A 121,896-nucleotide genomic window follows, 5' to 3' on the forward strand; every position below is an offset into this window, starting at 1 on the left:
ATGCCTCGGATTTTCGTATGCATTGATAAATGTATTGTATATGTATTAAAAGTGTATTTTCTAACCCGTAGTCTACATGACAAATCTAAATATGTACACATCTCTTCCAAGGTATGAAACTCGGGTGACCTTTTGGTGCATCCGGAACACCTCGGGCCGAGGTGTTCCGGATGCTTTTGGTGTTGGTCTGCGTTCGTCTTCATTTTATCGTCGTGCGTTTACAATTGAACATTTTTAACTTCTTGTTAACTACAAATGCAATTCTTTTTAAATTTGGTATGAAGCATTTTTGGGACAAGACAGACATACACTCCTGGACTCTCAGGAACGGAGCAAACATCTTCTCTAGAACTACACACCTGTAAGAAAAATTAACTGCATAGTGATGAAGAGTAGGCAGTCCTCTACCAAAATTGTAAATTTTGTGATCCCCGGGGTAGAGGTTGTGACTCCAGGTGACCAAAAACGCCCGTGGGCCTCTTGTTATAGAGGTACGAAAGAATTGCGAAATACCATATGATCTTCTGAGAAGTCCAATCTTCATGATATGCTGTGACTACGAATAGTGATTTAAAGTCAATGGACGAGGCCAATGGCGACATATTTATATTGTTCTAAAATGGGAGAAAAGTTAATACGCGGCGTCCTATAATTTGATATTTTCTGAATATAAACGATCTGGAGTATCTGCAAATATCAGCTGAATGTGCAGTCCTTAGCTGAACCCTTTAGTTTGATGAATTACTGTTCGTGTGTGCTATAATGATCAGCAAAGCTCCTAAATAAGATCATTTGTTTAACCAGATGTTGTCCTTGATCCAGAGAGATGGTTTGATTGCTGTTTACATACACCGACTCAAAAAAAAAAAAAAAAAAAAAAAAAAAAACCACAAAAAAAGAAGAAAAAACTGCAGCGGATTACTAAATTACATATTACAAACTTCATACCTTTTATACCGAAAATGATTTAAATATAGTTGTGCTTTTTAGCTCACATCTAGCCGAAAGCGATGATTTGCTGATTTACGAAAAACCTCGTTTCAGATGCGAAAATACAAGATAATTATCTAATGATGTTTAATTTTTCGTGCTTTTGTCGCATCCGCTACCATCAGCCGAAATGGCGTAAAATTATGCACTGTTCTTGTGAGGTCACAAAATATGCAAATTAGCTTTTTCAAAATTTTGTCCAGGAAGCAAAAATTAGTTTGACAGTGGAATACTTTGTTCATTCATTAAAGAAGAAAAGTGTGTGAACATGATAATTGTTTATTGATTGATTAATTGATTGATGTTTTCCGCCACACTCAACAATTTTTCAGTTATCTGTTGGCGCCCAGTTTTTATTGGTGGCAGAGAGAACCCAGATACAATGTATCTGGGAAGAGATCACCGACCTTCCGAAAGTAAACTGAGAAACTTTCTAACAGGTGAGAGGCAGTGTGATTTGAGCTCTGAAACTTCGATATTATGAGCAATTTTATCATGTTTAAGATTTTTTTTAAAAACAAAAACGACGTTTACAAACTTATTATCGCTTTGCCATACTGCTCGGATCACTTTAATTGTTAATTAACTCAGGGAATATATCTATATATAGTAACACTATTATGCGTGATAGTATGTGTGTGTATATATATTTCCCTTTTTTAATCGCTGGGTGCGCACGCGCCAGCGATTAATAGGAGGGTACTCAAAAGTCTTCCAATCAACGACACCTACGGCAAAATTTATCAAGTGTAAGGAACAATAACTCTGGGTAGAGATTGAAAATGGCCTTCTCGTGCAATTGCACTTCTGTCAGGATACCGACGCAGTATTCAATATTTCTTTAAAGTACTTAGAATATTCTTGCTGAAAAAAAGAATAAAACCGTAGTAATGGAGAAGAGGGTGTCATCAAAGTTTGCATACTTGTTCTCCAAGGTGAAGCACTCTATTGAATGCAAATGTCAGGGGTCAAAAGTAAAGGTCACTGGATGAAATTCAAGTAGGAAGGATTCAGAAGAACCCGTAGACCTGGGGCTGGTCAAATTTTGCATACTTGTTCCCCGTGGAGTTCTCGAATCCTATGATTTTCAAGATTCAAATGAAACCATGTACTTGAGTTTCAAGGTCAGGAGAAAAAGGTCAATGTCACCACGAAAGCCAATGATACTATTATGATGGCCACATCATAGCAAACTGCACATTTCGATTCACGATAAGGTGTGGATTGTGTTATAGATATTCCATGTCTGGAATTAAAGGTCGATGGACAGATACTAGTACATTTGATATCTGTGTGGGTCATAACGTCCAATGATTGTGATTGTACGTTGCTGTGAGGGGATTTTCCGCTTGGTGGTGCTCTTGATCTCATATGCCTGTAAATAGAATGAATATATTCAATTCCCACGCGACAACAGTTGACAGTGGTACTCGACACGAAAATGAGTTTTTAAAAAGTGAAATGGATTTTATTTTGTTTCAATGATACAGTGTTTCACAGCCCTGGTTTAATGGTCAAAACTGAAAAATGTCTTACTTACTAATTTCTGACATTAATTTTCCCGTTCAATGCTGTTTATAAGAGTATTGCTAGCAGACAAACCTTTTCACGAGTCTCCACATCTGATATTTTAGTAAATTTAATTTCCTACTTTGGAAATGTAGCCCTTTTAGGAAAAAGGACAATAGAAATGTTAAACCTTTATCACAAAGTACTGGTGTTCTTACTCTACCGTTTCACTCTCTGACGTGTTTATTTTGTGTATGTTGTTTTACGCTCCATTCGAGAATTTTTCATTCGAATATAAAGATGACACCAGCTGTACATGAAGTGCTACCAATACTGACCAATAAATGGAGTTCAAGGTCATAGCATCAACGCGACGGCGGGATTGAAAATTTAAACTCGGACCTCGTAGTAAGCACCATAACCTCTTGGGTACCACCCATCACAGTCTCCGCGGGTAGAGGGTGTGACCTCAAGGTCACTCTCTGGGAGTCATTATAAACCCGCACAGGGCACAACGTTTGCTTCCGATCCTAAATCAAGCATTACTATTTTTTTAAAAGCCAATATCACGTGAAAAAACTTAAGAAAGTTACAGAGACAATGAAAGCTGACTCTTAGCGCCAACTTTGACTGCTTGTGATAGGTGGGGTATCCTGACATTGAAGCAAGGTCATTTGTTCAAGATTAAGGTCAATGGTGAGAACCGGTATGTGAATGAGCCCCGCTGGGCAATCACCCATTCTCTGAGAGGCATGATTTTGTAGTTTCTTCACATCTCTGTTCTTTATCATTATGACGGGATGGCATCAGTATCGATATTCAACATGGATTCCTTTAGATCGGTAAAGTTGGCTACTAGTAACCAGCTACTAGTAACTGGCTACTTAAAAAGAGAAAAGCTACTTGAACCAGGAAAAGTTAGCTACTAGTAGCCAGTTACTAGTAGCCAGCTACTAAAAGTAAGAAAAGTTAGCTACTCGTAGCCAGCTACTACAAAATATAAAAGTTATAATTCCTGATAGCTCGCTACCAGATAAAGGTTAATGAGTTTGAAAATTATTATCTATCAGATTTAATTCTGAAGAGGACGAGGAGTCGTATGAAATTTCATGCTCAATTATCTCCAATTACATAACGTTGCAATGCAAAATACGAATAAACTTTTTCAACTGAGTGTTTACTTTAAAAGTGATACGGATTGAATTCAGACCTTTAATCATTTGATATACCATCCATTTTGAGATCTCTGCTACTTTTACAATTTGATTCGAGTTACCCTGAAATTTCAACATAAGTGTGAATACCGTAAGAAACTTTATGTTTGACTTTATGTTTGTATTAGATATCTGACGAATTTACGACTATACATATGGCAAGAAGTGATAGATGGTGTTTTGGTACGCCACGAATTTTCAGATATCGCTCTTTAGGAAATCAGTTACTTATACATTTTGATTATCGGTACAATGAAATTTCAAGATCCGTGTGAATACCTGAAGGAACTCCGTGTTTATATCATATATTTAACTAACTTACAACGATACGTATGGCGAGTAGTGATATTGGGTATCGTGATATGTCATCAATTTTCAGATATCACGCTTAAGGAAGTCAGCTACTTATACCTTTTGATTGCAGGTAACATGAAATTTCAAGCTTTCTACCAATATTTTAAGGCACTCTGAGTTTGTATTAGATATCTGACTAATTTACAATAATCAAAGTGAAGAAGAGTGATATTAGGTATCTTGACATGCCATAAATTTCCATATATCACGCTTAAGGAAGTCAGCTACTTATACCTTTTGATTCCAGGTAACCTGAAATTTCAAGTTTTTCATAAACATCTTAAAGAACTCCTTGTTTGTATTAGATATCTGACTAATTTACAACTATCCATGTGAAGTGGAATGGTATTAGGTATCTGATATGCCATCAATTTTCAAATATCACTCTTAAAGAAGTCAGCTACTTATACCTTTTGATTCCTGGTATCCTGAAATTTCAAGTTTTTTATAAATATCTCAAGGAACTCTGTGTTTCTACTAGATATCTGACTAATATACAATTAGCCACGTGAAGAAGACTGATATTAGGTGTCTTGATATACCATCAATTTCGAGATATCGTGTTTAAGGAAGTTAGCTACTTATACCTTTTGATTGCAGGTAAACTGAAAAGTGTTTAGTAAATATTTTGAGGATTTCCGTTTTTGTTTTAGATATCTGATTAATTTAGCAATGCACATATGACAAGGAGTTATATAGGTATCTTGATATGCCTTCTTTTTTCAGATATCACGCTTAAGGAAGTCATCTACTTGTACATTTTGATTGCAGGTAATCTGAAATTTCAAGTTTTTAGAAAATATTTTAAGGAGCTCCGTGTTTGTTTTAGATATGATTAATTTACCAATGCACACATGACAAGATGTGATATTAGGTATTTTGATATGCCATCAATTTTCAGATATCACGTTCAAGGAAGTCAGCTACTTATACCATTTGTTTCTAGGTAGCCTGAAATTTCAAGTTTTCCGTACATATCTTAAGGAACTCTGCGTTTGTATTAGATATATCATGATTTACCATCTCGCATATGACAAGGAGTGATATTAAGTATCTTATTATGCCATCAATTTTCAGATATCACGCTTAAGGAAGTTAGCTACTTAGACCTTTAGATTCCTGGTTACCTGAAATTTCAAATATTATGTAGATATCTTTTAAGGAACTGTGTGTTTGTATTAGATATCAGACTAATTATTTACTATCCACCTGAAGAGGAGTGATATTAGGTATCTTAATATGCCATCAATTTTCAAATAGATATGTTAGATATCTGACTAATTTATCTTTGTCGATATTACTGGGCTTTATATGAAGTGTCTTGATATGCAATCAATTTTCAGATATCACGTTCTACGAAGTCAGCTACTTATACCTTTTGATTCCAGACATCCTGAAATTTAAAGTGTTTTGTATATAGCTTAAGGAACTATGTGTTTCTGTTAGATATCTGACTAGTAAATTACTATCCACGTGAAGAGGTATGATAATAGGTATCAAGATACATAATATCACTCCTCTTCACGTGGAGGGTTGTAAGTTATAGTCAAATATCTAATACAAACGCAGAGTTCCTCAAGATATTTACAGAAAACTTCAAATTTCAGGATACTTAGAATCAAAAAGTATAAGTAGCTGACTTCCTTAAGGGTGATATCTGAAAATTAATTGTATATCAAGATACCTAATATCACTCCTCTTCATGTGGATAGTTGTAAGTAAGTCAGATATCTAATACAAAAGCAGAGTTACTTAAGATATTTATGAAAAAGTTGAAATGTTAGGTGTCGAGGAATCAAAATATAAGTAGCTGACTTCCTAAAGGGTGATATCTGAAAATTGATGGCATATCAAGATCCCTAATATCACTCCTCTTCATGTGGATAGTTGGAACTTAGTCAGATATCGAATACAAACGCAGAGTTCTTTAAGATATTTACGGAAAACTTGAAATTTTAGGTTACCTGCAATCAAAAGGTATAAGTAGCCGACTTCCTTAAGCGTGATATCTCAGAATTGATGGCATATCAAGATACCTAATATAACTCCTTGTCATATGTGCACTAGTAAATTAATATGATATCTAATACAAACACATACTTCCTTAGAATATTTGCTAAAAGCTTTAAATTTTAAGCTTCTTGGAATCAAAAGGTATAAGTAGCCGACTTCCTTAAGCGTGATATCTGAAAATTGGTGGCATATTAAGATACTTAATCTCACTCCTTGTCGTATATAAGATGGTAAATTAATGAGATTTATAATACAAAGACAGAGATCCTTAAGATATTTGCGAACAGCCTGAAATTTTAGGTTACTTGGAATCAAAAGGTATTAGTAGCTGACTTCCTTAAACGTGATATCTCAAAATTGATGGCATATCAAGATACCTAATATAACTCCTTGTCATATGTGCATTGGTAAATTAATCATATCTAATACAAACACGGAGCTTCTTAAAATATTTTCTAAAAACTTTAAATTTCAGTTTACCTGCAATCAAAAGGTATAAGTAACTGACTTCCTTAAGCGTGATATCTAAAATTTGATGGCATATCAAGATACCTAATACCATTCCACTTCACATGGATAGTTGTAAACTAGTCAGATATCTAATACAAACACAGAGTTCTTTAAGATATTTATGAAAAACTTGAAATTTCAGGATACCAAGAATCAAAAGGTATTAGTAGCTGACTTCCTTAAGTGTGATATCTAAAGATTGATGACATATCAAGATACATAATATCAGATTTTGTCATATGTACATTGGTAAATTAATCAGATATTTAAAACAAAGACGGAGTTCCTTAAAATATTTTCTAAAACTTTAATTTTCAGGTTACCTGTAATCAAAAGGTATAAGTAGCTGACTTCCTTAAGCGTGATATCTCAAAATTAATGGCATATCAAGATACCTAGTACCACTCCACTTCACATGGATAGTTGTAAACTAGTCAGATATCTAATACAAACACAGAGTTCTTTAAAATATTTATGAAAAACTTGAAATTACAGGATACCAGGAATCAAAAGGTATAAGTAGCTGACTTCCTTAAGCGTGATATCTGGAAATTTATGGCATGTCAAGATACCTAATATCACTCTTCTTCACTTTGATAATTGTAAATTAGTCAGATATCTAATACAAACTCAGAGTGCCTTAAGATATTTGCGAAAAACTTGAAATTTCAGTTTACCTGCCATCAAAAGGTATATGTAGCTGACTTCCTTAAGTGTGATATCTGAAAATTGATGACATATCACGATACCCAATATCACTACTCGCCATACGTATCGTTGTAAATAAGTTAAATATATGATATAAACACGGAGTTCCTTCAGGTATTCACACGGATCTTGAAATTTCATTGTACCGATAATCAAAATGTATAAGTAACTGATTTCCTAAAGAGCGATATCTGAAAATTCGTGGAGTACCAAAACACCATCTATCACTTCTTGCCATATGTATAGTCGTAAATTCGTCAGATATCTAATACAAACATAAGGTCAAACATAAAGTTTCTTACGGTATTCACACTTATGTTGAAATTTCAGGGTCACTCGAATCAAATTGTAAAAGTAGCAGATATCTCAAAATGGATGGTATATCAAATGATTGAAGGTCTGAATTCAATCCGTATCACTTTTAAAGTAAACACTCAGTTGAAAAAGTTTTATTCGTATTTTGCATTGCAACGTTATGTAATTGGAGATAATTGAGCATGAAATTTCATACGACTCCTCGTCCTCTTTAGAAATAAATCTGATAGATAATAATTTTCAAACTCATTAACCTTTATCTGGTAGCGAGCTATCAGTAATTATAACTTTTATATTTTGTAGTAGCTGGCTACGAGTAGCTAACTTTTCTTACTTTTAGTAGCTGGCTACTAGTAACTGGTTACTAGTAGCTAACTTTTCCTGGTTCAAGTAGCTGGCTACTAGTAGCCAACTTTTCTCTTTTTAAGTAGCCAGTTACTAGTGGCCAACTTTACCGATCTAAAGGAATCCATGTTGAATATCTGGTTACTAGTAGCTAAGTTTTCCTGGTTCAAGTAGCTGGCTACGAGTAGCTAACTTTTCTTACTTTTAGTAGCTGGCTACTAGTAGCTAACTTTTCCTGGTTCAAGTAGCTGGCTACTAGTAGCCAACTTTTCTCTTTTTAAGTAGCCAGTTACTAGTAGCTGGTTACTAGTAGCCAACTTTACCGATCTGATTCCTTTTTACTCGTCCCCAGGGCAATACAGCAGTGATGTTTTAAAATGTACATACCTTAACAGTCGACTACGAATGAAATCACGTTAGTTTGAATAATGTAAGTACTGTTAGGTTCAAACGTTTCAAATGTATTAATTAGCATGTCGTTGTAGAATGTATGTACGGCTCAAGTTGTCTAAATGATCAGCAGGTGCCCGTGGACCTCTCGCGCTTGTTTTTATTAAACCATCTGAGGATCAATAATGTCTCACTAATTACCTCTCTGTGATACAGATAAGAGGTGTAGAAATAGAATATTGTTATTTGTAATGTTTTTTTATATAAAGTTGTTTTAGATATGTCAAACGTATCCACTTCCATAATATTTGAAATAAAAAAGGCAAGTTTTGTTTAAATTTACAGCGTTTTGTCATGTTTGATTGTCTAATAAATGTCAGCTGAATAATAATTTTATCATATAGCTGAGTTCATCACAGTTTGAAAACATATTTTTGGCTGTGTACTCCTAATTAATTTTATCATTGACACCAAAGTTCACAGTTTCGGAGTCGACGAACTTTTATGAATGACCTTGGACTTAGAGACTCGTTTTGTTTGTCGCCGATATGCACTAGAATCATGCGCGGCGTGATCGTCCCTCTACCTATGGGAGATTTTCCCCTACATGTTCTGTGCATCATACTTGTATTTTCATTTATCCTTTGGGTTGTTAAAATATTTAAAATATAGAGTGTTTTCGAAAGCCAGTTTGATTAAAACCACTCCCATCAGGAGTGTAAGATTTAATCAGCTTTACGAATGCCTAATTACGGAAGCTTATTAGGGGCATGGGTATAATTTGTTTTATTAAAAAAGTCGTTATTACGAGATAAGAAGTTGTGATAATGGGATATCTTTGCATTAAAATTTAGTAAATGTATGAAATTTCTGGTGCACCTAGAAAGTTTTCAATAAGTAAATCTGATGAATGGTTATCGCCTCTCCATCCCCCACCCCGCGCATCAACGTGAGAAATGCCAGTGACATACATCCTCATTTCTCCTCTGTAACACTTTGGTTTCTGATATAAAGTAAAACTTGACAAGAGGAATCTCTTTGGCTAAAGGTTGACCTCTATTGGTTTATAAAGTCCAAGGTCACATATTGTAAGAACGATTTCAATAACATATCTCGAATACTATTTGAGCTTTATTTCAGGAACGAAGAATATACTTGATTCAAGAATTGTCCTATTTGTTGTTAGACAGAGGGTTAAAGGTCAAATGAAGAAAGTCACTAGGTCACATTGATGGTGTATATTTAGTCTAGTACTGATTTAGCCTTGAAACTTCGCATGAAGTTATAAATAACTTCAGCAGCATTTATGTTTTGTAACAATACTGTGATTGCGTGAAGGCTGTTGTGTAGTACTTTAACATCATGCATTTCTAGTCGAGAATCTGTTTCCCCAGCCAATTTGTCTCTGAATTTATTTTAAAGACTCATTTTTTTCCGTTTTGAATAAATGACAAGTTTTTTTCAATTTTCATAACATGTTGTTTTTGGGGGGGGGGGGGGGAGGGGGGACATAAACAGAACTACAATGTTGCCTTGAATATAACATAGTCACAAGAACACGAATGGTAAACAATTCTTTCTCGATGCTTTAAATTGTATATGAGTTTTAGCAATTCAACTTCACATGAAGAGTAACATGAAGACTTACACAGACGATCCCTTCTGGTCTTAAGTCAAAATGTCAAGGGCACTTGGTAACATGTAAGAAATGAATTGTGAACGATATCCCAAACAGTACTTGTGTTTCAAATTATAATGCGTCTATCACAAATGACCTCTATGAATTATAATGCGTCTATCACAATTGACCTCTATGAATTATAATGCGTCTATCACAATTGACCTCTATAAATTACAATGCGTCTATCACAAATGACCTCTATGAATTATAATGCGTTTATCACAATTGACCTCTATAAATTATAATGCGTTTATCACAAATGACCTCTATAAATTATAATGCGTCTATCATAAAGAGAGGTCCTCTATAAACTTTGAGATCAAAGGTCATTAACTCAAATAATTTATGAAAAACATTCTGGTCATATTTGTCCCATTTTAAAATATACAGATCAAATAGAAACTTTTTAAGAGGGAAGCATGATAACTGAATTTATTCTCCCCACCTTTATATATCTTCACTAATGTGAAATACATTTTACCCAAGATAGGTTTGATATGATCGTTAACTATTAATGGTTGCTCGTGAGAGTAAAATCAACGAAAAGAATCCATGACGGGGGGATTTGGTTGTGCCGCTTTAAGGAACCCATGGAGGAAAATCAAATGGATTTTAAACAATAAATGGCGTTGATGGTAATTTTATTTTTATTCAAAGTATTGATTTAAAATCATATCGTCCTCCATTCAATTTGGGAAAATATTCACCCCAAAATGCCCCGCTCTTGGCTATTCATTTATGCACCCATCTCCCTTAAAATCTGCATCCGGGGCTTTCCTTAGTGCCGTTCCTTCGATTGAGCAGACGTATTCAGCAATCATGCCGTCGGCGATACGCAGTGACAGTTTGCAGAAGACAGTGGCAATCAATTTCCACTACACTCTATGCAAGCCTTGTGCTCTCAGACTAACATGATTTGTACACGCAATCTTTTTGACCATCCAATGTACATGTACTTCATATAAGTATATGCAAAGCTTATTTTAAATTCATCAATTCTTTTTCATTTTACCATAAATGCAGAACTGTAAATATTTTTTTCTGTAGATGTTGTGTTAAACATTCTTGTATTTTTGTTTTTAGTTTCTCCACAGAAGTTTTGATACTTCTTCGTTAGAGTAGCTAAAACCGAAGCCCTTTTTTCTTTCTGATGCACTTAACAAAACAATGTTTGTTCTTCCGCAATTCCCGTACAACAATAGAAATCAAGAGCCGATTAGACAGCTCAATCAATGCTGGTTTTCAAATAAGATTTATACTTTATTTGAACATTTCAAAGTACACTTGGATCACAGAAACTCATTTCATTCAGTTAAAAGTACTGTATTGTCATAAATAAATTGTTTTTGTCGTAGACAAATTGTTTGTTCTCTCTCGCTAGGACAGTTTGTTGTTCGTCTGACTTTCATAAAGATGTCTCTGATTGTACGTGTACTTTAACGTTTTCTTTAGCCTAACTGCAGTTTTTGTATGGAAATTGTTTTGAGTTAGGCATTTCTTTGAAATCACTAACTATAGTATTTTGATTAGTTTTGGTATTTTTTGGTAATCAAGAAGGTTCAAATACCATTATAAATATCCAAAGCAAAATTTACATCATTTCCAAAAGTTGTTAAATTTATCAAATTGGCACACTGTTCTGCGGACTATAAGAAGTTCAGTCTGATTTCTTGAGGCACTAGTTTTATAAAGAATAATGAAAGTCTTACCGAAGTAAAATGGTTCTCCAAGAAACACTACGAATCTAAACAAAATAGAATCTGCTCTAATTTACATAGATATTAAAGTGTACATGGCCGTGATCTTTAGAATCCTGATTCGTCATTCATGTCATCATTTCCAGAAATCCAATTCAACACCATTTTTGTCCAGAATATTCTCCCTTTGTACGTTTTAATATGTACATGAAATTTTGTTTTTAGACAAATTTGCGCAGATTAATTTTCATAATATCAATATATGCAAGTACTGTATAAAAAGTCATACGTAATTTATTTACTAATATTAACCTTTTTTCCTAAAAAAAAAAAAAAAGAAAGAAAAAAATAGGGTGAGAAAAGAAAAAGATTTTGCAAATTACTGTTGGAATTTTTCGCTTTGTGCTATTTTTGCCACGAAGCAGCACTGGGGTACGATTTTGCATGGATTTGAATTAACCACAATTTATTTTGCCTATCATGCCGGATTTATATTAGTAGACAGGAAACAAAGGCAATCAAACGAAATTCCCGATAACCGTATACACATGAAAATGGACGTCTTATTTTTAGTGCACCTGGCCGAATACCACTGTGAACAATTTATTTTACTACATCCGTCTGTCGGTATCCGTAAATACATATTTTCTTCTCTAGGATGCACATCATACTCAGTTACCATGCTTTTTACAACTGTTGTCTTTGTGCTACAAGTGGTGTTACTTTTCGGAGCGATCCGAATTTCTTTATGGTTACCACGGCTTTTGATTGGCTACGATCCGAATTCCTTTACGGTTACCACGGCTTTTGATTGACTGAACCAAAAATAGTCTTCGTTTGCAGTGCAGCTGTATGTCCACTTATTTACTTATCCTCTTCGTCCCGGATGGGATATATGGCTTCAACAAGTAGCTACCATCTACCTCTGTCTTTTGCCACAAACTGTGCTTGTTCCCATGAATAGCACATCTCCTCTAACTCACGGACGTTGTGACCGGTCGACAGGGGATGCTTACCCCCTCCTAGGCACCTGATCCCACCTCTGGTATATCCAGGGGCTCCTGTTTGCCCAACTCTCTATTTTGTATTCCTTATAGGAGTTGTGAGATTGATCACTGTTCCTTATCTTCACCTATCATGTTACAGTTCTTCGTCTGGTGGTGCGTGGTCTACCTCTCTTTCCAGGTGGTGTCCAATAAAAGGCTATCTTGGGTGTTCTGTTCTGGGGCATTCTCATTACATGCCCAGTTATCAAATTTAGTACCAATATTCCTCTAAAGCTCTTTTTCATTTATCTGAATTTCGATTTGGCCCCCATGGCCTTTGGCTGACCAAGACAAAAATCATCCTGTGTTCCCGAACGGAACTATTTCCGGTGTAGCACTTTGTGTTTGTATTGTAACCCTCGTAGAAGTGTTGATATTTTTCGGAGCTATACAAATTTCAATACGTCTGATGTGACTTTAGATTGGCTCAAACAAATCTAATTCTTCCGGAATCTGTTACTAAAAGTTACCTAGCTGCAGAACTGTAGCTCTCTGAAAAAAATATTGTGACGGAACAGAGAGCTACATATACAGATCCACCCCAGATATTGAATTTATGAGACAGCAACACAAGAATACAATTATATGAGGCCTCAACCGTGCGCAGCTTTTAGTGCGCCGTAAATCGAAGGTTTATATAAGGGGTAGATCTGAAGCTCTCTGTTCCGTCACATACAATGTATTTTTTTCCCCCAGAGAGCTACAGTTCTGCAGCTACAAGTTACCGTAATCTTTGTACAAATGCTGCTCTGGTACTTTTGCAAAAGTATTAATACTTATTGAAGCGATCGTAATTTTCAATTCTAGCTAACATAGGGTTTGATATACTGAGATATAATCTCTTTATTTCGTGAATGGCTGCATCCTTATTCATACTATGTACAAACGTTCGTCGAGTGATTTCGAGGAAGTACTTTTTGGCATTTGATTAATAAGGATAAAATCGATATCTCCATAATTGCTACAAACGCATTTACCATACTCACTTACCAACTCATTTTCCAAACTTTCTTACCATACAGCTCGTGGGTATCCGGGTTAGAATATGTCCTCAGTACCCCTTGCTTGTCGTAAGAGGCGACTAAATGGGGTGGTCCTTGGGATGAGACCGCAAAAAAAGAGGTTCCTTGTCACAGCAGGTGTGGCACTATAAAGATCCCTCCCTGCTCAAAGGTCATAAGCGCCGAGCATAGGCCTAAATTGTGCAGCCCTTCACCGGCAATGGTAAAATCTCCAGATGAGTGAAATATTCTCGAGAGGGACGTCAAACAATATACAATCAATCACTTACCAAACTCGCTTACTATGCTCACTTACCATAGATGTCACCTCCTTTAAACGTCGCGTTATTTTATCACTATGACCGCAATGGATTTTGATTGGCTACGACAACTTGCTTTCATATCAAACTTGGGTTCTAACATTCGTATTCCCTGTGGATATAAATAATCTTTATACATACAGATCAAGAAAACGACGACTCTGTTAAAATCAGGATGAAAATATCTCCTAAGTGGATGAAGAGCCAGGGTAACTGCTCGTGATCATGCATACCATTATATATCATACATATGTATAAAACAAAACACAGTGATTCATTTGATGATAAAGATTCAATATTCATTTTCATATCTCCGGTTTTAATTACTAAACATACCAAAGTAGGCGTTGAACTTTGGAGAAAGAAAGAATTTGGAAATTAAAGAAATGTCACCATACTAATTCACGTACTTGAAATAAGTCGGTTAATAATATTACTTTCTGTAATAAAAAACCGCAACAGCTATAAAACAACAGTATTAATAACTGAAATTGCCATTTTATGCCTGCAGTTGGAATACGAAAGATATTAGCATCAGCAATTCAAAATTTTATTCGCTCGAGTGAACAGTAGCATATAGAAAATATGAACAGCTCTGAGCAATTTTATATTTCGTATTGGTTAAGTGCAAGGCCAGACAATTGTGATTGTGTTAATATTGACAGTACGTGATTAATGAATCATGAGGAAGGGGAATATTTTCTAATTAGCAATGATGCCAAAAACCATTGAAATCAGAGTGCAAATCGTACGTTTCCTTCACCTCAGAATATATTTTGATTCGATCGAGATGTGACATTTTTCAGTATGGATGATAACATTTCGGCATTAAATGAGAAATATTCCTCCATTGTGCTCCCAAATACTATTCTGATGTCCTGTGGAATCGTGGCTGGTGTTTTTGGGAACGCAACCATCATCATCATTTACATCGCCCATATTGACGACAAAAAAGGCGACCGGTACTTCATTCCGATCCTCGCTTTTATAGATTGTCTGGGAAGCATCTCTAACGGTTTATTCTACGTCATCGACAATTTCTATATATTTAGCTTCCCCAGTGAAATTCTGTGTCGTGTGTTATTGTTCGTTTTGACCTTTGCCTCTGGTTTCTCTGGTCATGTTCTTGGTGCAATAGCTCTTCAAAGATACCTTCTGATATGTCATCCATATGGAAAACAACTGACTTTATTCCGGAGACGCCTAGCGGTTATTGTGATAACATTTGCTTGTATCATATACGGGACCCCTTTGTTGATTATCAGTGGGGTTGAAACGTCACAAAAGACATTTCAGAACAGGACATTCTCGACCAATATTTGTGTATTTGATGTGAACCCCAGTACACTTACCATTGTATATTTCGGATCCTTCCTTTTACTGACGACTGCCAATATTACTGTAACATCTGTTCTGTATATTCTCATCATGAAAACGATTTACAAAACTCTGTACGAGGATAAAAAACTAAGAAAAAATTTGATGAAAAACCTGCAACATGAAAAAGTAAGCATCAGTGGGAAGGACGACATTTTTAATATCTGCATTGACCATATTGATGCTGACGAAAAAACTAGGAAAATTAGTGTAGGAAGCAATTACAGTCAGACTAAGCGATCCGAACATCGGTTAAATATCCGAACCAAGATCAATGTGATGTTCATGACTATCGTCGCATTCTATGTCCTCTCATACATACCGTCCATTGTAATATTAATTCTGACTTACACCTTAAAGGACTTTTACTACCTCCAATTACCAGAGAGCTTGTTGAACGTTTGGATATTTTTCGCTCGCTTCTTGTTGTTGAACCACGTTGTGAATCCTTTAATTTATGGCTATTTTGACGTCAAACTACGATCAAACGTAAAGCGCATGTGCTGTTTTTGCACGTCAAACAATAGACAGCAGTCGTCTGTCGTGAACTAGGACTGGTTTGTTTTTGTATACCTGTCAGATAACTCTAAGGGCTATTTCAAATAGGTAACACCGTTGTTATAATGTTAAAACATATGATTCGTCACAAATATAGAATGATTAATTTCCTGCAGACGTACAACCAGGTAATACAATACAGTGTAATACAAACAATATACATAGAGTTTAATACAAACAATATACATACAGTTTAATACAAACAATATACATACAATACAATACAATACCGAAGGTCAACAGGATTGATGAAGTAGAGAAAAATTCTTACAATTCTTTAAGTACTTGTCTACCTTTAAAACTTTCTAAATTCTTGTTGGAAGAAAATTTTTGTATTTTATTGTCCTGTGTATGACAAACTTCGATTTCAATATTATGATATTTTTTAGTGACAAATTATACTGTGGTACTGATTCCATTAAAGAAATTGTTAACCCATGTGATTATGATATTACAAAACGTTTGTGTAACTATTTAATCAAATAGATGCTTTATGCAGAGAAAACAAATCGATGGACTTTAAAAGAACCGTATGAATATCTCCTATATGCTATAGTCATTGTGTCATAATTTTTCTCTCTTCTTTTTTTGTTTGTTATCTGTCATTTGTTAGGTTATTTTGACGGTATGCCAACATGGTGATGTCAATAAATAAATTGAAATTATCTAATACCATTTTTACAACCCACTGAAAAATTCTCACGAAGACAAAGACTTAACCTTTTATCAGATACGATCAGTTATATCTTTAATACATAAACGGGAAAAGGCAAAACTGGGTAATTGCTTCATAGTATCTGCTGTAAAGGAGAAACTTCATACGTTTTATGCCATATCATATGCGAGATATGGAGTAAATCGAATGTGAATTCTCAAAATAACTTTTAGTAAATTTGAAATTACAAAACCTTTCTAAAATCAACAGCAACAAAACGTACGGCTTTTCAACACTTTATACGACCATTCCTCAGTTAATAAATTAAAGACTATGTTTTGAACATTATAGACAAATGCTTCTTCCAGTACAAATATCCATATTTTAGGATAATACTTAGTTAAACACCATTCTGATTCTACGGCATCTACTAATAATCTGAAGTTGATATTATGAAGATGCTGGAGTTCGTAATCAGCAGCATGTTATATATGTAGTTTTTAGAGATCAGATCGTCAAACTTGTCTGTCAGAATTTCAATGGGCAAAAAATTGTGCTCCTTTATTAGCTGACTTCTTTTTGTATTTTTATGAGGCAGAATTTATTCAAAAGCTTCTACATGAGAGGAAGTATTTTACTGTGGCCTTCAACTTGACATTTATATATATCGACGACGTTTTTTCCCTATCAACAACACACACGTACATTTAGGTGTCAATTTGATATATCATTGTGAATTCGAAATATAAGAAACCTCAGAGTCTTCCATATCTATTTCATATTTGAATGTTTTACTGAACCTAGACGTTAATGGCCAACTGAAGACTCAATTTTATGACAAACAGGATGTCTTTATATTCTCCATCAAGATGTAACAATATTGCATTATCACATGTTTATATTCTTAACTGATTCATTATGTGTGAGCATGTTCTGCAAATGATTGGTTTTTAAACCATGGCAGGCTCTGACTAATAGGTTCAGGGTTTTCAACAGTCTATGTTAAACTCGACATTTTGCAAAATCCGTGATTAGAATAACCTAGCCATTGGTAAAACCTGTTATTAGGCCGAATGCTGTTTGACATGTTTCATACCAACTATTAGGCCGTTCTTTACATACTGGTTTTTACTGCGGATTACTCTATTTATCTGATAAAGATTCAGTGTTAACAGCGGGTGTAACCGTCAACAGAAATACGGAGAGAGATCATTTATGTTACATAAGGAACATTTAATTTTGAGCTTCAAGCGACTTCCTAATAATCAAGTTTTATTTACTGCACATGAAGTTTTGTTATGGTGAATAACCTTAATTTCATTGTGAAACCTTCTACACATATTAGACTTTAGATTTTGATCATTTAAAGTGAAAAATAAAATTTAGGGGGAAATCGTGAATCAGTCCCTTTGATTGTGATTTCCCGCGCTTGCGCGAGGTTTCATCTAATATCATATTATATTTACGAAAGGCCTATCAGTTTTTGGAAATATACCAGCTTATATACCTCAAACCTATTCACAAGCAAATATTGAATGGGTTGTATTTACATTAATGCATCTTAAACGCGGTGGTTAGTCTTAGATTAATTCAGGTGCATACAGCAGTGGTCAGCCTATTTCAAAAGCTGAAAGTTCATGAGATATATCAAACTTCAGTTTCAGGTAGTAAGAATGTTAAAGGTAAACAAGAGTACCGTAAACGGTACAATATACACCCGTCGGACAGTGAAATTCAACTTGGAAGCATATTGTGCACTCTGAATTGATACAACACACATTCTGAATAGAAAAGTCTTAAAGTGGGTCACGGTGCACCAATCCATCTGACACGTGAACAGATTATGTATTTCTCTGAGAGTGAGGTTGTGACAAAATGTCGGTGCAAAATATGATAAAAAGTCCAGGAAACCATTTGAACTACTCTTAGCCCTAAAGTAGGTCATGGTGCACCAATTAAGTTGAAATGTTTGAAATGTGAACTGATTATGTATTTCTTTAAAAGGTAGGTTGTGACTAAATTTCAGAGCAAGACCTGTGACCATACCAAAAAAAAAAAAAAAAAAAAAATCTGGAAAACTGTTTGACCTACTTCTAACCCTTAAGTACTGTAGGTCATAGTGTGCCAATCCAGCTGAAATGCAAGCTGAACTTGTATTCCTCCAAACGAAAGCCTTTGGCTAAATATCAGGGCAATATCTGTATCCGTAATGAAAAAAATTCGAAAAACTGTCTGACCTACTTTTAGTCTAAAAGCAGGTCAAGGATGGATCAATCCAGCTGAAATGGAAACTGAACTTGTATTCCTCTGAGAAAGCATTTGACTGAATATCAGGGCAATATCCCTATCCATAATGGAAAAAGGCCCGGGAAACTGTTTGACTTATTTTTTCCAAAAAGTAGATCAAGGATATACCAATTCAGCTGAAATGCAACTGAACTTGTATTCCTATGAGAGGAAGCCTTTGACTAAATATCAGGACAATAACTGTATCCGTAATGAAAAAAGTCCGGAAAATTGTCAGACCTATTTCATCTCAAAAGTAGGTCAAGGATGAACCTATCAGGCTGAAATGCAAACTGAACATGTATTCATCTGAGACGAAACCTTTGACTAAATATCAGGGAAATATCTGTATCCATAATGAAAAATTTGACCCAGTTTCAGTTCAAAAGTAGGTCAAGGATGGCCCAATCCAGCTGAAATGCAAACTGAACTTATATTCCTGCAAGAGGAAGCCTTTTTCTAAATTTCAGGGCAATATCTGAATCCGTAATGATAAAAACCCGGAAAACTGTTAGACCTATTTTTAGCTCAAAAGTAGGTCAAGGATGGGCCAGTCCAGCTGAAATGCAAACTGAACTTGTATCTCCAAGAGGAAACCTTTAAGTAAATTTCAGGGCAATATCTGTATCCATAATGGAAAAAAGTCCGGAAACTGTTTGACCTATTTTTAGCTCAAAAGTATGTTACTGCAAGAGGAAGCCTTTGACTAAATTGCAGGACAATATCTGTATCCATAATGAAAAAAAAAAAAAGCCCGAAAAACTGTTTGACCTACTTTTAGTCTTTATATAGGTCATGGACGGACCAATTCAGCTGAAATGCAAACTCACTTTTACAATTCTTGAGGGAGGTATTGTGACCAAATTTCAAAGTTGCACATGCATCCGTTACAGAAAAAAGTCCGGAAAACATGACCCAGGACGGACAGTCAGCCAGCTGGACAGACACACGGACAGCGCCATAACATAATACGTCCCGTCTAATGACGGGCATATAAAAAAACCCGTAGTGAATGTAAAAATGTTTTTCCTGCATCTCAGGTACATACCCACGGTTCACTGAGTCTACTGGGTATTTTAGATGTTGAAACTAAAATCAAAGCTACTATCAAAAGTTTCTAGTGTTTAAAAAAAAATACAGAGAGGGAAAGTAAGTTTACCCATCTACTTAAATGCTTGTGTAAAGCATTATCATATGGATTATAAATATTTGTTAAACTCAAAGATAACCTCTCTTTGTGACCAGAACCTTGAATTCCTTCCAATTGCAAATCGATGACTGCAAATGACCCGCATAATTTCAGTGTGTACTTTGCATCAAGCTGGCTGTAAGTTCATTCCTAAAAAATGTTTTATTGTTTTAAAATCCTTGAAAATGACAAGCAACATTATCCTATCATTACTTACAGAATTAAAGGGCAGTAATTCTTGCATCATTTTTCTATGACGTCGATGCTCAAAGACACAACATATCTTACGCTGGAAAATGGTGGGAAATTACATCTTATTCTTAGGAGTATGCAACACACTGAAATGCTGCTAGTATATCATTTGATCAAGAAAATAATTTGAAGAGTTATAAAACTGAAAACTGATTTTATAACACATGTACTAAAATGATGTATTAATCAGAAACTCTCGGTACACGGAATAGACTCAAGAAATGACGTAGGTTTTGACCCTGTATCTATTTCATCCGTAAGCTAACAAGCGCCAGCATAACATATAGGTAGATAAATCCGGGTTTGTAGTGGTCCATCTGAAGTAGCAAAGAGCTATTAAACGTTGTATTGGTAAATATGCATTCATTCCATCAGATGCTTGAAGTGGTGAAAGTTTTCTTTGTCTGGTAACCTTTCATTTGGTGTTCAATCTCCACACACACACTATATAATGCCTCACTTTGCTACGAATGTATCAATAAAGAGCACGTGGATTTTGCCAACTATTGTGAGCGCAATTAAAACATGTACATGTATCTAATTAATGTATTTCCCACACCATCATTTTTCATAATACGTTATTTTCATGACAGTAAAGCATCATCGGCAAATTGATCTACAGCTTGTTTTGACTTTGGCGGTTGGGCAAATGCCATGACACTGTCAGGTGTAGCTGAGTGTTCAGAACCCACGTTTTGAACATCATTCCAAGGTTCTCTAACGGCCACGGCATCTGTCTATTGTTCACGTATATTTATCATAAGGCGCATAGAAAGAACAGGGGCAAATACTTCAGTGACTGAGTACAAGTCATGGCCGGATTCCAATCATTGCTTCCTCGCCAAACGTAGCGATGTATCCAAAACTCACTCACGATAGCTCAGTTTTGCCTAACAACACTTTGCTAAACTCACAAAGTTCAAACAAGCGGTCCTTTTTAAACTCGTTTAGGTCGCTCATCTATCATGATAACTATGCGTTTCAAAGAAGATTTTGCACGATGATATAATGAAAGTCTTTTGAATTTGTTCACACGACGCTTTGTCAAAAGCACGTGGTTGTCAGAAAACTTGCACATGCCGTCCTTAGTTATGAACTCACAATCATTACATTCATTACTGTTCTGAACTCAGTCATTACATTCATTACTGTTCTGAACTCAGTCATTACATTCATTACTGTTCTGAACTCACAGTCATTACATTCATTACTGTTCTGAACTCAGTCATTACATTCATTACTGTTCTGAACTCACAACATTACATTCATTACTGTTCTGAACTCAGTCATTACATTCATTACTGTTCTGAACTCAGTCATTACATTCATTACTGTTCTGAACTCACAACATTACATTCATTACTGTTCTGAACTCAGTCATTACATTCATTACTGTTCTGAACTCACAACATTACATTCATTACTGTTCTGAACTCAGTCATTACATTCATTACTGTTCTGAACTCACAGTCATTACATTCATTACTGTTCTGAACTCACAATCATTACATTCATTACTGTTCTGAACTCACAACATTACATTCATTACTGTTCTGAACTCACAGTCATTACATTCATTACTGTTCTGAACTCAGTCATTACATTCATTACTGTTCTGAACTCACAACATTACATTCATTACTGTTCTGAACTCACAGTCATTACATTCATTACTGTTCTGAACTCACAACATTACATTCATTACTGTTCTGAACTCACAACATTACATTCATTACTGTTCTGAACTCACAATCATTACATTCACTACTGTTCTGAACTCACAATCATTACATTCATTACTGTTCTGAACTCACAACATTACATTCATTACAATTCTGAACTCAGTCTTTACATTCATTACTGTTCTGAACTCACAATCATTACATTCATTACTGTTCTGAACTCACAACATTACATTCATTACAATTCTGAACTCAGTCTTTACATTCATTACTGTTCTGAACTCACAATCATTACATTCATTACTGTTCTGAACTCACAATCATTACATTCATTACTGTTCTGAACTCAGTCATTACATTCATTACTGTACTGAACTCACAACATTACATTCATTACTGTTCTGAACTCACAATCATTACATTCATTACTGTTCTGAACTCAGTCATTACATTCATTACTGTTCTGAACTCAGTCATTACATTCATTACTGTTCTGAACTCACAACATTACATTCATTACTGTTCTGAACTCAGTCATTACATTCATTACTGTTCTGAACTCACAACATTACATTCATTACTGTTCTGAACTCACAGTCATTACATTCATTACTGTTCTGAACTCAGTCATTACATTCATTACTGTTCTGAACTCACAATCATTACATTCATTACTGTTCTGAACTCACAATCATTACATTCATTACTGTTCTGAACTCAGTCATTACATTCATTACTGTTCTGAACTCACAACATTACATTCATTACTGTTCTGAACTCAGTCATTACTTTCATTACTGTTCTGAACTCACAATCATTACATTCATTACTGTTCTGAACTCACAACATTACATTCATTACTGTTCTGAACTCACAGTCATTACATTCATTACTGTTCTGAACTCACAACATTACATTCATTACTGTTCTGAACTCACAGTCATTACACTAATTACTGTTCTGAACTCACAATCATTACATTCATTACTGTTCTGAACTCACAACATTACATTCATTACTGTTCTGAACTCACAATCATTACTGTTCTGAACTCACAGTCATTACATTCATTACTGTTCTGAACTCAGTCATTACATTCATTACTGTTCTGAACTCACAGTCATTACATTCATTACTGTTCTGAACTCAGTCATTACATTCATTACTGTTCTGAACTCACAACATTACATTCATTACTGTTCTGAACTCACAACATTACATTCATTACTGTTCTGAACTCACAACATTACATTCATTACTGTTCTGAACTCACAACATTACATTCATTACTGTTCTGAACTCAGTCATTACATTCATTACTGTTCTGAACTCAGTCATTACATTCATTACTGTTCTGAACTCACAACATTACATTCATTACTGTTCTGAACTCACAACATTACATTCATTACTGTTCTGAACTCACAACATTACATTCATTACTGTTCTGAACTCAGTCATTACATTCATTACTGTTCTGAACTCACATCATTACATTCATTACTGTTCTGAACTCACATCATTACATTCATTACTGTTCTGAACTCACAACATTACATTCATTACTGTTCTGAACTCAGTCATTACATTCATTACTGTTCTGAACTCAGTCATTACATTCATTACTGTTCTGAACTCAGTCATTACATTCATTACTGTTGTGATAGTACTTTGCGTGTTCAGTGTTTATTCTAGGACACACCCTCATAGAGACTCAGCCTTGCTAGTCACACAGATATTTGCTTTCAATGGAAAGTTAGTCAGAGCAAAAAATCTATATCTTTGTTTATTTAATGAATTACAAATATAAGGAATAAATGTCACGGTTGTTTGTATGAGGGGGGTGTATGGATAATTGAAACATGGCTCTGGCGATTATACAAATTACTCCTCGCCATTGTTATTTAACGCATTCACAACACAGATAACCTAGACATTTTCAATGATTTTGCCTTTGATATCTTTAAGAAAATTTAATGATAGCCATTTTCTTATGAATGTATTGCAGTTATGAAAAGTATGCGTATGAATACATGTATTTACATTTTCAATGATTTTTGTCTTTGCTCTCTTTACAAATTTAAACAACGAGTGTATGAATCTTGATAAATATAATACTTCTATTTGAACGAATTCCGACAGAAATGAAAGTAGAATGTAAATTTAAGGGGAAAATTTTCAAAACATTATACACGAAGGTATGAATTGTGATACTAACGCGCTTCACGAAGTATGCTGGTGTCGCATTCCACACCTTCGTGTAATATGAAAAATAAAATTTATTTCCTAAATGTATATTCAACACTTCACATTCTGGCCAAAAGCGCATGCTCTTCCATGGAGTTAGGCCTCTGAGATATAACCTGAGATAGGTTCCTCCAGCAAGGTGACAGGTACTATTTCTAAGACAATAACTGTGTCAGTACATACATACGGCTATCCAATGGTACATTATGTAAGCCTCAAACATTCTATTCATTGAAATATTCATGCGGACATTGCGGAAGGACACATGCACAGTGTCGCATTAGGTGACGGACATATTGCGTCACGTTTAAGAGCGACCTATTTTCAAGCCCTTACCGGAAGGGACTGCGAGTTTAATTACCGCCGGTGTGTCTGTTCATCTCTAATGGCTCATAAGATTGGTCATACTTCACGTAGATATTGCTTACGACAAAATCTTATGAACAAGGTTATATCTCAGGGCCAAAATCATTCAGAAAAAATATTTCTTACCGAATACACAGTATTTGATAAAACTTTAATAATCACTTGCAGATGAGAATGGCTTTAGTTTACATCATAGTCAAATAAATTTCAAATATAACCTTTATTGCAAGAGATATTTCATATTTTTAGAAATTGCCCCTCGCTGGTGACGCTGCTTCGGAACACGTGACAACGATATTTGTATACATTAAATGGTCTAGATTTTGATAGACAATGTCCCTCTGATATAAATCGATGTATATCTTTAATTTTATTGACATTTGAAAAGGGAATTTTCAATCAGATTGATCTATGGAAGGTCAATAATTTATAGAGAGCATCTGCCAGTTTCCCCCCAGATTTTTTGGTTGAAATAGGGAGATTTATACATATTTTTGTGTAAAAATTGATTTTGATATCATATTGGAATTGTAAATGACTTTTTCCAAACTGATATTTTGAATACTGTATAATCTTAATTCTCAAAAGCGATGATACTTAATAAGTACTTCTATGAGTTGCATGCCTTCTGTAGGCTACCGAAAATTTTGAGGACGAATTCAAAACATTGAGAAGATAGACATACTCTTCTATACATGTACCACATATTATGATCCGCTTTATCCATTAGGTCAATGGAATCACTCAGGTACCAATTATGATCTGTTTTCGTCCGCGGTGCATTTTCAATTTCTTTTGTATCATCGACGAGGAAAGTTGGATACTGTTATCGAATTTCGTGACCCCCCCCCCCCCCCTTGGGGGCTGTGAAGAGAAACCAAAACCTATCTATAAGGAAATTTATACAGTCTATAAAAAATCATATTCACGATAAGTTATAGTAGGTCCTTGCTAAAATTGTGAAATTCCAGACCCCTGGATTATGGAGTTATGGATTGAAGGCGGAGCTCATAGTTACCATGCATATGGGATATGCCGTATATCGGGTAATTTTCGCGTCTGGAATATTTGATGAACATATCTCAAAATGTAGCTTGAAATTTTAACGCTGTATTTTGGTGCAATTTCATTCAATAGATGGATCATTTACATGAAATAGGAATTTTGGCGCTTTTAATCTTGGCGAATGTTCCTCTTCCGCCCAAAAGCGCTAAGATTGCTAGTGTGCCACAGTTACCCGATATAAGGTATAGTGAAAATGCATCACCTATCCTATTCATGTGCCTTATGACAGACAAAGCAAACACTGGGCTTCTCCATTTTTCTCGATCGATGGTAGTTTAGAATTCGAACTAAGCCCCTAGATCTCGCTCATCCTTTTCATTTCTGCAGTGATGATTCATTTGGTCTCCTTCGCCCCGCCCCCTTTTTTTCCTCCAAAATCTGGTGTCCATTATAGAATTATTTTCATCGTGCTGACATGCCGTAACCATCTCCGGACCACGATTTGTTTGATAACAGATATGATGGTAATATTATTATAAAAAGATCAGAATTTAATAAAGTGTGATGCCAGTATAACTTACAGATCTTCCGCAGACAGGAATTCTGTAGGGTAGATAACTTATAGTTGTCTTTATCCTTATTCGTTAGCATTCTGCTCCATAGAGCAACACTGGTGGCGCAAAGCTGTTGTGTATCTTAAGATTGGTCTTTCTTTTAAAGCCCTGCTAAAATGATTGGGTAGCAGAGAAGCCCTTATTGAAATAGTAGTACTCGTGACCTTAAGGGAAGGAGTTAAGGCCCCAAGGCGTGTTAATATGGATCATAGTGGGGGAACATACATTGAAAGATTCAAAATAGATACTCCTGAACATCAAACCCACAAGTTGACCGCATACATGAAGTTATAATGAGTAGGATGCGTCTTTGAAAATTGTGAAATTCACGGTCCTGCGACTGCTTAGAACGTATATTGAAAATGAAATAAGTCTTGAAAAATCTTATTAGAGCGCTCTCATCAAGGTGGCTCACTACAACTTGAAAGGGTTTCGCAAATCAGCACGAAATTATTTGATTATAAAAGATATGATGAGATATGATAAGTATATATGTCAAAATGGCATGAATATACAATTTGGATAAAACCATGATTTTCGATTTATTTCAGTACATATGAACAAAATACTCTGGCGGATTTGAACGTGGGATATACGGTTCACCAGCCCGATGCTTTAACCACTGAGCTACAATTCGATCGATACAAATAATTTCACAAAACATTTTTAAACTTCGCCATTTTGTGACGTAGTCTGAAAAACAGCAGTGAGTTATCTTAAAACGTGCAATTTCATTGGTCGATAAAAATGTCAAGAAATTCGTGGTTGATCAAGAGAGAAATCCCTAATCCCTCCCCCCCCCCCCCTCCAAGTTAATATAGAGGTGCACCTTCTCTGAAGTACACACCAGAAAAGATTGTCTGGACCAATCAGAGAGCATCATCATTTCTGGTCATTTTTTAAATTTCTGATTTCTAATCAACACTCGACTCGGGTGGAAAACTTGTATTTTGTTTACATTAGCCGGTGGTGTACACTCAACTGACCATATCAAGAAGAAATTGTTTGAATTAGGCCGTTAAATTAAATTAGATCTGTAATTCTTTTCCTCTTCCACACGATCGATACTTTCAACATAGAAAGATGGTGAATTTTGAGTTTTGTTTGAGCTATTTTATTCCCAACACTCATGAAATCTACTACATTTGTGTTTCCCTGTAATTCGGGAGGATGCATAGCAGCTCGTAATCATGTATATGTGTACACAAATGTATTTTACGCCTCGTCGTACGTAAGAGTTCAGCAAAGGGAAAGAACTGCAAAATAGAGCAACTCGGAGATTGCGAATTGAGAGACAGCAGAGACTAACACACGAAACAAAAATATCTTATTACAATACAGTGTGTCTCGATTGAATTCCAAGTCATTTAACCGTAAGTTACTGTTAAAGACTTCAAATATTTCTGGGTTATGACATTACAGATAAGGAATCCATAACAGGCACAAAGGTTATAATCAAAATCATGACATTGGATTCATGTTTATATCAGAGAGCAAAATCACAGATAAACAAGAGGCTAATTGGCCTCGACGGTCACCTGAGTCGCATTGATCCTGTTGTTCTTCAAAATATTTTCAAAAGTTTTTTTTTTACCCAGTGTATTCCTATGAAGAATTTTTACTCATATTATGACCCTCCCCTAGCCCCACGGGGTCATGACTTAACCGACCTTGTACCCACACAACATGGGGATGTTTCAACATCAATAGCACTAACATGACCTTACTGTTCTGAAGAGGAAAGTGTTTAAAAGATATTTTCCCTGTATTCATGTATTATGTACAAGTTGATACCAGATTCTGCCCCAATTTAACCCCGTGGTCCATAATTTGAAAAAAAAACTTGAATCCATACAACTTGGGAATGTTTGCATATTGATGTGATTTCGAATGGCCTTCCTATCAATATCCTTAAAGATATTTTTTAAAAATTCCTACATATTATAATTTAGGACTTGAATCCCTATTTTAGCCCCATCCTAGCCCCAGGCGCCATGATTTGATCACATATGAATTTGCACTGCATTGGGATACTTACACATTGATATGACTAATTATGACCGGTAATTGTTTAGAAGAGTTTTAAAGATATTTTTGTATTCCCATGTAAAGCGTTGATCCCGTATTGTGGCCCCCACCCTACCGGCACTATGATTCGGACAAACTTGAGGATAATTACATACTAATCATGACCTTGGTTTTTTTTTTTTTTTTTTTTTTTTTTTTTTTTTTAGAAATTGTCTCCCCTTATCTCATTGACTCACTGATCCCATAACCCGTTGGGATCGTGAGGGATTTACAGGGACAAACACTGCACCAGCTGGTTCCACTTGTAGCGGTTGTGGGCAAGTGCCTGGGTCACGGAGAAGCTCTTATCGGTCCATTCAGTCTGTCGATTTCTTCCTCGGTCTGCCTCGCCTTCTCTTCCCCTGCAGTGTCCCTTGTAATATGGTCATGGAGATCCCATCCAATCTTGTCACGTGTTCATACCATCTGAGCTTCCTCTATTTAACTGTGGTCAGGTCTTCGCAGTGCCCTACTTTTTGGGTGATGGTTTGTCGGACTACTTCGTTGGTGTTGTAGTCTTTGTATGAGATGCCAAGGAGTCTTATGACGTTTCATCTTCACTGCCTTCAGTGTCCAGGATTTGTATGCATACTGGAGAATGGAGATGATCATTGCATGCAGTAGCTTGATCTTGGACCTCGGATCTGAGAAAGATGTTTCAATCTCTCCAGATGGTCTTGAGCTTTCTCATTGCTACTGCTGTTTGTGCAGCTGGTCTTTGAACCTTCTTCACTAATAATGGTTCCAGGGTATTTCACTAATGATGGTTTCAAGGTACTTGAAGTGTTCTGAAACAGTTTCATTCACATGACTGTGATCTTGGTAGTGATTGGCCAATCACTCCCCATATATTTTCCTGTAACACGTTGAATCTGTAGTGTGGCCCCTGTGGCATTGATGTGAACAGACTTGAATCTGCACCACCTGAGGAGCTTGCATATCAATGTGACTAATCCTGTTGCTCTTGAGAATAAGATTTTCTTCTATCCCCTATTGAACCCCCATCCTGCCCCATGGGATAATGATTTGAATTTGCACTACCTGATGATGCTTGCATATTAATATGGTCATTTATGGCCCTGTTGTTCTTGAGAAGATTTATAAAAAGTACAATATATTGCCTTTTGAAAATCTGATCTCTTATTGTGACCCCCAACCTACCCCCTCCCCGGGACCATGTTTTGAATACACTAGAATCTGCACTACCTGCGGTTGCTAGCATTTTAACATCATAGCTGATCATGGCTTTGCTGTTCTTGAAAAGATTATTTATATAATTATATCCTATATATTCACATGAAAACAAAATGACCCTCTAATTTCGCTGTATTCTGTCCTCTGGGATCATGATTTGAACAATTTAGAATCTACATTATGTCAGGAAAGTTTCATATAAGCTTCATCGTTTCTTTTCTAGCCAAGTAGTTCTTCAGATGTTTGAATGACTCATCCTATTCTAAAATTTTCTTGATTATATCCCCGTGGAATCCCGTGGAAGGGGGCAAGACCCTTAATTAATATGAACAATTTTGAATCCCATTTACCCAAGAATACTCTGTACCAAATTTAATTGAAATTGATCCGATGGCTCTAGAGAAGAAGACAACCAAAAAAAAACCCGAAAAAAACCCAACATGCAATGGCTATAGAAGGTCGAACTACGGACAACGGGTGATCAGGCCTGGGGGTTATAAAACTTTATCGTACTCAAACTCAACCATTTTTGTTTTGAGTACAACTCTGAGAGCAAGCTCCAAAGCATACTCGAAAAATCTTGAGCATGTACTCCATTTGAGTATGAGAATGATTTTATAAAAGTTTTATAACCTTCACTTTTGCTTATGAATACGAATTAAAGCAAAGACTTTTGAGTTTGAATATGAAAGCATGCTCATAAACGTTTCATAACCCCCAGGCCAGAAAAGCGCACTAAAGTTAACGATGTTTTGAGGGAGAAACAGAAGAAATGAACATTACTTTCATCACAAAACCTAAAGTAATTTAATATTTTAGTCTGAATTCTAATGCAAGTTTTTTGTTGTGTTCATGTGACTGTTACGGTTCGTGGGCCTCATGTTGTTTACATTTTTCTCGTTGAAATTTTTTACTTTGATGAATGCAGAATTAATTTTATTATACATTGTATTTTGCAAATTGATAATTATATTTTTGTCGTTGAAAATTTTACTTTGATGAATGCAGAATTAATTCTTATTTTGCAAATATGAATTATGGCACTGATCTAACATATACCAATATATATATGCATTTATTTTTTTTTACCGGAAACACCTCAAAAGGTATGTCCAGGTGAATAAGATATAATGGATAGAACTGATTCTAATAAAACGCGTGTAACGTCTTGTGTGTGCAATGTGCTAGTATCGTACATGATTCCCTCTTCTGCACAAGCATTTCATGTTAACATAACTGAAACCATGAGATTTATCGTGTCATTAAGAGTTCCGAATTCATTTCTCAAATGGCATGCGATTCATACAATGACATGATCTAATGTGGCGTTATTTATAGAAGTAATGCGATTTTAAACGACAAGCAACTGGCAAGAATGATAATACCAGTCAGATCTTTCACTGTCTACATTCTATACAGGATACTGACGCTCCTGTGTACATTATTAGCAGACAAAATAATACACCTTACCTGTTACAAAGTTATGCCAACTATGTGTGCGGATTATGCTATCCGGTGTTCACCGACAACAAAAGGTTCACAATATAAAAATATTGTGCGATATTACACTTCACCAGCATACCTACATTTCACTTTGATTTGATTAATCTAGTTAGATTTCAACAGGTAGGGGAATAATTCAATAAAATCTCAAAGGGATATACAAGTACTTGAAACAACAATGTATTTCATTCTTTATTTCTATAAATGTTTAACAACATAAACTATTCTTAACAAGAGTTATCTAAGTGCGAGGTGGGTTCAAGTGAAGAACAGAAAATATATGTAGTCCGAAAGGACCCCCTCAAGAATGACCTTCATCAAAGAATGACCTTCATCAACGTATTGACATGTAAATCAAATTTTGATCGCATAAAGCCTAAAATTATTGAGATTGCAGTTCATACTCCCATGTATATATTTAAAAATGAAGTTTACACTTTATATATACATACATTCTACTTTTACTTCTGTCGGATTTCCCAACCGTTAAAAATAAGCATGCTATTTGAATTTACCCGTATTCATACGCGCATACGTTTACTTGTCGCGGTACTTAGTGGTAGAGTATTCGCTTCATAACCGGGAGGTCGGGAGTTCGAGCCCCGTTCATGCCATGGCCTAGGACGTAAACATTGACCTAGTTCGATCATGAACTGTAGTAGTTGTCTAGTTGACTTCCGAAACTTCATTGCACATGCCTAGCTTGCTTCAGTGCCTTCAGTGCGTATGTCTGGTTACTATTTAAAGTTCAACCACTCCACAAGCATAGGTTATTGTGTGGTAGACCAGATATGCGCAGTGACACCCCTTCCGGTTTCGACCAAAGGCAGTTCGATCGTACTTCGGTTCAACTCTAGTTGATGATCAAACTAGGCCTTTGGTAGCGATTGCTCCTCCGCCAAACGCTTTCGAATATGACCTTTAAAACGGAGGTCCCGTGTCGCGACAAGCGTTGGCACGTTAAAGAACACTTACTGCTAAGCATGAGTCGAAATTGTGGAGCTTCAGCTACACCTGGCCTGGAGGTTATAAAACTTTTACCGTACTTATACTCAAACTCAGCCATATTTGTTTTGAGTACATCTCTGAGCAAGCTTCGAAATATGCTTAAAAAATCTTGAGCATATTCTGCATTTCAGTGTGAGAATGATTTTATAAAGGTTTTACAACCTTCACTTTTGAGTATGAGTACGATTTAGAGCACAGGGTTTGAGTATGAAAACGTGCTTTAAAAGCTTTATAACCCCCAGACCTGGCCTCAATATCATAAACTGAGAATAGACTTAAATCAAAATTTGGATTACTTATACCTGAAGATTTATCTAGCACAGATGTTTAAAAACACCACTGGTTTATGTGGAGACGTCTCGGTATAAGTGAAAATTTATCGACGGGGTGTAAAAAAAAACCAAAAACCCAAACAATCAATCAACAATCTTTCTTAAAACGGAAATATTTAATCTGAATGATGATGCACCCAAGATGGCCATCATAGACCTTATTGGGTGACACATTGTCAGGAATTGACAATAATGCAATGTTCTTTTACTTCTCATAGGCACTCGACGTTTTATACAAAACTGTATATATATGATAAAAGGATTGTCTTCCTGTCAACAAACTAATATAGTTCGTTTACAGGAAGACATTTTTTTTTATTATGTATGTTTAAAACGTCGAGTGTCTGTGTCAATTCCTACAATTTATTTATCACCAGAGTTATTTATTATGCTAGCATGCTTTCAATTTAATGCGTATAAGCTAAATGGTGAATAGTTGTGACTCAATGCCTTTTTATCCCGTGATTTTTTACCCCCTTACATTCGAGTTTCAGTTTCCCCAACAATTAACCCGCGGCCCTATCCTGGATCCATAGCATGCCCACATTAGGTTTTTAGATATCATTTTTGTACACTTGTGACTGTGGAGAATTGAAGAAATTCAGTAAATATATAGTTGTGTCCTACCTCTTCATTAACGAAAGACTTTTAAAAATCCATTCATACAAGGATGCTTTCGGCAATTAAGCTTTGGCTGAAATTGACCCAAAACAAAAATCCAATGGACCACATCGCTTACCTAAGTTACCTTGGCTCATGTTTCGAGATTTTCCCTATATATTCGCTTGTAAATTTTTTATCCTTATTGTGGCCTCAACCTACCTCCAGGGGCCATGGTTTTTACAAACTTGAATATGCACTATGTCAGAAAGTTTCCATGTAAATGTAAACTTGGCCAATGGGTTTTTATAAGAAAATTTTAAAAGATATTCTCAATATATGTATATAAAACGTTAATCCCCTATTGTGTCCCCCGTGGGAAGGTGGGTGGTGGGTGGGTGCTTTCAACAAATTTGAATCTGTACTATGTCAGGAAGCTTTCATGTAAATGTAAACCTTTCTGGCCCGATGATTTTTCAGAAGATTTTTAATGATTTTCCCTATATATTTGTATGTAAAACTTTGACCCCCTATTGTGATACCATCCTACCACCGGGGACCATGATTTTAACAAACTTGAATCTGCACTATATCAGAAAGCTTTCATGTAAATTTGTATTTTCCTGGCCCTGTGGTTCTTGAGAAGAAGATTTTAAAAGAGTTTCCTTATTTATTTGTATGCAAGACTTTGATCCCCTATTGTGGCCCCATCCTAACCCCGGTGGCCATGATTTTAAGAAACTTGAACCTGCACGATATCAGGAAGCTTTTATGTACTTTCCTGGCCCAGTGATTCTGGAGAAGAATTTTTCCAAAGATTTTACTTATATATTCGCATGTAAAACTTTGATCCCCTATTGTGACCCTAACCTACCCCAGGGGTCATGGTTTTAACACACTTAAATTACCACTGTGTCAGGAAACATTTCAGCTCTTCTGGTCCAATGGTTCTTGAGAAGATTTTTAAATAACCCCACCCTATTTCTGCATTTTTGTGATTATCTCCCCTTTAAAAGGGGCATGGTCCTTCATTTGAACAAGCCTGAAAGCCCTTCACCAAAGGAAGCTTGCTGCCAAGTTTGGTTGAAATTGACGCAGTGGTTCTAGAGAAGAAGTCGAAAATATAAAAAGTTTACAAACGGACAGACGATGGACAAAAGGCGATCTCATTTGAGCTTTCAGCTCAGGTGAGCTAAAAAGTTGAAGTAGTTTACAAACAGATGGTGGACTAACTTTGATCATACATAAAGGTCGAGCTTTCAGCTGAAGTGAGCTAAAAATCCAAACACTTACACTTATGATCTAGATTTGATTTACTGGTATAATCAGGTAACGATATTCATAAGATCGCAGAACATTAACATGTAAGATCAGCTGAAGATAGGAAGAATACAGCGTTCGTCGTTGTTATATGTTACAGTGAAAGCATTTGACGTCACAATGAAAAAGGCCAGTACGATTCAGCGAGGACAACCGTGTAAATACGCTTCATAGGGATGGTAAAGATTCAGCGCGGACGATCGTGAAAACATCAGATTGAAATTGTAGTTTCAATCCACTTCTCAATTACAAACTTGTATCATTACTAATATAATGGGTATTAATACCTGTTTTTACCTTTAATTTTTGTCAATGGAATCGTAAGATTAAAAAAATTCATTCTGGTAATCAAATTTTGATCCATTTTTAACCTTCGGGGTAGCTCTTTTTAATTAAAAACATGACGTCATGATAGAGTATCTTAAAGAGGAATGAAACACTGAGATTTTTATCAAATGAAAAAGCAGCAAAATATAATCATGGTTTTCAAAATATGCACAAAAGATTTGAATTTGCGATTTAGAGATCAAAAGCTGACGCTGCAAATGAACTATGTGGATAGGCTGTTGAATATAGATGGAGATAAATAAAAGGCAAACCCATAAACAGTTAGGTATAGACGGGGATAGATAAAAAAAAAACACACCAAAAAAGCTAGTTGGCTAGACAGTTGACCCGGGTTAGAATAAGTCCTCAGTACCCCTTGCTTGTCGTAAGAGGCGGCTAAAGGGGGCGGTCCTTCGGATGAGATTGTTTAATACGAAAGCCCATCGAGATCATTTTTGTAGACGGAGATCGATAAAAAAAAAAAAAAAAGGTTGAAGTTAACCTTCCTTTCTAAAGAATGTGATACTGTGGAGGTTCCCCACTTCATACATAGAGAAAGCAATGATGATCCGATCTCATTTCAAAATATTATCAATAATCTATATGCAACAGAAAACGGAATTCCTGTTGATTGCAAATTTATATCTACGAAAATCATCTTTTTAAAAACTTCCATTTTTTTTTTATTTTTGTGAAGTGACATGCAATCATTCTTTAGCACTATTACAAAATTGATATCTCTGTGATACCTTTAAAGTTCCACTGTGTCAATTATCACACTTGCGTGCAAATGAATGACGTCAGTGGGCGGGGACTATGGATGCTCTGGGTATTTCAATTTCTGTAAGGCAGTATTTTTAAAATTTTAATTCATATTTCTGATATAAAAGAAATCGTTGTCGAATGTGTTGTGTATGTGAGGCGATTAATCACACGTTTTTCTTTGTAGTTAACCATCTCATGTACTCTACAAACTAAACAGTAATGGCAGGATGTCACATGCTATGCCCTGGTTTGTTATGAATTATGTAATTGCAAAGTGGATTATTCACTTAAATAAGAGGCCCAGGGGCCACATAGCTCACCTGAATCACCTTAGCTCACATTTAAAAATGTCCCCATTATGATTGCAATTTGAGTATGTATATAGTCAAAACTAACTGTTACATGTATTTAACGTATTGCCAGGTGGTTTTTTTTTTAGCTCACCAGAGAGCCAAAGGCTGAAGTGAGCTTTTCTGATTTTTCATATATATATATACACACATATATATATATAGTTTGTAAAAAAAGAATTCGGTATTTGATACAGTAAATACATCCAATAATAAAAGTCAAGAAACACAAATCTCGAATAACATTTCACTGTTAGCGCTTTCGGCTTTAATGCCTCTTCAGACAGTTATAACATATTTTTAACAACCTTTAATCTCCACTATGTCTGGAAGCTTTCATGTAAATTTCAGCTCTTCTGGCCTAGTGGTTCTTGAGAAGATTTTTAAATTACCCCACCGTATTTTCGCATTTTGTGATTATCTCCTCTTTGAAGGGTGTATGGCCCTTCGTTTGAATAAACGTGAAAGCCCTTCACCCAAGGCTGTTTTTTGCCAAGTTTGGTTGAAATTGGCCCAGTGGTTCTGGAGAAGTCGAAAATGTGAAAAGTTTACAGACAGACGGACAACGGGTGATCATAAAAGCTCACTTGAGCTTTCAGCTCAGGTGAACTAAAAACTACAATTTCAATCCAATGTTATCACAGTCGTCTGCGCTGAATCGCACCGTTTCTTTTCATGTGTGATGTCAAATGTATGGTGTCCGGATAGAGCCATTTGCAAAAGCGTGAAAGGGCGTTAGTCACAACACGCCGTCACGCCAATAAGCAACTCACCCTCGCGCCGCCAAGTAACACGCCGTCACGCTAACACAGCTCTGCACAACTCGCCTTCGTGCCGTCACGTTAACACAGCTCTACACAACTCGCGCTTGTCTGTGCGATGGCGAGTTGTGTAAAGTTGTTTTAGCGTGACTGCACGTTGCTTGTCGGCGCGTTGCTTGTTGGCGTGACGGTGCGAAGGCGCATTGCTTGTTGGCTTGACGGCGCGAATGCGCGTTGCTTGTTGACGTGACGGTGCGTTGGTTGTTGGCGCGAAGGCGTGTTGCTTGTTGGCGTGACGGCGCGTTGGTTGTTGGCGTGGTGGCGCGTTGTGACTAACGCACCGTCACGTTTCTGCAAATGGCCGTATCCGGTCACCATACAAATGCTTTGAGTATCACTAACGCTGTCATACATTTCCAATCTTGTCAGTTACTTCGAGGTAAGAAATGTATCATTGGCGTTAATTTATATACATCCGTGACGTATTTCCTTTAGAGATAGTGACGAAGTTTGATCCTGCTTCACCTAAGACTCAAGTGAGCTAGAAAACTTGCTCTACAACTTTTAAGCCAGGTGGGTATATTTCTAAACAGCGATGTCAGTACAAAATCTGACCTCGAAATTGGGGGGTGCACATTATCTCTCCTAGCGTCCAAAAATAATATTTTCCACACTATTCAAAATGTTAAAATAAAAACTTTAATCAGTGTCAGTAACGTCAATCAAAAGAGATGAGGATTCATCGACAAAGCACATGTGATTTTTGTTGTTGTTGTTGATATTCATCAGGAAAGGCACATAATTCCGGAGCAAGATGCCGTGACAAATTAGATAATAATGGTAAGATTACATCAAAGTATGTCCAGAAACATAATGAAGTCTATCTAGGTGGAAATGACGTCTTCCTGTGACCTTTTGACTGGAGAGAGTAGTCAGTAACTTCGAGGTCCCACTCGTGGCACAAATCGACTTTTAAAAAGTGACGTTTCCCTCTCATGCTTCCGTTCTATTTTCGTTCCCGGCGTTTACAGTACAAATACACGAATCTATGCACGACAGTTACACATTCATTGATTTCTCCCCCGTGACCTTTCGAACAAACCTTTGTACATGTATCGTAAATCTATTCAAATCGCTTGTTGATATTTGATCTATTTTCCTCGTGGGTGATTCACGTACACACCACGCACTTGCTCGTATTCATGTTTTCCTGAACAAAAATGTACATCATTGATGTAAATAAGTCTATCAATGATATATATGCACACGCGTTAATAGTATCAAGACTGGGTTCAAAAGTCTATAGGCCGACGTCCAATTGATAAGACGTGCAAGCTTCTCTCTCTCTATATATATATGCTTGCAAACTGTATTTACTAAACTCTTACACCGATATTGATTACAATTTTATATGTATTCACTAACATTATCCCCCGTTTCTGAAACTGGCACTGTCCTTAAATGTGTGTTTCATTATGTTAAACCAAATTACGTCTGAAATCAGTATTACATATGTAACACTACGTTAAATGGCTGCAGTGCAAAAATGTGAACTCTGACGGTATAGTAGCACTGCTAAATAATTGTTATATATAGTATTGTTATAATTAATTACTAGTTAAACTGTATCTACCCCCCCCCCCCCCCCGATATTGTTAAATAAACAGGAGAGAGAGAGAGAGAGAGAGAGAGAGAGAGAGAGAGAGAGAGAGAGAGAGAGAGAGAGAGAGAGAAATTGAGAGAGAGGTAATACCAAAACCCAAATACCACACAAGGTAACAAATAATTTATTCATAACAATGAGCATGATGAGCAAATACGATACAAATTAACAATACGCAACACCCGGGGTAGCGTTGTACACATCTCTTCATCACATGCTAATAATGTACGATAGCACACACATATTTCAGTAAATGGAAAACCAATCCTCAATTGTAAAGCATACATATAGCACTAGAATACATATAATATACCTGATCTAGTGGATACCACGCTCTACTTAAAAACATGTGAATTTTAGGTTTCTTCAATAGTATTTTGTATGTAATCCCCCCACCTACGTAAAGGCCTTGTAAGTACTTTAGCTTTTGTTCTGGATAATCCCTCCACCGGAAATTGGGGATTAGGGAAGGGCAAAAATTAAACGAAAACATATTTACTGAGATGAATTATTTCTTTACCAACTTAAAATACCATGTCAACTTCTTGGAGAAAAGTATGAAGCGCACTCATGGTAACTAAACCCCCCCCCCCTTCTCTCCACGATTTTTATAAAGACAAACTAGAAAACTTAACAGAAAACATTTTTAGGTACTTTGCAATCAAATCTTAACACCGGTAAAAATCCACGTGGCAGGCTTTGTTATACTTCCAACAATTTCAAGATCAATATACACACACATTTCATTTAACCACGCGTGTCTTCGTCCCCTTCTACCGACGTAATGCTAACATAAGCTGATACAATTACCAGACAGAGAAAACGGGAATGGGGGGGGGGGGGGGGGTCACATTTGGAGACAACAAAAACTACACTGAGATTTGATATTTCTAACAGATTACAGAAAATGCATATTCTGAAGGACAAAAAATCTTAATGGATTGCCATATGCTTGAGAAAGGTATATATATATATATATATATATATATATATATATCTATCAATCAATCACACAATACTTGTAAAATTAATAAATTATCATACATTTTCCACACAACTATTTCTCAAATAAATGCATTTTAAATTAAGCATCCCGTATATAACACAATTTGTACACTGGTGATTTTCCACCCCATGTTACTTTCGTCCTATTGCAAAGAGGTCAATTTCGCTCCGTGTTCAAATCACCCTATCTCCTTGTAGTTCATCAACAACCACGTTGGGGATTCGCTTTGCCCATTGCCATTAAATTTATTTAGGTCCTTTTAATTTGCCATTACATAAATTTCATATAAATTTCACACTCATCGTTTGTTATATTCCCGTTTTCAATGAACTGTAACAAAGAGACTGAAAAATACCCCAGTATACCATACAGAAACACACAATATTTTCAAACGGTTCACCCATGTTTTCATTGTTAGAAAATCTATAATAAACAACAAAATTAAATGAATATAAGCATTTTATAAAAACAAATATACCCGTAAACTACGCAAATCTTTGGGAGAAATGAATTATATGGAGAAATTGGTCAAAAGATTTTTAAGTTCTGTGTTTTCGTTCAGAGTTTATGGTATAAAATTGAATTGTTTTGGAAAAGAAAAAAAATAATACGCACTTTTTTTTTTTTTTTTTTTAATCTAATTCGAAATCAAATCAGGGCTTTAATAATATGACCATATAGATACAGGTGGGTGTAGAATGTACTCCCAAGATTATTTCTTAATTTTCGTTTTTGGTTCTAAATATATATATATATATCTACTTTGATCTACATATATGTACTAATATCTGATTCTAAATTTCCATCCTACAAGCTACTTTAGCTGTCAACAGAATACCCTTAAGCTTCAACGGATAAAAAAAAAAATCAAAAATCAGGGGGGGGGGGGGGGGGGCACAAAATGCAACATCCGTAAACAAAGATACGGCCCGCATGTACTCCTCGATATGAAGATTTTTCTCTAGATCTCAAAAACAACCCTATCCGTTGCTACAGAGGTCGAGTCTGTTTGAAATTGAGAAGTACTGGATGTTCTCTGACAATCACGTGCTTCCTCTTCTCTGTTGGAGTACAAAACCGAAGCGCTTTGAACATGTCTCGCATCTTGACACAAAAAGTCCGTTTCGTGTACTCTAACATCATTGTCACAGAAACTCCCGCCGAACTTTCTCTTCTCCATGGTTAAGTCGTATAGATTTTCACAGAAGCTGCCATCGTAAAGCTCGTCGTTTAATACGCTGCCTTCAAAGCGATATTCGGTAATGCTGCCCTCGAATTGACACCCATTAATGCTGTCTGAACTTCCGCCCTCGCTTACATCGTCATGGAGCGGAGTTCGCGCAGTGTCTATGGTAACCGTCGTGCACGTGGTATTTTCGGTGTCGTTACGACGTCTGCGCGCTATTATTCTAATGTCACTATTACGATTGTACTTGTTACAGTTTATAACTTTGTCAAAGCTATTACTGAAATAATAAGAAAGTTTGTAATAGATGAATGGCCGAATGGCCAAGTCCAAGAGCGAAACGCATTCCGTAATTCGTCGAACTTCGTCTACTTTCACGAAACTGACAATGTCTTTATGCCCCTGTAATTCGTCCATGGACACTTCGCCATTGTTGAATCTATCAATCAAATCTTTCACTTTCCTGCTCGTATAGAATTCATAAAGTTTCACAACAATATACGGAAACTTGAAAATCGCAAATGTCACGATCAGGATGTTCACCATCATTGACAATCGGCGTTCCTTTCTTGAGTAACTTTCAGTAAAGTACTTTTTGGACAGGAAAAACGTAATGAGGTAGATAGCAAATATCAACAACAACTGGAAAAAGAACGAGAAAGTCACATACAGCCAAAGTTTCACTTCCTCACTTACCCCGATGTCCGAGTTCTCCTCTACGCAATTTTGCGATAGTTCGTCCTTTTTCGATGTAATGATGTTCGGAATATTTGTTAGAAGCGTCACAAGCCAGAGAATTACGCATGTTGCGTAAGTACGATTGACGAATTTACGCGAGTGACCCCTGTCTGTTAGTAGCAACAGTCGCGTGATACTCATGATGGCCAAACTGAACGCAGCAACAAATATGCTCACTTCACTCACATATACGCTAACTTTACAATAGCCTGTGGTCACCAAATCGCCATTGTTTGTCCATTGAATGACGTAAAATGGAACCTCCGACACCATCCGAAAGATGTCCGATAAAGCCAAACAGCCGATGACCACAAACAATGGAATCTTGGGATACTTGACGAAGAAGAGAGTCCCCAACACCATGAAGTTGCCAATAACACAGACTACTGCCGCAGCTACTATGACAACACAGCGAACAATGACTATGATATCGGATGGTTTTTCTTCGTCCTGCATGTTTGTTTCTAGTTAAGGGTCAAGTGATTAATCTGAAAATATGAAAAATAATATTCTATGTTTTTCAAACGAGTTGAAATGGTTTATATTCGCGAGGCTTTCCAGAGCGAATATAACATACAAGCATTTTATCACATGTTTACACCATCACACATTCCATAAATTCTAATTCAACGCTGTTTTCATATGCCGTTTGTGACGTCACAAATAATCGTCAATTTTATGTAGGGTGTTTACAAACTGTCAGGAAGCAAAATTCCCATGTTCAATGCAGTAACGTAAATGAATAACCGAGGGGGTGGGGGGTGGGGGGTGTTAATATGTGATAAAAAGGACTCCCCATGGTTTGTGATTTGATATGATTTATATCCAACTCGTGCGTTTTTTATAGAAAACACACAACTCGTTGAATATAAATCATATCAAACCGCAAACGTGACCATGGGAGATCCTATATATTATACTAACGAAATTGATAAAAACAAACATAGAATCACATCCTCGTACATGCTCCCCCCCCCCCCCTTATACTAAATTACGTTTGAATTCTTACGATGACTTTGTCATAGAGTTAGCTACACGCAAAGTAACGTCGTATTGTTACCTCCGCACAACAACCGGAAGTACCGTTATCCGACAGGTGTCGGATGTATGAAGTAAATACTCATATTTCATTAGAGTCAGATTATGTGTCCAATATTGAACAGCTGTTGAAGTGGGATTTTTTAAAGTTCAATATATGTCCTGAACTTCGCGAAACGCACTCTATGCGTTTTGAGCAAAAGGCCTTTGGGCAATAAATAAATGGCAAGACTGCCTCTAAAATGTCACTTTTGAAACAAATGCCATGTGTAATTTTTTTTTTTTTTAATAAAAACAACTATTCGAAGTAAAAAAAAAATTTTTCTTCTTCATATCCTGCATCACGAGAAAAAAAAAAAAGTAGGAAAAAAATGAAAAACCTGTAAGAACATCGTTTACCTTATTTATGTGCCCAAACTCGTTCAGAAATCATATCTATATGCAACCCCTTTCTTTAAAAAATATATATATTTAAAGCATTATATAGATTTTTGAGAAATTCTTCACATACATTCAAAATTAAGGAAGTGCATAAATGAATACATAAATAGTAGCGATGTTTCATTAACTACCGCTGCTAATTACTACAATCTAATTAAAATCAGACTTCTTAGATCCGCGCCGTATACTTTGCGTATTATAACGATTCTGAGCGAATCCTAGGATCTGATTTTAATTAGATTGCTAATTACTACTGTGTACAGTCAAAACCATGATAGTCCAACCGAGGGAACGGTACCGAATAAAGGTAGGCCTATGGATGCAGATTTTGAGTGGAATAGAAAATATTGATCAATATTCTGTAAAAATATATGTGTGACGCAGCATGCGTTTATTTATTTTTATTTTTTTAGATGCCCTTTGGTTACATGATTTTCCCCCCAACATTTCATGTTTTAATTTTTTCTTCGCATGCATAATTTCATATTCATAGTAATGAATCAAATATATGCTATAATAAATTATATAAACACGCCACGCATGGTATCTGTAAAACATTAATTTAAACCTTAAATTAAAATTCTGAAATTTTTTTTTTCAAGCTGAAAATTATGTTAATAATCATGTCAAATATTATATAAATTAATCGCTGAATAGTATTCTTAAAATCCAGACGCGTACCAGACATATGCGTCACATGCCTGTGTTGCCGCCCAAACATGTGACCTACTTATGACTTGGAACGTTTTCTGGAAATATGCCGAGATTCAGATTGGCGGATTATATTAACTGCGCATTCTTCTTCTGTTGTCTACACGCCTGAAGTTGGACATGGACGGAATATTAATTAAAGTTTGTGTGCATGTATTATTACCTATCTATCTGACATGACCCACATAGATCTAATTATATAGATTTGCGATTTGAAAAACAGCGCGACACAACGTACACCCGATCCTTTTAAAAATCATTCAGAAAAATAGTTTGCAGGCCTGAGTGGTTGATCAAGTCGTGACATTTCGGTATAAAACAAATAAACAAGCTACCCTGGCCATTGTTTACATGCGTTAGCTCGCGGCTAAAAAAAAGTCGGTCACCGTTGTTTACATTTTTTTTTCGCTGGAAATTTTAAAGGATTGCTAAATATGTACATCATTTTGTTGTTTACAAATAACATTTTGCATCCTTTTCATTATTCAGATAGATTTATAAATCGATACCTCTTATCTCCGCTGTGAAAAATCAACAAGACACCAGAGATTAATTCTGAAATACGCAGCTTGTTCAACATGTTCAAATTCGCCCCAATTTTTACAAATACTTCACCAAATGTTAACTTTCTATCCTGAATAATATCTTTTAATTAAATAACGTTATTATGTGAAAAATTCCACAAAACATGGTAATTACAAAACATATCGAGGTCAACACTCGGTCACGACTGTTGTTATTTTCGCCATAATCCACTACACATGACAACAAAACAGAGTTTTCCAAAAATAAGAAAAATGTCGCTATTAAACCAGAATTTTTCACGTTCCTCGTAAAATACAAATCATATTCTACTTACAGGGCTGCATAATATATCCCTAATCCAAGCAGTATTTCCAAAACGTTCAAAAACATGTTTACTCTCCCAGCGAGGGTTTCATCACTACACTGAGCTGAAATAGTGACCTACATGACGATGCGCATGCGCATGTAAATAAATTATTCGTATGACGGAGCGCGTAAAATTTCATGAATGAACGCAGAAAACAAAACATTTCAATGTCCAGGTTTTTTAACTGTTACATTGACACAACACAAAGGGTGTTTCTCCTTTTTGATATATTTTCACATATTTGGATCACATCACGATCTGAGTGTATTGGCATTAACATACGTTTTGGCACTTGTCCAAGTATCACATACTTTTCTTTTTCTTTTTATCGGTGGCGGATCTCAATGTGGTTTTCACACATAAACAAATGTAGGTAAGAGAGATACTTCGGTAGAATGTATGAAAACTTAATGTTTGCAGTTGCTGATTCACTGATTGTTGTCCAGTGTTACAAAGATGTATCACTGAAAGGAGAAACAACCCCCCCCCCCCATTTGTTGTCGAAGCGTAGAAAATCTATTTAAAGAATTCTACATATGATTTTGGCAAATATCATTATGCCTTCAAAAGTCGTGAAATTTGTAAGCATATTTTCATTGTGAAGTACAATTTTACAGCCATGTGCAGCCGTCTTTAATGATCCACCACATTTTAATGTATACACTGAATTGTATATATGTGAGGATTAAATGTGGTTGTGGTAACAAACCCTATATTTGGAAAGATGCCGCTGTGGTATCGTCAATATCTTATTTATATCAACACTAAGTGACACATTTAACGAAATGCAAATCGCCAACGTATCCTCCTTAAAGCATTTGATTAGCATACAAAACTGAGCGAATGCGACCACCTGCAGGAAAGACAATGACCGTATATGGCGATGTTGAAACAAGTTAATAACCAAACGCAAAAATTTGTTTTTAAATCAAAATATTTTTATGATTTCTAAAGTTGATATCGACGACACAGCAATAGCTTGATTAACTCCATTCATTCCATTTCAGAAAATTTATGAACGAATCATTCAATTGTTCATCAGAGGTACTTTTGTAATAGAATAATTTGAACTATACTCTTGAAATACACAAATTCAACAATTTTTCTTCCGACCTCGCTCCCTTTTCCGTTACACATCTCATAGGATATGTGTTTTTAAAAAGACGTTTTCATAACATCTACGATATATTTCGCATGCACAGGAATTCTAAAATGTTACCAAATTAATCCAGAGGGTGAGGAATCCTTTGAGATTGGTTTGCCTATTTTTATGCAGTTTTGGTTGAAAAAAATAGCATTGTTATACTCCTACCATAATTTGGACACCCTCTGAAACATAAAAACTGTCTGGGGTGAATCCCATCCCCGAGCAGACCCAAGGGTTTATATGGGGCCGCGTATGGATAAGACTGATAAGGAGGAGTGTCCCTAATTTTCACAAGTATGTTGCACTAAAATTTGACTTACGAAATTCCGTATTTTATTAGGTTATGCTCTATATTTTCACACTAAAGGTTTAAGATCCGTGTTAATATAATTATTCATGCAGCGAGTGAATGATCGCAAATGTCGGTATGTGCGCCGAATTCGTCTCCATGTATCAACATGCACTATAGCCGCTGTGTGTATATATATACATGTATAATATACTTTCCTCTGCTCCAGGTAAAAAGTGTTGGGGTATGAAGGGCCGTGCCCACTTCCAAATATTTTTGTGAAATAGACACATGTTGAAGCATTAACCGGTGCACCACAAATCACGTCATTTATCTAACTGTCTTTCAAAATATTACGGCAGATCATCAATTTAGACCTACAAATCATCGTCTTCCAGTCGAAACTGAAAGATGATACGGACATGACGGAACTAGGTGGCAGTGAGAGGACCTGCTCTATACATTGTATACTATAAGACTCAACTATAGCCGATGAATAACACTAGTTTATAAAAAGTTTTGCGACAAACCCGAATCTTACAAATTTTCCATATTAATTAATGAAATAGTGTAATTTTATATCTAAAATATTTGAACATATCCTCTATATTAACTCGTATTTCTTTGATGAATTTACACGTGCACCCTGTATCTTGTGTGTTTTTATGCATTACACGTATATATATATATCATGTACGAATTTGTGATTTCAGTGAAATAAATGGTATGGGATTGGATCAGCACTTTTATGACCAATTTCCACTCAGATTGGATGTCGGGCATTCTGTTATTATGAAAACCTACTCCTTAGTGTCATACATGTATACAGTGGTATTGTTTATTATTATGACAATATCACATGTATGTGTCTGACTAATTTTCAATTGCTAACACGGCTTTGGCACGTATATATATATATATATATATATATATATATATATATATATATATATATATATATATATATATATATATATATCTGTGTGTGTGTGTATACTTATGTTTAAGTGCTATACATGTCTTATATACATATCTATTTTAGATCAGACACTTATGAATTATACGAAAGTACAAAAATCGGTTTGATAACCTTGAGATTAAATGTAATATGAATGGGGGAAAAATCTTCTGATCCCGGTTCATATATCAGTAAATCAAATGCATCCCACATTTAAATATTTTAGCCATATAATAGCATTACCTTTATCATACGTTGGTGTGTCGTCACAAGATATTGTCAGTTCTCAAACGTAAGCCACATTTGCGTAGGTTACGAACGGATGACGGATTTTGACATTTCCCATTCATCTTTTTCACTGGACATGGTCTTGACCACAAACACGAGACCACCGTTCGTCAGGCTGGAGAAGTGTCCTCTGCATCATGGTAAATCCCCCAAATGAGATTTTGTGCAGCTTCTAAGTGAATGAGAATGTCGTGAAGTGTGCCTGCACTGGGTAATTTAGTGGCCTATATAAATTTGACGCCCATTTACTTTTATGTTCAAGCCGACGGTTCCCTCCGCGTCAGTTTATCCCACCGAATACTAGGTGTCCATCCCACGGAATACTATTACACTGTCCATGCATCCCATCGAATTTTACCCAAACTGTTTTAATTAATTCCGATTCATCTTTTTGTCCGATATTTGTATACACAGGTATTTTTCAACAATGCCGAAAAGATCGCATTTGCCAAAAATCTAATTTACAATGAAAATTGACGTCACGCAGTGTGTTTATTTACGATGTTCTTCTTATTTGTTATTTTAAAAGTCTACCCTTAGACTCGACCCGAGTAGATGTTTTCATAAAGTCATTTTGTATCTATAACAAATTAAGAGAAAAACATATATATGATAACTTATGCGCAAACACGTATATATGATAAATAATACACGCACGCACGCACCATGCACACGCACACTCACAATGTTGGTTAATCTTTGACGACAATTCAAAGCTGGAACTATTAACATTTACAAACTGAGTTATATATGTGTCACTATTAGAACGAGCAATAATGTAGCTTCATCCTCATGTGGAATTATAGGCTAAATTACAAAATCTTTATTCAGTTGAACTTTTCGCATGATAGAAATATATCTTTTGGAGAAATTTATTCACTGGTTAAAATATTTTTTTCAAAAAGTGAACTATTGGTACTGAAGAAGTTTATATTCTCCATAAATAGTCAATTATTTATGATATAAAAAATTGTGTCAAGGGCATTAACTCTTATGCTGTATGTCTAGTATACGATGACTTCCCTGATGTCCACAGTTAATTCATATATATTTATAAAACAGTAGAATTTTGAAACTGTTGACATTAGAGATTTTGTCATTTTATCAAGTTTTATGTATTTTTTTTATTCTTCTTAATGAAAATGTGCGATTTTCTGATGTGCTAACGTTTAAAAAGGTGGCAACATACGCATTTTATACCTGGCCATTGATTAAATCAAACTATATTAAGTCGAAACGACTGCGGTTTTTCCCCACTTTGAACCCTTAATATTGATAATTCACATGAGGATGAAGCTACCTTAATGGAATCTATAATTATCCTAGTGTTCTCTTCCAAAGTCATAATCTAATGTGACCTCTGTTCTTCTTTCACCATTTTACTGTTCAATTTCTTTATGCCACATATTTATAGAATCATGTCTTATAATTCTTGGAAGGAGTGGAAACTTTGTTTTGATAAATCATTTAGTTTGAAGTCACATTATTCAGCTAACAATGCGTGTATGGATCTACACCATGATAGTACATATTAAGGAGGAAAAGGCTCTCCGAGATTGGATATGCTTCCTGTCGGTAATGTTTCAAGACGGAACGAATAGTTCAACGTATAGCTCGAATAACTTGACATACAAATGTGTATATAGCTTTCATAATTCAACATATTCAATAAATGTATAATTTGATAATATAATGGAAATCTATCAAGTTTGTATAGAACTGCAAAATTAGTGGCTTTTTTCTAAATAACTTAACATTACTGGATTAAATTTTATTTTTGAAAATACACGAGGGTATATGAACTGCGAGGCTTCAGGAAGCTCGGTATTAGTCATTGTACTATCTGTTTTCTTATTTGGAAGACAAAGGATACCCCCATCCCCCACCCCATACAGAGGAAAAGAGCAATGGTGTAATCAAATAAGTGAAGACTGATATTGATATTTTGGCAATTAAACATAAACACCCTCTTGTAATTTGTAGCAAGGCTTTTTGTATAAATTATTTCAAGCAAAGGGTGAAAGGTAATTGGGACGTTGTAGATAGAATGCAAGCTCAATATCATGGTCTAACAGGCAGGACGTATTTCATCTCCGATTATTTTCTGTCTTGTTTCAGTTTAGAAATATTATCTAAGCCCCGTTCATTTATTACATCAGATTAAACCAGATCATAGATCTTTTTATTTGAATGGACGAAGTCTTCTCAAAAGTACAAATAATCGTTGAAACCAATTCGCAGGTTTAAAACCCCCGATAGGCCGGAGGTATGGGTCCAATGGTGTCTTTTAGAATGTCATTTATATAAACTTCAGTTATAGATGTTGTGTTAATTGCATTTCCTCGGAGATCGTTCAATAATGCGCGTGGTTATTCTTTCATATAGATCACAATCACTACAGGCTAACAATGTGCAGTTTTGTTCTTTTCAAAGACGTACATTGGGTTTGTGATAGGCCTAGTTCGCCTTGAGACAGGCTCTGTGATAGGCTAATCAGATGTGCGTTACAAAATGGACGTTTTCTGATGAAGTCTGAATTTCATCAGGCCAATTAAATAAGATGTAAACATTTTGACTTGGAACCGGAGAAAAAGTTCCTTATTTTGTCCAAGATATATATTCTATTTGATATCATAAACTACTTTGCATGATAGACAGGGGCAGATAAATATATTACTGGAAAGATGTACTAGTAATATGCAATCAGTGTAACTAACAATCAACACAAATTGTGGGAATAAAACAATTTTTTTTCCTGCGGCATGCATTGAATCATAGCTATTCTACAGAAATGAAATGCACCGAAAACAAAACTCCCATCCCACACTAGGATTACACGTAGCCAATAACAACCCGACCTGGATGGTTTCCAAAATTACTATATAGTTTACATATCGACAGTGGTCAACATCGTACTAACATTAGAATGTTTCAACATTTCATTGCCCCCTAGTGACATAACCTTGATTCAAGTTTACCTCCATGTAATACGCAAATATTATTGTTTGAACATTCCAAAGTTTAAAGTTATTCAGATTCCAAACAAGCAGAGTAAAACGGACATGACAGTGATTAACTAGTACACACATTCATGTTGAGTATGACACAAGTTCTAAAATTAACACTACTTTCCCTTTTTGTGCTACTTATCTTTAGATGACAGAAAAAGAATGATACACTTCAAGATAGCTTTGATGCATTTGTAAACATCACTGACACGTCATATATATCAACCAAATACATATATGGAAAATGATCATCCACGCGTGCAAATCTAAATCATGAGACATTTTTAACTATATAGGGCAATTCACTTTTTTAAGGCAAAGACCCGACAAGGCTGGGGGCTGTTTCGATTTTACATATTTCGTTCGCGCGCTGTAACATCTTTGTTACTTGGATAGAGTGTCCGAATTCTTCTCGCTCGTTTACAGACCTAATTAGACAACTGCCTGATTGACCTCTGCGACCGGGAGTCAAAATAAGGTCTTCAGAAAAGGACATGAGTCGATTCGGGGGAATTTACAAAGACGAAAATGTCGTCTGCTCAACGACTTGTGACATCTACGTTCCGTCGTCCGTACCAGAATCCTGTGCTTTGGCGCTTAAATGTGAGCTGCATTCGTTTGGACACTGTGACGTGTATCTGATTCAAACTGCCGGAGGTACGGACATGGCATCAGGGTCAATTCTGGACATACCAGGGCAAAATAAGGTCAGTGTATACGTATCTGTTTATTGCTAGAAGTCATGTTTGTTGTACATCATGTACATTAGCCAAATACACGAATATAGGAAGTGCGAATCTAAAATCATGAGACATTTTAAGGCAAAGACTCAATAAAATCTGGGGAATGTTTCAATTTTATACCAGTGTTCCGTGTATATATTCAATATCCTCAGTGTTACTGGTAATTTATCGTTGTTTGCCTCGTATCATGTCAGATAAACGCGGCTATGAAATTTCATACCTGCATGGATTTTCCCTTCCTCCTTAGGAAACCTGGTGAAATACAATACAGGACAGAGTTATATTGCTTAAGATTACATGCGCAGTCCGAGTGACGGGATGGCATCACAATATTGTTGTAAATTAAAACCAATGTGCTGATATGGTGATACGAACTTGTTCTGGTAATGTAACACGGGTCCAAAGTATGTTAGAAAAGATGTCGATTTTGTCCCATACTCTATAGTGAAATGAGGGTATTAATTTGAGCCTGTCGGTCCATCCGTGCGTCTTTCAGTCCTTCAGTCAATAAGTACTTGGGTTTCTTTCATGGGAGGGGCGTGTACATGTAATGGGAGGGGCGTGTACATGTAATGGGAGGGGTGTATACATACAGTGTTACCCTTTCCCCTCATAAATCAGTTTCTGTTCATTGTGCACAGATTCAACTGAAATTTGGTATATACATGTAGATACATCATAAGAATATCCAGGTCAAACTGGTGGAATAATGTTTGACAGACTTTTGTGTCCCATGGACTTAGAAACTTGGAAACAATTCATAGTTTTCGCTAATTATCTCAGTCACATATGGATATTTTGAATTGAAATTCAGGATATAGATACAGGATAAGGATGACTAACAGCCGTGTAAAATATATTGCATATTCCTATACAGATAAGGATGGATTTGGACCTGAACAATATTTTAGAAGACAACCTTCACTACACAACAAAAGACCAGTACTGGCACGAGTTTTCCCGCCGATATGGTTCTATAGAACGGTGTGTGACCGTGCACTTTTGTAAGGAGGACGAGCAATGTGAGAAGTTTTTAGAACTATTGCAGGTCTCGTTCAGAACTCTGGAGGAGTGCAAACGACGTCGTATCTATCCTGAAAACAGTAAGCAAAATATTGAAAACAGTAAGCAAAATATTGAAAACAGTAAGCAAAATATTGAAAACAGTAAGCAAAATAACCTATAAGATTACTGTATGCTTGAAAATTGTACAATCTTTATTCAATTTTCGATAACGTTTCACTGTTCGCTTGAAAATTCTAAATGTTTGCTAGAAAATTCTCAAATCTTCATTAAAATATTTTATCTAGAAGTTTATATACTACCTTGAAAATTTACAATCCTCATTAACTGCTTCCACCGCAGAAAAAACCACCGAACAGAAAAAAAAAACCAAAACAAAAAAAAACCCAACAACCCCCCCCCCCCCAAAAAAAAACACCCCAAACTATCGGACAAGCTTTCCCTATCATCCATCAAAATTTTACAGCATCGAACAAGCATACCGTATTGATGAAATGTAAAACCGGAACAATTGTAAAACCGTACGATTGTAAAACCGTACAATGACGAGAAATAGTACGTTATGCCATTTTGATCAATAACAAACTAAATTGTGATTAAGAAAAGAGAATACTTAAGGAAGGAAATAAAAGTTCGTCAGATTCAAACATATTGCCATGGTATCCAGTCAGTTCTATAACACTGGTATTCTAAGTCTCTGGTTCATGAACCTATTGCCTTGCTATCCAAGTCAGTTCTATAACACTGGTATTCTAAGTATCTGGTTCACGAACCTATTGCCTTGCTATCCAGTCAGTTCTTCTATAACACTGGTATTCTAAGTCTCTGGTTCATGAACCTATTGCCTTGCTATCCAGTCAGTTCTTCTATAACACTGGTATTCTAAGTCTCTGGTTCATGAACCTATTGCCTTGCTATCCAATCAATTCTATAACACTGGTATTCTAAGTATGTGGATCACAAAACCTTTTAAAGCTGTCTGACAATACACTATCTTTTCAAGAACCATTTGAGATCGAACTCAACAAGATAGCTCGCACGCGTTTTTCTATAAGGGCAAATAACTCGTGTTAGTGTTGTTCTTGAATTAGTTTTGCTCTACATTACAGGTGAATACAGTGGTTTAAATGTTAAGAAATTGCTCCATTCTTTGAAAAGTTAGATTATCTTATATAGCTTTTGATATTTTAATAGTTCTTCATGTTCATTTAGGAAATTAACTTATATTTTCAAGCGTATCGTCTCGTTGCATACGAAACTACCAGGGAGATCTGTATTGCTAAAACACCAACCATAAGAGAAAGCAATTTTGAGTTGCCATGGGAACGTGTCGGAGTTCTAGACATTGACTTTGAAAAATTTAAAACACCTTTAGAGGAAGAACAAGCCATTTTTGTCCACATAGTTTCCCAAAACTCAAAACAAAAAGCTATTATTTCTAAAGGTAAGGCCTATTTCTAGTTTTACTATCACATTTGTTAATAAAGTTTATAATTCATAAAATCAAACGATAAACTAGTCTTTAGTCATCTAACACATGCTTCCAGGCATAACGAGGGTTGTTTCCTATTGGTCTGAATTTGAAAAAAAATCTGCGTTGATTTTCAGATAAACCACAGGGCCACTCATCCGCTAATGTACTCGATAAAATACAGTCGTCTGACATGATGAAGCGGTATCTCCATTGCCAGAAATGCTCCGAGTCGTTCGATCTGGAAAATCGGCACCCCAGACTACTGCCATGTCTTCATACTTTGTGTATTCAGTGCTTGAAGCGCACAACTATGAGCAACAAAGTCCATTGTTCAGCTTGTGACGTCAGTTATGACGTATTCAACATGGACAGAGATTGTCCACGAGATGACACGAGATTTGATTTCATTGAGTACTGCCAGCTAATGGACGAAAACTACAATTTGTATTGTAGCGTTTGTCCGGACAAAGTTGCAACACACAGATGCATAAAGTGTGCAGAATGGTTGTGTTTAGACTGTCATGATGCACACAAAAGAGTCACGGCAACAAAAAAGCATACTTTATTATCCATAGATGACATGAAACTTGCAAAAACATTAGAAGGGTTTAAACGAAATGTGAAATGCAAGCGTCATTCAGAAAATTGTGCGACGCTGTACTGCGTAACAGAATCTTGCCAGCAATCGATGTGCTCCACATGTGCTCTGAAGAAATGCAAAGAACAGGACGTGCACAAAACGATACGGATCGAAAACATTGTAGAGGAAAAACGTGAGAAAATCATGGCACTGAAAGACAATGTGGAGAGAGTGGAGCGTGATGTCACGGATGCAATGGAACAAATTCAGTCCGAAAGAAAGACTATCGAAAATACTGCCGATTGTGTGGTGGAAAGTATTGATTCAAAATTTGATAGCTTATTCCAGCTAATTGAAAAGTATAAAGATGAGTTAAAAACCGAGTTAAGAAAATCGGTGAATATGAAGCTGGATATATTAGAAATGCAAAAACAGGAACTGGTTACTTTGAAGAAACATATCGTGGAGGCTGAAGAGCTGGTAGACCTCGTGATAAGTTCTCCAAACTCTTTAGCTCTATTACAGGTACGTGAGGCCTTAGCGGCATGAACACCTACGTGAGAGGTCATGATACATGTAATTATTGCCCAAGCAAACACGCCGCTTATGGGAATCATCACGTGCTCTAGGTTTACTACCCCCCTCGCTCTTAGCCACTTAAGTAATGATATATCATTTTAATTTTAGATGGAACAGACAATAATTAATAGACTTGACAAACTAGCAAATGACGTTTTTGATCATTGTCCACGTGAGCTGTCTACTTTCGGATTTTACGAAGACGATTTGGCACCAAAACTCGAGCAGGTCATCGCAGACAATGCCCAGATCTGGTCCTCTTCAATATTTCCCGACAAATGTATGACGATAGTGGACGAGACTTTTTGGGAAGACGACTCTGTTAAATTCACAGTGTTACCACAAGACTACAGAGGGATTCCGATCAAAACGGACTCTGTTGTGATGAGGGCAACAATAGAAAATTCCGAAGGTACAAATTATTGCATTTAGTTTGTTTCACTCATTACAAAAATATTTTAGATCTTTATGTTGATTATTTAAACATATTTACCAAATATGGAGTTTTTACTTTGACCTTTTTTCCTCTATATTCTTATCTTACAAATTTTCAATTTTTTTTTTCATTTTAATAATTCTAACAGAATTTAATTTTAATGAAAGTTCGACATTCACTATTTTAGGAAACACCACCGATGGAGTTGTCACTCCCAGACCAGACGAGTATTCCATGATTGACGTCACAGCAGAAGTCGTTTGTTTTGGGCGCCACATACTAAAGATTTACATGGCCGATACGCTTGTTGTATCTGTAGTATTTGACAGAACTCGAGGTAATGGTTCTTTATATGTAGTTATTTGTTTCTGAATTACAGAATTGATCTCCATGCGCCAACTTTTGAGTAGCTAAATGTGTGTAGACCGCGAGACATGACCGTACATAGTCCAATAAGATAAACTGATTTACTAGTACTCAAGCTAGTATACTGTGTATACGTTTATTACAATATTTGTTTTGTTGTTCATCTGGTGTGAAAGAATGCCATGCTGGTCATTATCGAATTCTACCAGCGTATATATGATGTCTTACAAAACAATCTGTCGACGGTGCTACCGTTAGGGCGAGCGCAGGTACATCATTCATAATCCAGAACCTGTTTGGAGAGAGTAGTTGTTACCACGTGTCTCCCCCAATCTATACTCGGGGATATTATATATTTTACAACAACTGGGAGTGCATGAGTATAGGCAAATCTATTTTATTTCCTACCAAGCTCAAGTGTGTGTGTGTGTACATGTAATATTTTGTATGCGTGTACATGTACAGCTGTATATGTATGCGTGTGTGTGTGTATGTGTGTGTGTGTACATGTACATATGTATATGTATGCGTGTGTGTGTGTGTGTGTACATGTAATATTTTGTATGCGTGTACATGTACAGCTGTATATGTATGCGTGTGTGTGTCTGACCCTCTTCCTCTTGCATAATTTCTACCAATAAAGATGTTTGGTCGGGGGAAAACCACAGGAAAACTCTGTAGTGTAAAGCACAGGCACTTAAATCGCTTGGGTGCCTAATTATTATATATAAGAGTACTCTTATATATATAGTAATTAGACCCCCAATCGATATAAGTGCCTGTGGGTGAAACTAACTACCTAAATCAACATAATTTTTATAAATTGTCAAACACCTGTGTTAAATTGGTTTGGATAAAAATAGGCAACAATAAGACATTTGAATCGTTATAAAGACCCCATATTTACATTTGCCAATGCACTTCCTTATATGACAGTACTAATGAAATCGATGTTCAATTTCGTGTGACATGAATTTGGTCATGTGATCAGTTTGTTCTTGCGTATGAATACAATCACCGCTTCAAAAGTCAGTTCCTGTACTTTCACCTGGCTTCTTGCTTAAGCAATGCAGTGGGGGATTTAGACCCCAACCACCCCTCTCGCCAGAAATCTAAATAATAGAAATAGTGTGAGTAAAATTCCAGATTGGCACCCAAAATGGCTGAGTATTTTGGCCAATACTTGACTTTCACACACACCCTTTCATAAACTCTGGATCCGCCACTGCAATGACATCATAACAGAAACAAACGCAGCAGGATATTTATACAGAGTTTATTTTGAAAACAAACAAGAATTTCATCAATTTATAAAAGAGAAACATTAAACATACCGTTCTGTTGTTTCATTTTATACAGTTTTAAATACCGTCTGCAACTTCTGCATGGCGAATTCTATGATATTGAAAGCGAAAAAATGTAAGCCTAATTACTTTATGATGATAGGTTAACCTGTTGTTTCCTGACAACTTCCATCACGGCTATGACTCGGCATGATCATAAGCGAGGCTGGTTTCGAGGCTCGAAAAATTTATATGTTCATGTCAGGGTGCCGGTGCGAGTCTTCATTAAAATCCTACAACAGAAATCTCTCAAGTGAACAAAAACTCCTTCAGTTCGTTTTTATTTTATTTTACACACACTGAAGGTAAATAAAAGACGCAACCTACCTGCACTTTGTCTAAATCTATCCTACTGTCTCGAATCGTCTCCTGCATGACTACAACCGCGAGTCCTAAAGATGAACATGCCGTTGTTTCTTTCCAAAAACCTGACTAAGAACTTAACGTTAACTTGACCTATCATATTCACCATCAATTCTCTCAGATCATTTGAATTTCTGTCGAAATCTGTGTTCAACAATTGCGTTTTCAACTTAGTTAGCTAGACCGACGCATGCAGTTTCTCCATCGCTGATCGCGACTAAGTCACATCACAGATGTAGTTTATTCCGCTCTTCTTGTCGTCATTTCAGTTAACTTTACGCTCTAAATTACCTTTATTTTACACATATTTCGTCTTTTTTTTTTTTTTTTTTTTTTTTTAACACTTTCGATTAAATATCTATATCTTATATTCTCTTTGATATTGTTCCTAATTTTTTATTCGATAAAACTAACGAACTATATTTTGTGTTCTACAATCGTTATTTTGGTCATCTGCTACATAATCATGGAAGCTCGGTAAGAACACAAATAAAAATAGAAAATATAAATATTATAAGAAAGAAAATATCATTTTTGAATGTTATTGGGATATGACATGAAGTTGTAAGTGATCAAATCTACTATAACGCCCTTCGGGCGTTATAGGATTTGATCACGTGACCAAATTCATGTCATATCCCAACAACATTAAAAATGATATCTTATTTCTTAATTGATAGCATAATTATGTACTATAAGGGATTAATATTGATAAGAATTAATATTTGAGTCTTTAAATCGTTATGGGTCCTTTAAAGGGACCGATTCACGATTTCCCCGAAAATTTTGTTTTTCACTTTTAATGATCAAAACCTACTGTCTAAAGATTTCACATAAAAATTAAGGCCATACATTATCACAGAAGCTCATTTTAGAGAGTTTGTTATTTGTTTTGTAAACAAAGATTGCCCTATGTTATTGTTTACGAAATTTTAAAAAGAAATTGATATTGATTAAGTTTATCAAAATGTTGCTTTTATTCTTGCATTCAGAAAGTCAAAATTTTGGCTGTCAACATCAATTTTTAATGTTTAACATTCAGAATAGAAAATATTTTTTTTTTCAAAAATCGTGAACCAGTCCCTTTAATCCACCTTTTTTTTTGCATATAGTTACACCGGTCAAAATAGCTGTGGTAAGTGAAAGTGCAGACGGTTTTACAATTTTCAGTCACTTGGAACCATTATGGACTTAAGTTTATGAATTGGAATAAGCAATTCAACTTAGAAATGATATCTAATCCTGCACATTCTATACAATAGCTTGTTGCAATGCTCACACATTTTGTTTAGTCGTATAATGACAGGACCCAGCTAAATGTCGACCAAAAAATAATAGACATTTTTCCTAACTCATTTCTGCAAACTCTTCCTTGTGTGATTATCATGCAAGATGAATGTGATGACCCTGGTTTAAGGTACAATATTTTCAATTAATCCCGATTAAGCATCGTTATTTTAGTTCATACAAGGAATTCACAATTTTTATCATGCACTATTGTAAACACATTTTTTTTCCACTAACGTCCTTAATTTTTTGTTTACTGAATCAACTTTATTTAATCAACCGGGGATTTTTTATTTTATTTTAGAAAGCATCCAGACGTTTGTAGGGTGTATACACTAACTTATGGATGCTCGAGACTACGGTCACTACGATTTTGGAAGTTTTTTTTACCCCAAAAATGCATTGGACGTATGTGTTAGACTCAAATTTTCTCTGCATGTCCTAATGTTTAGAACTTTCAGCGTTCGCCAATGTGTTGACGGTGTTACCTTTAGGCGAGCGCAGCGGGATACCTGGACTATCGATCAGAGATACTTTTATCTCGTATATTATACTTCTCAATCTGTTCGTCTGATACGTAAGTTGAATATTTAGTTATGAGAAAGCGTTGTAGGGATTTGAAATGAAACTATTGTACAACAGCCTGTAGTGGAAATGAAGACAAGCCTTGTTTTTCATTCTCAGTGTCTGATGCTGTTTTGGGATGAATTATGTATTGCGCAGACGCAGGACGCGTATTGCCTGTGGCGACAGAATTGTCATATTGTGTTGGCATTTCAAATTTTCTATATAATTCCTCAATATTCTTTAGTTGTTCGATTGTGCACAACTATACAGATTTCCAATTGGTTTTTTTTTTACGTAATTTAAAAAAAAACCTGATTTGATTTTTAATTTCAAATACGAAGAGAGTTGGTATTTCAAGTTAATAATTTGTAATCTAAAATTCATCCTTCGTAATTACAAATTGCCAATGAAAATTATTAGGGCATGTTAAATATTGTATTTTTGCTTGAAATGGGATGAGAAGGAAATGGAGCCGGCCACACACGGGCATTCAACGTTGGTTTACCTCTGCACTACGTGTATCTGGTAGAATAGTGAATCATTGTACATTTTACTTTCTTTAGTCCTCCAACGAACACGATACTGGGCTGCTTTTGCGGCGTCATGCCAGGTCATGTCCTGTGCTTTTAATTCTACTTCTGAGTCACGGTATTTCTTGGACGTCCCCTCTTTCTCTTGCCCTGCGGGTTCCAGGTCAGGGCCTGGCGTGTGGTGGTTTAAGGTGGCTTCCTTAGGGTGTGTCCAATCCATCCCCACTTCCTACGTCTGATTTGTATGTCTATAGGTTCCTGCCCTGTTCTCTTCCATAGTTCTTCATTTGTGATCTTTTCAGGCCATCGGATGTTGAAAATGCGCCTGAGACAGGTGTTGTAAAATGTCTGGATCTTCTGCAGGGTTGTTTTGGTCATTCTCCATGTCTCTGCTCCATACAGCAAGACGGACTTAACATTGGAGTTGAGGATCCGCAGTTTGGTAGTAATGCGGATGTTCTTTGAGGCCCATATGTTCTTTAGCATGGTAAACGCTGCTCGTGCCTTGCCGATTCTTGACTTGATGTCACGGTCTGTACCACCCTGTCTGTGCATCACACTCCCCAGGTAGATGAAAGACTCGGCTTCTTTGATGGGTTATGTTGGTTTTGGTTTGTCGTTAATGCTTCTGTAACTTGACTTTTTTTATTGGTAGGGTTGTTGGCCCTGCGCAAACCTCTAATAACCTCGAGGAAAGATGGTTTAATTTTAGAGTTTCCTTCCTAGACTGCTTTCCATCCCTGGATATTGAGCACAGTCCGCCCATTGGTTTTATATAAGTGATTTCCTTCACCTAGCCTTTCCCATAAGTGGGTATGGCTGCAAGGCAGCAGAGGTTTGGAATCAGAGTTTTCCTTCTCTTAGATGAGCTGTCCTCCCAGACTGATGAGCCCCATCTACCCAAAGCATTGGTTTTCAGGCGCCAAGTAACTCGCCTTCTCCCCTTCTCCTATCAGTAGTAGCAGTTCCGCCGGGCTTGATGCAAACCACACGAGCAGGCTAGGAGCTGGACTTGGTTGTCAGAGGCTATTAGAGGCGCACGCCATGAGGAGCACTTTATAGACAATGGGAGCTTATCCCCATCACCACCCCTCGGCTATGACAACCTTTGGAACCATTGTACATTTTACCTGTTAATTATATCATCTTGTATGACATATTGTAATATTTTAGGAGAGGGACTTGTAAGAGCAGGCCAATATTATGAGAAATACGGTTTTAGATAGAACAATGTTTTAAGTAAGATACAAGACTCCGTCTTGGATTGGTTCGTATTGTAATACATATTGTAATATTTTAGGAGAGGGACTTGTAAGAGCAGGCCAATATTATGAGAAATACGGTTTTAGATAGAACAATGTTTTAAGTAAGATACAAGACTCCGTCCTGGATTGGTTCGTCACTGTTTACTTAACTAAATAACGTTGTACCAACCAAACGAGTTACCATTGTATGTGTATATACAACTTGACCAAAGGATCGTCGCAATAAATGTTATAAACTTTATAGAATATTATTCTTATACATATGACTATCAAGTGAAGATATTATTTCAAAGTGGACCATCAATTGGTCATCGTTCGTCATATAAATTGTGGTCAACAAACGTAACCATTTCTACCATGACAATTTATATGACGATAAACAGCGGCCCATGATTATGTAACTACCCCGTACCCTCGGTCTCGTTACATGCCACGCGGCTCGTGCCAGTCCCGTGTCTGACGTACACTGTAATATACAATGTAATAGACCTTCTTCGTCAGCGGCATCTTCGCTAGATGAGTCAGCGGAGGCCTTGACAAAGTACGCGAAGGTCACAGCATGCAAAGACTTTGTTTTGAAGGGCTGTGTCCAAGGTAGACTGACAAATAGTTTCGTAATCATACGTCAACTTTCATTGTTTATTTTGCCTTATATTCGATCTAAACATGTGTTAATATAAAAGCTCGCTGCGCTAGTTGTTAACTAATACTGAAAATGGTTGTATTTTTCCTACAGACTACAGCACAATTTTTCCTACAGGCTACAGCACAATTTTCCCTACAGATGACAGCACAATTTTTCTAACAGACTACAGCACAATTTTTCCTACAGACTACAGCACAATTTTTCCTACAGGCTACAGCACAATTTTCCCTACAGATGACAGCACAATTTTTCTAACAGACTACAGCACAATTTTTCCTACAGACTACAGCACAATTTTTCTTACAGACTACAGCACAATTTCCCCTACAGACTACAGCACAGTGTCATAATGAATCAACGTTTGTGTTTTATGCTATATATGTATTTATTTGAAAAATACATTTCGTTGTAAAAAAAAAATCATTTTCAAGTCAATTTTGCTCTAATCACTATGAAATCAAAAGCATTTATTACAAAACATCTGGACATAAATTTTTATAAGGATTTTCAAAGTTTTGATCAACAATTGCAATTATACTAAGAATGACGATTGGATTAATTAATTTTCAGCTCCATTTATTATGCTGTATTCCTTTATATGTGTAGAACAAAAGCCCTCAGTATGGTATTCTTACAGTCATATGATATGTATGGTATTTAGAATGTAAACAATACACTGATACCATGCAGAAATAGGAGATATTTGTGTTGTTAATGGCTTAAAAGTAAAATTTGACCTTGAATAATTTAGTTTAGCTTAAACAATATTTATTTATCTTATCTCAATAACATAAAACAAACAAGCAACTTGAATACACAAGGTAAGGAAACAAGCCAACAGGATTATATAAATCCTGAATAATTTGATTATTTAGAAAAGTGGTTGTTTTCAATGAATTATGTAGTGAAGAAAAGGAAGTTGACTCATTTATGCTGTAATTAAGTACATGTATATTGAATTTTACTGCAAATATGGATCAATTTGTTTCTAAATGAAGCGTACTTCATTTTACGAATTTAATTTTTTTTTAAAAAGAGTGCTAAACTGTACTGTGCCTTTATTTGCAGTGAAACTCCGTTCTACCTTGCCACTGGGATTAGCGCAAAGAGTTATCTCCCTCGACTTGGGCGAGACCAATATCTGACAATTGGAATATTAGCGTCACCAATACAACTGCTTGGGATTAACATTTACTTTTGCCTATATTTTGTCAACGACAGAGCTATGCTTAGATTTTCTCGCCATAAATCTCAGCTTACATGTCACGTTAAGATGGACTATTACACCAAATTTTATATAATGACTCATTATCAAAGCACTTCATATATGATTTCACCAACCTCTTAATCATTTCATATGATTTTTTTATGTTTTCCCAGAATAATAAAAAAAAAGGTGTTTGATTGTTTGCAAATACTGTACGAGATTCTAAAGTCCAAATTTTACTGTGCTTTGATGCTTGATGTAATATCTAATAAAAGAATGCAAGAAGACTCCAGTAGACGTTCTGAATTGTTAAATAAAAATATCTAAAGAAATTAAAATTGTTATCATTTGTTAATATTTTTACAATTACGATTAAAATCTTCAAGGAACACGTCAGTTAGAGAAAAAGAGAGAGAAAGAAGGAAAAAAACATTAGACGAATGTGCTTTTCAAAGATATTGAAATGAAGTGACCAACATTCAGAAATATTGCGATCAGAATTAAATTGAACCCGATAGGAATCATATAAGAAGAATGGTAAAAAATAACATTTTAGTAAGAAAACTACATTCCCTTGTGGTAAAATGGTTTACAGATTAAATAAATTTTAGCAAACTAATTTCTTGATTACTAGTGCATCAAATAAGCATCGATTTAAGAATTCTATTATTCTCTATCAATTTTGATCGGAATCGATACCTTTTCCTCGGATTTGGTTCAAATTTAAAAAAATTGCAATATTTCTTTTTTAAAAATCTGTTCATTTCATTTCAATATCTTTTAAAATATTTTCTTTAATGAAACGATGAAGATAACGAACAGTGATTAATCTCGTAACCCCTAGAAAGAATACAAACCAAGAGTTGGCAAACACGGACCTCTGGATATACCAGAGGCGAGGTTAGGTGCCTAGGAGGAGTAAGCATTCCCTGTTGACCGGTCACACCCGCCGTGAGCCCTATATCTTGATCAGGTAATCGGAGTAATCCGTAGTCAAAATCCTAACAATTGATATGAAACACGTCAGACAGCATTTCATCCAATGACAGGTTGTATTGGCAATTAACTATCTAGATCGTTATAACGACCATAGAATTTGCGAAATGCTGACTTTAAGCGATACTTTCTAAACCCCTGTTCCACCAACTTGTTTGTCAGTAGCCTGCGTCGATTTAAAAACGAACAATACGCAGAACAAACTCTTGCGTATCGAATCATTTGAGAGATATAAACACCATATGCAGGTGATAATGGAATGGAGAAGCTTCAAATCACCACGCTTGTCATTGAGTGGTTAGTTTGCCATTAGCATCTATGTTCAATAAAATATCTAAGTACGAAGCAGATGTGGAAGACTTCTTCCTCATAAGAATATAAAAACAGGTAGGTCAGCTAACAAAGGAGCACATTCGTACCCTCGTGTTTGTTTGTGTTGATGAAATAATATGGTAAAACGATCACAACAGCTGCACACAATGTGGATGATGTTATTTACAATGTACACTTGATACTTATGTAATAAAGAGGTTGATTTCACAATTATATGGTCACGACCATACAAAAGTCCCACTTTAAAGATACATTTATGACTATTAAATGCAGCCAATCATTCTTTTCAAGTTAATGCTTATCATGTAACCTACATTATACTGCCCCGACTGAACGAAACTTACTGCCCCGACTGAAAGAAACGTACGTGATGAGAATAATACAGCATGCAAATTGAGTTCTTTTAAATTTTTCGCAATTTTTTTTTATCGAAATACATTTTCTATCATATAAAATATCAGAGAAGTAGTCAATTTGAGTTTTTCGTTTTGATAATTTTGTAGGGATGGAAAATGAGAAGTGGTGAAGGGTGTTGATAAGGGACCGGTCAATATTTATTGGGGGGGGGGGGGGGGTGCAAAATACATTAGGACACACATTTATTTTGACTTACATACTGATAGGACTCCAATTTTTTTTATTTTCAAAACTGATAAGACAACTACATTTTTTTTTTTTTGCAAATGTATCAATAATCAAAAAATATAAAGTATTTCAAACTTTTAATTCAACTATCTACATGTATCTCTTTCTCTTTGAGAGATATATCTTTTTCAACGATTAAAGAGATATCTCTTATACTTTGAGAGATATCTCTCTAGGAATCTTAGAGAGATATCTCTTTAAGTGAAGGAGATATTTCTCAAAGTAAAAGAGATATCTTTCAGAGTAAAAGAGATATCTATTTAAGTGAAAGAGATATCTCTCTAATTGAAAGAGATATCTCTTAAAGTATAAGAGATATCTTTCTAAGTGAAAGAGGTATCTCTTAAAGTGAAAGAGATATCTCTTTAAGTGTAAGAGATATCTTAAAAAATAAAAGAGATATCTCTCTAAATGAAAGAGATATCTCTCTAAGTGAAAGAGATATCTATTTTTAAGAGAGATATCTCTTAAGATTAAGAGATATCTCTCATTTTAAAGAGATATCTCTTAAAATAAGAGATATCTCTTTAATTTAAAGAGATATCTTATTTTTCGAATAAATAGTAAAAGGGCTTGCCATAGTGGGACCTAAACTAAAGAAATCCTTCGTAACAAATCAAAATAAACAATCCTCGGATGCAATACAAATGAAAGATTTTGCAATGCAAATGGAAATTATACAATGCAAATGAAAAAATTATATGATACAAATGGAAAATATAGAATACAAATGGAGAATTATACAATACAAATGGAAAATATAGAATACAAATGGAAAATTATACAATACACATGGAAATTATACTATGCAAATGGAAAATTATACAATACAAATGGAAAAGATCAAATATTGCAACGTTTGACATGCCATTGTATGTAATCAACCGAGGGTTTCCGACATGATGGAGAGAGGAACGAAACGTAATCAACCGTGGGTTTCCGACGATGACATGTGTATAGTTTTCTTGGACTGTATATTCAAAGCATTCAAGATATATAATTTGTCATCATCAACCCAAATACTTGAAATATTTTTCAAAATATATATAGTATACCCTACTATCTCACCTTTTTCGTCAGCAAAAAACAGATGTAGGCCTAGTCCGTTTCGGAAATTGTCATGAAGTCACGAAGTAACCTAATTCGTAGCTGTGTATTTTTGAGCCTGAGTAGAATATTCTTGTTTTCGTGTATGATGCAGAATAACCTCCGAGGTCGAGAAATATGAAATATAAAAGCCGTGGCGAAAATGCGAAGTTTATTTCATAATTATTGGTAATTTAACCCTTGAGGTACATGTATGTACAATGTTCATCTCGCTCACCGAGCTCGGCGAATATTGAACTGTTTGCAAATACCACCTGTCATCAGACCTGAGGTCAATTATTTTAAAATGTAATGCATTAAATTACATTGGAATTTTCACTATTACAATTACCATTACTTTCATTCATATAAGTAATTAATTAAATTACAATTACTTTGCTAAAGTAATGAATTACATTACACATTGCAATGAGAAAAGAAAAAAAATAGAAAGAAAAAATTATGATCACAACTTATTTGAAGTTAACTTTTAAATTAGATTATAAATAAGTATAAGAATTTCCATTATAAAAAAATCAATTGAATTATTCATAAATGACCATTGAATGAACACATCTTTATTTCAAAGAATGCATCATGTCATTGAAAAAAACAAAAACTTCTATTATTTCATGAAATAAGAAATTTATATGTAATTCAAATGTAATTGAAAAGTAATGGTCACTACTGGCATTTTTATGTAAGTAATGCATTACATAACTTGTTACACATTACATCCCATTACTTAAAAAAAAATGTAATTATTACAATGCATTGCCATTACACATTACCATTACCCCGGGTCTGCCTGTCATTAGATCGAATGCTGTCTGACGCGTTTCACACATTTTTACATGCTGATTTAGACAATATATTGCTCTGTTTATCGTATGAAAAAATAGGACTCAAGGCGGGTACGACCGGTCAACAGAGAATGCTTACTCCTCCTAGGCATCTAATCCCTCCTCTGGTGTGTCCAGTGGTTCGTGTTTGCCCTTCTCTCTAGAGGATTTATGAGATTAATCGCTGTTCGTTACCTTTTTTCATCTACCTCAAAACTGTCAAAAGATATATAATATACTCCCAACTACCATGCTATAAATGTAAAACGCACCATGTTAAATAATTTAAAATTCATACATACCAAAAAAAAAAAAAAAAAAAAAAAAGAAAGAAAAAGTTAGGAGCAGCCCTTTTGCCAACTGTCATGTATGTATCTAGTTTTGTGTTATGTTTGAAATGACTGTATTTTGTGTTGATGAAATAACACGGTAAAACGATCCAAAACAGCTGCACACAATTTACATGATGTTATTTACAATTACAATGTATATTTGATAATTTCATAAGTACCGCGTTAATTACGTTATAAAGAATATTACATGGTCATACAAAGGTTCTACTCCCAAAATACGTTTACAGTATGACAATTAAATGCAGCCAATCATTCATGGCAAGTTAAGGCTACACGTACAACACAGTGTCCTCACCGAGAGAGTATAACGTGGTGTGAAAACTACATTGTACCAGAAGCCTCGGAAGTCTTTCCACAATTGCTTATCGAAATACATTTTTTATATTATATAAATTATGATAGAAATTGTCAATTTGTGTTTTTTGTTTGAAAATTTTGTAGGAATGGAAAATGAAAAGTGGTGAAGGGTGTTAATAACCCCCCTTCCCCCCAACAAACTCTGCTCAAGATTGGTTGGTCCGCTCAAGGAAGATTCACCATTACAATCATGACAGGAGAAATAATGTATAGCATATAGGTCCCAAAGGCGGATCTAGAAATATTTCAAAGGAGGGGTCGCGACCCAAGTCTGTACCCTTTCCGCCTAAAAAGGTAGGGTCGAAGGTCCCAAAATGGATTTTTTGCTAAACATGTTTAACCAAAGGGGGTTGCAACCCCCACAACTCCACTCTAGATCCGCCGCTGGATCCATTAAAGAAAACGAAGTAGGAAAATTGTGTAAGTAGCGAAGTTGTTACAGATCAGATTTGTTGGATTTTTTCAGGATTAAATGCACTAATAGTGAAAGATATGATGATATTGATATGGCGAGTACGGGTCCATTCAACAAAATCAGAAACTAATAAGAAATAAATTTCGAATGTTGCAAATTGCAAGTCATCGGAGTAGTGGGGATGGGTGGGAAGCAAATTAGGTCCAATCCGAAAGTATTGTTTGAAAAGATAACCCTCCACCATCCCCATTGACTTTTACATCAAAGATTTGATATATTCATAGGTTATTATTTATAAAGAATTTTGGCAGAATTCTGTGTACTAGTATGCCCCATTTAAAACACATGTAAAGTAGTTTTAGGCATGAAATGAATTAATTTTGCTGAAAAAATTAAAAAGTTTGAAAACATGCGATGTGTCCTTTTATGGTTTTCATATCACAGGGAGATCCTCTGCCATTGTTGTTGAATATTATGTATATACATCAGTGACGGATTTTCAAAATTAAGGTAAATCGTGGTATCTTGTTTAGAAAAATGTAAACAATAAAAGAAGCAATATTTTCCACTCTCGGAGAAATAAATGACAAAATCTTTCGATTTATTCAATTACTTTTATTGGGAGAACTTACATAAATTCCATCCCAAAACCCTTAATTTGCATCATTTTATTAATCTCACCTTATTAAAAATGAGAGAAAATAATAAAAATGACTACTTGGGAGATATTTCAAGCCCTATAAAATTCAGGAGCTTCCGGGGATTTCGCTCCCTGCCTCATAAACAAGCCCTCCCCCTTAACCGCAATTCCTGGATCCGCCCCTGAACATACCTTAATTTTGAGATGTCCAGTAACATGATTTAATTACTTTAGATAAATTTTAGGAAGACCCCGATGTCGGTGAGATATCAATAAAGTCTTTGTTTGTCTGGGGTCTCCCTATTTATATTGTAGATTATTTGTAATTAGGTTTTTATTTTTGTCATTAATAAATGACCATATTCAACAAAGTTGATCAAATGAGGAGGTAGAAATTAACTAGGTTGTGGACAAAAGATGGAACTGGAAACAACATGTACTTTATTGTACATAATACAAATGTACATGCATTATTGGCCAAGCATACGATAAATGGAGGGCATAAATGAAGTCCTTTCAAAATACAATATAGCCGTTCTTATGCAATGTTCTGTGAATTTTCTTTTGCTCCAAGTATTAAGATTTACAGCTAAAGTCTTCATATGAATGTTAGCCCCTCTCCCGCAAAAAATGCCTTCCTTAATCAAAATTTGTTTGGATTTCTAGATTGTTATTAATTATACAGATGCATACTAAAAGTGTCTGTACCCCCAAGATGCCAAAATAATAGATAGCGGACAAGGGACGTAACTTTGAGATGGCAGACAAAGGACGCAACTTGCACGAATTGTTGTGCAAGAGAAGCTTGCGTAACACGCCCTCTGGTGAGAGAATGACCTATATAGAGGAATACACAGATGACAATTCTAGTAACAGAAAACTAAGGATACATACCCTACACAATCTGTCAAAGCTACAGATCACAAATTTACAGAAATACGATTTTTCACCGGGAGATGGCGGACAAGGGACGTAACTTGCACGAATTGTTGTGTACGTGAAGCTTGCGCAATATGCCCTCTGATGAGAGAATGACCTGTCTAGAGGAATACACGGCAGATGACAATTCTAGTAGCAGAAAAATACTTTGCAGATGTTTTCTTCTCATATTTCATTACATAGGATGTTATTATTATTGTGCGTTTTCTTTAAATGAGAACAGGTTTTGGATTTCCTCATTAACGTTCATCAACAACAGATATATTATGTAACTTCATAGCATGAATAATACTTCAAGTAAATTGCAGATGTCTTTACTTTCTCCCTAAAGGTAAATATCTTCTGGTAAATTATAATAAAAACTAACAATTTTTAATCCACTCTGATGTTTATTTTTTCTGTCAAAATTCAACAAAGATATGCAGTGACAAGGTAATGACATGGTTTCATAGAACAGATCTGTGTTACGGAATTAATCAAAGTCAAATATTATCAAATTAGCTAGCATCCTGCAACTTGTACAAGCAAACGTGCTTACAGGAAAAGGTAGTAGATTAAAAATCCACAAACTATCACGATTCTACCACTTTCCCATCTGACACCGAATTTGATAAAATCCTTTTAATATATAATTCTGATTCAAAAAGTCCTGGCTGCAAAGTAATATCATACAAACCCACTACAAAAAAATAAAAATAAATGTAGGTGAAATGTTGAGATGTTAATGTCACAAGAAAAAGATTCATACAATGTAATGTCCGTCTTTTTCATACTAGGTAAAAATATATTCACGTAAACTGGCTTTCCCTTTTTAGAAATTAAATTTTAAAATAGAATTAAATCCTAGAGCTCAGCTGTTATTATTGAACGTTGAGTTTGCGTTTCAGAGACTCGGGCATCTCCGGCGGTGGTGGGCGGGGCAGACGGAAGTAGACCTTGACCGAGTCGTAGATGAACCATTGCAGGGCGGTCAGCGTACCAATCATGATGATCCTCGGTCCCAATCCCTTCCACATTCCTATTAACAAATCAACATTAGCTCAATGAAATTTTCAAGAATAACTGTAAATACATTTGGCAGAAAATTGGAATACTGTATTAAACAAAAATCTTCACAAGAAAATTTGATAAATGTACAAGGCATCTTACCTCTTAATCCTAATTCTTTGGCAGCACTCATAAAGTTGCTTCCCTTGTCATTGTTCAGTTTTGAGACAATTGTGTCTGCTGGATGGGACACAATGGCACAGAATACTCCAGCTAAAAGAGTAAAAGCGAAGCAACTCTTAAATAGTATTTTTAATGCTCTGGGAAATGACATCTAACAAATATTTGAGGACTTCGTATTCGAGACGGAAAGTAAACATTTTCCCTAGGCAAGGATACCAATGCAGATTTTTGTCCATATTTTGCAGCGATGCAATTATTGGGTGCTTTAAGTGCCAACCCCAAAACAATCTTCTTAAGAACAATATGTTGAAAAACATTCTAGGAGCATGTTAGGTTTGGTTCGGTTAGAGGAAACATAGCTATTTATGTTTTAGGCCAAACCAATCAGTTCCCATCATAATCAGAAGCTATATATCCCAGAAAAGTGTACATTTCCAACATAAATACACGGGAAACTGTCAGTCTTAAAAAATTTCAGCACTTTTAAGACCAATTTTTTAAAATATATAAATACAATAATATATATATAACTTCTGCAAAGGAGGTATTTGTAACACCCCAACACCTCCCCCAGTGGAAATTTGATTGGTCAACAAAGTCATAAGCTCTGGTCATCATAATGTTGTAATATCCTTACAACAAGATCTGAGTGGTTCAAAGTATTTCATTTAAAGCCTATATAAAAAAAATGTATTTATTTGAAATTTTCAGATCCATGAAGACAAGGAAAATGATCTTTTTTGTGTTCTAACTGACTGTTTCCAATAATTTATTGGAGCACTTAAGTATTTGAGTGGGAGGGGGGGGGGGGGGGGGGGGGGGGGGGATACTTGAAAAATGAAAGTTTTTGTGATGTTGTGTTACAATAAAAATTCCCCCCAGTCTATCTTTTTTAGCTTGAAATAGTATACTTTTATCAGAAAGCCTCATTTCTGACAAGTGGGCAACAATGCCAAACAAATATGAATTTCATTTTGGTCTGAATTAGATTGATTTTGTCCTGAGGAGAGTACGCACCAATGTAACCAGCTGAGAAGGTGACCATCAACTGTTCGGACTTGTTGCATTCAGACCGTGGTTTTGGCACGACGTATTTGTACAGAGCCTCCAGTGTTCTTTCAAAGCAGGCAAACTTCATCATTGTGTATGGGATCTGTCGGGCCCATAGTGGAACTAATCCCTTGTATAAACTGCAAGGACACAGAAAAATTTAGACTGCTACAAAACAAAATACATCCCCCATAGAAAACTGTCAGAGCCTGTGCATCTGGCAGGTACTTTTTACTTCTAAAGACTGTAATACCATCTGTTTTTAACTTTCCCCTTGAAGTTCAAATGTTCAATTGTGTTTGCAACAGGGATTTTCCACAGCAAATTGGAAATGGGGGCCTTAGGCTGTCCAGATTGGAAATTTTATGATGTTTTAACCAAAAACTGGACAATTTTCAAGTAAAAAAACACTTACAATACTCTACAAATGACAAGTTTTATTTTATTGCTTTCATGAATTAACCATTCTGTTGCTTCTAGGTTTTGAAAATTAACTAAACCATCGTCAGAATTGTCCTATGCTAGTAAATAGAAATGTTTATTAAGTATTTACAAGGTATCTATTAGGCACATGAAACATATGTCACACTGCCCATTTGTTTATGATAAAGCCTTAGGTAACATAGCTACATGTCATGTTACCTGTACTATTATATGAATGTCATGTTACCTGTACTATTATATGAATGTCATGTTACCTGTACTATTATATGAATGTCATGTTACCTGTACTATTATATGAATGTCATGTTACCTGTACTATTATATGAATGTCATGTTACCTGTACTATTATATGAATGTCATGTTACCTGTACTATTATATGAATGTCATGTTACCTGTACTATTATATGAATGTCATGTTACCTGTACTATTATATGAATGTCATGTTACCTGTACTATTATATGAATGTCATGTTACCTGTACTATTATATGAATGTCATGTTACCTGTACTATTATATGAATGTCATGTTACCTGTACTATTATATGAATGTCATGTTACCTGTACTATTATATGAATGTCATGTTACCTGTACTATTATATGAATGTCATGTTACCTGTACTATTATATGAATGTCATGTTACCTGTACTATTATATGAATGTCATGTTACCTGTACTATTATATGAATGTCATGTTACCTGTACTATTATATGAATGTCATGTTACCTGTACTATTATATGAATGTCATGTTACCTGTACTATTATATGAATGTCATGTTTTAGTTAGTATCTGGGTCATAACATATTGCTACATGAGTGGGTATACGATTCATTTAAATATCAATCCTCTAAATATTCTGTCAACATCTTGTAACTGAATTGTATGTTTTAATGTATTATACCTGAGACATTATATGCTGTGTGTGCGTGTGTGTATTTCATCATTATTATTATCTTAATACGCCCTGAAACTGATGTTTATTCTTATCTAGCATATTTATGGTATCTTGTGTTTTCATGTTTTATATGTATAACATTCTGTTGTAAGGTATATACATTGTAAAGCACCTTTGAGCGTACATAGTGTATGAAAAGGATGCTATATAAATATGGTATTATTATCATTATTATTATTGTAATCATGGTAATGGAGATTTTTTTCTCTCCATATTTTTCATTGGGAATGGGGTCAAATGTTGTTCCTACAGGAGACTGTGGAAAATCCCTACGGCAGAACCAAAATTGCTTGTTTCAATGAAGAAATCAAACCAGTCACTGCACAAATGCATGCTCATGAATATGAATCCACTAAATCGTAACCCATTCATCACTGCACATACCCATTGACACCTTCCTCTTTAAGAATTCTGGGAAATCCTTCTCTAAGGGTTCCGGACCAGCCTGGCTGTGTCTGAATCCTGACTTTAACAGCCTCCATAGGGCAAAGGGCGATATCAGCAAAAAACTCAGCTGAGGCACTAGCTGCCAGATACAGAGATGTTCTCCAAAGATAAGTATTTTCCTGAAAAGCAATCAAGAGATCATGCCTAGGGTCACTATACATAACATGTTAGAATCAGTACCATAACCAAGAACACTTCCCTTTAATACCAAAATAATAAAGTCTACATATCATATTCTGCACTACTTTGGGAACCATAAGATTTCGTGGGAGATAAATTCTCATGAATTTTGTGGGTACCCCTATCCCAAGAATTTCAAACCACAATGAAATTCACAATTCAAACAAAACGTCGCAAGTTTTGGCATTTACATGTTTTCCAGAATTGAAACATGAAGGTTTGCGAAGAGAAGTGGATGTAGGCTATGCCTGTCCACTTCTCAAAAGAAAATACTCCAAGGGCTGCAAAGGTGTAAACATTTGTATGAACAGCAATGAAATGGAAAGCGTCTAATTGTGCACCTGCAATGCTTTCTGTTTGGTACTCAATCTCATATCAGTAAAGTGCTTTAATTAACCCATTTACATATACACAGATTCAAATGTTTAGTAGATAATACAACTGCTTTCAAAAACCACACACGTAAAGAGGTTAAAGTTCTAAATTGATCGTTTACACATCATCGGTTCTTCTGACCAATAATAAAAAAAAAAATCACCAGACTTTAAAATTATTTACCAATTTTGCCAGTGGGACCCACGGATTTCAAAAACTCTGGTTAATTGTCTGTTACATTTATCAATAAATACTTTTATGCAACTGGATCAAGATCTGTGTCTTTGTCCACCAAAAATTCCATTGGACAGACAGAAAGTGACACTACATTTCATAGTTCTAACACATACTGGAATCATTTGTGTTTTATGTTCAATAAATCAATCAATGTATTTATCTATCTATATATACATTCAAACATACATATAAAACTTTGAATTTACCTCTCCTAACATGTTTCCATACATAATCTTGAAAACTTCATAGAAACCAAATTTGCAAAGTCCCTGCATTGAGTAACCAACGAGTGTGGGTGCCCATCCTTTGCCCAATTCTTTCATACCTCCTTCCTGGACAGTGAGTTTGAATCCATTAACAACACCACCATATTTCTGGGGATTGACCTGGATACGACACTTTACTAGATCGAGGGGCACTACTGCTGTGTGGGTAATGCCGCAACTGAGGATACCGCCAAACCCGCATAAGGCATAGTATTTGTTAGATCCAAATTCACAGCTCACATCATTAGCCCCTGAAACACACACATGCATAGTATTTTGAGAATCAGGTTGCATATACTCAACATAATTAACATGAGCTTAAATGAGCCCATGAACTGATTTGAACATACTCACAAATAAACATACACATATAACTTGGAAATAAATGCTGAATAAAATAATAATACAAGATCAGAGGCAAACAGCGAAACATGAAATAACAGATTCAGACATCCACAAGGGGCAATATCGAAACTGACGGAAAATTACTAAATCTGAATTAAAAGTGACTAGTGGTTACAAACTTTTGGGAGAAAAAAATACAATCTTTTCTCCAGTTGGTACAAAATGGAAGGCTTTGTCATGAGGAATCTAATTAAATGTATCACAGCCTCATCCCCCTCAATTTAAAAGATTTAACCAAAGTTAATGTTATCAAGGTTATTCGATCCAAGTCTTGGTACCAAATAAAAGGCCTGGTCATGAGCAATCTATCTGCGAAATATCAAAGGCCAGGGTGTCAGATAACCACTCGCATATGTGAGTAAATTTGCTGGTGGGCAATTAAAATTCGAGTTTCGGTTCTTCCACATGGTGAGCGATATATTTTCCTGGGACGCATAATCATTGTTGATATAACTATTGTGTTTTACTTTTGTTTCTTAATTCTGACAAAGACTTATCTGATTATGAGTTAGCTGCAGAACTGTAGCTCTCTGAAAAAAGCTGCGCACAGTTGAGGCCTGATATCGTTGTATTCTTGTGTTGCTGTCTCATAAATTTAATAATAAAAAAATTCTAAACATATTTTCCTACTATAGTTGTATCCAAACATACCTTCAAATATTCATTAAAGCCCCATACGACCCGACAACTCCCAGCTTCAAATAATTTCGTTTCAACACAAGAATACAACGATATCAGGTCTCAACCGTGCGCAGCTTTTTGTGCGCTGTAAATCAAAGGTTTTTATTAGGGGTGGAACTGTAGCTCTCTGTTTCGTCCAAATATTTTTTCAGAGAGCTACAGTTCTGCAGCTAATTATGAGTTAATCTAATTGTTTTTGATGTGATGCTTGAAATATTTGTAAGCACCATGTAGCATTATATTAACTGAATATTCGATCTTGGACCTACATCCTGTGTTCTATCTACATTTCAATTACACCACATGATTGATCCAAAGACCTGGCAAACTAATATATACTTTCTTTCTATAAATACTAAAGAAAGAAGTTGAGAGATGATTAACTAAAGCTTGCTAAACACTGCATTTATCACTTGTGTTCATTATATGAAATAAAAGAGTTGAGACTTTGGCAAGAAAACTTGACAGTCACGTGTCCTTGACATGACCGCGGACTCCTGTAAATGGGAATTTAATCAAATATATAACAAACATACACAAAAATTATGATTTACTTTAATTCTCTGAAGTAGGTTTTACCTCCGGCGGCTGCAGCCATCCCTGTTCCCTTTACATCACTATTTTTGCTTTGACAGTTGGCTTCGCTAAAAAACGGTTTAGCCAGGGGATTACTCCGTGCAGTTTCTATCAAAGAACGGAACATGATGCCCTACAACATAAACCAAAACGAATGCATATATCCTAAAGTATCAATCTAAATACAATATTTATGATGATCCAGTGCAAAAATGAGTAGTTTCCTTGAATAGCAAAGCCGGTTCCAAATCTCACCTTCTGATCAATGGCGTGTCGAAACGAAGGGTCGGTTAAACTAGACACGATCAAAATGACAACTCTATATTTCATTGGATAAAGTACAATGATGTCACAAAAGAATAAAATAAAGGTTTCATAAAAAATTCAATGAATGATTTGTTTAGATATTATGAATGAGTACAAATTGTAATTTCATTTTTATTTTGGTAAATGGTGCATGTATTTATTATTATTATTTTTTTTTTTACATGATGTGAATTTAATGATCTGCTCTCTGGGGACGGTATTAACATTTTATATCAGTAAGATTTCAAAAATGTTAATTCAGTAATACATCTATATTTTTTCAAATCTCCCATATTACTTTCCCCGTTCTTTCATGTATGTTTAGCTGTCTCTTAATTTTGTTGATCATAATAGAGATCTCGAATCTACCTTATTCCTACTTTTTCAAGTTTTGAGAGCAACCCTTATAATGCAGACGAACTTGTTTGTATGATGGAACAAAAATGAAGATAGATACAATATATAAAAAGGTTAAGAATTGTAACTATCGTAAGAAATCATAACGTTAATATTGACTTTATATTGATATTTTTTGCAAACTTTTCATAAGCAGTTTGTGCATCACGGTGAAGGTGACTGCAGAAAACAATATGGCGTCCAAGGCAATGGCTCGGATGCTCGGTGTAAGCTTGTTTTAAATATAAAGCGAAAATGGAAATGAATTTTATGGATAATTTCCTTCAATCTGATATTTTATAACTTTTTTGATTGTTTGAGAAGTCAATAAAGTTAACAACATTTTCATGTTCTTTGTAGAAATCATCATGGGGTGTTGTGCAGAGGAACTTTTCTGCCACTGCTTCAAGGGCAGCGACCCAGGTAAACAAATCTGTTTAGAATACTGTAAATCTTAATGAAAAGGAATAAAATACGGAAAGAAACTCAAAATCTGAGGAGAAGAGGAAAACACTCATTGAATATGAAATCAAAATGCACCCTTGTGCTTGGGTCTTGAACATATGAATACACATGTATCTAACCCTATGCATATGTAAATAGCCAACAAGGTCGGAAGCTTAAATTGGCGGTGATTCACCTCGCTTATTTACAGGCTGAAGTTCTGTTAAGAAGTAAGACTTACAAGTTACTGTATCTTTACCTGTAAGGTGTATCTAACAATATAGCTAACTAGCAGTGTAAAAGCCTCGCATGTGGCAAGTAAACTGTCATTTTAACTTTTTTTCTGTCAACCATCTTAACCTGCCCTGAATTGATCTTGAAATGATTCATGCGAAGTGAAATTGATGCTTTCCAGGAAATTCAAGGTTATGATTGATTGATTGATTGAATATTGTTTTATGTCCTCATGAGAATATTTCACTCATATGGAGACATCACCACTGCCGGTGAAGGGCTGCAAAATTTAGGCCTATGCTCGGTGCTTATGGCCATTGAGCAGGGAGGGATCTTTATCGTGCCACACCTGCTGTGACACAGGATCTTGGTTTTTGCGGTCTCATCCAAAGGACTGCCCCATTTAGTCGCCTCTTGCAATGGGCAAGGGGTTACTGAGAACCTATTCTAACCCGGATCCCCACGGGATTGTTATTTATATATACTATTGGGTACATGCTATTAGGATATACATTCATAATTTAGAATATACCTTTCTCCATCTGCATTTTCCACCCACTTAATTTGTTCTTAAGTGGAGGACATGAATTCCCTGTGAATTGCCTTTTTTCTTATTTGTTGTTCAATGTTGTGTTTGGACATATTCCTTATTGTAACTTACAAATGAAGTCAAATTAATTCAGAGTAGATCAGTTTTATTTCTTGCAGAATTTAGGCCTGTAAAATGTAAATAAGCGAGTTGAATCAACACCATTTTAAGCTTCCAACCTTATTGGTTATTTACACATGTATAAGGTTAAATGTGTATTGATATTTTAAGATTTCATTCGAAGATAGATTGTGATAAAAGTAATTTTAAAAAATGACATTATTTCCTCAGGGCTAGGTAAGTCTTTGGCAGCATTGAACATTTTTACAAGCAGACAACCATGCGTGTCTAGCTAATTTTACAGCGAGTTTCAAACACTTGTGTTTGGATCTTGGCCAATTGAAAAGCACAGACTTATTTGGTCATACTGTATATAAAGCAGTTATTTTCCAAATGTAGAGCTGTGTAACAATTTGCATTATCTTTTTTTTCATATTCTTTATTCAATCTCTCTTTAATTCCTTCACAATAGATGACAGTACGAGATGCCTTGAATTCGGCCATGGATGAAGAGATTGCCAGGGATGATAAGGTTTTCTTGTTGGGAGAAGAAGTGGCGCTGTATGATGGTGCCTACAAGGTGAAGTGGTGGTTTAAGTTTTTTGAGTTTAAGAATAGTACTTGGAATAAGTCAGTATATGTCCTTTTGTTGCATATTTAACATCTTTTATAGTAAAATTTAATGATCTTAGATGTTGCAAGCCCATGGGAATGCAAACGTTAACATGAGTTTCTGAGACTTCACAATTTCAGACAATTACATGAAAGAAGTTTGCAATTCTGCTGATTAAGTGTGCTCTTAGTATACAGGATTGATTTCATCACCATTTAGAAGATTGTTTGTTTTACATGTACATCCCGTCGAGAATTTTTCACTCATATTGAGACATCACCAGCTGTAGGTGAAGTACCTCAAATTTAGACGGATGCTTGGTGCTCAGGGTGGTAGCAGTGGAGGTTCTTTATCCTGCCAATGCCTGCTGCGACACAGGACCTCCGCTTTAAAGGTCATATCCTTAAGACCCGTGATTCTCACTTCTGAATGCTGAGCTTTTGGCAAAGGAGCAATCACCACTTATTTTAACAATTTAGGTTTGATGCAGCCATGGCACTAGCGGGGTGCAAGCTCCTGGTTACAAAGCGATCGCTCTGCCATTGAGCTACTGTGACTGATTCATTTAGAAGAAATATATTCAGAAGTTTGTTTTTTTCCAGGTGTCTAGAGGCCTTCATGCCAAATTTGGAGACAAACGAGTGATAGACACGCCCATCACCGAGGTAAACATTATCCTGATATCAAACAGCAATTTAAAGTGTATTAAATTTTCTTGGTAAGATATACACTACCCACCATAAATCAGTCTACACACATGCTTTTTACAAATTTTGGCATGAAATATATTCAATATAATTAAAAAGAGCTGAATTCACCCTGTATAACTTTCAATCTATCTCTCATTAAAATAATCAGTTAAGTGTACAGTTTCAATATATATATGTGAAATAACTATGGATATTCAATATTTTTGGCATAGCCTGTTAAATTGTGATATTGATTTATTTAAGGTGAAAAATCAAAGGGTCTTATAAAAGTACACATCAAATACACAGTAATTTGTATTAGCAATTAGTTTGAAATGGTTTCAAGTGAAGATTTGCATATTATCTCTTTTTAGAGAATTCAGCACATGGATGTAGTAATTGGACCGTTCATATGTGAATGAGTGTGTGTAACACTAAGGTTGTAAACACTCTAAAGACCACATTTTTTTCTCAATCAATTTGTAGCTTAGTTATCAAGAAAGGAAGAACCCTATTGATTTGGGTTAAAGGTCAAGATCACTTCGGGACTTAATAGAAAAAGGTTGTAAACAAGCATTGTGAAGGGGATGCCCTACCTTATGAACATGACAGAGCTCTTGTTCATTCAATTACATGTACATCAAATCCTATTCAGAAGGATCTACTTACCTTGTATAAAGTGACAGTTTACACTCTAACTGCTTCAACGCATTACTGTATATTGTATAAGAGGGGTAGGAATTACCTTCCTTTCTTAATTAGAGGTTGATATGTTAATTAGTTTGTACTTCTTGGGGAATGAATATTACTTTATTATCACAAGATGTGCAGTGTATTATCTTTGTGAATGTGCAATACATGCACATTTTTACTGTGGATGTGTGATGCATAACTTATTGACACTATAAACATGAGACGCACTGTTTCATGCAGAATGATATCTTTTGATTTCTTAAATTTTTAGCTCACCTGAACCGAAGGTTCAAGTGAGCTATTCTGATCACATTTTGTCCGGTGTCCGTCTGTGTGTCTGTCTGTAAACTTTTCACATTTTCGACTTCTTCTCCAGAACCACTGGGCCAATTTCAACCAAACTTGGCCAAAAGCATCCTTTGGTGAAGGGCTTTCAAGTTTGTTCAAATGAAGGGCCATGTCCCTTTCAAAGGGGAGATAATCACAAAAATGCAAAAATAGGGTGGGGTCATTTAAAAATCTTCTTCTCAAGAACCACTCGGCCAGAAGAGCTGAAATTTACCTGAAAGCTTCCTGACATATTGCAGATTCAAGTTTGTTCAAATCATGGCCCCTGGGGATAGGATGGGGCCCCAAGGGGGGATCAAAGTTTTGCACACAAATATATAGGGAAAAACTTTTAAAATCTTCTTCTCAAGAACCACTAAGCCAGAAAAGCTGAGATTTACAAGAAAGCTTCCTGACATAATGTAGATTCAAGTTTGTTCAAATCATGGGCGCCTGGGGTTGGATGGGGCCACAATAGGGGATCAAAGTTTTACATACAAATATATAGGAAAAATCTTTAAAAATCTTCTTCTCAAGAACCACTAAGCCAGAAAAGCTGATTTTTACATGAAAACTTTCTGACATAGTGCAGATTCAAGTTTGTTCAAATCATGGCCCCCGGGGATAAGATGGGGCCCCAAGGGGTGGATCAAAGTTTTACACACAAATATATGGGGAAAAACTTTAAAAATCTTCTTCTCAAGAACCACTAAGCCAGAAAAGCTGAGATTTACATGAAAGCTTCCTGACATAATGCAGATTCAAGTTTGTTCAAATCATGGGCCCTGGGGGTTGGATGGGGCCACAATAGGGGATCAAAGTTTTACATACAAATATATAGGAAAAATCTTTAAAAATCTTCTTCTCAAGAACCACTAAGCCAGAAAAGCTGATTTTTACATGAAAACTTTCTGACATAGTGCAGATTCAAGTTTGTTCAAATCATGGCCCCAGGGGATAAGATGGGGCCCCAAGGGTGGATCAAAGTTTTACACACAAATATATAGGGAAAATCTTTAAAAATCTTCTTCTCAAGAATAGCAAAGCTGTGATTAATCATATTTATATGGAAGCATCTTCAGGTAGTTAAATTCAAGTTTGTTCAAGTCATGCCCCCAGGGGGTAGGGAGGGGCCACAATAGGGGTTCAAAGTTTGACATTGAAATATTTAAAAAAATATATGTTCAAAAATCTTCATCTCAAGAAGAGCATAGTAATGATTAGTCATTTTAATGTAAAAATTATCAGGTAGTGCAGATTAAAATTTGTGGAATTCATGGTCCCCTGGCGAAGGTTGGGGCCACATAGAAGATCGATTTTTTTTTTTTTTTTTTACATGGGAATATATAAGGAGGAGTGTTTAAGAAATTTTACATGGGAATATATAGGAAAAAATGTAGATAAATTTTCAATTTTTTCTGCTCTTGTTAATTTTGCATCCAAATAAATGTAGTGATATAATTTCATTTTTGTCTTCATTTATAAATTAAGAAGAAGAAAACTCGCCGTCGATTCCTTTTGAACAACTTGGTGAATATCATTAATCTTGGCACCAAAAATCTTTGACTGAAGGGCATTCAATTGTTATAATTACACACTTAATGCACATATTTACGTGTATGACCCCCTATTGATTTTCTGGTCACACCTGCCATGTTGGGTTTAAAACATAAACACTCTTTTCTCAGGTGAGCGATGTGGCCCATGGGCCTCTTGTTTTTTACAACTAGCCCTTGTACATATGTATCATGATACTTAATTTCCCATTCAAGAAGGATAAAAACAGCCATGATTTTCTTTCTGTCTCATTTTGCTTTATGCTTGTTTCCTCACCTGATCAAGTGTGCTTCTTTGATAATTTTTTTATTGTTTTTCTTTGTTAACTTCTCCCATTTTCAAATTCTTCTCCAGAACCTTGGGGACAATTTCAACCAAAACATGATACAAAGTGTTCTTTGGTGAAAGGGATTCAGGTTTATGTAAAGGAATATACTCCATGGAAATGGGGGGGGGGGGGGGGGGGGGGGATATTCTTCAACTTCTCAAAAGTAATTTTACTAGAAAAGCTAGAACTTGTAATAAAACAGCTTCCTTTGATTTATAATGTAGATAAAAGTTTATTCAAATCATGATCCCTACACCAGGTTGGGGCCACAATAGGGGTTTTGAAGTTTTTCATAGAAATACATTAGAAAAATCTTTAAAAGTCTGGGACCAGTTGCACAAAAGTTAGTTAAGTTTAACTGACAGTTAACTTCAAGTTAATGCTATATAAATGTTCAAGTTAATGGCAAGTTAACTGTTAGTTAAAGTTAACTAACCTTTGTTCAACTGGGTCTGAAGAAACAATAGGTGTCTTATTTATATGCAAGCATCCTTATGTAGTGTAGGATCAAGTTAATAGGAAACACAGCCACAATAGGGTTTTCTAGTTTTACTCTAAGTGGTCCATACTCGTGAGTTTTTATGTTGGTATGAGCAAGGTGACACAGGTGAGCATCGTGGGCCATGGCCCCATTTGTTTTTTTGTTTTTTTTAAAAGAGTGTTTCTATAATCAGAAGGTTAACAAGAATTCTAATTCGTAAAGAATTCTTGTGTAACAATGGATGTTATCTACGTGTATGTAAAAAATAGAAACGCAACATATTGTTAGAATTCGACTGAAAATCGCCGTCTCTAGGGTATTATAAAACTGAGGTGTTTAGGGAATAATTCACGTGATCTTGAATTCAGAACAATGATGGAAAGCACAAGTTTTGTTGAATTCTAGAGGTTTAGAAATTGTGATGTACTTGCTTACTCCAAACACAAATTTGACACTTTTATTAACATATGTACATTTATCAAGACTTCATTGTATTCAAAATTTAAATATTTTTCTTACAGAGTGGCTTTGCAGGCTTAGCAGTAGGAGCAGCCATGGTATGTGACAATATTTTCTTTTGATTTAAACATTGATTTTTGTGTATGCTTTTACATGTATAGAGTATTTTCAAACTGTTGAAAAACCTACATACAACTTATGAAAAGTGAAATAAATGTTTCATTATGTCATATAAGCCTACTTTTGATATTTTCATTCATAAATGAATTGTAAATGAAAATTACAGGCTCTGAAGTGAATATTAACTACATATCCTGGGTAAACAAGTAAATGAATGATATTCTGTATGTTTCTGCAGGCAGGACTTAAACCAATTTGTGAATTCATGACCTTCAACTTTTCCATGCAAGCAATAGACCAGGTAAAATGATTCATTTTATAGTTTTACTGTGCCCCTGTAATCAGGTAAAATGATTCATTTATAGTTTTACCGTGCCCCCGTAATCAGGTAAAATGATTCATTTATAGTTTTACCGTGCCCCCGTAATCAGGTAAAATGATTCATTTTATAGTTTTACCATGCCCCCGTAATCAGGTAAAATGATTCATTTTATAGTTTTACTGTGCCTCCATAATCAGGTAAAATGATTCATTTTATAGTTTTACCGTGCCCCCGTAATCAGGTAAAATGATTCATTTATAGTTTTAACGTGCCCCCGTAATCAGGTAAAATGATTCATTTATAGCTTTACCATGCCCCCGTAATCAGGTAAAATGATTCATTTTATAGTTTTACTGTGCCTCCGTAATTGGAGATTCAGGGACATGTAGTGTTTGGTCTACCTGTTTGTTAGACATCTGTTTATCTGTAAAAACTTTGACCTTGGCTATAGCTTTTGAATGAACTGTGATAGGGCTTTCATATTTCATATCTGTATTTCTTGTGATAAGACCTTTCTTTTAGTATCAAAATTTTTGACAATGTGACCCTCAGCTTGGAGTTTTACCTACTTTTGAAAAAAAAAAAATTAAACTTATAAATTTATGCCATTGCTTTTGAATGGACACTGATAGGGCTTTCATATTTCACTTGTATATTCCTTGGGATAATGCCATTCTTTGGGTACAATAATGACTTTGCTGCTGTATGGGAGCGTCAGTGTTTCACAAACACATCTTGTTTCATCCTATAGTCTCAATGAGATTTCTGTACTTGCATTAAAAAGGGGGGAAAAGAGAAGCTATGAATTCAACTCTTGAGATCAAATTCAATTGATTTAAATGCCCCCACTTTGAATTGACTAGGTCATCTAGTTTTACCCCTATATCCTTTTAGCATCTGTCATAGTAGTTTTCCAGACTTTTGCAATATGCTTTCAGGCATGGGATGAGTATTAGTATGTACTAAGTGGTAAAATTATGCTGAAGTTATTCCAATTGTCTCACTTTCAGCAGAGTAATCAGTCTTTGAACTCGAAAGAAAATTTCCTAAACATCACAGTTTTCTAACGTTTTTGGCTATTGACTTGGCATTTGTGTTGAATCAACACATCTATTTTATTTTAGCTTCAACTAATCCCTTCATGTAAAATGATCAATGCTGGTCAGTAACCCAGTATATTATGTTAATTAGCCACAAGAGGAGTTCAAGATTTTAAACAAGAGTATTTAGAAAAATTTCTTGAAAATCAAGAACTATAAGGATATTATATGCATAATTATCAAGCATCCTATTACAGTCCACTCCACTTATATTAAAATCGGTTATATTGAATTATCTGTTATATTGAAGTTAAAATAAATCCCCCAGTAGCACTTTTTGTGTAGTTCAGCATTGGTTGTATTGAACTTGGGATATAATGAACAATGCTGGTCGGTCCCCTGAATTTCATTATATCCGGAGTAGACTGTATAATGATGGTGTATACCGTGATTCTGGGTACATAGCAGAGGAATAAGTGAGATCGAATGATTTACTTACATGAGAATAGCAATTGCTCAGGTGAACAGTGTCTGTAGATTTATAAGGAAGATGAAATGGATCTAACCGTTACTTGTTTATCATAAAAAGATGAAGTGTCTGTAAATTAAGGAAGATCAGAGGAATAGGCAGTTACATGTACAATGTTGATATTTATCAGATATTTATTTCTAAACCACTATCTTTTTTGACAGGTTATCAACTCAGCAGCCAAAACCTTCTACATGTCTGCAGGAATGGTAAGTTTTTACTTTTCTTGATTTGAACATTATTGTGTAAAGACAGGATGAGAAACAAAGTCTTCTGTACACTTTCTATGGAGGTCACTTTGATATTAAGATCATGGACTGTTGAATTGAAATGGACACCTTTGACAAAAATTCTAAACATTAAATATTAAATCTATTTTTCTCATATATATACATTGTAGTATAATGTGCATGATGAAAGGGAAGTTGATAGTCATATTTATACACATGTAGACATACAGTAATAGAGTATACATTTAATTTTTATCTTAATACAGATGGTTTCTTCAATAATTCTGAAGTTGATAAGTCCAATAATTCCTTCTGTAAATGAGTGCATCAATAACTGATTCTTATGTGTGAAGCTAAAATGAAATGACGATAACATTCTGAACAGATTATAATGTCAGTGTTTTGATGATGCCCAGGTACTGGTGCCTATAACATTCAGATAATAATGTCAGTGTTTTGATGATACTTAGGTACCGGTGCCTATAACATTCAGATAATAGTGTCAGTGTTTTGATGATGCCTAGGTACCGGTGCCTATAACATTCAGATAATAATGTCATTGTTTTGATGATGCCTAGGTACCGGTGCCTATAACATTCAGATAATAGTGTCAGTGTTTTGATGATGCCTAGGTACCGGTGCCTATAACATTCAGATAATAATGTCAGTGTTTTGATGATGCCTAGGTACCGGTGCCTATAACATTCAGATAATAATGTCATTGTTTTGATGATGCCTAGGTACCGGTGCCTATAACGTTCCGTGGCCCTAATGGAGCAGCAGCGGGCGTAGCAGCACAACATTCTCAGTGTTTCGCTTCGTGGTACAGTCACTGCCCAGGATTGAAAGTTGTCTCCCCTTTCAGTCCGGAAGACTGCCGAGGATTGCTCAAGTCAGCCATTCGTGACCCAAACCCAGGTAAACACCACACATGAAATCAGGTTTGTGGAAAACTTTTATTCAGCAAAGTTGATAGACTTCTTCTGAAGTTTGTTTTGTTGTTAGAAAGTGGAAGTCCAGATGAAAAAAAAAAGTGTTCAGCATTTTTTTTTTTATGTAAAGTGTCATTGAATCCAAACAGGAGGCAGCTTGTTTCCTAAACCTCAGCCTCGGTTTTGGATTTCTCTCATTATGTGTGTTGATGACTTGCATTCCTTACTTTGCAGTGGTGGTTTTGGAGAATGAGATTATGTATGGGTCCACTTTTGAAATCTCAGATGAAGCTCTATCACCCGATTTTCTCATACCTATAGGAAAGAGTAAAATAGAGAGGGAAGGTAAGGCTTCTGATGGCAGCTGGTATATATCTACAATTTATGAGTAAATTCTGCAGGAAAAAGGGATTTATATTCCGGTAAAATAATCCAGATTCTATACCAATTGATGACTGTAAATTCCTTATTTTACGCGAGTACGTAATATGACAAAATGACTCGTATATGTTGAATTGCTGGAGCATGAATTCGCCTGTCGTCTGTTAATCAAAAGTTCTTACATGTATTTTAGCAACAGAAAATAAAGAGCGAATTATCTTATTTTGCAAGCGATGCCTCTAGTGAAATTATGAGATAATAAATTGCTCTCGCATATTTAGGAATCTAGTATGGTACTTGGGTAAAATGGAAATACTGCCTATCCAAGAAAAGTGTTATTTTCCTCATTTTCAGTGTTTTAATTTTCAAATTGCCTGCAGCTCGATTGAAATATATATCAGCAGCAACTGCCATTAATTGTTAATGTAAGATGAACATGTAAATTTCATGTATAGACAATTTAAATTTAAAGTAAATAAAAGAAAAAGAGCATGTATTGTGACCATTTATTTACAGCGGTAGTCTATTTTGACAGGAAAACATGTAACCTTAGTGGCACACTCACGATATGTTGGACATTGTTTAGAGGCAGCAAATGAATTGGCCGGGATTGGAATAGAGGCAGAGGTAAAATTTGTGATTGTCAGTGTTGAAGGAAATAGGATACCTACATGCATGCAACCTCAGTGTCAATGTTTAAAATGATTCAAATTTTTAAATAGAAATCTAAAAATACTAATTTTTGGCAAAATTAAATATAAAAAAGTGTCTGTTACATTTAATTTTAGGTAATTAACCTGAGAACTCTCAGGCCAATGGATGATGCCCCGATTATTCAGTCAGTCATCAAAACCAATCACCTTGTGACTGTGGAAGGGGGCTGGCCACAGTGCGGGATAGGGGCAGAGGTCTGCGCTCGAATTATAGAAAGTGAGTCTTGATGATAGTTACATGTATCTGCAATGAATAAATGCCCAAGCATGTGTATTTACTGCTGCTCAACGACATATGTTATGTCTAAGAAAATTTGACATGTTTTAGGTATGACTAACAAAGTTGATAGAAGTTATTGTCATATGAGTTGGTCACAAATGCACTTGTTTCAAAATGAATTGAGTACATAAGCTTACTCTGATGAATGTGAGCAAGTGTACTAGTTCACATGAAGCAATACTAAAGGAGTGTGAACGTACAGGGGAATGCTAGTTCCATCAGTCTGCAGAAACCCTTTTATTAAAACAAGATTCTCTATGTCACAATGCTCACTGAAACAACTGTCAGTTCCCTCATAATCACACACAGGGTATTATGTCATAATCACACACAGGGTATTATGTCATAATCACACACAGGGTATTATGTCATAATCACACACAGGGTATTATGTCATAATCACACACATGGTATTATGTCATAATCACACACAGGGTATTATGTCATAATCACACAGGGTATTATGTCATAATCACACACAGGGTATTATGTCGTGACAGTCTGACGAACATAATCACACACAGGGTATTATGTTGTGCCGTGACAGTCTGACTAACATAATCACACACAGGGTATTATGTCATAATCACACACAGGGTATTATGTTGTGACAGTCTGACGAACATAATCACACACAGGGTATTATGTTGTGCCGTGACAGTCTGACTAACATAATCACACACAGGGTATTATGTCATAATCACACACAGGGTATTATGTCATAATCACACACAGGGTATTATGTTGTGACAGTCTGACTAACATAATCACACACAGGGTATTATGTCGTGACAGTCTGACTAACATAATCACACACAGGGTATTATGTCGTGACAGTCTAACTAATATTTGCCTTGAAATGGGAATGAACCACATCCATAATTTGCCGTGAGGAGGCATTTAGAAATTCTTTACTGATAAATTGACACCGAGTCTGACAACATTTGACATGTGAAGACACAATAAAATTATCTTGCCATGTGTGATAGATGTACATGTAGTTTGAAACTTCTTGAAAGATTTGTTCCAATCGCTTTTATGTGAGTTTTCTGCTTCTTGACAAAATTTTGTTGGACCAATATTTTGCATGTTAATTTCATCAATATATTCAGTTAATAATATATATTCTTCATTTATTACTATTTTCCATAGGATTAAAGTGTCCGCTTTTATGAGATTGAAGGTATATAACTTTTGTTTGCTATGGCAAATTATAATAGCGGTATCAAAAATCTTTCAGGTCCAGCGTTCAACTATCTTGATGCACCAGTGATGAGAGTTACTGGTGCGGATGTACCAACACCGTATGCAAAGACATTAGAAGATAACTCGTTCCCTCAGGTTTTCAACATTGTGAATACAGTTAAAAGGTCTCTCAATGTGTCTTGACAGAGTGGAGATTTGTAGATGCGTAAATTGATGTAATGTGATAAACAGTTTTGTTTTTTATGGATTCGTATATTATTTGATTCCCTTAGACATCTTGTCTAGTACTGTTAAGTTTTTGAAAATAATACCGGTATGTATATTTATAAATTAGCAATGGCTATAACCACATTTTTAGGTATCTCAAGCTATATTTCAAGTGTCATATTTCAATTTTCACTGTAAAATTTAATACTCGTGTGAAAAGAGGTGCTTCAGATCATAAGTATTTAAAGTATAAAGTTTATTTTGAGTGATCAGTGAAAGAAAGAAAAATTAGGGTTAGAGAATTTTCATGAATCGTGATGGAATTAAATTTCATTGATGGATGTAACATTGTATAGCCATTCAAGTGTTAAAACACATATCTTTTTTTTTGTTTACCATTGTAGTATATTTACTAACTGAAATTTTGATATACTGTGCAATTGAAATACTGTGGCTTCATATTACTTTTTGTGGGCATCAAATTTTTTCATGATCTGAAAAAATGAATTTGAAATTAGGGGGAAAAAATGTAATGTTAGAACTGAAAAGTTGCGGCTTGTACTTACCATGTTACATGAGGTCATGAATAGCTACAATGTGTCCTTTCCTCTGAGATTCTGAAATTCAACCTTTCCATCATTAATCAATAGAAACACATGATTTGGTCCTGCTTTACATCATATACAAACAACAGATTTTGGTGTTCATTGATTATTGAGGAAAACACAGTAGCTGCTTTGGTAGGTATTTTTAAGTAGTTTTTTTCCCTTGAACTTATTTTCCATGTAAATTCATGAAATTTAAAACCTCCACATGAAAATATTAAAGATTGTTGTGAATAATTTTAATACGTATACATTTGTATAGGTGAATGAATTCAAAATGTTCGCGAAATTGTGGAAATTAGTATTCTAAAGTATGTGATTTTCAGTAAACTAGTGTTTGATATTGATGTACAAAAATATGAGCAAATTGTCCACCAGTATGTTGACCAGTAAAATTATGTAATGTTGATGTGAATCGATAATATGTCAATCAAAAGAAACTGCTGCCGTAGAATAAAGGACTGTTTTATAAAATGATGTAATGAAGACTTGGAATGGGTACAACATGTCAATTTCATATGCATGTATTGTTAAGGAAAATATGTTGCTGGATTATGTTGTTTTTAAGAAAGAGCTGCCAGTCAATGTATGTACGAGTTATTTTGATGTTGAAAAGATCTGCTCGTTTTTGACACAGTACAACTGACAATGCTGTTCTGGAAAAACTGATGGTACATGTATACATGACAAACAACGTTTAAAATCAGCTTACTTTTCACAATAACATTTCAGTGGTTTATGGGTAACTTTTCTGACAATGCCCAAGTATTATTGATATTGAATCTCCACAAAAGTTTTGTATTTATCATGGTTTGAGGAGTTTGTGCTCTCTCTCTATATATTTTATGATACAAGCTTAAATGTAAGATGTAGAAAATTTGTATTGATAGTATATTTAAAATTTATTAGAATTGGGTTTACATGCCAATAAACGGTGACATTGCACAATGGTTTTTGTTTATGAATAAGACAATCCATGCTTTACAGCCGAGAGGTCTGTCACACTCTCAATGTTGGTGGTGTTGTCCGTAAGAAGTTTGAATTACTGGAGATACAAAAACTGGAGAAAAATATTTTGCCCCTTACGAGCCTAATAACTATATTAATTCCCGTTAAAAACTATTTTGATAAACGCTTTCTAGAACTTCACCACCACCTCTGAATTAAAACATGCTGTAAACGTACAGGTATGAGAGATTGCATTATTATACACCCATCTTTAGACGGGAGGCATTCTACTACAGCAATGTCTGTACGCCCGGGGTTTTCTGTATCTAATTTTATTTCTCTGTCACATATCAAGTTGAAACTTGCTATGTAGCCTCTTTGTGGGTCATTCTAGATCATGTTATAATTTTGATCCATTTCGACCTCTCTTGCATGAGTTTTTCTCCTTTATTTGAAAATTAATGTTATAGGGAGGGTACATAGTTTGTCTGGCTAACTCCTCCTACAGTGATTGAATGAGGACCTTATTTTACAGGGTGCTTATATGGGTATGGAAAATGTGCATGTGGCAAGGATTTTGATTTTCTTTAATTTTTGACAAAATTACTCTTTGTTGAACTTATTCAGTTTTTAGGAAATATTGCAAAGTGAGTGCATTTGTTCTTTTAACTCCTCTCACAGTTTTAAAGCTATCTGGCCTTTGTCCAAATAATAATGATAATAATAACTTGAAGATATGCGTATTGCAATGGTTTTGCTTCTCAATATGTTGATGTCTTGTTGAGGGAGGTATGAGAATGATATTGAGCTGATGTAATAAATTTTGCATAAATTCTTGCAAATGTACATTTTATTGTTATATTAAAAAAATTCAAATTTTGTGAGATTCCAACTTATAATCTATAGATTATATAAGTTAACCCATATATCGAATAAGCTACCCTGAATAGATGTGAAATTTTAAAAGACCTATTGATATATCGCTGACCTTCCTCTATTCATTCATGTTACAAAACAAAGCATGTCACAGCTCTCTACCTTAATGAAGTGAGGTTCTACATCTAGCAAAAACTCGTAAGTTGTAATGTATGAACTTGTTTCTGATATTTTGTATATATTATATACATGTACAATAAATACGTTCAAATCAACTCCTAGCATGTTTGCTAGTCAATGTCAAAAACAAACATCTTAAAATAAAACGCCCTTTATAACCTCTTATGTGCCATTTACTGTACACTTGTCTTTCTTCGATGGGATAGAAATGGGAAGAAATCATGTGAAATTCATATCGTTTTACTGTATGGTAACCCCTGCACATGCAGCGAGGTAATGAGATGTATGCACATACAGAAAATATCCACGACGTATCTTGGGTTAATGTAACTTCAGTCATTCCCGGCAAAGCAACACTTCTGGAAGGAATTTTGGATATTCTTGAATCCGACCAAGCTTCATATACTTGTCCCTTGCGCCGTAAATACCCAGTACTTTAAATTATAGAAACCTTTTCACCTTCCAACTTTTTAATGGTATCACATGACTATCACGGAAGCTACATTTTTCCAATTGGAGTTTAGTATATGTAATTAACTGAGCAAAGGAACACCAGCTGGATTTCTTTTAATGAACACCAGTTGGATATCTGTTAATGAACACCAGTTAGATTTCTGTTAATGAACACCAGTTAGATTTCTGTTAATTAACGCCAGTTAGATTTCTGTTAATGAACACCAGTTGGATTTCTGTTAATGAACACCAGTTAGATTTCTGTTAATTAACGCCAGTTGGATTTCTGTTAGTGAACGCCAGTTAGATTTCTGTCAATGAACATCAGTTGGATTTCTGTTAATGAACGCCAGTTGGATTTCTGTTAGTGAACACCAGTTAGATTTCTGTTAATTAACGCCAGTTGGATTTCTGTTAATTAACGCCAGTTGGATTTCTGTTAGTGAACACCAGTTAGATTTCTGTTAATTAACGCCAGTTGGATTTCTGTTAATGAACACCAGTTAGATTTCAAGTTTTTGATTTGATAAAAACGACCTATATTTCAGTGTTCGGTTTGTATGAACACCGCCTAAATTGGCGTGTTGCACCGTTGGCACATACATTGTACCAGTGTGATTCAATTAACATACCACAACGTTATCGGGCTTAAAGGGATATGCAAATTCAACTAATCGATTGATCGAACATGGACTTTAAATTTTGAAGGGTATAGATCTTTACAAGTAGCATGTTTTGAAAACGAAAGAGGAAGATTGCCGATATTTCAATACTGATTCGAAGTAAAATTACTCCATTAGTGGAATTTTGGGTGTATCATTTGATCACGATGACGAACCCCTGTAATGAACTGAGGAAATCATGGCTAACCTAGAGGGAAGAGAGCTCGGAGACTGCGTCCTTGTTCAGTATGTGGACAAGGGAAGCTTTGGGTATGTGTACACGGCACGGCTGAAGGATACAGAGGCTGGGAAGACCGGATATAGGGTTAGTACATGCTAGTATATCATTTCTATTATCATTTTATGGTGAGGAAGTAGGACATTCAGGTCACAATACACCGTTGACCTTTATAGGTTTGAACGTCATCAAGGTCATGAATCGTCAATTTATTATAAATGGTATGTTGCGAATTTATTATTCAGTAAATTATAGGTTTTAATTGTCGGCATAAATTCAGCAGGAATACTTTGTAATTTACTAGATATAGACAAAGGGCATTGTCGGTTACAGTCTTCAATAATTTCACTTCGAACCGATTACCATTACATCAATTGGAGCAATATTGAAAGACAACTTACAGAACCCTATTTCTGGGTCACCGCGTCGTTATGGTGTTCGGCTAGTATAGCATTTTATGATTAATTGCAATTGTAAGACTTTAATTGGAGGATTTGATCACATGGCTGCTCCACTTCATAACCCGTTGAAATCTTTTGAAATGTTATTCTATTTTATATGATTAATTGATTGATGATTGGTGTTTTCCGCCACACTCAACAATTTTTCAGTTATCTGGTGGCGCCCAGTTTTTATTGGTGCATGGAAGAGAGAACCCAGATACAATGTACCTGAGAAGAGACCACCGACCTTCCGAAAGTAAACTGAGAAACTTTCTCACTTAACGGCGCGAGCGGAATTCGAACCCTCACCGACCAGAGGTGAGAGGCCGTGTGATTTTGAGCGCGATGCTCTAACCACTCGGCCACGGAGGCCCCTATTCTGTTATATAAGAAAAATTAACAATTCATCATGAAGAATAAGATAAGACTAACATGATTAGATAGATATGTTTACAATTGTCAGAATGCAGGATTTTGTTCAAATAGAACTGCATGTTAGGATTCTCAGACAGGCTCGCACCCTCGGTCATAATACCAAGTAGCCCCCAACCCCCGCTGAAAATCCTGGCTTTGGGTCTAGATACTAAATACAAATACATATCGTATTTTTATGTTCTCTTGAAGAATGAAATCTACGCTGCTAAAATTTTAAGCCTAGATAATGCCACAGACCGACACAGAGAACTTGTTAAAAGAGAAATCGACATTCTAAAGCCACTGAACCACCCCAATATAGTACAGTACAAATACCATGTAGTGGTGGACAAGACGGCGTGCTTAGTGATGGAGTACTGCAGCGGGGGAACTCTGTACCAACACATACGGGATCTCAAAAGAGACAGCAAAGTCATGGGCGAGAAGGAGTTCCTCCTCACCCTGACACAGATCTCCAAAGGAGTAGAGGTAAGTCACGCGTCACTGAAATGGAGTAAATTGTCAAAGATAGTGCACGTATCTGAAACAAGAGTTCAATGAGAAATATACACGGTGACATGATGCTTGTTCTAGTAGGTATGTTAAACTGCATGAATAAATAAATAGATAGATAAATAAACAGATAAACGAAAATGCTTTGGGGTTTTCGTATATCGTCTTAGCAGTTAACACTGATATGCATGTTGCATAAAGTGAGAGATTGATTTGTTTTTGGTGCTGTTGTTGGGGGAAATTGTTTTATTTCCTAAAAGTTTCTTCATACTTAGCATTACACACCGTGATCTATTTTATTCCTAACAGTTTCTTCATGACAGTAGCATTATACACCGTGATCTGTTTTATTCCTAACAGTTTCTTCATGACACTAGCATTATACACCGTGATCTGTTTTATTCCTAACAGTTTCTTCATGACACTAGCATTATACACCGTGATCTGTTTTATTCCTAACAGTTTCTTCATGACACTAGCATTATACACCGTGATCTGTTTTATTCCTAACAGTTTCTTCATGACACTAGCATTATACACCGTGATCTGATTTATTTCCTAACAGTTTCTTCATGACAGTAGCATTATACACCTGATCTGATTTATTTCCTAACAGTTTCTTCATGACAGTAGCATTATACACCGTGATCTGAAGACCAAAAACATGCTGTACACGGACGATAAAAAAGTTATCAAAATTGGAGACTTCGGGGTAGCAAGGTAAGGGATAAGTACATATTTTACAGTACAACACCTTCACTGTTAACTCTTTTATACCGAACACCCGAGTTTTACGAAATTTTGTTTTTAAAGCCATGATAAAGAAATGCATGTGGGCTAGATTACTTATCAGATTTCTTTGAATGTTTCTTAATGCTATTTTTTTTCCTTTCTCTTTCATGCTGTGTATAGGCTTACTGATATTAGCTCAAAGAAATCCGTGCTGGTGGGAACGCCATATTATCTCAGCCCCGAGATTCTCGAGGAAAAGCCATATGACGAAAAAGTACAGCTACAAATCTTAACACCTTATTAGGGATTATATAAATTGCATGTCTCGTTTAAAGTAAGCATTTCGCAAATTCTATGGTCGTTATAACGATCTAGTTTGCCAATACAACCTATCATTGGGTCAAATGCAGTATGAACTGTTTTTGACCGATTGTTAAGTCGTTCTTGGTATACTGATTTTGATTACGAATAACTCCGTTTACCTGATCAGGATATAGGGCTCACGGCGGATGTGACCGGTCGACAGGGGATGCTTACTCCTCCTAGGCACCTGATCCCACCTCTGGTGTGTCCAGGTGTCCGTGTTTGCCCAACTCTCTATTTTATATTGCTTATAGGAGTTTTGAGATTGATCACTGTTCATTATATTCACCTTTCATGACATAACATGATACCGTAAGCCACAATATTATTTAACTATCTATTACCGATCAGTTATATTTGTATCAATTTCATTTCACTTTCGGAAAGTCGGTGGTCTCTTCCCAGGTACATTGTATCTAGGTTCTCTCTTCCACCAATAAAAACTGGGCACCACCAGATAACTGAAAAATTGTTGAGTGTGGCGGAAAACATCAATCAATCAATCAATCAATCAAATCAATCAATCAATCATTCAATTTCATTTCATTCGTGGTAATGGTTGTCCTGTCCACCACTGCATGATATTTGTACTATACTATATCGGGGTGGTCCTGTGGCCTGGAAATAAAATAAAATCATGTCATCTCTTTGTACAGACAGACATTTGGAGCCTAGGATGCACGTGTTACGAAATGGCGACTGGAAGTTATGCATTTTATTTTGATACCATGGAGACTTTAAAAGAAGCTGTATGCAGAGGAAAGGTATATGTGAATGCGTTATCATTTTATACTTTAAAGGAGTATGGATATGATTTTGGTAAAGACTGTATAAAGTCCCGTATTCCGGATTTGTTTTCGCTTCGTGTAATTTTCGCCAAGGCACATTGAAAAACGATTTCCTCCCGTTTTAAATTCGCCCCAAACTCTGTAACTACTGAAGGGTTATTAGTACATCTAATTTTTCCACTTAAAGATGAGGGCGAAATGGACAAAAATGTCCAGGTATAAAGAGGATGTGAGTGACGAATAATAACGAAGCTGTTTATTTTCGATGTAGCTTCCGGAGAGCCCCTCTATCTCGTACAATGACGACATACAGAACATGATCAAACAGATGATGTCCAAAATAAGCGCTGATCGTCCAACCATCAAACAGATCCTCAAGTTTCTGCAAGAACCACACACATACAAACCCAGGACAAGAAGTAATGCTTTCAAAGTTTTTATAGGTGTTTGTCGAATAATATTAACATGCCTTCAAAATTTGGAAGAAAATATTTAGCAAAATTATGTATACAGAAATCTTAGGTGTCGGAACTGAGGACAAGGGTCCAGGGGACAGAGTTCACTTTTTTGTACCTTTCCCAAATAAAGCATTTATCATTATTATTACCATCAATATTGATATAATTTTCTTTTCCTTAATTCGCTTGTCACTGATTTCAGCCACCTCCTTAACCACTCTCCACCCTTTTGTTAGTCTATTAATATTTTGCTTGTCACTGATTTCAGCCCCCCCCCCCCCCCCCCCATTTGAACTTGATTCCGACGCCTATAGTAACAACCAGAGTGTTCCCCTCACTGCTACAGTTACACACGTCTATTACTGTTATCTCACCGCTACAGTTACACATGTATATTACTGTTATCTCACTGCTACAGTTACACATGTATATTACTGTTATCTCACTGCTACAGTTACACATGTATATTACTGTTATCTCACCGCTACAGTTACACATGTATATTACTGTTATCTCACTGCTACAGTTACACATGTATATTACTGTTATCTCACTGCTACAGTTACACATGTATATTACTGTTATCTCACTGCTACAGTTACACATGTATATTACTGTTATCTCACTGCTACAGTTACACGTGTATATTACTGTTATCTCACTGCTACAGTTACACATGTCTATTACTGTTATCTCACTGCTACAGTTACACATGTATATTACTGTTATCTCACTGCTACAGTTACACATGTATATTACTGTTATCTCACTGCTACAGTTACACATGTATATTACTGTTATCTCACTGCTACAGTTACACATGTATATTACTTTATGTCACTGCTACAGTTACACATGTCTATTACTGTTATCTCACTGCTACAGTTACACATGTATATTACTTTATCTCACTGCTACAGTTACACATGTCTATTACTGTTATCTCACTGCTACAGTTACACGTGTATATTACTGTTATCTCACTGCTACAGTTACACATGTCTATTACTGTTATCTCACTGCTACAGTTACACATGTATATTACTGTTATCTCACTGCTACAGTTACACATGTCTATTACTGTTATCTCACTGCTACAGTTACACATGTATATTACTGTTATCTCACTGCTACAGTTACACATGTCTATTACTGTTATCTCACTGCTACAGTTACACATGTATATTACTGTTATCTCACTGCTACAGTTACACATGTCTATTACTGTTATCTCACCGCTACAGTTACACATGTCTATTACTGTTATCTCACCGCTACAGTTACACATGTATATTACTGTTATCTCACTGCTACAGTTACACATGTATATTACTGTTATCTCACTGCTACAGTTACACATGTATATTACTGTTATCTCACTGCTACAGTTACACATGTATATTACTTTATCTCACTGCTACAGTTACACATGTATATTACTGTTATCTCACTGCTACAGTTACACATGTATATTACTGTTATCTCACTGCTACAGTTACACATGTATATTACTGTTATCTCACTGCTACAGTTACACATGTCTATTACTGTTATCTCACTGCTACAGTTACACATGTCTACTACTGTTATCTCACTGCTACAGTTACACATGTATATTACTGTTATCTCACTGCTACAGTTACACATGTATATTACTGTTATCTCACCGCTACAGTTACACATGTATATTACTGTTATCTCACTGCTACAGTTACACATGTCTACTACTGTTATCTCACTGCTACAGTTACACATGTATATTACTGTTATCTCACTGCTACAGTTACACATGTATATTACTATTATCTCACTGCTAGTTACACATGTATATTACTGTTATCTCACTGCTACAGTTACACATGTATATTACTGTTATCTCACTGCTACAGTTACACATGTATATTACTGTTATCTCACTGCTACAGTTACACATGTATATTACTATTATCTCACTGCTAGTTACACATGTATATTACTGTTATCTCACTGCTACAGTTACACATGTCTATTACTGTTATCTCACTGCTACAGTTACACATGTATATTACTGTTATCTCACCGCTACAGTTACACATGTATATTACTGTTATCTATCGGTCTGTCGGTGGGTCTGAATGATTCTCTCTGCATGCACGCTTTCTTTTATAGACTGACCCAACGTTTCAACCTACCGCAATGTGATAATGTACATTTTGCCTCTTTTTTGTACGTTTTCCTCTGTACTATATCACTTTGTGATAATTAAATAATGCATTCTTTCTTCACGTTTTCCTCTATAGAATCGAGCATAACGTTTCGACCAATCACAATGCAATTTTGTATTTACTGCATGCTGTCTGCACGCTTTCTTCTATAGAATATGACCCCGGTGGCCAGAGAATTGAAAGAAGTCCCTCAGTGGATTCAAACAAATATGTTTACCCAGGTAATTAGTTATTCAAGAGAATATCATCCACTGTATTCATTCCTCTCATCTTATCATGGCTTCTAGTATTGATATTCCTCATTTGGAATATTCCCTATGCGCTGTCATGTAATGTATATATAAAAAAATCTTACAGTAATTGAGTTAATATTTTCAATTTAATGAAATACAATTTGTGATCATAAACATGGTGGCGATGTATTACCGTCTTTTGGATTGAATTTAGGCATGGACGAAAAAACGAAAAAGAGTAACAGGAAATTCTGGGAGAAGGAGTCTGAAAGACTTCAAAAGTGAGATAGTTTTGTAATATTTTCAACTTCCGATGATATTTTAAGAGGCTGTCTACGATAGAACCATGCAAATGGCTATTGATGGACATGTGTCGGAATTTCATGAAACTTGGTATATATGCTTTAGATAACATAACTTGAACGTAAAAATAATTATTTTCATTCCACTTGATCGGTAACCATGGAAACGAGAGACACTTGGTTTTTCCCATTTCTATATTTAGATCTATTTTAGAAAATCAGACAATGTACTCTTCTTTTTGGTTTAATGTAAAACCCATGTTTTGCAATTTAATGATACTTATTTCATGATATTGCAGAGACAAATATGAATTAATAACACATAAACAATCAAAATTTAATACACAGTGCAATAAAATATCAAAGTTTTAAAATGAGGGAAATGCTGAAATTTTACCTAATTTCACCTATTTGTACTGAAACGGGTATAGTTGCCCAAGAAACGCTTCAATAGACATCATATTTGATGCATGTGTAAAACCTATCAATTTCTAATACATGTTAAAGGCAATTTGGTTGCAAATGAAATATAGTGGTATAATGGGGGTGGGGATGGGGGGGGGGGGGGTGTTTATGCAAGAAAAAAAAGGGGGTGGGGTAATAATGTCGATTGTGTAAAGTTAAAATCTTCAGATAACGTAATAATATCATTGCACATGTCATGCATGAGCATTAATGAAGGGTGAAAATTATTGTTTGTTGTACTTTGACCCAATATTGGAGGGAGAGGGGTTATTTTGATAAAATCTTTCACCATTACTTTACACCAATAAATGGTACATTTATTGTAGTCATAAACAAGAATTGTGTATTCAAAGCGTTTTTGCTGTCTATCAAATTCAGCAGGCAATTACAACATATGATATATTTCTCATGTTTTAAATTCACTCTGCATATGTAGTTTTATTGTAAGTAAAGCCATAAAGGATGGGGGTGGGGGTGATATTCCACTGTAAGTCAGGTAATGCCAAAAATTCATGAAAGACACATTCATTATAAACATACAGATTTAATCATTGCAATTCTTTTTTGCAAGAATAAAAATTAAAACAGTTTTCCTTAACCACTTATGAGTTCAGTCATAGATAATTTATATTGGATAATAATTGGCTACATTCAATTGCAACAATATCACTGATGACATTCTGGAGGTCTTCGTCATTTTCTGGACCTCCCCATTTTTCACCATGTCAATACAAGGAAAGTAATTGTTTGGTTCCTTGGAAAGCAGGGGTATGGCTGTCTCACTTCAGAAAACATCTGCAAAATAACAAAACAATTCTTATTATTGCATAAGTTTGCCTCTTGTCAGGACACACCCCACCCCCACCCCTCGGTCATATAGAAAACCCAGACATATTAGCATCACACGTGTTTTGAACGTTAAATAACCAGAAAAGTTTTTATAATATTTAGAAGTTTTATGGCCACGTTTAACCATAAATTACAATTTCAGCAGCTCATCCTTTGGTATTAAAATCCTCCTTGCAATTTGTTCACTGTTTTTATTGCACAATAATGTGCATATGCACCTCTTTTAATCATTAGATTTGAATTTAAGAGATCGAGATAAAGATTTTCATTTCATTGTGAGAATTTTCTATCTCAAATGAGTATGCACTGATATACTCTTTGTGATCTAATAAAATTAAAAACTTGATAATTAATTGATTTATAGATGGTGTTTCTTTTTCTAGTGTTCACATAAAAACAATATTTCATGGGTCAAGTTGTCTAAACAAGGGGTGGGTTGTCTAACCAAGGGGTTAAGTTGCTTAAACATGGCTTGCCTGAAGCAAAAAACTGAAAGTAACACAAGATGTGAAACACTAATGGCAACAAAGAACAATAAACAAAGTAAAACATTTTGATACGAAAAGAAAGGTCTTGTTACAAGGATTGTCAATATGAAATATGACAGCCTATCATTCACCCAGTTTTAAAATTTGGGTCAAATTCCAAATTTAAGGTCACAAGGTCAAAACCTTTATCAAAAAAGTAACTTGACCTGTAACCCATTGATATAAATATATGTATAAATTTTCAAATCAATAGCTGCAGACACATTGCCAAAAGTCATAAAAACTGTTAATGCATAAATGCACATACAGGCTGAGGCCAGATAAAATAATGTGTGGTTCTGGTTACACTCCCTTGAAAAATAGTGTAGGTAGGTAGGTATTTTATTTCATTTTTTTAAATTGACTTTTTTAATGATAGATTTTAGATGGAAACACAATTTTCTTTTTCTTTTACTTTTACTTCTTTGCATGTACATGTACCATTTATATATTATTGATATACATGTATATACCTATCAAAATTGGTAGGGATTACCCTAGTTTTGACAATTCTTACATATTTATTTCAAATAAAAAATAAATACAGGGGGGGGGGGGGGATCAGTGCAATTGCCAAAATTATGTTTTTGAGCATGAAAGTAGGAAATGATATTTCAACTAGAGTACTGTTTTCAAGCCCTTCCAAGCTTTTAAATCTATTCAACTTTTTCAAAAATAAGAAGGGAGATCGCTTATTATATTCAAGCAACCTGAAATTTGCACTATTGTTTATGTAAGCACTCTTTAGTTCTAAGTCACTTTCTGTCTAATGTTAGATGACCTGTAACGAGTGTTTACAGTTAATTTTAATTTAAGTGTGCAATAAACATGATACAATGTTTATAACAGAATCATTAATAAAATCTTACTTCTTTCTGATTTTCAATTCATTAATCACAGATCTCACAAATATCTCCACAGACTCATACATAAATATTTAATATCATTTGATTTTATTCCAAAATTGATTTTTAAAATTATCTTGATTCCAATATGCACTGCTTAATAAATTTTCTGTTTATATAAAAAAAAAAAAAAAACAAAAAAAAAACAACAAAAACACAAAAAAAAAAAAAAACACCAAAAACCGAAAAAAAAAAAAAACAAAAAAAAAAAACAAGCTAGTAGTGAAACTACAGTTACATTAATATTAATGCACACCTCCTCCCTTCAATCATTTCTATTATCATTTTCTTTAAAAGTTAAAAAAAATGTTTAAAACTACAATATAATTTGCTCTTACATTCTCCAGAAAAATCCTGGACTTGAATTTGTACTTTATTTGTTTGACTTAATTCAGTTTCCATCCATAACTCTATCAACTTATATATGTTAGTTGTTAACCTAGAAGGTGTCACTTATATTCCTATTGGATTTTATTCATACATTTGTTTGCATGGTACCTTTCAACTCTTTCTTTACATTTGTCTTAATCTGGACACAACTTTTGTATTTCTCAATCTATTGTCTTGTCTGCAAACACAAAACACATATATTAAAATTTCATTATATTCCCTAAATATGTTGTAACAGTATTTTAATCTAGAAAATTGTGCATTGAGGAAATTGATATCTTGAAAATTTCAAATAGAAGTAAAATTAAAAAAAATTCATCCATGAGTATTTATGCATAATTCAATATCTGTTAGTGCAGGAAGATAAAAAAAAAAAAAAATAACTTACCAGAATCAATGGCAGCTTGAGCAATGTGGCAGATCTATCGGCTTTGGAGTCACCCCCCCCCCCCTTTCACATATGAGTTAGATTTATCATGTAATGGGTGACAACATGTTGTTCTTTATTCAAAGTCAATGTCCATGATTGGCATAGGCATGATGATGTCTTTTAAGTCTAGATCATAGTTAATGCACATCAGCTGTGCAGTGCAGTGAACAATGATTCTGGAATTCACACAATTTCTGATGGACATTTAAAAATCTCAAGTGTGCTGAAGTATACTTCTTGCAACCCTGATGTAAATAGACTCCCTCTTTCCTTGTAATTTTCACCAAGGCTATAAATTTATTTCCCATCACTTTCCACCCATTCCATGTTGTTGTCATCTGCCTTATGAATCATTCTTCCCTACCTTCTTCCCATGAGAGTTCCACAAAGGGAGATAATTTTTTGATAAAATTTCCGAATTTTATACCCCAAATAAATGACTTTCTATTTATTTGCAACCAAATTCCCGTTTAGTAGTGATAATTTCTGCATAAATCTGTGTTTTAAACCACGAAACTATTTATTCTAAGCGTTTCTTGGGGTTTTATGACTCACTAAAAATAGCATTCAATTTGAAAGTTACAGAAACTTACTAGTTCAAACACTATACGACTTAAATCTGGAGAATGAATTTTAAAGTTATGTTCACCAATTCAAAGATACCGTTCGAATAGACTATGCGGAACTGAAATTATATGTGATTATTCTGCTTTTGATATTTTAATGACTAGCTGAAAATACACCATTTTTGCATGAAATTGATGTGTATATTGTGCTAAAAATAGAACGGCCCATTAGGTGTTAGTTCGGGAGGTACTCATCGATTTTGCCACAACATATGATATAACTAGTAAAATACTTTTGAAATATCATAAAAAGGTCTGAAAATTTGACAACACCTTCCATAATAATTTTTTGGTTTTGCATGGTTCTATCGTAGACAGCCTCTTAAACATATTCTCTCTCGTTTTCTCTTCATATCTTAAACATTTTCTTATGCCAGGACATTGATTAAAAATCTTGACCATTACCAAGCTCCTGAGATTCTCGTGAAAATTAAGAAAATGCAAAGAAAAGGAGTCGAGAAAAAAGAAATTAAGGTAGTATATCATATCTAATTTTTACCTTTGCTAAAATCACTCTCATCTTTCAAACTGATTCGCAATTGAATATTTTTTATTTCTTATTCAACCCTCTCCCCTGTTGTCATGAAAATTAAAATACAGACAAAATTTGTATGTGAACTGAAATCTTTCGCAGGATGTAGTCTCTGTGATTTCGAATGACAAAAATTTATTTCTAGCAAATTCTTTCATGCAAAATTGACATTTACAACTATTTCTTCAATAAATAAAGCGGTTGGAAAACACGAAGATTTGACTGGGATTCAACTCATTGAATTTACCCACAGGGATAAGAAATAAATCGTCTACATGTGTATACCCTGTATAAACACTCAAGTGTTGAACTAAATGTGTATGTACTTTATCATTTCTGTTTGCGTGTTCCATGTTTTACTGAAAACAATACGTAGATTAATGCCACCTGGAAATTTGTTTTGTTGTTCCGATATATTTTAAACTAACATCTGAAACTGAACAAGTATAGCAGGTTTTGATCTTTGTAGAGGGAGTTCATACGACTTGTCGGTGACGTTACGTGTGCCAAACTCTTTCCTCTGGTGGATGCAATGGATTGCCTAGAAAGGGGCATTAGGGAGTTCGAGGGACCCCGGGATCTGGACCTTTCTTTTACCGGAACCTTCAATATTACCCCAAAGGACAACTAGCTCTAAATTTTTACTACTTATTCAAAAAGTATATTTAGAGCGATGCATTTGAATACCCTATTTGTTGTTAATCTGCACGCGAATCTCAGTCAGACCACTGACTTGTGTTTTTTGTCATCCATTGGAAACTGCATTTTTTCAACCATACTTCTTATCACGGTGACTTTATAAATATCAACTTGACTCCCAAAGATGTGTATAGTCCATTTGGTTTTAAGAAAAATATCGGTGGCGATCCAAAGCTGAGTTCTATACACACAGCACTAACATTAACCCCTGAATATATATATATGTATAACTTATTGATATTAGAGATGTCATATCTTAATTATGGTTTACAAGCTTAGGTTCCCCGAGAACCACAAAACATGATATTCCGAGATGCAGGGCCCATGTCGGGTGTGACCGGTCGACAGGTGATGCTTACTCCTCCTAGGCACCTGATATCACACCTCTTGTATATCCAGGGGTCCGTGCTTATCATATCCTTAATTTTGTATTCCTTTTAGGAGTTATAAAATTGATAAGTGTTCGATATCTTCACCTTTTCATTAGCTATTGTACCTGTATAGATAAATCCTCATTCTTAATTAATGCATGCATGAAGTCAATGATATATATGTATCTACAAACATAAAAAAGGCTAACAGTTACAGTTATTGTCGTCAAGGTGGACTATATACTAGCTTAAAGAAAATTGTGAGGGGTGTAAACTCATGTGTAAACTCTCATTTGTATGAGAAAGTACTGAATCGGATACAATCAGGGTATCACTGTTTAGTTGTTTTTTTTAATTAAAAAGGTGGCTTAGAAAACTAACAATTTTAAAAATAGAATAGTATAGATGTACAGCGAATTATTTCTGGATTCGAACGCGCTCAAGCGTAAAGCCATTGGATATTCAGGGAGCATATTCAAATGTCTTGAGTCATGTAGGGGTAGATCAATTTAATTGTTCAAACAATAACTGTATCACTGTATCCTTTTAAGACTATTGTACGTATCTGTACATGTAACTTCCTGCAAATCTCATCATTGAAGAATATATAGCGAGGACTGTATTTGCCCCAAAACATTTAATTTGGTCACTTCTTTCCTCTGGAAAATATCTGTCCATCGCAAAATCTGAAACAAGCCTGATTGATTACTTATTCATTAATACCCAGAAACGAAAAGCGCCAAGAAATTTTTCTCGATGAAGAAAATAACACTGGGACAAATTATTTTTTTTTCTCATTTAGAAAATTGTTTGCATCACAATCCCAACCTTCTCAATTTTCAAATACAACTGTACATGTATCTACATGTATACAAAATTAAAATGGTCCTTATATATTCAAGACCGACGGTTTGTAAATCATCAACAATAAGTTCGTATACATTGCATTCATTTACCGAGTGTACGTCTGCCATGACATTCTGTATATGTCATAAAGTGGAAAACAATTGATGGAGGCTCTTGCATGTCATTTATACACCATGTCACGTGTTCATTGCAGTGTTTCTATTGAAAATTACAACAATAAAACATCAAAAGTGTAATACTGAGAAAACATTAATAAAATGTTTCATGGGACATCACGCCGGCTTTATCAGGAAATTATCTCTAAGGTATTTGCATAAACAGTAGAATGTATTACGTTTATTTTTTGCAGACGTTTCTATTTGTACTTTCAGTACTTTGATTTTTCGCATATTTGGACCTCCAATGTAGCATATCCTGGTTCATTTTAGGACATACAAAATGTAATTCAAACATATACAAAGATTGATTATGCTTTGGACATTGGTGCTTTTTGGAGCACGTGTCCACATTCTTCTGTGATTCCACTCTACTTTGTCCTCACACACTTCCATGTAAATATACGGGCCTCTACTATTTCCCACATACTTCCATGTAAATATACGGGACTCTTCTATTTCCCAACATACTTCCATCTAAATATACGGGCCTCTGATATTGTCCACATATACGAGCCTCTACCACGAATTCACTCTCTTTTTAATCTACATCAGGATTGCTTTTATGATTTTAACAAGTCTGCAAACACAGTTTTTGCCACTGTCATAATATTGTATATATATATGTACAATAAATTATTTCGAAATTTACAATTCCATTCAATGTTTTCTTCATCTGTCATTATACATTTTCGGCAAGACACATAAAGCCATGTTTCTTATTTGCTGCTTGGTTTTCTATGGACTTAAAACTTCGGAATCTTCTTGATATATAGTATGCATTTGTATTGTACACAATATCATCCTCCAGACAAAAGTTTTATACGATGAGCTGAAGATGTGGTTACACAGATCCGCTGAGAGCGACATCTAACAGATAAAGAATCGTTGTCCCAGCATGCTTTGTACTCACATCCGGAATATCTCTAATCTTTTCTTTTGATAGATCCCTAGTGTGAATAATGGAAATACATTCAATGAATGTAGATTTGATATAGATTTAAAGTGCTATCAATCTTTGATCACTTTGTACTGAAATCTGACGTTACTTCATATGATTTACTAACAAAAATTTAAAATATATCAAGGACAGCAATTTAATTGGAATTTACATAAACATTTACAAATGGGGAAAAAACCTACCACTAGAGAATGTTCTTTGTTGGAAGGGATTTCATGGCCCTTTTCGCTGTGATGTTTCGAAGACAATGATGAGCTCTACAAAACATTGCATGCTACTTACTGTTAATTAAGTGTACTATAATGACTATACGGTAAAGCTGTCTTTGATAGTGTTCAGACAAAGAAAGCGTACCTTCGCTGTATCCAGCTGTTTTCGCAAAAACATATTTTCTTGAGCCAGTCGTTTTAGGTGAAATTGCTTCTGAAACAGGAATTAAAACATTCATGTAATTAGGTTATGACATAAATTGACATTAAACCTCGATTTTCTGTGGAAATCCGAGAAAACTCAATAACCTATGCATCAAACTATGCTTCGTTTCTTTGTAAACACATGATTTTAATTTCCAAATGTATAAAATTCCATAAAAACACAATTAAGATATGGGGGAAATCAGTTGATTAAAACGGCACCATTTTAAAACTTCCAGTTTTAGCAATTTACAAGGGTCCACACACAATGCATTAGGCCTACTTAAATACACGCATCCTTGTAGAAAGCAAATAAGTATTGTAATGGAGAATAGTAAACCTAATTCCCACTGGTATCAAATCAAATCAAAGCTGATGTCATTAATGGAGTGTAACTTAAAACCTACTCGCTGCCTGACTACTGCAGTCAGCGTGTACAGCAGGGGGTTGAGGGCCGAGTTAACTGGCAGTACAAGGACCGAGATCCACGCATACACTTCATTGGAGACATCAATCCCAAAGAAAGTCACCATACCTGAAAGTAACCCGCATACTAGTAGCTTCATAAGGAAAAAAAAATATACGTGAAGTTTATCCTTAAGTGATTACAGGGAAATAAAGTACCATGGTTACAATTTTATTTTAAAACAACATACATGAATTGATAATGATTTTATTCAATGTACAAAAACAAACTTCTAAGATAAGAGTATATATAGAAGGGGGGGGGGGGGAGGGGGTTAGAACTGATCCACTTACCGAAGAATCACTACCTTCGGACAAGTAGGCGGACCCACCATATATAAATGAATTACCCCCCCCCCCCCAGTTGTATCGTATATGAATAAAAGTTACCGATGATTCCGACTGGAATCCAGCAGAGCATGTCTGTGATCACTATGGCTATCAGAGTTTTTGCCAGCGAAATCTCCCTCTCCTGAATCTTTGATGTTCTAACTTCTCCTCCAACTTTAAAGGCCTCGACAAAGATGGCGATTTGTCCGATCAAAATTCCAAGAAATAGAATTGCATTCAGTCCGACAAAAATAGCCATCGAATATTGCCAGCCATCCTTTCTAATGACAGACAGGGGCAGAGAAATGCAGATCCCGGACTGAGAATAGAAACTCTCGAAAAAAGACACCGGGAACGGCAATACCGGGACAATAGCAATCAAGACAGACAGTACCCATACACCAACACAAAGAAAGATAAGCCTTCTCTTTGTGATGCGCTTCTCTGAAATGAAATACCTGATGGCAAGAAACCTGTCCACAGTAATGAGAAGTACAATGAAGGCCGAGGCTTCACTGGAAACAGTTGCTATGATACCTGCTAGAGTACAAAGCCAACTATGTCTCCACGTGTAGTCCATTACTCCGTAACTACCCGTATATTGTAAGTTGACAATAGCGATGATGTACAGATATACACCCATTAGCAAATCTGCACAACTGAGGTTTACGGTGAGAATAAAATAACTGACAGGTGCCCTGTTCCTGAAATAGAATAGGTTATATACCAAGACGCTCAGGTTTCCAAAAAGAGCCAACAGTGCCATGTACCAGATTGCAACGTTTAGAACCGGAACTGCAATCAGGTAGTCGCAAGAGGAAATTTCATTCAGTGGAGCGACGCATTTGATATTGTTTAGGGACTGTGGCTTCACACAACAAATTGAAAACGACTCGACTTGAAGATACCGCATATTTCCTAACCCGTGGAAGACGTCAGCAGATACACGAGTAATTTCGTTCTCTTGCAGGTACAGATACTGCAGCTGAATCAGTGACCTGAAGTGTTCACGGTATACATGGGCGATTTTGTTTCCCGATAAATCTAGTGACACTAGCATTTCAAGATCTGTAAATGTATCCTCGGCCATCTGCGTGATGAGATTTTGTGAAATATTTAGATATATCAAAAATATATAGTACCTGAAATCTTCCCGCTGTAGCGATGTGATTCTATTGATGGACATATCCAAAACGGATAGCCGAAAGTACGGAATTCGATTTATATGGGCATTGTTTCCAACAACTTTATTGAGCAAATTGTTTTGGATGTAAACAACTTCATTATTGTCATGAATGATATAAGACTCGATTTTGTTCCTACTGAGATCCACCACTTTAGAATCAAGTCTGATGCGAGCTGCACTAGAAATCTTACAATTGCTGAAATTAGTAGACATAAAAGACAACCAAACCCCGACTTCTATATCTGTTGCGTCCTTTAAATTGTTATCTGCAAAGTAAAAGTAGTCCATTGTTGCACTGAAAGACGCCGAGAAATTTCTCATTTCGCCCATTATATACCACTCCAGAGGCGACTGCACCAAAATAAGGATACCTTGAAATATTCTAAAAAATTGATATGTTTCTCGTTTGGAAAATATCAGTGAGCTAGCTTGAGAGTCATTGAAACCGAAAGCCATCGTACTTTTCCCCCCCGTGATTGATATATCAGAAACAAGTATTTCGAAAAGTCCAACATAAATATCATGCAATGTTGTTTTGCTGTTTATGCGAAGGTAATTACACTGGATATTTTCAACGGAGACGTAACTGTTCACATCAGAACACTCACATATTTGACAGCTATTATCATCTCCCCTGCAATAGGAGGAACTAGATCCAGGATATGACACACTGAAATTCTTCCCTTCACAAAAAGAGCATAAAGATATGTTCAAAGAGGAATTGGAATTTGAAATACCCGAAGACATGCAGTCATCTTTTGGAAATGCACATACGTTTTGCAGTGGCGATTCTGTAAATAAAGTAAAGCTTTGTTAGCGGTTAGATTTAGAGATGGACAACAGCCCGACGTCATTTCCTGTGGAAGTTACGTTGCATGCTTGGAGCATTTAATCATTGCAACACAAATGTAAATCAAATTTGGTTATATTTTGACAGTACTAAAGTTTGCAAACTTCATTTTTAAGAGAATAAGATTAAAAGCATTACATGAAGAAGATCGTGAACCCTACCATGAATTAAGTCATCGTGGCAGAGTCCATCCGTGACAAATACTTCTGACAACAAAACAGCCTTCAGGCCACTATTTTCAAATATTCCACGAATGACTATCTGTAAAAATTATTGATAATGATATAATGTTAAAAACATCATGTTTTGATTATTAGTTTATTTCAGAAGAAACTACAAATTCTGATGATTTTATTTATTTTTTGTTTGCTTTTTATTTTACGTAGTATACCTTGATATCGGCTTCAAACGGCAGATCAACGCACCCTTCTGTAACATTCATCTGTGCCGATGAAGAGGATTTGTGAGCAGCAATGATTTCGCTCTTGTACGCTGAAATACCTGACAGACGCGATACTGTGATAACTGCGTTTCCGAGCAGGAAGTAACTGTACCGAAGACTTCTGGGATACATGCTAAATGGCAGCCTTTCGCTCACAATGGAGGATGTATGAATAATTTTCAAGCCGGGAAGCAAGTATTTTTTGTCCACAAAACCATACACGAAGGTTTGTAGGTTCCCAAAACCTGTAAATGATGAGTTCGATGTTTAAGGATGAAATGCTTCTTGTGTTTGTAGAGTACCTGTGCGTTCTAAAATCGCTTTATCACACGAATTACTAGTACTACTTTCTCCCTTTTTACGACCCAGTTTTAATTCTTTAACACTTCTAAAGTAGCAGGTGGGAATATGTTTAATTTATTAACGTAAAGATGAAATTTTAATTTGAAATAGATACCATAAAAAGTGCATGCAGAATAATGCATAAATACAATACATCATATTCCAAGTCACCTCGCAAATTTGGAAGTGGATATCATTTCAATATCAAACTGTTCATCATTTTATATATCAATCCTTCTTTCATTGTTTTTCAGTCTTATACTACCGGTTTAAGAGAGAGAGAGAGAGATCGAGAGATCGAGATCGAGATCGAGATCTAATATATTTTTCTTTAACTTATTGAATTTCAGACCATCTCAAAGGTAAGAAAATTTCAATTTATACATTACAAAGAGCTTAGTTATATATATATATATATATATATATATATATATATATATATATATATATGCATTTACATTTGGATTGCTTTTGTCTTTGGTATCTCTGCAAATTGTAGTGATAGCCATTTCCTCATGAACGCGCTGCAGGTGTAAACAATGCGCGTATGAATACAGATAAACACAGTACGTCTTTTCTAACAGATTTGAATTCCGACAGAAATGAAAGGAGAATGTAAATATAAGAAATAAACTTCATTTTTGAAAATGAATGAGGGTATGAATTGCACTAATGCGCTTCATGAAAAGTAGGCCGGTGTGAGATGTCGCAATTCATATCCACATCTATTTATAGTGATGGATTTATTTCTTAAACATTTAAAACAACACGGACAAAAACAGAGTACGAAAGAGTTTGATAAAGAAGAAGTGAAGACCTTTTTACAGATCTATATTCAAGTTGCATTGCCTTTACATTTTTGTCCTGGTTGATCTTAGTAATCAATACCTGATTTGATTTGGTCATAGGGAATATCGTCGATCTTCTCTCTTGACCAGGTGAACTGGGTATTGAATCTGTTGACCGATAAACAATTAGTTATATTTCCTCCTCGTCCGCATATCTGACTCGAGTCCTGTGCTTTTATGTTTTCTACTATGCTTTTCCAACCGCAGGTGTCCTTTCTAAAGTCACAATCGACTACAAAAGAACGCCCCAAATTGTCAAAATATTTTGTTAAAAACTGTTCAGCAATTTTGAGTATTTTATGCAAGTACATGGTGTACACCACTCGTCATGTTCCGCTGTTGGCCCTAAATCGGAAAGAAGAAACTTAGATTGTTCAGGTTGTATATCAGTTAAGAGAAATTGAGGGTCATGGAACTGTAGAAAGCAAAGATTGATTGGCTAAATTATAATTGTTTTATCCTAATCGTACTTTTGTAAAACATATACAGCTGGGATTGAATTATGTGTTTTTCATCATAATTCATTTCAAGGGAGCACCTATACTCTCACTTTTCGTAATTCAAGGATTTTCAGAGATATATCTGGTTCTACCGGAATTACACTAACAATGATACTTGTCCATGTAGCGTGGCTTATGGCTTTGGGATATTTTAATATTTACATTTACATATTTTTTCCTTCGATATCTTCACCCATTGAAATGATAGTCATTTCCTCAGGAATGTGACACATCTGTGAAAAATGCGCGTATGAATCTTGATAGATATAGTACGTCTATTTTAATGGTCGGGAATCCCAAAAGAAATGAAAGTATAATGTAACTAAAAGATAAAAAAAACACGCTTAAATTTTGCAAAATACACAAGAGTATGAACCGCAACGCTTCACTCTGGCATGCTTTTCATGAAGAGCTAAATGCCCTTCATGTGTTATACTGACGTGTAACGTTGCAGTTCATACCCTCATGGTATTTGAAATTCATTTCTTAATTGAATCAATTTAACGCCAAGCGCCTTTAGACAGAGTCTTACGTACAAGTATATGAAAGTTATTCGTCCAATCGAGTTCCGATACTGTTATCAAAATCAACAATTCAAGTTATTAAAAGATCACATATTATACAATATTATCTGTATGTGTCGTGGGAAACTATTATACGATATCATTTTTGAAATGCTTATTGAATATGAAACACAGACAGGTATCTAATAATACACAAAATCTCAAACTCTATCGCTTCTACGTTTTGGGATGAGTCGCATCTTCATTGAAATGATTACTATTAGTATATATATTAATAGGTTCAAGGTGAAATGTAGATATGCTATTTGTGACCTTGCATGGGGAATTTAGTTTTCTTCAATCAGTGAAAGTGAAGATATACCTGCCATGGAATGGTCCAATAAGGATGACATCAAAACCATCATGGCGAAGAACAGTAGATGGTTACAGTTACCGATCCTTCTGTGCATTGTGTTGGAAGATTTTAATTCTCTCTGAAATCATTGCATGTGGTGATTTCAGGTATCCGATCCATAAAAACATTTATTTTCACAAAAAGTCCATATCTGTAGCACTAAATCTTTTGTGAAAACAAAATGCCCGATTTTAGCGAGATAAAGATGGCAGAGAGAGTAGATGATGTCACATCTATTTATAGTAAATAAAAATTTTTTGTCAGTTATCTCCCCTTGTAGAAATGTAGAAAAAATTAAATATATTCATAATTTGTATGGTGACCTTTACTTTTCTTAGAATATTTTGAAAGACCATGGAAATAAGAATCTTTTCATCATGAGCTTTCTTTGGAAATTATATTCTAATTGACTTTATATGTCAGAAATGTGTTTTTCTCACAGGGATTAATGTTAATCTCTATAACAGATATTTCTTATATGTCATGTCAATTTTGAAAACTCTTTTGGTGAATCACCGTGTATGTCTTTGATTTGATACCAAGTTTTGTATTACATATCAATTAAGTATTGGGAAAAAATTGGGGTTTTATGGATCGGATACCTTAAGTGTTAAGATCTTTAAATGCACGTGAAACAAAACCTTTTACTTTTGAAGATGGGGGTCAAGAAGTTATTGGTTTGAAAAAAGTGGGTTTGAAAATTTCGTTTAGTTAGTAAACGACGGGAAACTGTAGATATTGTCATAAAGGTCTTTGACAAAAGTATTGATCACTGTTATCTTCACCTTTTCATGCTGTTTGACGTGTTTAATACCGATAGTTATGCCGTTCTTGGCACACTGATTTTGACTACGGACTACTCCGTTTACCCTATCAAGATATAGAGCTCACGGCGGATGTGACTGGTCGACAGGGGCTGCTTACTCCTCCTAGGCACCTGATCTCACCTCTGGTGTCCAGAGGTCCATGTTAGCCCAACTTATAGGAGTTATGAAATAAATTGATCATTGCATGTTATCTTCACCTTTTCATTAGTATATATATATATATATATATGGAAAAAATGGGGGTTTTATGGATCGGATACCTTAAGTGTTAAGATCTTTCTATATATATATATATATATATATATATATATAGAGAGAGAGAGAGAGAGAGAGAGAGAGAGAGAGAGACGTTTCAAACAAAAGAAACTAAAATCAAGAGACGTTTTTTCTATCTCATACTTAAATTTGTAACATTATCATATCTCATTTGAGAAATACATTATGAAAATTTCTACTTTATAAACGAAACAAAATGACTTACCTTGATGCGAGCCCTCAATGACTGTTACTCATGATAGAACTCAACTGATTGTAACTAATGGCCGTGTATTTGTTTTAATCAATTTAATATGATTAATAATTAACAAGATGTAAATTATCACGCTCTAAACTTTACGCTCCGATGATGGTATTTCATTGCTTTCGAGAGCAGGTATCTCCAAGGATCATGTCCTACAGCGTTACCGATCCGATCGAATTGAAAATGATCGCTTTCAGATGTAATTCCCGCGAACTTACAGACTTTAATCTATAAAGGTACTCGTATAATTCTTACAAATACTATAACAGTGGGTATTAATGTGAAGATTTACAGGTTCGAATTTATGTTGAAATAATAAAAATCGATAAAATGTGAATTCCAACAAAAAAAGTCTTAAATCGCTATATAAACGTATACCCCAACAAAAATGAAATCTGACAAATACCAGTGCCTACAAAAAATCTTAAATCGCTACATAAATGTGTACTTCAACAAAAATAATCTTAAATTACTATACGAATTTGAATTCCGACCAAATGAAGGTTTTTAATCGCTATTCGTAGTATTCAATCATAAAAAGTCTTCAATCGCTATAGAAATGTGTATTCCAACAACATAAAATATTAAATAGCTATACAAATGTGTATTGTAGACAAAAAAATTAAAATCTCTATTGAAATGTGTATTTTAAAAAAAATGTATTTAATCACTTTATATAAATGAAATAGTCTTTAATCGCTATTCAAATGGGTATTCTTACCACTACCGTGGATATCGTCAAAGATAGCAAATCTATTAAATGTTAGCTTTACGTGGAATTTAGGAAAACATCGATCTGAATCATATAATGAAAACCTGTAAGTGAAATGTAGCATTGCCTTAGTAACAACTAACACAATACCCCGTGGGTACAAACACGGTTCATTCCATCAACTCAGGATATTAGGAGCGAAGGTTGTGTCAATACGTCCTGCAAAACAAATTATTCTATTAGGGAATATGCAGTATCAATCAACGTGCACGATTTATAAACATTTGGTCGATAATTTTTGTTAGCAATATTACCTAGAAAAATCTATTCCTAATTTGTACAAAAAGGGTATTTCCAAAATAAGGTTATCATCACATAATTTATCCATAGCAACTGGCAGAGATGAAAATGTACCACGTGAGAAAAGGTTTTGTAAAACATGTATGACGAATACCACATTTTGTTAGTCTGTCCTGTATATTGTCAGATTAGAGCTAAGTTAGTGAAAAAGTATTACTGGAATAAACCCTCCATGTTCAAATTTATATAACTATTAAAGAACTTTGTAACTTAGGAAAATTTATTTGTAAAGCTCTTGAACTAAGAACTAAGAACAGTCCATAATATCTAATTTGTATCGTCATTCTCCTTTTTTACTATCATTATACTATTGTATCTACATCTTCTAGATGTCTTTGTAAGAATTGGCCGTTTATTTTCAGCTTTGTTGTTATTATGCACGTTCAATTTTGTTATAATGGTATAAGGACTATGTCTTTCGCAATAAAGAATTTAAAAACAAATCCAAAAGGAATACCGTCTATCTCTTTACATTTTTACCTGTGATTTTGTTTTAAAGAAAACAAAGAAAAGTAATTTTTCTTGTTCCGGAAATCTCCAAATGGTTTCAAGAATTATTTTCTAGCATAATGAAAATAAATATGGTTAGAAAGGAGATATACACAGTACCTGCATCTTATCGAGACTTGAGTCTGACACCTGCATCCAGTTGCATATAATATGTATTGCATTTTGTTTTGTTGTTGAATTCCTACGGAAATTTCCCTTTCCCCATAGGAAATGCCATACTGTAAAAGGTTTTACTAAAATTTTACTCGAAATCTGAAAACACCTTCGGATATCCGACAGGTGCGAATCCTGTGATGTAATGAGAGCGAATCTTCAGGCTGTGGGTTATTGTTTAGCTGCAATAATGTAGCCCTATCCAATTTTTTTTATTCTGACGTTTTCGGGATAAGGCTACAATTCCATAGGATCTCCGTAATGGTGCCAAATAATTTTATGAATAACCGATAATAAACTGTGTATTAGTCCCAAATGTTGTTTACACAAAAAGGAGTACCAACTTTGTGCGCGGGCATGTCTAATAAAGGTGTTTTTCATTAAATATAATGTACAGCATGCAAAATTCTTCGTCTGCTCCGCCATGCTTGTTATCGCGAGAGATCGTAGGTGGATCTAATAAAAAACCTAAACATTGACAATCAGCGCGAAAATGTAGTTACTCGAGCCACTTCGACAAAGAAAGGAAAATCATATTGTTGCAGAAAAAATTTACACTCTGCTGTTCGGTTTTTAACTTGATATTAAATTCAAACCTTTTCAATACCGACGAAATAGCTTTCGCCTCCATACTTGTCCATTGATGTAAATACTACCTTATATGGCATATGCAAATGACTTGACAAACGGAAGTTGAAACTTCAGTACATCAAACATGGCGCACAAATATGAATCGAGAAATTGGAATTTATCGAAATTGTTGAAAACGGTAGAATAGAGCCTCACAAATCTAAAGTTGCAGGTTGTAAATTTATATATTGACTAAGAAACATAGAATATCATTTTATTTACGTAAAGAAAGTCAGGAAATGTTTAGAATGAGCGCAAATGTTGCGGGAGTGAATCACTCCCGCATTTGCACCATTACGGAGATCCTAAGGAGTTGTAGCCCTCTCTCTCTCAAAAAAAAAAAAAAAAAAAAAAAAAAATCAGAGAGGGCTACATTATTGCAGCTAGTTATTGTTCTACATCCTGTATGTCGGGTATCTTAATTGCAATTAGCCCCCAAAATTGCAGGTAAATAATTATATTTTTGAAATCTTCTATGTGTAAAATGCATATATGAAACTATTCGTAACATCGTCTAAGATTATACAAATTTCCCATCCCAAGGTTTTTCAAATTTTTATTAAAAAACATAAATGTTTCGCGACATTGAACTGCTATAGACTTTTGAACAGATGTGTATTTCGATCAACAGGTGCTCCCTAAATCAAAGCTGGGTTCTTTTCACGCTGCGAGGGATTTTCGTTCTTTCAGCCAATATGTTATTTATCATTTTATTTCATTTTACTGTAGAAGAAAGACATAGCGGGTGTCAATAATGCCTTTTCTTTTTCTTTTTGCATATTGTTTCGATCTATGCTTTATATTCAATAATGGCGTTAAAAAATTCTTAAAGTGCAACACATACAAGTCAAAAGTTGACAAACTTTTAAAACCGTATCTGACCTTCAAGTGTAAACATATGTACCAAAAGGAAGAAAAATTATTACTTTTTTTGCTGGGAATGACTTACTTATTTTGCTAGAAAAAATTGTAATATTGATTGTGCTTTGATGGATCTTCAAATGAACAATTTTTCATGTTGGATTTTTGTTTATTTACATCCGACAAATCAAATTAAAAATTTACAATATGGCAGTTACGTGTTTGACTAAAGAACTGTCTTCTTAATGACATTGCTTGATTTTAAGATAGCGAAAAATTTTAAAGCTAAATATTGCTGTTCGTTTTCAAACGCATACTCTGAGAGTTGGGGCACGAGAAAAACTATCTTTAAACCCCCCGAACAAAGCCGACAGTAGTAGAAATTTAATAACTCTCCAACCTGTGTTTTCATACATGTATTGTCTATCCTAAATAATTACAGGTCATTAGAATCAGAGACTTTCTTTAACATTTCCTTATTAAGTAAAAAAACCAAACAACCCACAACTTTACGATTAATCACGTATTTTCTGGCATTCTATGTAAACGAAATGTATTTCAGTAAAACTCGTTCGTTGTTGTGGTCATGTACACACCTCTGCAATCGGAAGAGGATTGTATGCCCATCATTGGAGGAACAGAGGTAAACATTTCTCAAAATCCAAGTGGAGGTCTATACAACTCCGAGACCTCGCGGTATACTATTCCAAAATACCCAGTGTCCAAGCGAGAACACTCCTCCAAGGTAAGCTGGAGTGATTGGGAGAAAAACTACAACAGTTCATTGCTTATGAGCAAAAAGTCAATCTGGGAGACGAACTTCCGAAACACTAAAGAGAAGAGGATATTTTCCGCCGAAATTAAAGAAATGCAGTCCCAGAAGAAAATAAAGAAATGCAAGACAAAGAAAGAGCTCGATAAAGTGAAGGAAGAGTACGCGCGAATGATGGCGCTGTCGTGTGTTTATAAGAAATTCGGGTTCTCCAAGTTTGATCCTGTAAGAGAGGAGAGAGAAAAACTTACCAAGAAAAATCTGGAAATGTTCGAAGAAAGCTACAAAGCACATATTCGCTGCAGATCACGCAGCGAATCCCCTAAAAGTGAACAGAGTATGAAGCGTCAGACATCCTTCTATCGATTGTCATCACCAAATCTAAAGAAGGCGGACAAAGGACCGTCACACAGGACAACGGCATCTCGATCCCGATCACCGAGCCCGGGTGAAACGGTAAACGGCATCAAGGGATTCAATAAGCTATTTCCTGCCATTGCGATCAACAAGAAACCGGTCGAGGACAAGAAAAAGATCCTGTCCGTCACAGGATCCCCTGTTAAACATCCCAAAATCCGTCCACAATCGGATATCCCACCGTCAGCCCAAAGTAAGGGTCAAAATCGACTGCAGGTTGCCAATGTTTCCAAAATTACGCAGCAATCATTGGACAACTCAGATCAGAAAAATGAGTATATTGAAAAAGTTGACGTTTCTAAGCAGGCCAAGAACAAGACAGAGAAATTCTGGAAAAATCCCCAAGACTCTACCCCCGAAAACGAATCAGAAGAAAACACCAAATCTTCCGATTCACAAGTTCTAGCTCCAAACAGCACAACTGCTTTAATGTTTGCTGCCTACAAGCAAAAGTTTGAAAACAGCAGACAATCATATTCAGAACCTCCAATGAGGCTTCGTTTTATGATGCAATTGCGAGAGGCGGCGGCAAACTTGGAACCTATACCGGAAAGACCCAAGTCTTTTATGCCAGCGGAGTTTCGATCCATTCATTCGTCACGTCAGTTTGTGGAGAAAGAGGTAAAGAAAGTTCTACATGCATGGTCGCCTTCTGTTCAGAGACGCAAGGAAACACAGAAAATGCTCCAGGCCACACGAAAACCGGTCATCATAGCTAGAGAAAAAACTTTGTCTGCTATAATGCGAGACTTCCGAGTTTACGTTGAGGAATCGCGGGCGGAGGGTCGCTTTCCACCAATTTATAAAGAACGGTATATATTTCCAGACATGGGATAGTGGTGGAACTCCACGGTATTCCTGATAAACTAGTATCGGCAGCCCCTTTGTCGACACAGTGCCTATTCATTCTGACCGTTGTGACCACAGACTAATGTGGTTTTCCCCATGAAAAAATATATTCACTATTCAGCGCTCAAGTAAAAGATACTGTATTTAGTCTAGTACATAGGCATGTTTGTGAAATATGGAAGTTTCTCATATTGTTGGATATACTTTATTGATTGGAATTATCCGCTAGTAATTTATTGATTGGAATTACCTGCTAGTAATTTATTGATTGGAATTACCTACTAGTAATTTATTGATTGTAATTACCTGCTAGTAATTTATTGATTGTAGTTACCTGCTAGTGATTTATTGATTGTAATTACCTACTAGTAATTTATTGATATAATTACCTGCTAGTAATTTATTGATTGAAATTATCCGCTAGTAATTCATTGATTGGAATTATCCGCTAGTAATTTATTGATTGGAATTACTTACTAGTAATTTATTGATTGGAATTACCTACTAGTAATTTATTGATTGGAATTACCTACTAGTAATTTTTTGATTGGAATTACTTACTAGTAATTCATTGATTGGAATTACTTACTAGTAATTTATTGATTGGAATTACCTGCTAGTAATTTATTGATTGGAATTACCTACTAGTAATTCCTTTTAAAACGTTTAGATTGTTTATTAATTTTAACATTTTTTGTAAATGTGTACAAAATGTTTTTAGTAAAAAAAATAAATAAATAAAACTTATATAGTGCCTTATATAAAACAAATTACCCTAAGGCGTTTTACAAGGGTAAAGATGAGGAATGTAACAATAAAACAATTAAATGAAATTAAATGACAGTATGACATAAGATCTTATATCTGTAAAATTATCAAAATAAAACATTATTATGATCGATAGCTAAAGTTTTGTTTTGTAGAGTACTATGAAAAGTATTTAAAAAGTACTCTAAAATGTTTAAGGACGGTACGCTAAAAATACAAAGATCAAACTCTCCGAACAATAAACACACTTAAAATACCAGATTTCTAAAACAGCATGAAAAAAAAAGCTAAAACACTATTGGCATAAGTATTCTAGTGAAAAAAATAATGAATACAAATAAAAAAAACCCAACAGAATTACAGACCTCACATTGACGAAATACACAAACATATAGGTGGGTCTTTAAATTTCTTATAAAACAAGTTTCTGTACAGTTTCTGTACCTTTTAAATTTATATTGACTATCATGCATATTTACAGTAAGGTCACTTAAATGTTTGGCTTAGATTGGATAATATGAAATGCCTTAAAAATACGTAATTGTAAATTTTTCATGATGTTCAAATTTGAAATATACCATCCCTCCCTATTTAACTCTATATACATATTTTCTCCAATTGTTTTTGGACAAATTGAGAAATCATGAGAATCAGTTATATTCCATAATAAATTGCATTCATTTTACTTATAAAAACATTATTTACTTTTCTGTTTTAACATTTATGAAAAAAATCACGTTTCTGGCGTTTGTTAACGATAAACCTTTTCTTAATCTATTTCGTTTGCCAGCACTCCAAATACCAATCAACATTCTTTATACTGGAAAGAGCAAACGCTGGTTGTCTTCGTTTGTGTTTGTTTTTAAAACCACTACACTGCAGGAATTTCGTTGTCTTCGTTTGTGGAACAAATAGTTTTTAAAACCGCTACACTGGAGGAATTTCGTAATGAACATTCAAAGTAACAATAACGAGTGGAATTTAAATCACTGTTTTAGTTTTATTAAAGAAAAAAAAAACTACAACCGTAAACCCTCCAATTATAAATCGATTAAAGTATCACACGTCTTGTTGATTCTCAGTCGCATAGAATAATGTCTTCTAAATTAATTGTAATGAAAATCTCGCGTTGATGTTAAACCAGATGGCTTCATTTTGCATGACCACATATGGGA

General features: G+C 35.2%; 7 protein-coding genes and 1 long non-coding RNA gene across 17 annotated transcripts; 4 read left to right on the plus strand and 4 right to left on the minus strand.

Annotated features, from left to right (window-relative positions):
- Nucleotides 1–14,885: 14,885 nt before the first annotated feature.
- On the plus strand, nucleotides 14,886–16,119 carry LOC125655732 (orexin receptor type 2-like). The gene has a single exon (XM_048886177.2). The coding sequence runs from the start codon at nucleotides 14,901–14,903 to the stop codon at nucleotides 16,020–16,022; it is 1,122 nt and encodes a 373-aa protein (XP_048742134.2). The 5' UTR covers nucleotides 14,886–14,900; the 3' UTR covers nucleotides 16,023–16,119.
- Nucleotides 16,120–38,322: 22,203 nt separating this feature from the next.
- LOC125655479 (P2Y purinoceptor 14-like) lies at nucleotides 38,323–47,371 on the minus strand. 2 transcript variants are annotated; one of them, XM_048885792.2, is made up of 2 exons: nucleotides 46,864–47,371; nucleotides 38,323–41,632 (listed from the first exon to the last, which is right to left on the minus strand). In XM_048885792.2, the coding sequence occupies exon 2, from the start codon at nucleotides 41,598–41,600 to the stop codon at nucleotides 40,182–40,184; it is 1,419 nt and encodes a 472-aa protein (XP_048741749.1). In that variant the 5' UTR covers nucleotides 41,601–41,632; nucleotides 46,864–47,371; the 3' UTR covers nucleotides 38,323–40,181. The 2 variants fall into 2 exon arrangements, with proteins under 2 accessions (XP_048741749.1, XP_048741748.1); XM_048885791.2 differs by lacking the exon at nucleotides 46,864–47,371 and adding an exon at nucleotides 44,194–44,541.
- A 2,288-nt stretch (nucleotides 47,372–49,659) lies between these two features.
- LOC125654004 (tripartite motif-containing protein 45-like) lies at nucleotides 49,660–62,657 on the plus strand. Of its 3 annotated transcripts, XR_008796835.1 has the most exons (8): nucleotides 49,660–50,623; nucleotides 51,537–51,762; nucleotides 52,917–53,126; nucleotides 53,291–54,261; nucleotides 54,424–54,727; nucleotides 54,939–55,088; nucleotides 59,510–59,774; nucleotides 59,863–62,657. XR_008796835.1 is itself a non-coding variant. In XM_056143936.1 (7 exons), exons 1-7 carry the CDS (start codon nucleotides 50,411–50,413, stop codon nucleotides 62,261–62,263), a joined length of 2,151 nt encoding a protein of 716 aa, XP_055999911.1. In that variant the 5' UTR covers nucleotides 49,660–50,410; the 3' UTR covers nucleotides 62,264–62,657. The 3 variants fall into 3 exon arrangements, 2 of the variants coding, with proteins under 2 accessions (XP_055999911.1, XP_055999912.1); XM_056143936.1 differs by lacking the exon at nucleotides 59,510–59,774 and having other exon boundaries at nucleotides 62,187–62,657; XM_056143937.1 differs by having other exon boundaries at nucleotides 59,510–60,713.
- LOC130047999 (uncharacterized) lies at nucleotides 56,378–59,510 on the minus strand. The gene is made up of 2 exons (XR_008796836.1): nucleotides 56,788–59,510; nucleotides 56,378–56,693 (listed from the first exon to the last, which is right to left on the minus strand). It is a non-coding gene; the product is annotated as an uncharacterized LOC130047999 (long non-coding RNA).
- Nucleotides 62,658–69,300: 6,643 nt separating the features above from the next.
- LOC125654006 (phosphate carrier protein, mitochondrial-like) lies at nucleotides 69,301–76,084 on the minus strand. Its single transcript, XM_048883746.2, has 7 exons — nucleotides 75,979–76,084; nucleotides 75,727–75,856; nucleotides 74,002–74,312; nucleotides 72,941–73,122; nucleotides 71,119–71,291; nucleotides 70,081–70,191; nucleotides 69,301–69,949 (listed from the first exon to the last, which is right to left on the minus strand). Exons 1-7 carry the CDS (start codon nucleotides 76,051–76,053, stop codon nucleotides 69,792–69,794), a joined length of 1,140 nt encoding a protein of 379 aa, XP_048739703.1. The 5' UTR covers nucleotides 76,054–76,084; the 3' UTR covers nucleotides 69,301–69,791.
- Nucleotides 76,085–76,598: 514 nt separating this feature from the next.
- LOC125654998 (pyruvate dehydrogenase E1 component subunit beta, mitochondrial-like) lies at nucleotides 76,599–90,409 on the plus strand. Its single transcript, XM_048885106.2, has 12 exons — nucleotides 76,599–76,652; nucleotides 76,786–76,848; nucleotides 78,225–78,332; nucleotides 78,968–79,030; nucleotides 82,962–82,997; nucleotides 83,258–83,320; nucleotides 85,075–85,119; nucleotides 85,881–86,058; nucleotides 86,307–86,417; nucleotides 86,989–87,080; nucleotides 87,242–87,383; nucleotides 88,687–90,409. Exons 1-12 carry the CDS (start codon nucleotides 76,620–76,622, stop codon nucleotides 88,833–88,835), a joined length of 1,083 nt encoding a protein of 360 aa, XP_048741063.1. The 5' UTR covers nucleotides 76,599–76,619; the 3' UTR covers nucleotides 88,836–90,409.
- Nucleotides 90,410–92,402: 1,993 nt separating this feature from the next.
- Nucleotides 92,403–106,746, plus strand: LOC125654318 (serine/threonine-protein kinase Nek4-like). 5 transcript variants are annotated; one of them, XR_007362311.2, is made up of 11 exons: nucleotides 92,404–92,908; nucleotides 93,889–94,167; nucleotides 94,808–94,911; nucleotides 95,104–95,197; nucleotides 95,943–96,050; nucleotides 96,346–96,493; nucleotides 98,889–98,957; nucleotides 99,184–99,250; nucleotides 103,841–103,937; nucleotides 104,194–104,313; nucleotides 104,465–104,603. XR_007362311.2 is itself a non-coding variant. In XM_048884236.2 (10 exons), exons 1-10 carry the CDS (start codon nucleotides 92,783–92,785, stop codon nucleotides 104,624–104,626), a joined length of 1,254 nt encoding a protein of 417 aa, XP_048740193.1. In that variant the 5' UTR covers nucleotides 92,406–92,782; the 3' UTR covers nucleotides 104,627–106,746. The 5 variants fall into 5 exon arrangements, 2 of the variants coding, with proteins under 2 accessions (XP_048740193.1, XP_048740194.1); XR_007362312.2 differs by lacking the exon at nucleotides 104,194–104,313 and having other exon boundaries at nucleotides 92,403–92,908; nucleotides 103,873–103,937; nucleotides 104,465–104,527; XM_048884236.2 differs by lacking the exon at nucleotides 104,194–104,313 and having other exon boundaries at nucleotides 92,406–92,908; nucleotides 104,465–106,746.
- On the minus strand, nucleotides 106,613–117,401 carry LOC125654317 (uncharacterized). Of its 3 annotated transcripts, none has more exons than XM_056143939.1 (11): nucleotides 116,371–117,401; nucleotides 115,552–115,620; nucleotides 113,310–113,421; nucleotides 111,965–112,156; nucleotides 110,684–110,979; nucleotides 110,454–110,553; nucleotides 108,317–110,233; nucleotides 107,869–107,996; nucleotides 107,403–107,471; nucleotides 107,231–107,305; nucleotides 106,613–107,037 (listed from the first exon to the last, which is right to left on the minus strand). In XM_056143939.1, the coding sequence occupies exons 2-11, from the start codon at nucleotides 115,573–115,575 to the stop codon at nucleotides 107,014–107,016; spliced, it is 2,937 nt and encodes a 978-aa protein (XP_055999914.1). In that variant the 5' UTR covers nucleotides 115,576–115,620; nucleotides 116,371–117,401; the 3' UTR covers nucleotides 106,613–107,013. The 3 variants fall into 3 exon arrangements, with proteins under 3 accessions (XP_055999914.1, XP_055999915.1, XP_048740189.2); XM_056143940.1 differs by having other exon boundaries at nucleotides 117,021–117,043; XM_048884232.2 differs by lacking the exon at nucleotides 116,371–117,401 and having other exon boundaries at nucleotides 115,552–116,007.
- Nucleotides 117,402–121,896: the final 4,495 nt, after the last annotated feature.

Source organism: Ostrea edulis, chromosome 7 (genome assembly GCF_947568905.1).
Source record: "Ostrea edulis chromosome 7, xbOstEdul1.1, whole genome shotgun sequence".
Taxonomy (NCBI): Eukaryota; Metazoa; Mollusca; class Bivalvia; order Ostreida; family Ostreidae; genus Ostrea; species Ostrea edulis.

Bases quoted from the DNA above. Each gene is read 5' to 3' on its own strand.
- LOC125654318 (XM_048884236.2), top strand. From the start codon at position 92,783: ATGGCTAACCTAGAGGGAAGAGAGCTCGGAGACTGCGTCCTTGTTCAG. The intron at 99,251-103,840 runs GTGAGATAGTTT...TTCTTATGCCAG, and splicing joins GAGTCTGAAAGACTTCAAAA to GACATTGATTAAAAATCTTG. The intron at 103,938-104,464 runs GTAGTATATCAT...TGATCTTTGTAG, and splicing joins TCGAGAAAAAAGAAATTAAG to AGGGAGTTCATACGACTTGT.
- LOC125655732 (XM_048886177.2), top strand. From the start codon at position 14,901: ATGGATGATAACATTTCGGCATTAAATGAGAAATATTCCTCCATTGTG.
- LOC125654004 (XM_056143936.1), top strand. From the start codon at position 50,411: ATGAGTCGATTCGGGGGAATTTACAAAGACGAAAATGTCGTCTGCTCA. The intron at 50,624-51,536 runs GTCAGTGTATAC...ATTCCTATACAG, and splicing joins ACATACCAGGGCAAAATAAG to ATAAGGATGGATTTGGACCT. The intron at 55,089-62,186 runs GTAATGGTTCTT...CTTTATTTGCAG, and splicing joins AGTATTTGACAGAACTCGAG to TGAAACTCCGTTCTACCTTG.
- LOC125655479 (XM_048885792.2), bottom strand. From the start codon at position 41,600: ATGCAGGACGAAGAAAAACCATCCGATATCATAGTCATTGTTCGCTGT.
- LOC125654998 (XM_048885106.2), top strand. From the start codon at position 76,620: ATGGCGTCCAAGGCAATGGCTCGGATGCTCGGT. The intron at 79,031-82,961 runs GTAAACATTATC...TTTTTCTTACAG, and splicing joins TAGACACGCCCATCACCGAG to AGTGGCTTTGCAGGCTTAGC. The intron at 86,059-86,306 runs GTAAACACCACA...CTTACTTTGCAG, and splicing joins CATTCGTGACCCAAACCCAG to TGGTGGTTTTGGAGAATGAG.
- LOC125654317 (XM_056143939.1), bottom strand. From the start codon at position 115,575: ATGAACCGTGTTTGTACCCACGGG. The intron at 110,980-111,964 runs GTATTGATTACT...CATCATTTACAG, and splicing joins CTATGACCAAATCAAATCAG to GTTTTGGGAACCTACAAACC. The intron at 107,038-107,230 runs GTAGGTTTTTTC...TATTCACACTAG, and splicing joins ACAAAGAACATTCTCTAGTG to GGATCTATCAAAAGAAAAGA.
- LOC125654006 (XM_048883746.2), bottom strand. From the start codon at position 76,053: ATGAAATATAGAGTTGTCATTTTGATCGTGTCTAGTTTAACCGACCCT. The intron at 75,857-75,978 runs GTGAGATTTGGA...TTTATGTTGTAG, and splicing joins GACACGCCATTGATCAGAAG to GGCATCATGTTCCGTTCTTT. The intron at 69,950-70,080 runs GTAAGATGCCTT...ATTTGTTAATAG, and splicing joins CAAAGAATTAGGATTAAGAG to GAATGTGGAAGGGATTGGGA.